Here is a 110,925-nt window from a genome sequence, read left to right as displayed (position 1 = left end):
CGAGTGCTGAGCTGGGGCATGGAAGGGGGTGCAGGGTTAGGGCTCTGGGTTGGGGCAGAGGGTTGGGTTGTAGGGGGAGCGTGGGGTGCGGGAGGGGTACAGGGTTGGGGTGTGGAAGGGGTATGGGGTGCAGGCTTTGGGCTAGGGCAGGGTTTGGGGTTTGGGAGGGGTGCAGGGTGCAGGCTCTGGGCTGGGGGACTGGGGTGCAGTAGGAAGTTTGGGATGCGGGATGCAGGGTTTGGGGTGCGGGAGGGGTGTAGGGTGCAGGCTCTGGGCTGGCGGATTGGGGTGCAGAAGGAGGTGTGGAGCTGGGAGCCAGGCCAGGGATACGGATTTTGGGGTGCAGGGGGCTGCCCCAGGGCTGGGGCGGGGGCCAGAGAGGAGGACACCCCCGAGCCCTCTCCCCACCAGCGGCTGCAAGCGCTGGTCAAGGGGCCTCCCTCTCCTCCCCGACTCCCTCCACCCTGGCAGGACACCCCAGCCCCAGGAGGCTGCTCGGGCGGTCCAGCCAGGCTACGCCCCCCCTTGGAGTTGCTTGGGGGAGGCTGGCAGGTGAAGTTGCCGGGGCCTGCGGGGAAGGCAGGGACTCTCAGGAAGGCGCGCAGGGCGCCAGGCAGGGCCGGGGGAGAGACCCAGCCCCCCAACCCTTGTGGAGCGGGGCCCGGGGCCCAGAATATTGCTCTGAGCTGCCCGCAGTCCGGGTGGCCAGGGCTGCGGAGGGAGTTTCCTGCTGCACTGTCTGAGGCCGAGAGGAGACGACCCAGGCGAGCGTTCGCAGGGGCAGGAGAGCGGCTGGACGGAGCCCTAGACCCGGAGCCGCGTATGGGGCTTCTGGGGGTGGGGGATGAAGGATTTTCCCCGGGGACTCGGAGGGCTGTTTTGCATCACTCCGGTTCGCGACCCCACCCTGCGCTGGAGCGTGGGTGGTGGGGAAAAGGCCCCATGTGGCCTAGTTCTGGGCCTCTCCGAGGGAAACTGAGGCAGGCCCCTGGCTGGGAGAAGGGAGTGGCCCCGTTCCAGGGCCCATCTAGTCTGGGATGCCGCCTGCCCCCGATCACACTGCTGTGTGCGGGGCTCTGGGAGATGCTTAGAAATACAGAGGGGCAGGTGTGTGCACGCCCCCTCCCCCGTGCACGCCCCCTCCCCCGTGCACGCCCCCTCCCCCGTGCACGCACACCCAGACGGACGTACCCAGGCACCCCTCCTGTGTGCGTCCCACTTGCTGCCAGCTCTGGGTGGGGTGACCCTTCCCCAGCGACGACACCAGCGCGCCCCTCTCAGGCCTCGTCCTCCCAGGCAACCTGCCCCCCCGCGAAAGGCCCCCGGGCGTGTCAGTCCAGAACTTTGCCAGGCCCTGAAAACCAGACACTGGGTTTATGGCCTAGCCCAACAGCCCGTGAGCCCCGAAAGCAGGGCCCCCCGCGGGTCCGGACTGCCCCCCCTCTGGAGTCCGCGTTGTTTGGTGGGCCCCACGCGTCGCCTCACTGAAAAGCGACTTGCCTGCCAAATCCGACGCACGAATCCAAGTGTGTCACAGCCACATGGCCAAGTCGCTCGTTAGCCCCTGAATAAATCAGCTGGAACAGAATTTGTGTCCAGGGTCCACCTCTAGAAACCGGGACTCTCTGGCCCAGGGCCCGGGAGCCTGGTGTGCTGCAGGGGTGGGGGGGGGGGGGGGAAGCCCAGCTCAATGCAGGTTGGGAGCTGGGCACACAACTCAGGTGGGCTGGGGGTCGGACAACGTTTCCTCTAATCTTTGCCACCCATGTGCAGACTAAATTTTGTTATGTGCACCGAGGCACGTGCGAATGTGCACCACCAGTAGGAACATAAAGCTAGCTGAGGGTGCTCTGCTAAGCGGCAGGGTGGTGCTGGACTCTCCTGAGCGGCTGCCCAAGCACCCAGCTTACAGGGAGCACTGGCGGGGGAGCTGATAAGGCTGGTGTGCTGGGCTGCAGAGGGGGTGGGAAGTGCCCCACGTGACCCAGCTGGGCTGCTGGGGGAGCCAGGAAACCCAGTGGAGGGGGCTGGGCAGGGGATGGAACTGGCAGCAGGGGAGCCAGAAATGACCTCCCCCCCCCCCCCCCCCGGTCCAACAAAACCCCTCGTCAGGGACAGGCAGGTCCCGAGGGAGCCGGACTAGGAGGATGAACCAAGTCCCAGTCAGTGTAACCGTAGCTGGGGCTGAAGTGCCTGGAGCATTTTATGTCGCCTGCTGTAAAACTTGGCAAATTGTGAGATGAGTTGATGCCCAGCCTGGAAGGCCACTGGGCCCCCCCCGATTGGGAACCTCTGGGCCCCCCCGGCTGGGAGCCTCTTGGCCCCCTTCATGGGTACCTCTGGGCCCCCCCCCGATTGGGAACCTCTGGGCCCGCTTCCTGGGAACCTCTGGGCCCCCCCTGATTGGGAACCTCTGGGCCCCCCCTGGCTGGGAATCTCTGTGCACCCCTGGCTGGGAACCTCTGCCCCCCCCGATTGGGAACCTCTGGGCCCCCCTGATTGGGAACCTCTGGACCCCCCGATTGGGAACCTCTGGACCCCCCTGATTGGGAACCTCTGGACCCCCTGATTGGGAACCTCTGGGCCCCCCTGATTGGGAACCTCTGGGCCCCCCGGCTGGGAACCTCTGGGCCCCCCCGATTGGGAACCTCTGGGCTCCCCTGATTGGGAACCTCTGGGCCCCCCCGATTGGGAACCTCTGGGCCCCCCCGATTGGGAACCTCTGGGCCCTCCACTTGCAGAAAGCCCACGGCGGACTGGGAACGCATCACACAGCAATCAGCCTGTTTTGCTCATTCCGCCTGGCTCCGGCCAGTGTCGGCCGACAGGACACGGGGCTAGTTGGGCCGTGGGTCTGACCCAGCCTGGCCGCTCTTAGCTTCACAAAACTCCCCCCTGCCCCCAGGACTGGAGCCGTGTTGCCTGGTCCCCTCAGGGACCGATCCCTCAAAGTACCCGCGGCTGCCGAAAAGCCGTTCTCCTCGCGGCTGGCTGGGATGCTCGGACCACGGGTCCCAGCCCCCGAGAAGAGCCTGTGTCCCCCTCCAGCACATGCTGGTGTTTTCTCACCACCTTGGGTCTATGGGGCCAGCTCCTCCCACATCCACTTCCACCCACAGCCACCAGGTGGCCCCTCATGACACTCCCCCCCCCCCCTCACCCCTCAGGCCTTCCCAAAACCTCCCAGAGCGTTTTCATTCACCAAAGGGGCGGCTGGACGCCCAGGTGCCCCCACTGGGGTGCAGGGAGGGACAGGCCCACGGGGGCCGTGACGCCGATAAACCCGGCGCTGGACTCAGCTTTTCTTTAGGCTTCAAGGAAGTTTTTGTCCAGGCTCAGGCTCAGCCCCGGGGCAGGGTTCCCTGGTGCGTGTGACAAAGCCGCCCCACGCGCCCCTTTCCGTGGCAGGGTAGGGAGCGGAGGCAGAGCCACTCCCAGGGAATGCTCCTGCCTGACTTCTGCCGTGAGCCTGCGGAACTCCCTGCCGCTGGATGGTGGGGGAGCCCGAGAACCCAAGCCCACCTGGCCAAGGGAGGGCCTGGAGGTAGAACAATTTGGGGTAATGAAAAGAGTTAAAAATGCCACAGGCTTTGGGCGGGGGGCTTAAGGCGGGGGGAGGGGCAGAATATCCCACTCCTGCCTGCTGGGAAAAGGGTGTTTTGTGCCTGTCTCTGCAGAACCTGGCTTTGGCCACCATTGGGGGTGGGGTGCTCAGCTGGGGGACTTGGCTCTGGCTGTGGGTGGGTGCGTTTGTGCGCCCAGAGGTTGAATCACTCAGAGCTGAAAGCCCCTCGGAGTCCTCTTAAAAAGCCTCCTCCCTCGGCCCCTGGTTCTAGCCCCCGCGTCTGTGCTCCAGCTGAGCTTGGGGGGCTGCGAGCGCCCGTGGTCGGCACGGACGGGCAGGCCCCCCTGGCCCCGCACACCGATCCCGTCTGCTCCAGCCCCAGCAATTGCAACACCTGCAAAACAAGGGGGCCACCGTGCAGACCCCAACCCCGGGGCAGCCCTGCCTGGTCTGTGCTCAGCAGACGGATCCGGTCCCTGCCAGGCCGCCGAGCAGGGCTGTGCAAAGCCTCTGAGCCTGATCTGAATTAGCCGAGTCCTTGAGCGCCCTCTAATCCAGTGTAAACAGCTGGGGGGGGGTACTTAGCGCTGATACCCTCCCCCTCCCCCCCCTCCATCCTGGCCTGGCTGGGCAAGACTCCAGCTCCAGCCCCTCCCACCCCGCACACCTGGATCACATGCCCTGCTGGTTACATACGCGCCCAAAGTCAGTGGAAGGTGAGTGTCAGGGGGCGCCTGCCCCAGGGCCGGGGGGTGGGAGGGCAGCTGGAGGGACGGGGCTGAAAGGCAGGGCTGACTAAACTTGAGGGGTTCTTAGAGGGCTCACCATGTAGCCTGGATGTGGGTCGTGGCTCCCCGTATTCTATACGGGACACCCCCAATTCCCCGGGGGGGACCCCAAAGTCAGCCACTCCCCTTTTATGCTCTCCTCCCTGGGACTCAGCAGCCTTGTTTGACCCAAAGGCTGAGATCAAGGCTCCCACTGTGCCAGGCGCTGCACAGACCCCAGCTGAGATCTGGGTCCCATTGAGGCCCCGGGCATTACTCAGATGCTGGCTGAGATTGGGGTCACACCGGCCGCTAGTGAGACCCTGCCCTGCTGAGCTAATGATCTGACTTGGCAAGGCTGGCAAAGGAAGGGTTGTTCTGTCCCAGCACAGATGGGGAAACTGAGGCACGGTGCGACTATGCGGCATATCCCGGGTCACGCAGAAATAGAACCCAGGTGTCCTGCATCCTGGCTGAGCACTGGAACCACAAAGTCCCCCGCCCGCTCAGCTTTTGGCTCTGGGTGGCATCCATGGGTCATGTGCCCCGTACCTGCCCAGCACCCAAATGCTGGGACCGCTCCCTGTGTGCGGGGGAAGGGGAGGCTGCTTGGAAAGATGTTCCAGGAGGCAGTGGCTGTGGGACCCCCCCAGGCTGAGACCAGACGACTTGTTACATGTAACCCACGCTCAGAACTGTACAGCCAGGCTAGCGCAGGGGAGACCCTGGCCCCGGGGACCAGCCAGCGATTCAATTGGGCAGCGGCATTGGCAGTGCTGGGCAGCTACTTAGAAGTCCCTGAAGGAGCATTGAGAATGAAGGGAATTCCGGGCTATGCCAGCCCTGGCCTCTCCCAGCAGGGGGCGCTGTGGGGAGCAGGGCAGGAGAGCTGGCTGGGGAGCTCCTGGCCTCTCCCAGCAGGGGGCGCTGCGGGGAGCAGGGCATGAGAGTTGGCTGGGGAGCTCCAGGCCTCTCCCAGCAGGGGGCGCTGCGGGGAGCAGGGCAGGAGAGCTGGCTGGGGAGCTCCTGGCCTCTCCCAGCAGGGGGCGCTGCGGGGAGCAGGGCAGGAGAGCTGGCTGGGGCGCTCCCGGCCTCTCCCAGCAGGGGGCACTGTGGGGAGGGAGCAGGGCAGGAGAGCTGGCTGGGGCGCTCCCGGCCTCTCCCAGCAGGGGGCACTGAGGGGAGCAGGGCAGGAGAGCTGGCTGGGGCGCTCCTGTCCTCTCCCAGCAGGGGGCGCTGCGGGGAGCAGGGCAGGAGAGTTGGCTGGGGAGCTCCTGGCCTCTCCCAGCAGGGGGTGCTGCGGGGAGCAGGGCAGGAGAGCTGGCTGGGGAGCTCCTGGCCTCTCCCAGCAGGGGGCGCTGCGGGGAGCAGGGCAGGAGAGTTGGCTGGGGAGCTCCTGGCCTCTCCCAGCAGGGGGCGCTGCGGGGAGCAGGGCAGGAGAGCTGGCTGGGGAGCTCCTGGCCTCTCCCAGCAGGGGGCGCTGCGGGGAGCAGGGCAGGAGAGCTAGCTGGGGCGCTCCTGGCCTCTCCCAGCAGGGGGCGCTGCGGGGAGCAGGTGTATTCCCAGCCTCGGCGGATGCTGGTCCCTTCTCATGCCAGCCCGGCCTGGCACAGGGTTAATATTTACTGCGGTCCCGTGGTGAGTGGCCATGTGCGCTGGGGGGGCCGGGGGCGCTGCGGTGCGCTGGACGACCAGATCGGCGCTGGCAGATTAGCAGAGAGTGTCCCATTGGCTCAGCGGCCAGGGATAAATCGCTGGGACTCCAGGCCCCGGGGACCTTCCGGGTGCAGCTGGCCGGGGTGTGCGGCTCGGGCCAGGGAGGGGCTGGCACTGGGAAACAGGGACCCAACTCAGAGAAACGTAAGCGAGCGTCTGGGGTATCGGGCGAGGCGCTGGAGTTAATCCTCTGTCCTGGGGTCAATGGGGGCTGGGCAGACTGACGCGTATGGGGGGGCATTTTAGGAATATCCCTCAGTCCGGCTCACAGCTCTGCCTGTGCCGCTCCGTAAGCCTCCGCCACTTGCCCGGGGCAAGTCGCTGTTTGTCCCCGCACCCTTAGGCCCCCCAGGAGCGGGCACCCAGACGGGGGCTGGCGGGGGGAAGCGGTGGCCTGGCATTGCTCCGTAGCGATTGCCCACGGGGGACCCAGCTGGGCAGCGGGTGGGGGCAGGGAGGGGGTGATCAGAACTCCCCTGCTGCCCAGACGCTACGGCAGATGGGCACAAGGGTCTTGTTCTGCCCCCACGATGGGGATCTGAGCCTGTGCTCCGCCCTAGCCCGTCCAGGTGCCTGGGTAATGAACGCTAGAAGGACGCCACCCCCTCCCCTTGCTGTGTTGGTGCCAGGTAGTCGCCAGCAGCGGGCGCCTTGGCCTGGCGCGCCTCCCTCTTCAGGGTGACCCGGGCACAGCGGAAAATCCCCTGGCCAAGGAGCCGAACTCCAGGGAGGAGTTTGAGAGTCTCGGGTTTCTCCAGGCCCCTTAAACCGCCCCTCCCAGGCTCCGCTCAGCTGGGACCCCAGCACCCGTGTCTTCCCTGACCCTGGCATCTCTTCCTGCTCTAGGTCTTGCTGGAGAGTCCCTGCCTGGCCCTCATGACGTCGGAGGCTGGATCCGCTGCTGGCCTGTGCCCAGATGGGGAGGGGATGGACGTCCCTGGGGAGGGGCACCTGCCGGGGGAGGGCCACGCTGCCCCCCTCATCACACAAGAGAGGGAGCCTCGGGCGCCCGAGCCCCATGGTTCTCCTGACCACAGACCGTCCCCTGACACCTCAGGGCAGGAGGGCAGCCGGGTCGATCACAGTGGCACCTGCCCCACTCCCCTGGCACAGCGGGAGCCTGCCGACCCCTCGGGCCAGCCGGACTGTGCGGGGGAGGGCAGCCCCAGAGCCACCCCTGTCTCTGAGTCACCTCCAGCAGCCAACGCCATCTGCCTACCAGCCCCCGGGGAGCCGGAGCCGAGCGCCCACTTGGAGCAGGACTGCTGGGAGAGCGCTGAGGCGATGGGCACGGATCAGGGCCTGGAGAAGGCCCCCGGCCCGCCTGGGGGCGAGTCGCCGGCCACTGGGCCCTGGGCGGAGCAGCCAGTGCAGGAGTCGGCAAATGAACCCCGGCCAGCGGGGGAAGAAGGTGGCCCAGTGCTGGGCAGCCTTGGTGCCCGGGGGAGCCAGGATGCCAGCTGTCCACCAGAGCCGGCTGGCACGCCGGTGCCCGAGGGACCCTGGCCATCGCCGGGGGACCTCGCCCCTTGCAGCCAGCAGGGGGCAGCAGGCACCAGGCCTGCGGCCCTGCCAAGGTCTCCCGTGGCAACTGGCGACTCCTGTGGGCCTGCCCACCTGGCGTGCGACAGCAGCTGGGAGCCGGGGGGCGGGGTCGGCCCGAGGGAGGGACCGGCCGGCTGCTCGGCAGGTGGAGCGGGCGACAACAATAAACCCCGGGGTGAGGTCGGAGCCGGGGCTGTGCTGGAATCCAAGCCCAGCGAGGTGCCAGCCAGCACTGCCGGGCCCTGGGAGAGCTTGCCCGGGGGAGACAGTGCCAGGGACCCAGACGGTGGCAGGAAACCAGACGGTGCCCAAGAGCCAGACGCTGCCAGGGACCCAGACGGTGCCCGAGAACCAGACGCTGCCCAGGAAGACGGTGCCCGAGAACCAGACGGTGCCCGAGAACCAGACGGTGCCCAAGAGCCAGACGCTGCCAGGGACCCAGACGGTGCCCGAGAACCAGACGGTGCCCGAGAACCAGACGGTGCCCGAGAACCAGACGGTGCCAGGGACTCAGACAGTATCAGAGACCCAAACGGTGCCCGAGAACCAGACGCTGCCCAGGAAGACGGTGCCCGAGAACCAGACCGTGCCCGAGAACCAGACGGTGCCCGAGAACCAGACGGTGCCAGGGACTCAGACAGTATCAGAGACCCAAACGGTGCCCGAGAACCAGACGGTGCCCGAGAACCAGACGGTGCCAGGGGCCCAGACGGTGCCGAAGATCTGGGCAGTGCTGCAGGTCCAGCTGGTGCCGAAGTCCCAGCTGATCTCAGGGATCCGACTGGGCCCGAAGATCCGGCCGGTGCGCGCGAGGCAGCTGGGGCTACGGATCTGCCCGGCGAGGAGCTGGCCGGTCCCAGCGACCCCGCCAGGGGCACAGACCCAGCCGGCATGCCAACCAGTGCCGGGGACCCCGCGGGGGCCACGGATCCCGGAGCGGCCTCGGCGCAGCGCGGGGGCTGCATGGAGAACGGCAGCCCCTCCGGCGAGAGCGGAGCCCCTCCGGCAGCCCCCCCGGAGGCCCCGCAGCCGGGCGGAGAGACCCCTGTAGAGCGGGAGATCCGCCTGCACCAGGAGCGGGAGGAGAGCCTGCGGCGGCAGCGGGGCCTGGCCAGCCCGCGGGGCGGCCAGGAGTTCGTGGAGCTGCGGATGAAGCCCATCCTGAGCCAGGCCCAGCTGCCCGCCCAGCTGCCCAAGGAGAAGGAGCGCCAGTGGGCCGGGGCGCAGATGCAGCGGGAGATCCAGCGGGAGCGGCTCCGGGAGGACGCCCTGGTGCAGCAGGGCAAGGTGCGGGGGGCCTACGACCGGGGCACCCCCCAGGAGCTGCAGGAGAAGAAGCTGATGTTCGAGCAGCAGCCCAGCCCGGAGCCGCCCTCTCCCAGGAAGCCGGCCCGGCTCTGCCGCGGCACCAGCGCGGAGACGCCCCCGGACCGGGGCCCCCGGGGACCGGCCTTCGCCGAGGCCAACGGCCGGGCCCATGTGATCATCCTGGAGCCCGGCACCTTGCTGCGCCCCAGTCCCGGGCAGGCCCCCCCGGAGCGGAGCCCCTCAGGCCAGGCCAGCCCCTTCCGCCTGCGCTCCCGCAGCCCCCAGGCCCGGCTGGAGCTGGAGGTGCAAGAGGCCCAGGAGAGAGAGCAGGAGCTGCAGCGCCTTCGGCACAACCTCTACGGCTCGGCCCTGCCCTGGGGTGCCCCGGGGGCGGCCGAGGAGGAGGAGCCGCCCCCCCGCCGGCCAGGTAAGGGGGCGCGCTGGGGTCAGCACAACAAGGGGGGCGGATGGAGGGCGGCAGCGTCGGTGAGGGGTCAGAGCAGTGGCCTAGGACCAGCGTTCCCTCTGAGTTTTTCCATTGATGTGTGGAATGAATTTTGTTCTGTGCGCCGCCAGGAGAAACACAGGCTGCCGGCAGTGGGCGCTCTGCCAATCAGCTGGGTGGCCCCTGAATCTCTCCTGGGCGACTGGGCGGCTCAGCTCACAGGGAACGCCGCCCAGGGACTCCTGGGTTCTTTCCCTGGGCCTGACTCGGTGCCAAGAACTGGGGGGCTGGGACGCAGGAAGCCTGGGCTCCCTGTGTGGCTCCAGGCAGGAACAGGTGAGAATGGAGGCCCGAGAGCCAGGACTCCTGGGTCCTATGCCCAGCTGTCCTCTGCTATGACTCCCTGTGCCTCAGTTTCCCCTTCTGTAACATGCCCCGAATGACACTGAGGGGCACTGGGGAGAGGCAGTAGGGCAGGGAGCTGTCCCCACGGGGTGCATGTGGCCTCCCGCCCTGGCCCAGCCCTGCCCGGGTCTAACAGCAGCTCGTCAGCTGATTTGGGGAGGGGGCCGACAGGGCTGCTGCGCCAGTCCAAGACAAACCGGGTGGGCCCGCTACACGTGCCAAGCCCGGGGCCCTGGCAGGGAAGCAGCCACCGCAGATGGGGAGGGGCATTGGGATCCCTTTGTGCCCCGGGGGTGTCGCCGTGGGCCAGTGGAGGGGCTGGTTGGGGGGGTAACAAGCACCCAGATTTCCCCCCGTTGCTCCTGGGGGGCTGACGCAGGTCGTCACCCGGGGGCACGACCCCTCTGTCCGTGCCGGGGGCGGGCGCGGTTTGGAAGAGGCTGGTGATGCGGGAGGTAGCATGGGGGGCACAGGGAGGATCCGGGGGTCCAGGAGGCTGAGGGCCCCGGGGGGCAGTGGAGAGGCAGGTGCATCCCACGCAGGGGGTGGGGCCTTTCTCCCCCTGCCCCGTCTCAGCCGCACAGCTGGGAGTGCACCCGGCCTGGTCCGTCCCGGCGGGTCCATTGGTGCTGGATCGGGGGGGTTGCCGCACCCCTGGCTTGCCGGGGCTGGCGTTAGAAACGGGGGCTGCAGTTTGGTTCAGTGGCTCTCAGCCGCCCCCCCAACTGGTTCCAGCGCCCCATGGCGTGGGGGGGGCACCTCTGTGCAGCTCGGCCTTCCCAGGCAGGGTGAAGGGGCTCCCCCAGGCAAAGGGAGCCAGGATCCAGCCCCCCCTGCCACGCCGGAGGCTGGGCCCTGCCAGGGCTGCGCCGTGTGTACCCAGCGGGCGGTGGCTGCGTGGGGACGGGGCGAGGCGCCGGAGCCGCTCCTGGGAGGGAGGCAGGGCAGGGGCCGACCTTTGGCAGAACGGAAGGGAAACCGCTCGGCAGGGGGAGGAGCTGGTGGGGATCTGCCGGGAACCTGGGGTTTATGTGGGGGGCGCAGTTCGGTTTATTTCTGGAAGTCGGGGCCTGGAGCTGAATTGTCCAAGAGCCTGCAGAAGCCACAGCCAAGTTCAGCCCCTCCCCCCATTGTGCTGGGGGGCTGCACGGACCCCCCTAAACTGCAGCTGGGGCCCCCTTGTCCCGGGGGCTGCCAGTGGAGCCCAATCTCCTCCCCCCATCCGGATCAGGGCCCCAGTGTGCCAGGCACCATGCAGACACCCAACGGGAGACAGGCCCTGCCCCGTGGGGCTCAGGCTAAAGCGGGAGGGGAAACTGAGGCAGGGAGGGCGGACATGTGTTAGTGAGAGGCCCAGGGGTCCTGAATTTGGGTCTGGTGTCCTAGGCCAGCCTGCCTAGAGGCAGCATCTGCCCAAGCCTGGGCCAGCGCCAACCCCAGGTTTCGGCTCGGTCCTGTCCTTACCCTGGGCGTGAGGAGGGGCAGAGGGAAACTGAGGCTGAGTCTCGTGGGAGCCGGCAGTGTTTCCGGGGTGGGGGGGGTGCAGGGCTGGGGGCCGGGAGCCCCATTGCTCAGGCTGGCATAGAGGGAGCCCACAGAGTCTGACCCTCTGTCCTCCTTGCAGAGCGGCCGTCCTGCGGGAAGCTCGAAGTGACCTGGCCTCCGCCAGCCTCGGCCGAGAGCCCCCAGGAGAACGGGCTGCACCAGGTAACTGCCCCCCAACCCCCACCCCTTGCCCCATTGTCCCAGTCTCTGCCAGGCCGGGCCCTGCGCCTGTGGTGAACTCAGCCGGCCAAGGACAGGCATCAACACGCGTGTGGGACACGTGTGAAGGCGGTACCACAGGCAAGAGCCCACGGAGGTGCACGGGACACGGCACCTGCCTGGCCACAGACACATGTTCCAACATGCAGGTACACGCAAGAGCCCAGCTGTCGGGCGACCCTGCCCTAACGGCCGCGGGCCCCTGGCTGCTTTGGGCTCTGTCGCACACAGGCAGACAAGACGCAGCACCGCCGTGTGGGCACGGCGCACGGACACGCGTGGTCCCCCTGGCAGCCACGTCCTGACGTGCACGACTCCCCACTGGAACACTGCGACACTCCTGCCCGGAACACGGACACGCACAAACCCACACTTACTCCGACACCCGCCTGCCCCTCCCCCGGTCACGCAACATGCACCACAGACATGCCAGGGCACACGTGATCACACGCAACCGCCATCCCCTCTCCTGGTGCCCCGGTCCCTGTCATCCTCCCCTTGCAGGGGAAGACTGAGGGTTGGCTGCCCCTTTTGTCTGGGAAAGGCCTCTCCTCTTCTGCCATGTGTCTTCTGCCTTGGTTCTCCTCGGTCGCTAACCCTCTTCCGTCCCTGCCACAGGTGCAGAAAAGCCCTCGGAGCCTTCGCCAGAAAAACGCCTTAATCCAGCGGTGGGAAACAGGAGCCGTCTGCAACCAGGAGAGCCCGGAGTAGGGAGCAGGGAAGGGGGAGATGATGTGGGAGGTGGGAGACAGCCAACCCCCACTTGATCCTTCCGGGATCCCACCGCTGGAACCATCAGGAGCCCTTCCCATCCACCTGATTGGACAAAGCTTTAATGCGTGTGACCATCCAGCCCGGTTTGATTGGGCGAGGGACTACTTCACTCCGCCTCCTCTCACCCCAGCTTTCTCCATGGACCAGTCAGGAGAGACCTAGGTGAAAAGCACTGTAGTTGGTGATTATTTTTTAGATTTTGGAATCCATGGAACGACATAGCCTTTAACACTCCACTCGAGGTGCTGAGCTGAGCTATTCCGGCATGACTCCGGAGTCACTCAAAGGGACTGACTCCGGAGTCACACCAGTGTAAACGCAATCAGAACCTGGTTCTCCATTATACTAAACCACCGTAAAGCTCATAAAACATGTGAATCAGACTCACTATCGCTTTGAACTCTGGCCTGGGGGACAGGGATTATTATTATTACTACGGCCCCAGGATGCCTGGGTTCTAGGCCCAGCTCTGCCACAGATTTCCTATGTGGCCTTGTGCAAGTCATTTCACCGCCCGGTGCCTCGGTTTCTCCACTTTTAACATAGTGGGGGTGATCGTGCGACCCACAGCAGAAACTATGAACATTTGGCCAAAGAATAACTTCTTCGCTCCCAAACATAGTAAGCCTCAGATGGTCCCCTCTCCAGAGTCAGCCGCTTCTGAAACAAGCTGACAAGGCAGATTGTGCCCAGGTGTGAAATGCTGGGGCATTTTAGGCGAAAAGGCTTTGAGAAAAAGAATCAATAAAAGAAAGCGAAAGCGCCGCGAGGCCTGATTTCCTGCTGGGATGAGGCCAAGCGGCCTAGCGCCACGGTGGGCAAGGTTTTGAGGGCACCGCGGGGCCGCCGGGTTGGGTTCGCCCACATTGATTCTCCAATGAATTCATTGACCGGAGCGTGGGGGGATGCGACTGAAGGAGGTGGCTTCCCAGCGGCGAAACTCCCCGTGGTTTCAATGGGCGTTTTGCCTGGGTGAGGACAGACCGGACCAAGGGGGGAAGGAGCTGGGGTACCCGGTGGGAAAAGCTGGGAGGCTCCATCGCAGGTACCACTCTGGGGACTCTGGAGCCACTTGGGACCTGGCGGGCATAAAGGGCCAGCTGCCAACCAGTTTGGGCAAACCGAGGGATGCCCGCCCCATGCCCTGGGGCTCCGTCCCACCCAGGGCTCCAGCCCAGCCCCTGGGCCCATTTTCATTGGCTGCACTTCCCGGCCCTTCGTCCGTGGGCGAGTCTCTGCCTCAGTTTCCCTGTTCTGACAAAGAGGGCTGGGATCCCAGGTGGGGAGCGACTGGCTGTTGCCCCCTCCAGGCACCAACGTCCTGAGGCCAGGCTGATTACTCAAGAACCTGAACAAGGATGGGAACAGCCTTGGACCAGGAGGAAGGGACGGGGAAGGGAGGGTGGATCCCGGCGGGGTGCAGACCAGCAGTGCCACCTTGGGGTCCCAGAGCAGAGGGGTCACGGCGTCGCTCCACAGACAGATTGAGAAAGGAGCCCCCCTGCCGAATTTACTCACGGATAAGCCGAGGCTGTTTAACGCGGTGGGAGGGGGGGTCTCAAATCGTGCTCCCTGTAAGCTGAGTGCTTGGGCGGCCACCCAGGAGAGATTCAGGCACCACCCAGCTGATTAGGAGATGGCCCACAGAACGTGTCTCTACTGGTGGTGCACATCCACACATGCCTCGGTGCACACAACAAAATTTATCCCACACATGGGTGGAAAAAGTTAGAGGGGACAATGATTTCAAGCCCTATCGCCAAGGCGGGCTTACACGTGGGTCACTGTTGGCAAACGATGGGCCCACGTGGGCCGTGTCCAACCGGCTGGCTGGCACCAAACCTGAGATGGGTCACTAGCCCTGCTGCAGCACTGGCTTAGCCGGTGCCTTCCTGATCCCACTGTGCCGGGGCCACGGAGGAGTCCTGTTCTCCCCACTGGCCTCCAGCGGGGTGGGGCTCGGAGGGCACCCGGGGGGAGCAGCCCCGGTCGGGTCGGGGGGAATCTCCCATAATCCAAGCCATGATCCGGGGAGCTGGGAGGGGGGCCCTGCGAGCCGCATACAGCCCTGACCTGTGGGTTGCCAGCGCCGGGCCATGTAGAGCAGAGGTGGATGGGGGGCAGAAAGGGGGCAGAAAATCATCTGGACATTCATAGGGTTGGGGGGAGGCTTCTTCGGCTTCATATTGGGGGCCCTTTGGACTGAAAAAATTGCCCCTGGACAGCCACCTTCTGGACTCTACGGGGGAGCCAGCGGGCAAGTCCCACCAGGCTGCGACTCAGGCCAGTGCCCCGGTGCACCCGAGATCAGGGCCCCATCGGGCCGGGCGCTGCCCAGATCCAAGCGGCGCTCAGGGGCCCCGCTGTGCCCCGGGCACTGCCCAGACCCCGCCCGAGATCAGAGCCCCCCACGGCACCTGCCACGCCAGGGTGGGGGAAGTACGAGTCCTGCTCCCCGTGTGTGAATCCTGTTTGGGGGAGCTCGCGCGGTGCGGGGGCTGGGGCAGGGCTCGCCAGCCTGCCAGGCAGTGCCCGGGGGGGCTGGGGCCGGGAACGCTGAATGGGCCCTTTGTTTCTTCTCCTGTCGAGATAAAAAAGTTCCGGAAGAAATGGAGCGGGGAGAGTGGGATGGGAGTGATCCCTAATCAGCCTGTGAACAAACAGGCGGGGGGCGGGGGCAGGGGAGGAGGCGGGGAGCAGAATGCAGGGCCAGAGTTCGAGGTCTAACCACTAGAGCCTGCTTCCTTCCCAGCCAAGGGGAGAGAACCCAGGAGTCCGGATTCCCCACTCTAACCACTAGACCCCGCTCTCCCTTCCAGGGGGAAGCCCAAGCTGAAGCCATGGCTGCCTCATAACACTGCCCACAGTAAATGGGGAGGGAACCAGGATGGCTCGGGGCTGTTGCCAGCCCGGGGAGGGGACTGAGGATTAGTGGTTAGAGCAGGGGACAGGGAGCCTGAATGCCAGGGGTCTCTCCCCAGCTCTGAGAGGGGAGTGGTGCCTAGTGGTTGGAGCAGGGGCAGGCCGCCCAGGTGCTCTCCTCAGCTCTGGGAGGGGAGTGGGGCCTAGTGGTCGGAGCAGGGGCAGGTAGGGCAGGTGCTCTCCCCAGCTCTGGGAGGGGAGTGGGGCCTAGTGGTCGGAGCAGGGGCAGGTAGGGCAGGTGCTCTCCCCAGCTCTGGGAGGGGAGTGGGGCCTAGTGGTCGGAGCAGGGGCAGGTAGGGCAGGTGCTCTCCTCAGCTCTGGGAGGGGAGTGGGGCCTAGTGGTCGGAGCAGGGGTAGGTAGGGCAGGTGCTCTCCCCAGCTCTGGGAGGGGAGTGGGGCCTAGTGGTCGGAGCAGGGGCAGGTAGGGCAGGTGCTCTCCCCAGCTCTGGGAGGGGAGTGGGGCCTAGTGGTAGGAGCAGGGGCTGGGAGCCCGGACTCCTCAGTTCCATCTGTGCATTTTAAGGTGGGAAGGGGCTACTCTGGCTGCCACAATATCTGACCCCAGCGGCCGCCTGGGCCCCAGGTGAGGGCGGGGCCTGGGGCAACTCAGCTCAGAAACGCCCCTGGCTGGTTATGGCACCCGGCGCAGCGCTGCCCAGCTCCTGTCCCCGTGGGACCCCAGGGAGCCGCTGCTCTGGCCCTGGGCTCTGCTGCGGAGCCTGCCGGTGGGCCGACCCCACCCTGCATCCCCTGCTGAGTCAGCGCCCACAGCTGGAGCCCAGGGAGTGCCGGGAGGGAGCCGCTCCAGCTCTGTGACTCACAGGGTGACCGGGACGCGCCCGGTGGGAACCAGAGCTCAGCAGTGACCTGTGGCAACCGCAGCATCTCGCTCCGCCCGCCTGGCATTTCCCGGCCCAGGGGCCCGATCCTCAGGTGTCTGAGCGCCACGGCGCAGTTCATGGCGGGAGAGGGGAGACTTTGGTCCCATGGACACCAATGGAATCCTGGCTTCCAGGCCAACGGCGCTAACCGCTAGACCCCGCTCCCCTCCCCGAGCCGGTGACAGAACCCAGGAGTCCTGGTCTCCATGCTCTAACCTCTAGCCCCCACTCCCCAGCGCATTCTCCTGCCTGCTCTGGCACCCGGCGGAGTCCTTCACCCTGCACTGCCCCCAGCTCTGTGCCGCTTGGGCACCCTCCCACGCCAGGGTGCAGAGAATTACAGTTACATTTGGGAGCGCCCTGTCTCGGTTCCCAGCCGCCTCGGGATGGGACTGCAGGCAGGGGAGGAGACCGGCTGATAACACTTTGCCCTGCGGTTACATCTCAGAAGGACGGGGAGTCCTGGGACGGGGCCCAAAGGGCTCGGCTCCCAGGGCCCTTCCTGGGAGACTGGGGAAGCTTTTGACCCCAGCTATACAGGGGAAACTGAGGCTTTTTCACGGGCACATGGGAGGAGTGTGAAATAGAATGCCAGGGTGGAGTCCAGATCCCCTTCCCCCCAGCTGTAACCACTAGACCCCACTGCCCTCCCAGAGCCAGGAGAGAACCCAGGCGGCCAGATTCCCTACACTTCCTCTGCTCTAACTACTAGACCTCGCTACCTAGGGCAGGAGTGTGGGATACAACAGTTAAATCCCCAAACGAACCCTGGATTCAAAGCCCCACACCCCATCTTTGCTCTGTATAGAAATCCCTAAACTTTAGCTACACCCCTACAGCAGGGAAAGGCCATGGAGCTCAGAGGGAGCGGGGTCTAATGGTGAGAGTAAGGTACAAGCACTCAGGATTCCACACAGTGTGCAGCGGCGGTCAAAAAGGCAAATAGGATGCTAGGAATTATTAAGAAAGGGATAGAAAATAAGACCCAGAATATCTTACTGCCCCTGTATAAAACTATGGTACGCCCACATCTTGAATACTGTGTACAGATGTGGTCCCCTATGAAGAGAGGCTAAAGCGACTGGGACTTTTCAGTTTGGAAAAGAGGAGACTGAGGGGGGATATGATAGAGGTCTATAAACTCATGAGTGGTGTGGAGAGGGTGAATAAAGAAAAGTTCTTCACTAGTTCCCATAATATAAGGACTAGAGGACACCAAATGAAATTAATGGGTAGCAGGTTTAAAACTAATAAGCGAAAGTTTTTCTTCATCCAGCACATAGTCAACCTGTGGAACTCCTTGCCAGAGGAGGCTGTGAAGGCTAGGACGATAACAGAGTTTAAAGAGAAGCTAGATAAATTCATGGAGGTTAGGTCCATAAAAGGCTATTAGCCGGGGGTAGAAATGGTGCCCCTGGCCTCTGTTTGACAGAGGCTGGAGATGGATGGCACGAGACAAAGCGCTTCATTGTCTTCGGTCCACCCCCTCCAGGGCACTTGGTGCTGGCCACTGTCGGCAGACAGGCTACGGGGCTAGATGGGCCTTTGGTCTGCCCCAGTCTGGCCGTTCTTATGTTCTTATGACTCCCGGGTTCTAGGTAGGGCTGCGGGCTCTAGCGGGAGAACCGGGCGTGTTGTTGGGGGTTGCTAGCTGAAGCATCCCTGCAATCTAATCACTGCCAGGTTTCACCCTCTGTTATCACCGCCGGGGTGTGGGCCCTGGGTGGGGACAGGCACACGCCACCACTTAAACCCTCATCAATCCTGCTGCCCTTCCCAAATGCCAGCACCTGGCCTGCCTCACCCCGGGGAGCCCAGGCCTAGACTGTCCTCCAGCTCCCCTCCGCAGGGGGCCGGTTCTCCCCCAGCCTGGGGCACAGCCCTCCTCCAGCTCTTTGGGGTCTCTGGGTCTTTCGAGCTGGGCAGGTCACAGCCCAGTGCCTACAGGGGCTCTTGCGCCTGCAGCATCAGCCAGCACAGCCCCAAAGCTGTGGGGGCGCCGGGACTAGCGAGAGAGGCAGGATGGGGAGACTCCACCCGGGTCCCCCAACTTCTAGCTGCCTGGCTAGTCTTGGCCCCTTGCTGCCCCCGTGTGGTGTGTGCGGGGGCTGCAGGCTCTGCCGGTTCCCCCCCCCCCCCCCCCCCGTGCCATGCAGAACATGGGGTGTAAAATCAAGGTGGGCACCAGAGACCCTGAGACGAGGGACCAGCTTGGAGCAGGGCTGCCAGGCACCGGCAGGCAGCAACAGCCTCTGCCAGGGCCCCAAGGAATCATTTCTCCGGCTCACCTCCTCCAGCACGGCCAGCCCGGCCCTGGGCACGGGGTCCCCCTTTTAGAGGAGGACAGAGGGTTGGTTTGGAACTGAGAGTCAGGACGGCTGGTTCCATCCCCAGGGCTGAGAGGGGAGTGGGGTCTAATGGTTAGAGCTGGGAGGCAGGTCTCCTGGGCTGCACCCCCAGCTCTGGGAGGGGCGGGTCTGCTCAGCAGCTGTGTCCTGGTCACACAACGACCCCACAGCCAAAACATGGAGGAGTCTGGTGCCACCGGACACACTGATTTGGGCATCGGCGGTTGTGGCTGGAGGCCGCTTCGGCAGACGCCTGTCAGGCCACGCACTGCTGCCCCGACCCCCGTCCGTCCCTAAGAGCCTCCTCGTTCCTGCTGAAACAGACTCACAGCCCGGCCCCTCCGGAACGTGTCACAGCACAAAGCCAGGCCACAGTCATCCTGTGTGTGTGTGTGTGTGTGTGGAGAGGGCCCAGGAGTCCTGGCTCCCTGCCTCCAGCTCAAACCACTAGACCCCGCTGCTTCCCAGACCAAAGGGGAGAACCAGGGAGTCCTGACTACCCCCCCCCCCACTAGATCCAGCTCCTCTCCCGGAGCTGGGGAGAGAACCCAGGAGTTTTGGCCCCCTCTGCTCTAACTATTACACCCCACTGCCCTCCCAGACCAAGAGAGAGGACCCAGGAGTCCTGGCTCCTCTCCTCCCTTCACCAGGGGCCGCCCGAGAGCTGGAACTACAGCCCCCAGCAAGCACCGCGCCGCGCCATGCCTGCTGGGAGTTGTAGTCCCCAGCTGGCTGGCCTCTTATCACATGACTTTCACAGGCTCCGCCTCCGGGGAGCAGGCTCTGGGCGTCACTTCCGGGTCGCGGGGGCAGGGCTGGCACGAGGAGATGCTGCGGAGAATAGCAGTGAGGGGGGGAGCAGTGGGGTCTAGTGGTTAGAGCCGGGAGTGCGAGTCATTGGTGGGCTGGGCTGGGCTGGGGGGGTCCCTGCCGTGGGCTGTGGGGCAGGGAGGGGGAGGTGCCTGGTGGGGGGGTCCCTGCCGTGGGCTGTGGGGCAGGGAGGGGGAGGTGCCTGGTGGGGGGGGTCCCTGCCGTGGGCTGTGGGGCAGGGAGGGGGAGGTGCCTGGTGGGGGGGTCCCTGCCGTGGGCTGTGGGGCAGGGAGGGGGAGGTGCCTGGTGGGGGGGGTCCCTGCCGTGGGCTGTGGGGCAGGGAGGGGGAGGTGCCTGGTGGGGGGGTCCCTGCCGTGGGCTGTGGGGCAGGGAGGGGGAGGTGCCTGGTGGGGGGGGTCCCTGCCGTGGGCTCTGGGGCAGGGAGGGGGAGGTGCCTGGTGGGGGGGGTCCCTGCCGTGGGCTGTGGGGCAGGGAGGGGGAGGTGCCTGGTGGGGGGGTCCCTGCCGTGGGCTGTGGGGCAGTGGGGCAGGGAGGGGGGCTGGGCACAGGGAGGGGCAGGGGCGGGGGGGCAGTTCACCCTCCACTAACTCACCGGTCTCTGTCCCCAGGGTGCCCTCCGGCCCGGCTGCCAGGCAGCGACCTTGCGCCGGAGCCTCCACCGATCGCCTGTGAGCCACATCCCGCTCATCCCCATCGTGGTGGAGCAGACGGTGAGCAGGGCCGGTGCCCGACCCACAGCCCCCCCCAGCTCTGCCGGTGCCCCTCACTCCCGACCCGCAGCCCCCGCCAGCGCCCCTCACTCCCGACCCGCAGCCCCCCCCCAGCTCTGCCGGTGCCCCTCACTCCCGACCCGCAGCCCCCCCCAGCTCAGCCAGTGCCCCTCACTCCTGACCCGCAGCCCCCGCCAGCGCCCCTCACTCCCGACCCGCAGCCCCCCCCAGCTCTGCCGGTGCCCCTCACTCCCGATGCGCAGCCCCCCCCAGCTCTGCCGGTGCCCCTCACTCCCGACCCGCAGCCCCCCCCCAGCTCTGCCGGTGCCCCTCACTCCCGACCCGCAGCCCCCCCCAGCTCTGCCGGTGCCCCTCACTCCCGACCCGCAGCCCCCCCCAGCTCAGCCAGTGCCCCTCACTCCCGACCCGCAGCCCCCGCCAGCCCAGCCCTGCCCCCCTAGCTCTGCTAGTGCCCCTCACTCCTGACCCCCTGCTCACCCCGCTCTGGATGCCCCACCCACAGCCCTCTGTCCTGGGCTGAGCTGTTAACTTTGTCTAGGGCCGAACTGAGCCCCATTTCCAGAGCTCCCTCGTGCGATTCTGAATCCTGCTCCCCCCCGCCCCGTGCCAGGGCGCTGGCAGTGTTAACCCCCCGTGTGCGTTGCAGGGCCGTGGCGAGAGGGCCTATGACATTTACTCCCGGCTGCTGCGGGAGAGGATCATCTGCGTCATGGGGCCGGTGAGTGTTCGCGGCTGCTCCTGGCCCAGCCGCCCCTGAGCCCACCTGGAGAGAGAGAGCGTGGGTCCCCCTGTGTCTAACGGGCGTGGGGGCAGCCGTGGGACCTCCCACTGCCTCTGCCTGCTACTCCGATGTGCTGCTGGGCCAGATCCCCCCCCAACACACACACACTAGACCAGGGTCCTAGCACGTCCCTTCACTGGGTCCTGCTACCTTTGTACCCCACCCTCTGTGCCAATGATGGACCGGACCAATGGGCATGGGAGGAGGGGTGCCATCCCACAGAGTGGGGAGGTGTGGCTTGAGCTGGTAGAATTCCTTCCTGACCCATGCCAGCCATGCGCCCTGACGCATGAGGCTGGCTCAGCCTGATCGTTCTTTCTTTGAGCCATGGAAGTTAATGGTCGTGAAACGATTCAGTCTTGTCACAAATCCCAACCTGCCCCAGCTGCCGCCTTTGCCTCCCAGAGACCCTCATTGCCACCTCTCTCCACCCTCTGCAGATCGACGACGGGGTGGCCAGCCTGGTCATTGCCCAGCTGCTCTTCCTGCAGTCGGAGAGCAACAAGAAGCCGATCCACATGTACATCAACAGCCCCGGTGAGTGGGAGCCCAGCCAGCAAGCGCCACCCTGAGACCAGCCCGCCGTTCCCCGCAGCACCCCCTGCAGGCAGAGGCTGGGACTGGAGCAGCCGGTGCTGGGGCCCTGCTCCCTCCAACCCACCCCGCAGAGAGCCCTTGCCTGCCGTCACTCTCCGGTTCTCCCTCCAGGTGGGGCCGTGACCTCGGGGCTGGCCATCTACGACACCATGCAGTACATCCTCAACCCCATCTGCACCTGGTGCGTGGGGCAGGCGGCCAGCATGGGGTCGCTGCTCCTGGCTGCCGGCTCCCAGGGCATGAGGCACTCCCTGCCCAACTCCCGCATCATGATCCACCAGCCGTCGGGAGGGGCACGAGTGAGTCAGGGTGTTGATCTTCCTCCTGGGGCAGGGCGGGCGGCACCCAGGGAGGGGGTCTTTAGCAACAGGGGAGGAGGAGGGGGAGTTTCCACGCTGCTGGGGGCCACCAATGTTCCCTCTTAAGTTTTTCCATCCATGTGTAGAATAAATTTTATGTGCACTGCAACATGTGCGGATGTGCACCACCAGTAGAAACACAGGCTGGAGGCTGTGAGCCTCAAGTAATCAGCTGGACGGCATTGCACTCAGCTTACAGGGAACACTGGGGCTGATCATCCCTATCGTGGAGGAGGCTCAGGACTGATTGGACGAGCGGGTGGAATTCCCCTCTGCTGGCTGGGACTGGGGGAGGGGAACCTTTCACCCTAAAGTCCCCGCTCCCGAGTGGCTGGAGACCCTCCTTCCTTCCTGTCCCAAGTGGGGAGCGAGTCCGGCTCTGCTCTGTCCTTGCTGCAGCGGGACTAGTCGGTCGGTGGGGGGGCAGCGCCCCCTGCTGGGGGCTCCGGGAAGCCAGGCTGCCCCTCATGCTGGTTCCCTGCAGGGCCAAGCCACGGACATCGCAATCCAGGCTGAGGAGATTCTGACACTGAAGAAGCAAATCAACAAGCTGTACGCCAAGCACACAAAACAAGCCCTGGAGGTGATCGGTGAGCGGCCCCCGCTTTGGGGGGGCCCCACCTGCTCCCTGAAATCTCCCAGCCACCGGGTGGGGTGGGCAGAGGAGAGGGTGGCTCTCTTGGGGGATGATGGGGGAGGGGAAAACAGAGGCTTCCCAAAACATCTGCACTCCGTGGGTGAAATGGGAAGGGGTGGGGGCCCTGTCACCAGGGCCCCATATTTCTGCCAGGGGGCCTAGATCCAGCTCTGCCCCCCTCCCCCTCAACTTGTGGGGAGGTCAAAGTTCAGATCCTGAAGGCAGGGGAAACAGCTCTCGTGCTTCAGGGGATCAGCTGGTTGTGACCCCAGGGGTCAGGAAGGAACCCGGATCTGCAGGGACGCTGCAGGCCACGCCGATGGAGTTTAACGCCGGTCGCGCCAGCGGGGCTAGATCCCCCTGCCTTTAGTGTGGGAACTCCAGTGGCGGCTGCAGTGTTAAGGCTTTTACCCCCACTCCCCGGGTCAGCCACTAGAGGGCGACGTGCCCAGCGCTCACCCTGGGGCACCCCTCACCTTCCCCTCTGCTCTTCTCCTGCAGAGTCCGCCATGGAGCGGGATCGCTACATGAGCCCCATGGAAGCCCAGGAGTTCGGGATCTTGGACAAGGTGCTGGTCCAACCCCCGCACGATGGGGAGGACGAGCCGGAGCTGGTCCAGAAAGAGCCTCCCCCGCCCTCCTCCTCCTCCTCCTCCTCCTCCTCCTCGGCTGAGCCCTGAGAGCCCCTGGGCCGGGAGCCCAAGTCAGCGGCTGGTGCTTGGCCACGGTGATGGGGACCGTTCGAGCCAGGAAGGAGGAAGCTGGAAGAGACCAACCCCAGACGCAGAGCGGCGGGGGCAGCACAGCCCCGCTCTGGGGCTACCACCCCTGCTTGATGGACGGATGCAAGAGGAGTCCCCTTCCTTCCAGTGGGCACCCCCTTTGCTGCCCTGGCCAGATGGGTTGGTCCAAGGTGGGGTGTGTCTGGCAGCGGCTGATCATTTCGGTCCTTTCGGGCCATGAGAACACGCCCCCCCCCCTCCCCCGGTGTAGAGTCGTTAGCTGAATGATTGTTACGAAATTAAACTTGCCAGGCTGTTCTCACTGTGGGGGCTCTTTTCCCTTGGGGCGTCAGCAGGGGGAAACCTGAGACACAAACATTTCGCGCGTGTGTCTTTTTCAGCCTCTCCACGTTCTGGTCGCCTTGTGTGTCTCGGAGCAGCCTCTGGGCCGCTCTGACTTGAGCTCTGCTTCCCAGCCACCCGCGGGGAGCGAGACTAGCCCAGTGCTGGGTGCTTTGCCCCCCTGCGCCCCAACAGTGACGACAGGCCCGGCTCGGGAGTGGTTCTCAACAGGCCTTTGCTGACCAGCCTGTGTGTGGTTGGCGCAGGACTGTTTGTGGGAGGGTTGCAGCAGCCACCTCTGGGCTGGAGCACAGCAGCTGTTTAACAGCCCACAGCAACATCCCACGAGGGTCTGGTGTACTGTGGGAAGGCAGATGGAAGTTGCTCCGAAGGCGGGGGAGGGGTGTTGTGTGGATTTCATGGGATCTTCTGCAGGGTGGGACTCATTTTTATGTCCTGGATGTAGCCTAGTGCCATTCTAGGGACCCTCCTCCTTCCCTGCATCCCAGGCCCTGTGGACAGAGCACCTCACGCTGAGCCTGTCACCACGACCCCCCTCCAACCGCCGCCTGGGCAGCAGAAACAGCTGTGCCTGGCAGGAGGCCCAGCTCCGCTCCAGTAATAATGCTGCTGCTTTGCACACAGGAAAGGGGGGAGAATCTGTGTATCTCTGTAGCTGCATGTCCAGTCTTACAGCCACCCCTATACATCCTGTTTCCATATATGCTCCCTCACATTCCTCTCCTCTCTGCGCTCATGTATCCTGGAGAGCTGGAGCACAGCCATGGGGGGCTGCTCCTGCCCAGCCAGTGCTGCTTCTGGGGTTGGGGCCGGGGGCTTGTCTTCAGCCTCTCTTTTGTCCAGGGCCCCTGGCCAGACTGTCTATCACCCCAAGGGCCAGAGGCGGCCCCATGTCTCCTACCCCTGCCCTCAGGCCCAGGGTAGCCCAGTCTGCCTACCCCACCGTTACAGCCACAACCCCTGACCCTGCATCGCTCCTCGTCTGCAGTCCCATATTCCCCCCACATCCGCCTCCAGCCGCGCCCGTCCCTCCACGTGGGCTTACAGCCACGACAACTACAATTCCCATCATGCCTCTCGGCCTAGCCCCGCCTCCTCTGCCTCACCCTTCGCTAGCCCGGCTTCCTTCGCATCCAATGGAAAGCCAGAAGGCCGGGCGGCCTGGCCAATGGGAGAGGCGCTGGGGGGCGGGCGGTTTGAAAGGTGCTCTGGGCAGGGCGGGGCTTTGGTTTGGACTTGAGAGCAGCTGGGTGGGCTGGGCTGGATTGTGGGGGGCTGGCAATGGGGGAGTGAGGCTGGATTGTGGGGGGCTGGGTTGGATTTTAGGGGCAGCTGGGGTTGAGGTGGGAGCAGGGGGCTGGATTGTTGGGGTTGTGGGGAGCTGGGCTGGATTGGGAGGTTGGGGGAGCTGAACTGCAGGTGGGGGGGTTGGGGGGCTGGGGGCTGGGTTCTGGGGGGGGGCTGGGCTGAGCTGGGCTGCGGGCTGGGGGAGTTGGGCAGCAGGTGGGGGTTGGGGGCTGGGTTCTGGGGGGGCTGGGGAGCTGGGCAGCAGGTGGGGGTTGGGGGCTGGGCTGCAGGTTGGGGCTGGGTTGTGGGGAGCTGGGGTGGTTCAGAAGGTTGGGGGAGCCGGGCTGAGGCTGGATGGGGGGCCGCACGCGCTGGCTGTCGCTAGGTGCCGTGTCTCGGTTGCGCTGCGGTGTCTGGGGTTCGGAGCCCCTGGAGGGAGCCGCGCTGGGTTCGGAGCCCTGTGGGTAGCGGCACCAGCGCGCCCTTGGGGTCGGGGTGGGGGAGCCTGAGCCCCCATTTTCCCTGCCAATCTGGGGCGATTTTTGGAGCTTCTCCCCCCTTTCCTCTCAGTTCCCATTAGCCTGCAGTGGGGGCCCTGGAGGACTCGGGCTGCCCCCGGCCTGGGAGGCAGAGCCGTCACCAGGTAACGGAGGCTGGCTGTGGGGCGCGCTGTGGGTGGGGGCCCAGCCGGAGCAGCCCCATTAGGTCAGTTAATCACAATGGGACATGACCTGAGCTCTGAGTCAGCTGGGAACAGAACTCCCGGTGACCAGACTTGCTCCCCCGCCAGTTCCCCTGCTCTAACCACTGCACCCCCGGAAGCTCAGGCTTTCAGGCCAAACGTCTCGGTGGAGGTAAGGTCAGGGGGGCATTTCCCCACTTGGCAGAGGGTCTGTGGGCACCTGGCTCTGAGCAGGTAGGAGCAGCTGGTTCCATGCGAGCGCCAAGCCCTGGGTGGCAGTGTGGCACAGTGGTTAGAGGAAGCGCTTAGGTGTGGGGTTCCTGACGGTTCCTCTCTGCCTGGCTAGGCTTGAAGCAGCATCATTGAATGGTTACAGTGTTGAGTAGGGAGCCAGGGTTCCTGGGACTTATACCCGGCCCCTGAAGGAACCTGGGGTCTGGTGGTTAGAGCGGGGAGAGGTTGGGAGCCAGGGTTCTGTGCCTGGTCCCTGGAGGGACATGGGGTCCAATGGCTAGAGCCAGGGATGGGGCGGGGCTGAGCCAGGACTCCTGGGTCTATGCCCAGAGGTGTCCCTGACTGATGCCCCCTTGGGCCAATTGCTTCACCCCACACTCCCTGCTAGTGCCCGGGTGTCACGGTCGTGCTCTTCCCCCTCCCGCTGCAGGGACTGGGGGTTTAATGGCCACGGATATCCCGGAGCTGGGCATCCTGCCCGTGGGGGGGGCTGGCTGGACGGAGCTCGCTGGTCCCCTGGAGCTGCCAGACGGGGTGGCTGAGCTGAGCGGGACCTTCTGCTGGACCCGCAACCCCGAGCCCTTCATCTCGGCCCTCAGTGAGGCAGGTGCCGGGGGTACGGACCCCTGCGGGGGGCTGGGTCAACAGCCGGGGAGGGGGGCAGGGACTGGAGCCAAGTGGGCATGAGGAAGGGGAGGGGGTGGAGCTAATGGGGAAGGGGCATAGCTGGGGGGGGGGGCGTGCGCGCAAACTGTCTGTGACTGCCCGGGAGTGGGGGTGACTGGGTGGGGGCAGGGCTGAGGGAGTGGGTGGGGCTAATTGGAGGCAGGTTGGGGCTGGGCTAATTGCCCAGGACTTCATCAGGATCCCAGCCCTGATATGACCCCCCCCCCCGGCCCCCCCATGTCTGGCCCTGCAGGAGGTGACGGCGCTGGGGCTGGCCCCGCTCCAGGGGGAGGGGGGCTTGGACCTCCTGGCCCTGGTGAACGGCACCTCGGCCCTGCTGCAGCTCTACCGGGAGGCCTCGGCCCAGCTGGGCACCTCGGAGGCCGCGGAGCTGAGGCGGGCCGGCGAGCTCGACTACCTGCGGGGCCGGCAAAGCAAGCTCAAGGTGGGCGAGGGCTGGGGGGAGCTGGGGTTTGCACGGGGGCGGAGCACAGCGCCCATCTAGCCTGGCCCCCGGCAGCCCCCAGGAGACATGCCTGTCTCGTGCCCCTTCGCTGCCGATGGCAGATGCCAGCCAGTTCGGCCAAAGGGATCCGTTGCCCTGGGCCATTGCCCCCCAACAGCCCAGTGCAGATTTTGGTGGCAGTGGGACCCACCCGATTCCCTCCGGACCCCCTGCATTGTTGTCACTGTGTGCCCTGAGCCTTGGCCTGGGCCACCCCTCTCTTAGCCAGCATGGCCACGGGGCAGGACGCTACTCGGGCAGGCTGCTTTCCTGTGGCAGAGAGTTCCACAGGTTGACAGTGGGCAGGAGAGGAGCGTGCTGGGGTGGGGCAAAAGGGGATGGTCCTGGCTGAGCCAGTGGTGGCTTCCCCAGGGAAGGGGCCCATCCCAGACAGACCCTACCCAGCAGGGCGGGTTAGCTGCTGCTCCACATGCTGGAACTGACTTCCCTACCTCCAGGGCCCCAGCGGGCTTGGTAGCGCCTGCCTCCGGACGCTGCCCACCTGGCTTCACGGCCTCTCTCCCCACGCCAGGCGCAGGTGGAGGCCTGCGAGCGAGAGATCGCGGCCGTGCAGGGCAAGGAGCAGCAGCTGCAGAGCGAGAACAAGGAGCTGCTGGCCCTGCTGAAGCGGGAGAAGGATGAGGTGAGGGGGCCCGGGACCGGGGGGCTCTGCCAAATCCCACGGTGACTTCCCAGCCCCTGGCCGAGGGGGGCGCAGGACCCGCCGGACCGGATCGAACCCGTCTGCCGGTTCTGATGGGGGGGATAGAAACACCACAGTTAGGGGTGCTCTGCTCCCTGCCTGACGCCCCACCCTGACCCCCCGACGTGGGCCACGCTCTGTGCATTAACTGTCAGCATCCAGATCACCATCCAGTCCTGCCTGGGATCTTGCTGAGTTCTCTGCCTCAGTGGCTTCATGTGGCAGGGAGTTCCACCGGCTCATGGCACGGAACGAGCTGGGGTGCAGCTGGAAGGTGCTGGAGCCATAGGGGACAGTGGGGCTGATGCAGGTGTTGGGCCACCCCCCTCACATGCCTTGGGGAGCAACCCCCCCCTTGCTGGCTGTCCCCCCTCGCCCTCCCGCCAGCAATCCTGCCTCCCTACAGCCAGCCCACCCAGGGCCAACACCCACCCACCTGGGGCATGGCTGAAGTGCTGGCCAGCAGATGCCCGGCATAGATGATGGAGGTAGGGGTCCAGCTGACGGTCGAACCAAGCGCTGGGCAGTTCCTTGTACCCCTCCGGAAGGGAGGGGGGCTGCCCCAGTTTGATCAGTGCCTTGGGGTGCCCCGCAGGTGGTGAAGCTCCTGGCCACCCTCGCCAGCCGTGGGGCGCAGCACCGCCATGAGCTGAGGAGGAAGGAGCAGGAGCTCAGCCGGCTGAAGGAGAAGATGAGCCAGCAATTGGCGGAGAAGAGGGACCGGCGCGCAAGTGAGTGGGCAGAGCCAGAGAGAGTCGGGGTGGGTGGGGGCCACGTTCCCCCGTGGGTCTGGCTTGTGCCTCCTACATACCCGCTGCAGTTGCCATCGGCTTCAGGCTTCTCCACATGCTGTGTTCTCTCAGGCTGTTAAACAGCTGCCACGCTCCACCCCAGAGGTGGCTGCATTTCAGTGGTGGGGCCCTGGTCCCGAGGGGAGCTCTGGGGATCCTTCCTGCTGGAGGCAAAAGATTTCCGCACAAAGGAGCGGTGGCACGGTCCAGTAGCTAGCGAAGGGGACTCTAAGGAGCTCTACTGTGGAGGAATTGAGGCCTAGTGGTTAGAGTGGGGGAGGTTTCTAAGACTCCCATCCGTGCTCTTTCCAGCCCTGGAGATTCTCAATAGCCTGGGCCGGACCGACGGCAGAAGAGCAACCTGGAAAACGGGAAAGTCGCTTGGCAAGTAAGAGATGCGCTCCCCCTCCCCCGCTGGGTGTGCCTGGGGCAGGAGTGGCAGTGCCCTAGGGGGTGTGTCAGGGCTGGGTCTGAGCCCTGTGGGGGTGGGGGGAGCGGTTCCCCTCGGCGGTGCTCAGGGAGGATGATGGGTGCGTAGGTTGGGGGGTGGGTGGGAATTGGGGGGTGGGGGGCCAGTGGAGAGGAGGGGCTGGGAGGGCGGAGGAGGCTGGAGGTGACTCGTGGTAGTGCTCAGACATGCTTAGAGCGCCCCCACATTGCCCCGCCCTCCTGGCTCGCCCTCCCCACTCCCCCTCAGGCCCCAGTGGGAGCAGTGGAGGTGTCCTGGAGAGCAGGGCATGTTGGGGGGTGTTTTGGGGGCAGGGGATTTTGGAGGGGCGGGTGTCTGGGAAGGTACTGGGGGGCAGGGGATTTCGGTGCTGGGGGGGCGGGGATTGGGCCTGGGTGCCGGGTGAGGGTCCTGGGGGCACGGGGTGTTTGGGGGCTGGATGTCTGAGATGTGGCTCTGGGGTGTGTCTGGGAGGTGCTGGGGGCAAATGTCTGGGGTGGGGCCCTGGAGGTGTTGGGGTGGGAGTTTTGGGTGGGGCTTTCGGGGCAGGGTGTGTGGGATGTTGGGGATGTCAAGGGGTGGGTGGTAGCGGGGCTCTGGAGGCATTGGTGGGGGCGGAGGCTGGCAATCCTGTGGGGCGGGGCTGTGGTGCATCGCTCCCCCCGCCGGCAGGAAGGAGGAGGAGATGTTCCGCTCCCTGGGGGTGGGGGCTCTGGAGTGGGGGTGTTGGGGAGCAGGGGCGGGCGGAGCTCTGGGGGTGGCTGGTGCACCTCACCCCCGGCCGGCAGGAAGGAGGAGGAGATGTTCCGCTCCCTGCTGACGGCCCAGGAGAAGCAGCTGCAGGAGCTGACGCTGGAGAACGCGGCGCTGAAGCAGCTGCTGGCCCAGCTGTGCCAGGACATGGGGGTCCTGCTGGGTGAGGATGGCGGCGCTGCCCAGGTGAGCTCTGCTGGCCGGGGACACCGGGGGGGGCTGCTGCCTCTCCGGCCGCTCACCCGCTGTCCTGCCGCACGCAGGGGGCCCAAGGAGAGCCGGGGACCGGCCCGTCCGACGGGATGGGGGAGCAGCTGACGCCCAGCGTCCGGGAGAAATGGCGCAGCCTCAAGAGCCACGTGGAAAGTCTGGGCAATCAGGGTAGGACCGTCCCCCCGCCCTGACCTCATCCCGGGTCCCCCAGCAGCAACCTCAGCCCTGACGCGCCAGGCTGGGCGTGTTACCCCATGGCCACCTCTCCCCAGTGCGCCCCACCCCTGCCCTGGACAACTGGCCCGTGCCCTCCCCAGACGGGCCCCAGCGTGCAGCCCCCCACACTGCTGTCCCCGAATCCTGCCCTAGACCTCCCCCCACATACTTCTGTGGGGCTCCCTTCGTGACCTCTGTCCCTGCACTAGAGACCCCCAGTCCCTGCACCGAGGGAGTCCTGGCTCCCAGCCCCACTGCTGCTCTAACCACTAGAAGGGGATTCACTCCAGGGTGCCTCCCCCAGTGACCCCCATCCCCACTCTCCTCCCTGGTGGGCTGAGAAGCGGGGCTCGCCTGCCTGTTCGTTGTCCGGAGCCCACAGCCGTTTCCTGGCTCCGCTCTGGGAGCCCAGACCCCCTCCGACTCCACCCTCCCGGTCCCACCCTCTGGGGCTCAGGGACCCACGAGCCCTCGTGCCGTCCTTCCAGCAGCAGCGGCTGGCTCCCAGGGCCCCGAGGGCGAGGCCCATGCCCTCTGCGGGACGGACCATGACAAGGAGATCCTGAAGCTGAAAGCGGAGCTGGAGGAAAGCCAGCGCCTGGTGGCCTTGCAGCAGCAGTGTTTCCAGGTGAGCACCCTTGGAGCGGTCCCTGGGCTTCCCTGCAGGGTCACACGTGGCCGCATCCCGTGGGGCGCTGGGGCCCGACCCACCCACCTGCAGCTGGGCCTGAGCCTCCAGTTCTGGAGTGTGACTCTCCGAGAGGATGGGGATCCGCAGGAGAGGAGCCACAAGCGGCTGGCAGGTGCAGCCAGACCAGCTCGGACTAGAAACCAGGGGGTGATGGTTAGCAGTGCGGAGACTTGGCCGCTGGCCCAGTTTGCCAGGGCTTCACCACAAAACAGGCTGCTCCCTGGGCCAGAGAGGTGCAACTAAACCCCACCCTGTCTGCTGAAGGAAGGCTCTTCCCCCCCCCCCTCCCCGCCCCGGCCGGCAGGGCAAAGCAGCTGCCACATCCACCACGCACTTGCTGCTGCTTCCTTCCCAGAATGTTGGGAATCACTAAACAAGGGCGCGTGAATAAGACCGAGCATCTTATTGCCGCTCTATGAATCCTCAGGGCGCCCACAGCTTGAATCCTGCGCGCAGACGCGGTCGCCTCATCTCCAGAAAGATCGCTTGGCACTGGAAACGGTTCAGAAAAAGGGCAACACACAGGAGGAGGGGTTTGGAACGGCTGCCCTACGAGGAAAGATTTAAAAAACGGGGACATTTCAGCTTAGAAAAGAGGAGACTGGGAGGGGGTATGGTGGAGGGCTGTAATATCATGACCAGTGTAGGGGAAAGTGAATAAGGAAAAGTTATTTACTAGCTCCCATCCCATAAGAACTAGGCAGGAGCGGCCAGAGGCCGGCTGCAGCAGCTGGCGCCCTAGGCTGGCGGTGCAATCGGCACCCCTGCCTGCAGGGCCGTCAATGGCCGTGACGTCATCACGGGGTGCCCAGGCCAGTGGTGTCCTAGGCAGCTGCCTAGCTCGCCTAGGCTCACGGGCCGCCCCTGGAACTAGGGGTCACCAAATGAAATGAATAGGTAGCAGGTTTTAAACAAAAGGCAGTATTTCTTCACACAACACATGGTCCACCTGTGGAACTCCTCGCCAGAGGATGATGTGAAGGCCAAGAGGTTCCAAAAAGAACTAGATAAATGCATGGGGGGGGGGTAGATCCATTAACATCTATTACCAAGGATGTTTGCCAGGGGCTGGGAATGGGCGACAGGGGTAGGATCACTTGATTCCCTGTACTGTTCATTCTCTCGGGGGCACTGGCCATTGACAGGAGACAGGACAGTCTGGCCGTTCTGATGTTCCCTCCTTGTCCAAGCTCCTTGCAGCTCTTGTTCCAGCACAGACAGACTCAGTACGTGGTCTCTGTCTCCCTCCGTTGGCTGGAGCGTGTATTGCAGCAGAAACTGCTGCTTTGACCCAAAGGTGGTGGGTTCGATCCCCCCTGCTAGCCACACTTCCAGGGAATGCTGCTGCTTCAGGCCCCTGGCTTCTCTCCCCCAGGAGCAACTGATCGCAGCTGCCAACAGCGAGCTGCCAGCCAACCTGAGGGGCTCTTACTTCCTGGAGGAGCAGCAGCGGCTGCAGGAGGAGCAGGAGGCGTTCCAGCAGCAGAAGCGAGCCTTCGAGGTGGAGCGCTGCAACTTCACGGAAGCCGCCATCCGCCTGGGCCATGAGGTGGGGGGTGGGCTGCTGTCCAGCCACTGCTCTGCTTCAATGCCAGGCTACGGGGGCTCCCATGTCACCCTTCCCATGTCTTGTGTCTCTGGGTATGGCGCCCTAGCCTTTCCTTTCCTTTGCGTTGCGTGGCTGGACCCCGGCGCCCCTCCTGCGGGGCTGCAGGGTGGGAATTGCTCCCAGAACAGCATTGTCCTTGTTAGGGAACTTATCCTTTCACCCTCCCGCTTTCCTGGGCCTTCTCGCGAGCAGACAGCAGCTGCCTGAAGGCCAGAGGTGCGAACAAATTGACGTGGATTGGAGCTGGTCTCCAGCCCGCAGGGCTCCAGTCTCCTTTCCTTTCTCCCTCGGTTTTTCCTTGTATTTCCCCCTCCCTTCCTGTTTGGCCCAGTGTATATGGTCGCATTGCCCCCTGTACCTTAACCATGCCACAGAAATTGCACTAGCCCTCCCTAGCCCATTGAAACACCATTATCTCGCCGGTTGTCTGCCACCCCTGCCTTGGCTTGTACCTAGCAATGTTGAATTGCACAGGCGGCAGAGACCATCAAAGAACCAGCCAGACAACCAACGGAGGGATGGGGAGCCGGTCAGCCAGGCAGAAAGCTCTCAGCCTCAGTTCCTACGACTGGCTCGGAATGGACCTTCCTGACTGGCTTGGCTTTGCTCTTCTATCCAGGCAGAATAGCTACCCCAAAGGCCACCCCCCTTAGCCCCTGGCAGGCCCAAGGGGAATGCTTGGAGTCTGGTGCATGGGAGCACCCCGCGAAGCTGTTGGGGTCTCCCATGGGGGTTTCAATGCGTGGGGGGAGGGGATTGAAGGAGCCGTCCCATAGGCCGTCCCCTGCCCGTGTCCAGCGTCCTGGTGCCTTATTTCTCTTCTTCCCCTCTCCTCCCACTAGAGGCAGCGGTTTGAGGAGGAACGAGCCCTGTTCTTGAAGCGGCATTTCCTGGTCACGATGGCCGGGCTGGAGCCCCCAGACCTCGGGCGGAGGCTGTCGGCCCCGCTTGCTGCCCGAGGTGAGAGGAGAACCCAGCTACGGGTCCAGCCTCCCCAAGGCATGCGTGTCCCCTCGGCAGGCTCCCAAAGGAGTGGCCTGCTCATGGCCTGGGGGCAGGAACTCTGCAGCTTTAGCAGCCTCCCAGCTCCCTCCCGTGGGCAGTGAGGGGGGGACGCACCATGGGTACGGTGTGAGCCCTGCGGCTTGCCCATGACTCAGCTGATGCCCTGCAGCTCTGCTTTCCAGAATGGCCTGTGAGTGAGCCCTGTGTTTCTGCAGGCCCCTTCTCACCTGTCCAGGCTGAGCCCCATGGCGACTTCTAACCTCCCTCCCTTTTCCTTCCTCCTGTGCTGCAGAACAGGAGTTGCTCCCCAAGCAAGTGAGATGGATCCAGCCCACCTACACCCCCTATCCGAAGGCCAAAACCCCAGCGATGCTGGTCAGAAGCAGGCACCTCTCCCCCCATCCTGGCACCCCCAGCACAGCGGAGCTGTTCCGGGTGCTGAAGCTCATCCCAGATCGCGGGTACGGGGTGGCGTGGGAAGGCGGTGCTCTGAGTGGCACGAGGGCATGCACAAAAGGCTGGCTGCGAGATGCCAGCGCAAGCCAGAATTGGAACCTGTGCCATGGGGCTGGGGAAGCAGCCACCAAGGACTTTAGATGGGTGGTGGAGGTGGGGATCTGGGAGGCTGGATGTGCAGGGAAGGGATAGAGCAGGGAGTTCATTAGCAAATACACCTGCCTCTAGCATTCCGATGTTAAGAGCAGCTGCCATGTTGCCTGACGGTGTCCCCATGTGTAAGGGAAAGAAAATGGACTCTGGAGCTAGTGGATCATGATTTTGAACCTCTCGCCCTGCTCTCCCTACAGATCCACGCAGCCCAGCCTGCAGAGTAATGACCAGAAGGAAAGCCACAAAGACACAGCCTGCCAGACAGAGAGCGAGGACTTCTGGCCCATGTGTGGTGATCTTCTGGACCATTTCTTAGACAGCTCCTTCTAGTCCCTTGCTGCTTTGACCTGGAAGAACCTGATCTCTGTGCTCCTTGAGCTGAATGATGCTTGCTTTGACCTAAGGCCCCTGTTCCCCCCAGTTCCTCAACTGATGGAAGAACGAGTCAGCTGCTCCATCTTTAACCACCAGTAGTAACATTTGTGAAGGGAGGGGTGTTCTCCCCCTCACCAGAAGAGCTAATCCACCCTGATAGTCCTGCTGATTCCTCTGGTCACTCCGTGGATGAGACCCTCTCCTGCCACAAGCTGGAAATTCCCCTCAGAGGAATCCCTGCAAGCTGATTTTATCCTCACTGGAGGTCTCAGATATATTTTTACTTTAACTGTCATGGTTTTAAATACTGGGCTGTTCCATGAAAGCTGATTGAACGCTGCTTGCTCTGTGCAAACTCCCACCCAGCCCGTTTGTGCAGGTTAAAGAGCAAGTCTTGATGAGCGGGGAAGGGCTTTGCCCTCTCTGTGCTCTTATCCCCCTCTGCTGGGGTTGCTGTTGTGGGTGCTGGCAGGGGTGCGTGTTTCTTAACTGCTTTTATATGTATTGTAATAAAGAGACATTGAAATGAGTAATTTGGTCATGTAAAGGGGGGGCGATGAAGTGGTTCAAGGCCAGCTTGGCTGAGGGGGTGCAGGAGGGCCAGGCATGCTGGGCGCCCGGTGTGGAGTAGAGCGCGCTGTGCAAAGCAGGGCGGCTGGCGAGGGAAGAAGCTTTGTGCTGTGGTCACTGCTGGAGGCATCTGCCCTTGGACCCAGGGACTGACACCCTTCCCATCATGCACCGGGGCTTGTCCAGGTCCCATCATGCACCAAGCTGGTTGTCCTGTCAGGTAGTGAACTGCAGTGCAGTGAGGAGGCCTCAGGGATGCCCATGCCCCTCCTTCCCACAATGCACTGGGACAGCCAGACAGGGCCCCCCCATGGCTTTTTCCCACAATGCACTGGGGGTGCAGGGTGCCCATCTCTCTCCTTCCCACAATGCACTGGGACAGCCAGACAGGGCCCCCTTGGCTCTTTCCCACAATGCACCAGGGGGCTCATTCTACTCCTTCCCACAATGCACTGGGACAGCCAGACAGGGCCCCCTTGGCTCTTTCCCACAATGCACCAGGGGGCTCATTCTACTCCTTCCCACAATGCACTGGGACAGCCAGACAGGGCCCCCTTGGCTCTTTCCCACAATGCACCGGGGTGCAGGGTGCCCATCTCTCTCCTTCCCACAATGCACTGGGGGAAGGTCACAATGCGGCGGGCCTTCTCCTTCCCGGGCCCGGCCCACAATGCACCGCGCGCGGGCCCGGCTTTGCGCGGGCCGGCCCACAATGCACCGCGCGCTGTGCGGGGAGGCCCCGGCGCTGGTGCGGGCCTCGGGCCCGGCCGTGGCGCGGCGGCTGCGGGGCCAGGCGGGGGTGCGGCCCGGCTTCCTCAGCGGCCCCGAGGAGGCGGCGCTGGGCCGCGAGCTGGAGCCGCGCCTGGGCCGCCGCCGCTACCAGTTCGACCACTGGGACGGGGTGAGAGAGGGGGCGGGGCTTGGAGACGGAGAAGGGGCGGGGCCATGAAGGGGGCGGGGCTAGGAGCCAGAGAGGGGCGGGGCTGAGGCAGTGGGGGCGGGGCCTGAAGGGGGCGGGGCTGGGGGCGCTGTCCTAGAGATGGCATGTGGGAGGAGCTGGGGGCTTGGGCGGGGCTGAGGCAGTGGGGGCGGGGCCATGAAGGGGGCGGGGCTAAGAGCCAGAGAGGGGCGGGGCCTGCAGGGGCGGGGCTGGGGGCGCTGTCCTAGGGATGGCATGTGGGGGGAGCTGGGGGCTTGGGCGGGGCTGAGGCAGTGGGGGCGGGGCCTGAAGGGGGCGGGGCTAGGGGCTTGGGCGGGGCTGAGGCAGTGGGGGCGGGGCCTGAAGGGGGCTGGGGGCTTGGGCGGGGCTGAGGCAGTGGGGGCGGGGCCTGCAGGGGCAGGGCTGGGGGCGCTGTCCTAGGGATGGCGTGTGGGGGGAGCTGGGGGCTTGGGTGGGGCTGAGGCAGTGGGGGCGGGGCCTGCAGGGGCGGGGCTGAGGCAGTGGGGGCGGGGCCTGCAGGGGCGGGGCTGAGGCAGTGGGGGCGGGGCCTGCAGGGACGGGGCTGGGGGCGCTGTCCTAGGGATGACATGTGGGGGGAGCTGGGGGCTTGGGCGGGGCTGAGGCAGTGGGGGCGGGGCCTGCAGGGGCGGGGCTGGGGGCGCTGTCCTAGGGATGGCGTGTGGGGGGAGCTGGGGGTGTTGGGTCTGAGCCGTGGGGCCTTATCGGGGGATTCCGGCCCGCAGGGAGTTTGGGGGACTCCGTGGCTGTTGCAAGGTGGGTTCTGGATGCCCGGGCAGTGTCGTGCGCTCTGAGCAGGGTACTTTGGGGGGCTGCGGTCACTGGGGCTGCGGTGGGCTCCATAGGAATTGACCGGGGTGGGGGGGCTGAGCTGCCCTGCTGGGGGGGCTCAGCCTGGGTACTTGGAGGGTTGCCCTTGACTAGTCGAGCGCTTCTTGGGGCAGGGGGAGAAGAGGTTCTTGGTGAAGAAAGGGAAACAGGCTGGGGATGGGGTGCGAATGGGTTCTCATCTGCGGGGAGGGATATGGTCACCCGTGGGATGATTATCTAGAAGGGTAGGCACCTGGTGGGCTGTACAGGGGAGTGACTGGCCAGCATCTGGCCCCAGATGTTGAGGTTTTCTGTAGTGGGACACTGCTGGGGTGAAGGGTGGCCATTGGCTCTCTGGTCACAGGCCAGGGAGGAGCAGAGAGAATTCCCTGCCATAGGATTTGGGGGATGCTGCAGGGGGTTCACGAAAGCCAGGGGTGGGCGTCTTGGCTAAGGATGGACCCGGGGAATCATGGCCTGGAGGAGCATCCCTCTGCCAGTCGGGGGCTAGGCCTACTGGGCGCAGGACAAAGCGGAGAGGTTCCGCTCCGTTACCGTGGCCGTCTCTCATGCAGGCCATTCATGGCTTCCGGGAAACCGAGATATCCCACTGGAGTGAGGAGAGCCAGCAGATCTTGCAGCGTGTCCGGGATACGGCCTTCCCACCGGGGGTGCCGCAGCTCTCGCTTGTCCATGTCCTTGACCTGGATAAAACCGGCTACATCAAACCTCACGTAGACAGCGTCAAGGTGAAACTGCGGGACTCTCTGAGGAGGCTGGAGGGGATGGGGGTAGAATGGTTTATCCTTCTGCCAGAGCGTCTCGGGCTTTATCTTTCATCCTACACAGGATGTGGTCAAGTCCGTGCTGGAAGGCAAAACCTTTATTCTGTAGGGAGTGAGGAGGGGAGCTCTCTCGTGCGAGCTGATGCCAAGCGTGGTGCTAGGGAAGGCAGGGTGGTGATTCAACAGGGGACTCTCCCCAATCTATGCTGGCCCAGCATGATATCGCGAGGTGCTGTCTTACTTTTTTGGGGGAGGGATAAAAGCAAAGCAGGACATGGCAGTGTTGACGGCAGTGCGAGGGGGAATCCACACCACATCCTGACCTAATTCCGGTTTAGATCCAGCCGGGCATTTCCAATTTTCCTTGCTGCTTTATTTCTTCGCTCTCTGTCCTAAAACTCCCTAGTGTTGCTGTATGCTGGCAAACAGCTGCCGTGCACCACCCCAGAGGCGGTCGCATTTGGGGGCTGGGTGGGCAACCTCCATGCTGGGTTCCAAAGGGCTAGGAAGACCAGTGTGCGAGACGTGCCTGGCTGCATTACTGGCATTTATCGCTCCCTTTCTTCCCCACGTTAGTTTTGCGGTTGCACGATTGCGGGGCTGTCCCTGCTGTCCTCCAGCGTGATGCGGCTGGTCAGCGAACAGAACCCCGAGGACTGGATGGACCTGCTGCTGCCACGCCGCTCGCTGTACATCATCAGGTAACAGCGGTGACACCCCAGGCACCTCCTCTCTGCTGTCGGAGTTTTGGGAGAGGTGCCAAAGGAGGGCTTTTTGCTTCTGTGTGATGAGTTCGTTTTGGGGTGGGGGGAGGGGGGAACTTTGTTAATAATCCCTGGGTCCCGTATAGCTCTTATCAGCAGCATGGCTCAGAGGTCAGTATAATTACCCCCGTTTTACTAGGAAACTGAGGCAGGGAGCAGCGACGTGCCAGACTCGAGATCATCCAGCAGGCCGGTGGCAGAGCCAGACACAGAAGCCAGGTCTCCTGACTCCCAGTCTCTACCCACTAGGGCATGGTGCTTCCCCTAGTGGCTGCTGGGAGTGGAGACTGGGCACCCTGACTTCAGTTTCAGTGCAGAGGCCAAGGACTGAATGTGCTATGGACTCGGACTGAACTCGCCCTCAGTTGTTCTGTCGGGGCCTGGTTTTGGCCCATCCCCATAGTACCTGAGCACCTCACAATCTTTACTGTATTTCTCCTCACAACCCGCGGTGGCACAGAGCAAGGTTTCATCCCCAGTGTACTCCTGGGGGAACTGCGGCAGGGAGAGTAAGTGACTTGCCCATGGCCTCACAGGGAGTGTGTAGCAGAGCAGGGAATCGAAGTCGGCTCTCCCTTGTCCTAGGTTCTAGAGGCCAGTGGCACATGGGCTGAGGCAGAGTGCCTTTCTCCCACAGGGGCGCGGCTCGCTACGAGTTCACCCACGAGATCCTCAAAGACGAGGAGTCCTTTTTTGATGGCCAGAAGATCCCCCGAGAGAGACGGATTTCCGTCATCTGCAGGAACCTGCCTGTGCTGCCCGCGCCGACGTAGAACCAGCCCCAGGGCTCCAGACGCTAGTGGAGCCGTGGGCTTGGAAACTAGCCCCTCTCCATGCTGGAACAGAGCTGAATGCGTTCAGCTGAGCTCACTGTCACTCCTGCCTGTGGAGGTCTGTAGCCACGACTAACCAGGGGACTTCTCCCCTCAACAGGGAGCCGTGGAGTCGTCTGCGGACGTATGTGCCCCCGGCAACCAGGTACCTACAGTCTCATCCGCAGTGCAATTAACGAACGAGGTAATCTACCACGTTGACAGGGCGGGGACGTTGCTTTGATTGCACAGTGGCTGTTCAACCCAACAAGTGAAATCTAAAGTGGAAACGTCTCCCCTGCGATCTTTGTTACGGGCAGGGCTGAGCAGGGACGGACACTTCAGACAGTGTGCTGCTTCGGTTTGTTCCTAAAAGGATCTGCCGGCTCTGGCACATTTTGGTGAATTTCCCTCATGGAAAATCATGTCTTCTAACATGCAGCTGGTTTCCAAACGTTATTATTAACCCTTCGTGTTACGGGAGTGACGAGGGATGTCAAATCCTGTTTAATCGGTTAACCAATTAAAGGGGGATTCTCTAGCTTGGCTGGGCTGGAGCATCCTTCCCTCCTCCCCTGCCATGGCCAGGCTGGAGCGGCCCTCCACCACAGGCAAGGCCTGCTCCAGCCCAGCCAGAGTGGCGTCTGCCTGCACGCCCCCTCTTCTCAGCACGCTACAGACGGGCTGCTCCGAGCGTCCAGAGCAGGCCCTGTCCGCAGCGGGCCGAGCAGCGCTGGAGAGGCCCCCTCCCTGCCCATGGCAGTGGGGAGCTGCTCCAGCCCCTACCGGTTAACCCAAGTAGCCTCTGAAGGCCAGCCACGAGCCGGGCCCCATTGTGGTACACCGAAGGGATGCCCCATGCTAGCTGAGAGGAAGAAATCCCTCCCCATGTGTCTCACAAAACAGCCACGGGCCTTTCGATCACTTTCACGGCTTTTATTAGTGTGAAACCACCACGTACATTTCAGCTGCTCCCAAGACATGCCTGCAAACAAGCAAACAAAATCCCTGACTCTCTACTAGCAGAAAGAGGCAAATAAATTAAAAAGGGACTCGAACAAGCCAGGTAGGGAGGCTGCGGGAATGAGATCCCTGCCCTCTGTGGAAGAAACCAAATAAATAAATAACTTAGGAATCCATAAATATCTCACGTTATCGTCCAGCTCTCCCCGGCAGCGGCGTGGAGGTGAGCCAGGCACCCCTCCTCCAGGCCGGACCTCCGGCTCAGCTCGTCAAAGATAGTTAGGTGCCTAACTCCCATTGGCGTCAATGGAAGTGAGGAGCCTAAATACCTGTGACGTTTCAGGCCTTAGCAAACAAGCTTGCGTCTCAGCGATGCATAGAAACAGGCGGGGGTTGGCCTGGCCGTGGCTTTGTTTTATCCCCGGTAGTGGTGTTAGCAGGTCCCTTCTCCCACCCCTCGAGGGAGCCCTTCCAGGGGCATAGGTCGAGGCCCCCATCTTGTGGGGTGGCGTCTGGTCTTCTCTCAGGCTACAGGTTGAAGGTGCGGGAGGAAGAAACACTGGCTGCTTTAACTTAGAGCTATGCCCCCCCCACTGGCGCTCCCCCCCAGCGGCGTCAGCCGACGCAGGAGCAGGCAGAAGCCGAGAGCTTCTCCACCTCGTGCCACTGGTGGCTGTTGTCCAGGAAGGCCACGTCCTCGTAGTGCGTGGGCCGGCAGCAGGGGTCTCCCACCATCTTCTCCTCGCCCCAGGCCGGGATCTCGCTCTTCTGCAGCAGCAAGGAGAGCGTCAGGTCGTGGTTGGTGCGGGCCCGGGGGCAGGTCCCACTGCAGTACTTGAACAGGATGGTCTCCTCCGAGTCGTAGCCCAGGCCCAGGTCCTTGACACGCAGCAGCAGGCTCCGCAGCCGGCACGCCTGCTCCTCCGGCTGCTCCCACAGGCGGCTGCTGGCCAGCGGCCTCCGTTTCTGGCGGCTCTTGGCCGGCCCGGGGGAGGCAAAGGGCAGCAGGTTTTGAGAGTCGGCCGGGAGCTGCGGGGAAGGTGCCTTTGGCAGGTGCGTCTCTGAAAGAGAGAGAGACGGAGCTCACGCCACGCGGAGGGGTGCGGAGCGGCCCTGGAATCCCATGTTCCACAGCACGGCGGAGGCCCCCTTGAGCCGTGGGAAGGAGGCAGCCCCTTGGGCTCTGTCTGGGCCTACTGTGATCAGGCAGAGAGGGGAGAATCCCAGGTGCTGCTATTCATTACAGCCCCAGTGTTAAGTCCTGGGCGCGCTCAGCCTTGCAGGGAGCTAGGGAGAGTGGCAGCAGGGACGGAGTTAGGGGAAGGCTCCTGGGGACGGCCCTCGCCGACTAGCCCCCGGGGAGAGGTGCCGAGCAGGAGGCAGGGAGACCTCGGCAGCCGGCGGTGGGGCTAGAGAAGCTGGCGGAGGCACCGTCAATGGGACCTTTTCAGATTGAGAATCGAGGCTGGGTTTTCTGACTGTCCAGGTGGAAGTGAATCAGACCCTGGGGGAGCCCCGCTGGCGGGTCGGAGCGCGGGGGCTGCTGGGTGTAGGTCAGAGGAGACGAGGGGGAGCCAGGATCTGGGGTACCCCTGATGCTAGCTCAATGTGCCCCCTGTGCCGGAGTCTCCCATTCTCTTGCCTGTTGGTCCCAGCCCATGGGTGTCTCATCTCATCCACACACCCCCTCCCCCCGTGTTCTTTCACACCCATGGGTGCTAATGGCCGGCCGCTCTGCTGCATCTGATCAGAGCAAAAGCCCTTCCTGTTTGGCCCGTTGACCCGGCCAGACCCAGTGCCGGGCGCTGTGGGGACGGCGTCCTGACCCCTGCCGGTGTTGCTCGCTCAAGCCCTGAAGCATGAGGATTATGGACTTTGCCAGCTCCCTGAGTGGCGCCATTGATAGCGAGCTCAGGGAGACCCACGGTCAATTCACGGCTCCACCACCGATGCCCTGGGTGGCCTTAGCCTCCCCTGCCTCAGTTTCCTCCTGTGTGCAAAGGGGGTCATAGCGCTGGCCTGCCTGCCAGAGGGCTGGGGAGGGGCGGGGGGTGCTGGAGAAATGCCGTCACGGGACTCCAGAGCTTGGGGCTGGTTTGCCCCTAACCCCGGAATGGCTGAGGTGGGGGAGATAACTACAGGCCAAGCGCCTGGCCCTGCCCAGCCCGGGTGGGAATAGAGCAGAAGCGTGGCCTACCTAGGCGCGCCCAGCGCAGGCCCCTGCGGCTGGTACCTGGCTCTTGCTCTTCCATCACCGCGGGCCTCCTGCTTTCCACTGCCTGGGAGACAGCGGGTCTGACCAGGAGGATGAGCGAGACGCCGCAGAGGAGCCGGGATGAGTCCATCCTTCCCGGGTTGGCTTCTGACAGGAAGGTGGCTGGTCTCTAATTTATATCCTCTTTGGGACGGCCCGGGGGCTTGGCAGGACAGGCGTTAACTGTGTGTGTCCCTGGACGCTCCATGCTGGGCCAAACGGGGCTGGAGAGCCGCGTTCCCGTGGAGTGTCTGGCACTGGTGTCTTGATCCCTGCCTGCCTCTTGCAGTCAGGGGAGCGTCTTTGGCCCCGGCCGTTAGAACCCTTGCGAGCTGGGCTGCCGGGCAAGGACCCGCGAAGCAGCCGAGAATTGCACCCCAAGACGGCAGATGGGGCCCACCCAGTCACCCCGCCCCCAGGCCGTGTGACCGAAAGCGACGTTGGATTGGAGGGGCTGGGGTGCAGTTAAGTCCTTATCCTCCCCTCCCCGTCGGAAAGGGTTAACGGAAAATCTTGGGGGAAAAAAACATCCCAGGATACTTGAATGGAAATTCCTGGACTTGATTACACCCAGATCTGCTGTGCAAATACCTTTGGAGGGAGGGGGGGTGGCGGGGGGATTGTACATAAATTATAGGGTCCTGGCAGGGGTGGGTTAGGGTAACACTGAGCCATCTGGTAACATTGCTACTCGAGCGCGAGTGCGGGGCCAGCCGGGCTGCCCAGGCCTCTGTCTGTCTGGCGAGACAGCCGGAAAGGGGGACTCCTGGCCCTGACGGAGGGGATGGAGCTGGGATTTACTGGGCTGCGGATCAGGCAGGTTTCCCTCTCCATGCTTGCGAGGCGGCAAGTTCCAGTGTCTCCCTTTCCCACAACGCACTCGGGTCACTCGCCACAGACAGCCCTCCGGAGGCAGCAAGTGGCATTCGAACGTATCAGACCAAAGGCCCGTCTAGCCCAGAGTCCAGTCTTCCGGCAGCGGCCAAGGCCAGGCGCCCTGGGGGAGTGAACAGACCAGGGGATCATCACGAGATCCTTCCCCCGTCGCCCATTCCCACCGTCCCTGCCCAGCCTGGCCAATAGCCACTGATGGACCTCACCTCCGTGGATTTATCCAGCTTTCGTGAACTCTGTTAAAAGTCCTGGTCTTCACAACATCCTCTGGCAAGGAGTTCCGCAGGTTGACTGTGCGTTGTGTGAAGAAACACTCCCTTTGGTTTGTTTTAAGCCTGTTACCTGTTCACTTCATCCAGTGGCCCCTAGTTCTTATGGGAACGAGCGGATAGATTTTCCTTATTCACTTCTCCACATCTGTCATGAGTTTATAGACCTCTGTCATATCTTCCCTTAGTCTCCTCTTTTCTAAGCTGAAAAGTCCCAGGCTACATCACCACTGCCCTCTCTTGTGCAAGAAAATATGCAAATGAGGCAAAGGTGAATATCGCTGTGCCTCATTTGCATATTTAATGAGCTGCCATTTTTGCGCAAGGGGCTTTTGCGCGAAAAGGAGCTGTCTACACTGCTCCTTTTTCCGCAAGAGCCATTCTTCCTGGAAAAAATCGGCAGAATGGCTCTTGCGCAAGGGGGGGGTTTGCGCCAAATGGTGGCTCATTAAGTATGCAAATGAGGTGCAGCGATATTCACTGCTTTGCCTCATTTCCATAGTTTCTTGCACAAGAGAGGGCAGTGTAGACGTCGCCTCAGTCTTTGTCATCGCTCGTCATACGGGACCGTTCCAAACCCCTCCTCATTGTTGCCCTTTTCTGAACCGTTTCCAACGCCCAGCGATCTTTTCGGAGGGGAGGCGACCACGTCTGTGCGCTGGATTCCAGCCGTGGGCGGCCCATGGATTTGTAGAGCGGCAATAAGAGATTCTCCAGCCCTGTCCTAGTGATTCCTGACGTCCCGGTCGCTCTGTCGGCCACGGCCCACGGGGGGGACGTTTTCAGAGAACTCCACAATCTCGCTCTGAGCGGCACCCGCTAAATCAGAGCCCTTCGTTCTGTAGGCAGAGCGGGCGTCTGGCTGCCAGTGGGCATCGCTCGGCGATCCGCTGCCATCGCCTTCCCTTCGGCCTCCCCGAGCCAGACTCCCCCTCTCCCTGGGTCAGGGCAGACCCTGGAGCAGCCCCCAACCCCAGTGCTAGCTGGAGGAGAGGAAGAGCTGGGTAGAGGTCCCGCCTGTGCATCCAAGCCCCCTGGGCCCTAGGAGCGGGGTGGTGCCCATTTAGCTCTCCAGCATGGGGGGCCGGGAGCAGAAGGGGCCCGTTCTTCGGGCCCGCTCACAGTTTGGCCTCCGCTCCCAAGCTAGCAGAGGGCTGTCCTGGGCGGCTTGGCGCGGTCTGGCCCAAAGCTGGAGGCACAGCAGGACGGGGGGGGGGGGGGGGGGGGCTGAAACCTGCCGCTCTGGAGCCAGCGACGCCAGCTGCACACGGCACAGGAAAGGGCTGTCCCTTCGGCCTCCGCCAGACCAGGTCACCCACCCAGAGCTGTGCGCCTTGGGAGGAGCCCTGGCCCTGGCCCACTTGAGGCATCTTCCGTCGCTTGGCCTCAGGGAGCGAGGGCTAGGGAGCTCCTCAGCTTCCTGCCCCCACCCCCCAGCATGGCTCCCCGTGCCCCCAGTGCCACGTCCAACCCGTCCTGCCTCGGCCTCCACTTCCTTTGCCAGCCTCTGCCCCAGGCGTGGCCCTCGAGCCGCTTGGAGGCCTGCTGCAGAGCTGACCTAGCACTGGGCTTAGCAAGGGGTGCAGGTTAGGTTTCTACCGCTCAGGGCAGGTGGGCTCTGGCGGGGGGGCTGCGGGATGCCTGCCGCTGCAGGAACAGGTGGTCAGACACCTGGCGGCTCCGGGGGCTGGACTCCTCGAGGTCCCTTCTCGCCCCGTTCCGAGGATTCTTGGTGCTGCCATTGCGCCCGGAGAGCTGGCTGGGTCCCTCGCCCAGCTCCGGGGTGGAGCACGGCGGTGGGGAGCTGCAGGGGGCGGGGCGGGGTGGAACCAGGCGCTGGGATTTTGGCCAGACACCAAGGCCGCAGAAAGGTTCCGGAGCCGTTACTGAGCACGGGGGCTCAGCAGTGAATGTTTCCTACGGCAGCAGCCCCCCCACCCCCCTCTCTGAAGCACCCCAGGGCCGGCGCTGGCTCAGGCCCATGCTGGGTGCAGCTGCCACTTCCTAGGTAAACCCAAGGTTCCTATCACCAGTCCCCCTTAACTAGCAGCCACGGTCACCGCTGCAGGTCCTAGGTGACACTTGGCCGTCTCCCCCCTCCAGTCCCGGCTGGAGTATGCGTAGATCTGCCACTGAGCCCTGGAAGCAGGTGGTCCATGGGGCGGCCAGGGAGCCGGGCCTCCGGGAATCTCCCATCCTGCCACCGCTCCGGGACAGGTAGGACCCCCGGGATGGCGCTCAGCTGCTTCCACTTGTGCTGGCGTTCCGGGAATGTGGAGGGAAAGGCCAGCGGAGGAGGAGGAATTTGGAGGCGGGGGAAGAGCAGCCGTCTGGTTCCTGGCTTAGTGTGGCCGCGGATGGAACGTCTCCCTGCGCCGGGCCGAGCTGGGGGGATCACAGGCCGCGGCACAGTCCCGGGGATAAATCAGCCCCGGCGCTGACAGAAGAGGGCTCGGCGCCGTCTGGGCCTGGGGCCGGGCGAGCACATTCCTTCCACTCCTCCCTCCATGCACCGTGCCAGTGGCGAGCGAGGGCTTGGGGCGCTTAACGCTGGACACCTGGGCTCTAGTCCTGGCTCCAGGAGGCAGTGGGGGCTAGTGGTTGGAGCAGGGGGGCAGCTGGCTGCCTGGATTCTCTTCAGCACCAAAGAGACTTGGGGGCCAGCGGTTCCTAGTCCTCACCCTCCCTCCTCCTCAGCCCTTCCCAGGTCACTGGTTTTCAGCACCTGGCCTTCCCCCCGGAAGCTCCGAGCTCTGCCCCCCTGCCGAATGGTGGTGTCCCCCAACCCAGCGCTAGGGGGCCATTAAAGCCCTGAAAAGCAGGACCGGGGCTGGGTCAGGTAGGGAAGAAGGAAGCTGTGCGAGGTGGGGCAGACGTAGACTTGCCCTCTGGGCTGAATGCCATAGGACACAACTCCCAAAGCTGTGGAACTCACTGCAACTAGCTGGAGGCATGATGGCAGGCCTCGCCTCGGACACCCCGCACGCAGCGCTCAGCCCTTCCCACTGGCCCAAAGGTATTTAGGCGCCCAACTCCCATCCGTCTGAACCTCGCCTCGGACACCCCGCACGCAGCGCTCAGCCCTTCCCACTGGCCCAAAGGTATTTAGGTGCCCAACTCCCATCCGTCTGAACCTCGCCTCGGACACCCCGCACGCAGCGCTCAGCCCTTCCCACTGGCCCAAAGGTATTTAGGTGCCCAACTCCCATCCGTCTGAACCTCACCTCGGACACCCCGCACGCAGCGCTCAGCCCTTCCCACTGGCCCAAAGGTATTTAGGTGCCCAACTCCCATCCGGCTGAACCTCGCATCCACTGTAACGGGCGGGGCTGTAGCAGATGCGAGGGCTGGGACCCAAATCCTGTCGTCGTGGGAACGTGGGACACAGCTTGATAGCTCAGAGCAGGGACAGCATGTCCCAGAGCGAGTCAGTAGCACCCCCCTCCCTGCCTCCGGGCAGCCAAGGGCCACGCGGGGCCACAGCTCCAACAGTATTTAGGCCCCTGCTTGTGGAAGTTAGGCACCAAAATACCCTGCGTCCTGCCTTGGCTAGCCAGGGACCAGCTGCAGAGGCAGCCAGACAGCCCAGCGCAGGGCTCTGGGCACCGAGCGAGCGCCGCTGGAGGCCGGCTCAGGTGCGTCCCAGCTGGTTATTTTTAGCAGGGAGACCTGAAGGGCCAGACACCGCCCCCCCAGCCAGCCGGGCTAATGAGCAGCATGTGGGGAAAGGCGAGAGCAATGCAAGGAATGCCAGGGGCCGGGCCAAGGGCTGCCGGACTCACCGGGATAAATCAAGGCTGGGCTTTCCTTAGGCTGCTGCAGAGGCACAGCAGGGCCGGGAGCCAGCTGCAGCAAGGAGGGTGCTGGCTGCATGTGCTCAGGTGGAGGGCAGCACCGGGGGCTGGGCTAAGAGCAGCACAGCGTTGGATAGAGGGAAACTGAGGCACCAAAGGCAGGGAAGGGGCTTAGTTGCTCAGCACCAGCATGGCAGAGCCAGGGCTGGGAGCCTGTTCTCTAGTCCGACCCCCCCACACTAACCCAGGGCTACTCCACTTCGGGAGCCCCGGGGCCACAAGGATCCAGCACACGCCAGGGGCCGCAAATATATATGCAAATAGCTTCTTTCCCACAATGCCCCGGCACCTCCTCCCGGGGGGGGGGGGGGGGGGGTAAAACACTGACAGCCCCTGCACCCGTCTGTCCAGCCAGCCAGCCCATGTCTTCCAGTGCCTGGGAGCGACACCGCTGGGGAGCGTGTTCCCAGGGGAGGCCACCTTGAGCCCCACGTAAACCCAAACCGCCCCACGGGCCCTGGGCTGAGCAATCCTGCTCTAACCACTCAGCGTCACCGCCCCAGGAGCCAGACTCTTTCCCACCCCATCCCCACCAGGTTCAGGCCCTGTCCCGTCATGGCTGGGGAGGGCCACGTTCCATGGTCATCGGGGCAGCCTGCACCATTGGCCCGACCTCCAGCAGGTGCTGCCCGCAGCAGGACCCAGGCAGCAGCTGGCTTAGGCCCAAGCCCCCTGGGGGAGGCTGGGCCCCCCCAGCCCCTGCCCAGCTGGGAGCTCCCATAAGCTGCAGCCTCCCTGGGCCCCCACTGCTCCCTGGGACCAGCCTTCAGAGCAGGGCAGGGCAGGGGCAGGGGGCTGCCCCACAGTCCAGTCCCGGGGCCAGTTCTGTGGGCCCGATTCTCCTGCTCCGGCAGGCACAGCCCCCCAAGCCACCTTCCGTGAGCAGCACCCCCTGGGGTCACACAGCTGAGCCCCAGGCCAGGCGCAGCCAATCCCTCAGCCTGGGGCTCAGCTGGCCTGACCCGCCTCCCCCGGACCCCCCCTTCGGGCCATGTCGGGGGGTGGGGGGGGCTTTTGGAGCAGAGGAAAAACAAACAGCAGCGAGGCCAGGCTGGGGATTTTCCTTTCCTGGGACCATAAATCAAGGCCGGTGGCTCAGACTTTTCCATGTCAGCTCAGCTCTTAAGCCGTTGGAAAAACGGCCCCGGGCTGCGCGGGGCAGCGGGCGCGCTGGGCCGGGGAGCACCTGGCAGAAGTGATGCCGACGGAGCAGCTGCTGCCTCGGGGCGGGTTTGTCCAACTCCTGCAGGGCAGGGCGCAGGGGGGACGGGCTGGCCCAGAGAGCAAGCCCCTAACCTGGCTGCTGTGCTTTGGGGGGGGGGGGGGGGGGGGGGGGGGGGGGAGGGGAACAGCAGGGGCTGGGCCGGGCAGCCTGGCTCAGTGGTGAGGGTCAGCCAGGGAGGAGGCCGCCGTGGGTGGGTGGGTGGGGGACACTCCGTGCAGCCCCAGGGACCGTGCGCAGGGCCTGGCCGGCCAGGGCGAGGGCTCAGCCCGGGTCGGATGAAGTCACCCTGGGCCTGGATTCCACACTCGGCTTCACCATAAAAGGGGGGATGCTGGGCCAGGCCAGTGCCCACGCGGCCCCAGCCCGGGGACGGGGAGCCACAGGAATGCTCGCCCGCACCGCACAGCAGGGCTGGGGAATTAAGGCCGGCATCTCAGGCATCCCACGGAGCAGCCACTTTGGGGCCGGGGGGACGGACAGCCGGCTGCACCCAGCCCCCCTCCCCCGCGGGCGGGCTGAGCCACAGAGGGTCTGCTCCTGGCAGGACATCCCATGCCAGGGAACCGGGAAGGGGGGGCTCAAGCCGCTGGCAGCAGGAGGCAGCCCCCTGCAGTGCCCGTGGCAAGCAATGGTCCAGCCCAGCGCCACAGAGACAGCCCTGTTTATTGTAACAGAGGCGGGACCCGCTGCCGGGCCGACCTCGGGAGAAACAGACAACCCAGGCAGGGGTACCGCCAAACGGGGGCACGGGCACCGCCAGGACTCAGCGCCAAGGGCGGCCTGGGGGGCAGGGAGCAACGGCAAAGCCAGGAGCCGAGGGGCTGGCCCAAGCCAGGTGTGGGGACAGCAGGGACACGGCCCAGCCTGCCTCGGGCACACGCGCAGGCGGGGGGGGGTCCCTAAGGGAGCAGGACCCCATGGGCCAGGTCTCCCCCCCGCCAGGCCCTTACAGCAGGAAGGGAAGCGGGATGACCTTTGCCCTCTGGGCCGGGCGGGGTGGGGGTGTGGCCTGCCCAGGCCCCGCCCCTCACTCCTTGAGGAAGAAGTGCATCTTCTCATTGATCATCTTGCGCTCGGGGTTGAGGCGCTTGAGGATCTGGGCCAGGACGTTCACCGTCTGCTCGCTGCTCAGCCCCGTCTTCTTGGTCTGGAACTTCTTCAGCAGGTCCTTGGTGGTCATGGGCTTGCGGGTCAGGTAGCGCCGCACGGCCTCCTCCGTCAGCTGCACGTCCCTGTGGGGGGCGGGGCGACTCCGTGGGACCCCGTGTGCTGCGCCCCCGCCCCCAAGGCTTTTCCTTGGGCCTGTCCAGAGACTCCGGGTCCCCTCCCCTCCAGTCCCACCCAGGGATTGGCCCCGCCCACCCCCCCAGGGATTGGCCCAGACCCCACAGGCAGCAAAGCCCCGCCCACCCCCCCAGGGATTGGCCCAGACCCCACAGGCAGCAAAGCCCCGCCCACCCCCCAGGGATTGGCCCAGACCCCACAGGCAGCAAAGCCCCGCCCACCCCCCCAGGGATTGGCCCAGACCCCACAGGCAGCAAAGCCCCGCCCACCCCCCAGGGATTGGCCCAGACCCCACAGGCAGCAAAGCCCCGCCCACCCCCAGGGATTGGCCCAGACCCTACAGGCAGCAAAGCACCGCCCACCCCCCAGGGACTGGCCCCGCCCCCGGTCACTCACCCGCTGCTGGGGGTGGACTTGCCCGACTGTGGCTGGGGGGTGGATTTGCCCGACGCTGTCTGGGGTCCCGAGTCCAATTTCAGCCTCTTGGCTGCCGGGAGGTCACCGGATCCCGCCTGCCGCTTCCCTACGCGGAGACAGAGCAGGTCAGCGCCCCGCCCAGATGGCGCCCCCTGCTGGCGCGGTCGGGAGCCGGGCCGCAGGGGGCCCCTCCCGGCGTCCGGGACAGGTCCAGAGGCTGGTTCAGAAGCCCCAGCCCCGAGTCCGACGCCTGCGGCCCCCCGGCTCTCACCTTGCTCCAGCTTGCTGGCTGCGGCGCGCAGCGTGGAGGAGGTGCTGCCCGCGTCCACGGTGGGCGTCCCTGGGCGGCTGTTCCCTCGGGAGCTGCTGGCCGAGCCCTTCCGCTCCTTCTTGGGAGGGGTTTTCCTCTTCTAGGTGTGGGGGGAAGAGGAGCCGGTGTTGGCCATCGAACTGGGACGCCCCCGTGCACTCCCCCAGAGCCAAGCTAGGGCACGGAGGGGGCCGTGCAGAGGAACAACCAGGCACCCCCCCTTGGGCACTCAATGGCCCGGAGGCAAGGGGAGGGGACTCCCAGCTCCAAACCGAGGGGAGGACTCTCTCTGTGGCGGGCAGGGCAGCAAGGTCACTGCCCGTCCCGGAAGCAGCCAGAAGCTCAAGGCTGAGTGGTGGGTCTTAGCGACAGGCAGCCTGTCCCGCAGCGGCCCCCTCCGCTCCCTGGGAAGGGACTTCCGCCCGCCTCCTCCCACCCCCCCCCATAGCCTGGACTGGGGGGCTTGGGATCCCTGCTCAGGCCTCCAGCAAGGCGGGGAGCCCCATCCCCCCAGGGGCTGGGCTGAGAACCCCTCCAGCTGGGGAGAGGTCACTCACCCTGAGCAGTGACTGGGGTTCTGCGCGAGGCGCGTCCCTGCGGGTGAGCTGCGTCCCTGCGCCCAGGATCAGAGGCTTCCGGCAGCAGCCCCCCTGCTCCCCCGTCTCCGCCGTGGGCGCTGGCTGCTCAAGCGCCGAGGCCGCGGCCGAGCTCCGAAGCCGAGGGGAGGCAGTGGAGCGCCCACAGGGACACCCGTGTCGAAGAACCACAGTGACTGCGCCGCGCAAGCTGGGTCCCTGCGGGTGCTGCGCTGGAGGTGGTGGGAGAGCGGCGCCCCGCGCTGGGCGGCTGGGGCCTCGGCGGCGGATTGGTTAGCGCCAATCAGTCCCAGTGAGCGGCTGCGGGGAGCCTGGCACCGTGGAGGGGCGTGCAACACCCCGGCTGCTGCTTCGCAAGCGTCCGGGCGGCTCGGCGACAGCAGAGGGGCGGGCGTTCGGGTGCAGAGCGCCTCGAGGCGGGCAGACGTGCAGACGGAAACCCCTTGTGAGCGTCTCTGGTTGGATGCGGCTGATCTCCGGGCTGTCTGAGCCTAGCCGTGGGGGGACTTTGAAAGGGCCAGTCCTGTCAAGGCGTCCAGCGCGTGGCCCGTGGCTTTGTGTTCAAGCTCCGTGCCGTGTAGGGAACAGGAAGGTAACCAACAGGCCGATGCGGGGCAACGCAGAGGGGTTTTCGGAAGTAACTCTGGAGGAGGTCTCAACCTAACCAACTTGGAATAACTCAGGAGCCGACGGGTGTCAGAAAGGCTGTCTTCAGTGAGAACCGTGTGAACAAGCAGGCTGTCAGGCTGAAAGGAGTCCGGCTCGGACCTGGCGGAGCAGTTCTCTTCTCTTCAGGGTAGACATGGCGGGTTCCAAGCCGGGCTGAGCGGATGCGGAGTGGCAGGAACTGGGTGGCGGCGAGGTGCACCGGTTCAAGGGAGGACAGCCTGGCAGGTTTAGTTCCACGAGGCGGGCCGGGCTCGGGGGCAAGGGAGAGGGCCTTGCGGAAGGCGGCTTGGCCGCAGCCTGTCTGGGATCTCTGCCCCTTGCGCAGGGGAGCTTGGTGCTGTGAGAGGCTGAGTGGCACCGGCGCAGAACGTTAACTGTCCAGAGCCACCCGTGGGGCCTGGCACGTTTACAACACGGCGGTCGCTGCCTGCAGACTGGCTCGTACCGTGGAGATCCGACGGGCAGGGTGGCACATCCGTGCTGGCCCGAAGCATTTGGCCTCCACGGCGGCGGGGTGGGACCCTGGACAGAGAGCTGGCAACATCCATGACAACGGCCGAGTTTGGTTGAAGGCGCAGTGGTGAGAAAAGGCCCCTAGTGACTGCGTAGCCAGGACAGGATCGCCTCGGGGGCAGGGGGCTTTGTGAAAGCAACTGTCCAGCTACAGGACTCCAGTTGGTGGAGGTGCCCCCCACCACAAGGAGCTCGGAGACCCACCCCCCAGTGCCACAGAGGCTGAGAGGGAACGGGAAAGACTCGTTCCGGGCTCGGATCCCTGCCGGCACGTCCGAGGAACCTCCTGGCCGACGGGCAGGTGGTGACGTGCAAGCAGGAGCCAGGGAGGTCAAGCGCCCAGAGCAACCCCCGGGTCCAGGGACCATCCTGATTAAGTGTTGCTTGACGCACTTGTTGAGCGTTCTCGCGTCTAGACTGGGTCTCCATCGGCTGCTCTTTCGGGGACAGGAGGGAACTGGACGGAGTCTCCGTTGTTCGTTTCCAACACCCGCTTGTCCAAGGCGGCACTGGGTAGAACGAGTCAGGCGGTCGCTAAATGGCAGATGTTCTCTGGCGGACCCGGGGGAGGCGTCTCGGAGCCTCGACCACACGTTCAAGTTTGCTGCTGTGAGGTGGGTGAGGACACGACTGTGCTGGGGGCGGTTACATCTGGGAGGCCTCTGTCGCGTCCGAGTCAGAGTGTTGCTCGGGGGGGACGGACGAAGAGGCGCGAGATCTTGGCCTAGCCCGGTACCTGCTCTGCCGTCTCCTGCGCGGTGGCGTGACGACGCCCAGTGCTCTCAGTGTTGCTCTCCCATCCCGGAGGTAGTGGAAATAGTCGTCAGTCTGGTTGGAGAACAAGTTGGAGCCTTCGAAGGGAAAATCCTCCACCTTGGCTTGTATGTACTTGGGGAGTCCCGACGGACGCAGCCACGCCACGCGCCGTACGACCACCGCTGTCGCTACGGAGCGGGCAGCCGTGTCTGCCGCATCAAGGGACGCTTGCAGCGCCGTCCGGGCCAGCAGCTGGCCCTCCGACACGAGGGCCTGGAATAGTTTCCTGCTCTCCTCCGGGATGTACTGAACAAAGTCGTTCAGTTTCGAGTAATTGGTGTGATCGTACCGGGACAGGAGCGCCTCGTAATTGGCGATTCGAAACTGGAGCGCTGCTGCGGAGTATGCTCTGCGGCCAAACAAATCCAGTCTCTTCCAGTCTCTGTCGGACGGGCTGGTCAGACGCAGCCTCTCCCTCTCGTCCACCGCAAAGACCACCATGGAATTCGGGGTGGGCGAAGAAGATAAAAAGCCCGTGTCCTTGGAGGGGGCCAGATAATACTTGTCAGCCCTCTTGCAGGTGGGGGCGACGGTGGCCGGCGTTTGCCAGAGTGCTTTCGCTGGCTCCAAGAGGGCCTCGTGGACGGGCAGCCCCGTCTTGGTGCGCGCGAAAGGCAGCAGTATGTCCACGACTGAGCGCCGCGACCGGCTGGGCCCCTCCACCGGGAGCTTGAGTGACTCGGCTATCCGCCTGAACAGCCCCTGGCGCTGCTGGAACTCGTCAGCCGGCGGCGGGGGAGGCGCGACCGTTTTGGCCGCGGGACCACCGGGTGCAGGGGCAGCTTCCTGCTTGAGCCTTTCCTCCTCCTCCTCGTGGGGAGGCTGAGGTGCCGGGAACGAGGGGGGGCACGGTTGCTCCCTCTGGCTATTGCGTGGCCTGGGAAACTGTTGCCCATAGATGGCCCATGGATCCCAGCAGAGCCAGGGTGGGGCCATGCAGGGGTGTCCGTACCAGGGTGGCGGGTCACCTCTGGGCTCCGGGTACCTCCGGAGGGCAGACAACTCAGGTTGTGCTGCACCCTGAGGCAAAGGGCGGCTGCAAGGAGGCCCCGAATCAGCATCCACCTCATCTTGGCTGGAGAAACAGGAGGCGGCCCTGGGTGGGGACGGCGAACGGGCAGGTTTGCCGCAGTGCTCCTAGCGCCGAGCCGGGGAGACTCGGGCGTCTCAGAGACCGATGGGTCGTTTGGGAATCCGGACGCCTGTGGCGTCTTCGGTGCCGAGGAAGGCGGGTGTGTCGCTGGCGGGGTGGACGGTCTTGTCGGCTCCGGGGGGGTGGTGCGTTCTGCCGCATGCCCAGCAGGAGGTGTTGAAGTGCCCAGTGCGGGGGGGCTGGTTGGGGTGCTCGCTTTGGGCTCCCTCTTGCCTCTCTCGTCGGACGGTGCCGTCTCGTCCAGCCTGGCTCTCTTGGGACCCTGGGGGGAGGCTGCGATGCCGGAGGCCCCGGGGGTGTCGTAGGTGCTCAGTCTTGTGCCGGGCTTCGCGGGAGGCTGCTTTCTTTTCCGCGGCTCCGCAGGGGGCAGGCGGGGGGTGCGCTTTGCAGCGTCGCTGCGCGAGGGAGCCGTCGATTTCCTCTTCGTAGCCTGCCGGGGGAGGGGAGCGGCTGCTGCAGATGGTGGCCGTTGTCCAGGGCTGGTCCCGGGACCAGGGGCTGAGGCTGGCTGCAGCAAGCGTGTCTCCCTTTGGGGTTTTAGCGTCAGGTCGCCGGCTTTCCTAGCGCGGGCCTGAAGGGTAAGGCAGCATGAGCTCGTTGGGGGCACACGTGCCTCTCCCAAGCACCGGAGGGACCCGTCGCTGGCGGCCTCCTGGCGGATCTGGGCAGAACCTCCCGAGAGGAATCGACCGGGGGGTGGAGGGGACGGGACGTGTTGCTTTAACAACCGAAAAGGGGCAAGAGGCCTGGCAGGGGCCAAGCTCCGGAACAGCCACTTGCAGACGCGCCCGGAGGGCTCTGCTGGGGACCCTGCGCAGGCCGGGGCGGCTGGACCGCACGGGACAGGCACCGCTGGCCGAAGCCCACCCACCTCGGCGCAGGGACACGCACACACCGCAAGCGGAGCACCCACAGGGACGCTGCGCGAGAGGGGCTAAGGGGTGAGACCCTGCCGAGGCCCCGAGCCCCCCCCAAGGACGCGGGTCGGGTTACCGCCATGAAGAGGGCCGAGGACGCTTCGCTGTCGATGTCGCTCTCCTCGGACGTCTCCGACTCCTCGCTGCTGTCTGCAAGATGGGAGGGGTGTGGGCGGGGTCAGAGCAAGCCCCTCCCCTCTCCACCGCCTGTCAATCTCCAGCCACTCAAGGATGCTTGAGGTCAGAGCTCTCTCTGGCCTCCCAGAGCCCCTGGCTCCAGCCACCCCAGGGCTCTTCGCCCAGCATGCTCGGGCCAGAGGGAGCCTACTTCTAGGCCAGCCACAGCTCTGAACCCAAGTCTTGGGCTGTGAGGCGGGGGAGGCGGCCCAGCCACAGCGCCCCCCGCCCCAAGGGACAAGCCCCATCCGAGGGGCCAGCTGGCACAGCATCACCGGGGGAGCGCAGTCCCGCCCGCCCCCTTGTGCCCCCCATCGCTGCCCAGGAGACACCGGCGCCCTCTCGGCTAAGGGGGCAGCGTAGCATGTCCCCGGAAGCTCCCCAGCGCTGTCACAGCTGCTCCCCACAGACACCCCTGGGGGCCCAGCGCCAGCCCTGAGGGGATAGAGAGGGGCCCAGGGTCTGAGCAAGCCAGTAGCAGCTCGGAGTCCTAGTCCTGTCCCCTCAGCCACCCTGAGACCTCAGACCCCCCCCTCCCCCCCCGTGGTCCTGCCCCCTCCCTCCCAGGAACACTCACCCTTTTTCTTCTTCTTCTCCTGCGGGGTGGGGGCCTTCTTCTCCTCTTCCTCCTCCTCCTTCTCCTCGGCGGGCTTCTCCTCCTCGCTCTCCTCGCTGCTCTCGCTCGCCTCGTCGATCCCTGGGGCCAACGCATGGCGGGCTCAGGGGCAGCAAGGAGCCGTTTCCCATGGGCACGGCCTGCTCACGCCAGGCTCAAGGGATCGCAGCCCACAGAGCCACGGCAGCCGCTAGAGGTCCCGGGATTCGACGCCACGGAGCAGCAGCTCCCTCCTGCTGGGCGCTGCCCGCCCAAGGCCCTGCTCCCCTCCAGCTCAGCTGCGCGGTCCTGCCCCCAGACGCCCCGCAAGGCACCAGGCCAGTGCCAGCCAGTTCTCTGTTAACCCACCGGCGCTGCCATGGAACAAGGCCACGTCCCAGCTACCCCGCATCTGCCACCTACCTTTGGGGCCGTCCTCTTCCTTCGTCTCCTTGGGCTTCCCCACTGCCGCCTCCTCCTGCGAACTGCTGTAAGACACAAGGGAGACGCCCCCAGCCCGGGGAAGCCGGAGTGGATGGGGGGCAGCCGGGCACACAGGGCGCGGGGGCAGGGAGCAGGAAGGAGCCTGCCTCCGCCAAAAGCGAGTGTGCAAGGTGCAGCCGAGAGCTACGCTCCCGGGCCCGGCGGGGGAATGGCACGTGGGGAGGGGCGGAGAACCCCATCCCGGTGGGAGCAGCAGGCTAGGCCCCGCCCTTACCTGGACCCGTCCGACATGTAATCCACTTCCTGCCCCTCGAAGTCCCCGTCGTCGCTGTCCTCGAAGGCCTCGTCGTCCGAGCCCTTCTTCTTCTTCTTCTTCTTGCTCAGTGGCGCTTTCTTCTTGGGTTTGGCCGCTTTCTCCCCTGCAAAGCAGCATGGGAAACACCCCCAGGCGGCTCAGCGGGAGAGACAGCCCTGGCCCCGTGAGGGGGGAGGGGCAGAGAACAGGACTCCCGGGTTGCGTGGGGAGACTCCGGAGAGGCTGCAGGCTCTCTGAGGGGGGTGCCGAGCTGTGAAGGCCCAGGGGTGGCCTGGGCCCGGAGCTATGGGGCTCACGACAAGCCTAGGCAGTAACCAGCTTCCCCCCCAGCCAGGGCACTGGGCCACCTCTGCCATGCCCCGGCGAGGCGCGCGAAAGGGGCCCCTCACCGTCGGCGTCGCTCAGCTCGCTCTCGTCCGAGCTCATCTCCAGGTCGTCCTCCAGGTCGTGAATCTTCAGCTCGCTGCTCTTCTTCTTGGTCGTCTTCTCCTTCTCCTCCTCCTCGTCGCCCTGGTCCTTCAGCCGCCGCTGCTGCATGATGCTGAAGTGGTTCAGCACCTTGTTCCGCCTGGCGGCGAGAGGGCAGGTGAGGACACCGGAGGCAGGACCCCTCCCAGGCCTGACTCCGCGGCAGGGGAGAGCCGGCATTGCCAGGGCGGTGGGGAGAGGGGACCCCCACAATCCGGAGCAGGGCTCCCTGGTACCGGGCTGCACGGGAGTGCCGGACCGCGAAAAGCCGGCGCTGAGCAACCTCGAGCAAAAGCTGGACCCCGCCCAGGCACCAGGCCGACCGCCTGGCGATGCGATGTGACGCCGCACAGGCCGTACCCACGCCCTGTGTCCCCAGCGCCAAGCCCTGCACAGATCCCGGGTTCTACTCCTTCCTTAGGGAGGGGAGAGTGGGGTCTAGTGGTTAGAGCCCTACGGGCCAGGACTCACCGCTCCCACTCCTCCTCCGCCTCCTCGGCCGTCAGGGTGCGGTGCTTGGCCACGGGGGTGAAGTTGTACCAGTTGCTGACCGGGAAGGCCTCGAAGGCGCCGTCGGGGCACTGGGTGAAGATGTAGTAGGAGGCGTTCTCGGTCACGCCCCCCTTCTTCACCCCTTTGAACCTGGGCACGGGGGGAAGGGAGAGCTGCACTCGGGGGGCACCAGGGCTCTGGCCCAATGGCTGGGAGGGGGTAGGCAGGTGGAAGCCAGGGCCCTGGGTTCTAGTCCCAGCTCTGGGAAGGGAGCAGAGACTAATAGTTAAAGCAGGGAGGCTGGGAAGGCGGCTCCACTCCTGGCTCGGAGGAAGCCCTGTCCAGTGGTTAGAGCAGGGACACAGTGACCTAGGATTCCTGGGTCCCCCTCTGACCCGTGGCTCTGCTCAGAGCCACGCCAGGCCCCGACCCTCCCTCGCCACAGGAAGGTGCCAGGTCGGTTGCACGTTGCCAGGAGAGACTAGCAACTCCCCCCGCCTGCCCGACAGCGGGGTGGCCAGTTCAGAGCGGACAACACGGCTGGGGCTCGCAGCGCAGCCAGCAGAGGCTCCTGTGTTGGGAGCCAGCGGTCAGGCACCGGCCCCTGGGGCCGACAGGTCCCCACTCACTTGCGCCCGGCTTTGCCGTTGACTTTGAGGAGCCAGGGCTGGTCCTCAGGCTTGAACTCCCGCAGGACGATGCCGTATTTCTTGCGGCGAGCCTCCTCGCGCAGCTTGCGGTTAAACTCGCTGCCCGCCCCCGACTCCGGCATCTCCTCCTCTTGGTAGATCTTCTTGTTGCTGAGGTCTCGCTCCATTTTCGCCTGCGAGAGGGAGCCAAGGGGAACGTGGGCTCCAAGCCACCCTGCACAGCAGCACACCGCTCAGCTCCCCGTGGTGAGCAACGGCCACGCGCTTCCAGCACGCAGCGACCCGGCCCAGCTCCCCCCAGCTCCGCGTGCTAAGAGCCCCCACAAACGCTGGGCTTCTGGGCTGAAACCGAGCCACCGCCTGGGACCCGCCACCAGGCCCCGAGACCAAGCCCTGCCCGTCTGCAGCAGCAGGGACGGATCAGTGCAGGAGGTGGGTGGGGAGAGAACCGGCTGCCCTGTAGGTCAGTGCATTACAGGGGGGTGCTCTCCCCAGTATTTCCAGCCAGCGTCACATGCACCGACAGCTACTGGCCCACCCGGAGCCCAGCACCCCACTGAGCCGCCAGGCACAGGATGCTCCAGCCCCCAAAGCGCCAGCAAGCAGCAAGCAGGCCACGTGCCAGGTGGGACTGGGGACAGGGCTAAGGCAGGGCCTACCTGGTGCCAGGTGGTGAAGTTGACCTTGTCGGCAGCGTTGAAGGCCATGATGTTGTACTTCTTGGGTGTGTTTCTGCAGCAAGAGGAGACACCTGAGCGGCCAGCGACATCGCCCCCGCTGCGAGGCGGCCACTATGCTGAGCACGCTCTAGCCATGCAGCAAACCACACACCCCGACTGTCAGCGTCCCTCAGCCCTGCCTGGCCCCAGTCCCTCTGCCGAAAGCACCCCAGAGCCCAGCGGCAGCCCGCGGTTGATATGACTCAGCAGGCAGCGTGGCTCTACTCCCAGCCCGGCCCTAGCGAGTGATCTTGGGCAAACCGCATTCCTACTCCGTGCCTCAGTTTCTCTTTCTTTGTCTATTGAAGCTGGGAGCTCTGTGAAGGTCTGGAGCAAAGGGCCCTGATCTCAGCCAGGGATGTACCGTAATATGCCTAATATACATGGCCTCCGGCATGCTGTTTAGATCAAACAAAACCAAGGCTGGGCCGCCAGGGAGACGAGCCGAGACCGACAACTCCACTGTCAGCGACCTGAGCGCCATTTGCCCCAGAAATGCAAGGGACCCCCCCGTCTCCGCTCTCCTGAGCCCGGGGCACCCTGCTTTACCCAGGAGAAAAGCTTCCAGCAAAGAGCCACATAAGCAGAGACTCACTTGGGTACTCGCACCACATACTCCGTGACCGACTGGCTGCTCGTGCTCTGGGGAGAGAGCAAAGACTGAGGTTTCATTTCAGAGGCATGCGCTGCTCGGAGGACTGGGAGGGAGCCTCCCTCCCTGATCACTGCTGGGGACCCCATGAAATTAAGATTAAACCCAAGTTTTACATGAAAAAAAAAAAAAAGAAGAAGAAGTAGTACGGTTCTCGTGTTAACCTGTGGAACTCACAACTGCTGGGGATTATGGAGACAATTCCCCAGAGCCAAAGATATTTAGGCTCCAAACCAACAGAGGCTTGCAGCCTAAAATGCCTTTGAGGAGCTGGACCAAAGTAGCTTGTACAGAACAGACCGGACAACGGTGGGGATGCGAGCTGGGGAGCAATTACCCAGGGCGCCTTGCCTCGTTAGCAGGGGTCAGGAGGGGTCTGCCCCGTAACAGGAGACTTAGGCAGGAGATGTGGGGTTAGGTCCTGAGGACAAGTCGCTCGGAGACGGACTAGCTGGGCGGGTCAGTCTAGGGCAGGGGCAGGGCCGCTTCCCAGAGCTGGGGGGCGCCACACAGAACTCACCAGCGAGGTCATGTCGGCAGAGGGGGCTGCCCGGGGCCTCCTGGGAGCCGGCAAGAGTCTGGGAGAGAAACAAAAAGCCAGTCGCCGGCGGTGAGCAGAGCGGGGCAGAGCCCGGAGCCGGAATGAGGGGCAGCGTTTTAAACCCCCCCCCCGCCCACCGCTCCCCCACCCCCGCCCCCCTCACCCCTCCCCCGCCCACCGCTCCCCTCCCCCCCGCCCCCCTCACCCCTCCCCCGCCCCCGCTCCCCCCCGCCCACCGCTCCCCCCGCCCCCCCTCCCCCCCGGCTCCCCTCACCCCCCGCCCACCGCCCATCCTCCCCTCACCCCCCGCCCCCACCTCACCCCCCCCCGCCCCCCCGCCCATCGCTCCCCTCACCCCCCCGCCCCCACCTCACCCTCCCCCGCCCCCCCCCCATCGCTCCCCTCACCCCCCCGCCCCCCCTCACCCTCCCCCGCCCACCGCCCCCCGCCCCCCGCCGACCCCGCCCCCCTCGTACCAAGGGAGCCCCGCGCCCCCGCCGGGCTTCGCTGCGAAGCTCCCGAGCCGATGGCACCGAGCGCCTAGTCACTGCGCATGACCGGAAGTTTCCACTTCGCGCCCCGGAAGTGGGCCTGCCTTGCGGGTTGCCATGGGAACCGCAACCTGCCGGCCCCTGCCCCGCCCCCAGGGGAAGGGAGGAGACTATCACCTCGGGGATGGGGGGCCGTGGCGGGGGGGGATGGGGCCCTGGCCCGGGGGGGGGGGGGGCCGTGGCGGGGGGGGCCGTGGGACCCTGGGGGGGGGGGGGGGGCCGTGGCGGGGGGGGGCTGTGGGGCCCTGGCCCGGGGGGGGGGGGGCCGTGGCGGGGGGGGGCTGGGGCCCTGGCCCGGGGGGGGGGACCGTGGCGGGGGGGGGGTGGGGCCCTGGCCCGGGGGGAGGGGCCGTGGCGGGGGGGGTGGGGCCCTGGCCCGGGGGGGGGGGCCGTGGCGGGGGGGGTGGGGCCCTGGCCCGGGGGGAGGGGGCCGTGGCGGGGGGGAGGGGCCCTGGCCCGGGGGGGTGGGGCCGTGGCGGGGGGGGGGGGGGGATATATGGCGCTTTTGGCCAAACGGGCGGTGGACTGGGGCTACGGAGCGGGGGGGTTCCTGGCCCAGGGCCCCGCCGGGGGGGATAGTGGGCGCTGTGTGTGCAGGGGGTACCATGGAGGGCCCCCTCCCCCTTTGTGGATGGGCGAGCCTCACGCCCTAGGGTCAGCTGTCAATGGGGAGGGGGACGTGGGGCTGGGGGGGGGTCGAGCAGCTGCTCTTACGCTTGATCCGAGCCAGGCTGCTCTCAGCACCGAGGGGGCTTAAGGCTGCCCCTGCTCCTCGCAGCAGCACAAAGTCCCTGCAAATCGGGTCCATTGTCTCCTCGGGCCCTTCTCTCCCCTCTCGCACCCAGTCCGGAGGGGCAGCCGGGGCACTGGCGCCATCCCGAGATCCTGGAGCTGGGAAAATAGCCCCCTGGCCCGGGGGAGCTGAGGCGCAGCAAGTAGCCGAGCTGGCACACACCTGGGCCAGGTGTTCTGGGCACTAGACCCCATGCTCCGGTTTCCTCTGCCTCCCCCCACTTCCAGCAGCCACTGCAACCAACTCCCACCCCCCCAGTGGAATCTCAGCGGCTCCTGTCCCAGGCCATAGGCCAGCCCAGGGCTGCCTTGTGACATCAGAAAGCCCGGTTGGCTAAGTAGCAGGGGCCGGGCTAAAATGGCCAGATTAGTTTTACATGAGAGCTTGAGGGCTGCAGGCCAGGCCAGTGCCTTGGGGGGGCCCCCCGAGAAGGGTCTGCACCCTGGAAGATGGGACTCTGCCAGGCCCGGCTTCCTAAAACTGCTAAGCCTCTGAAACCTGAACTGCAGGGTAATCAGCAAGCTGGCTCTAGGGGCAGAGGAGGGTCTCTCTGTGCCTTCGGAGGGTTACGACTGTCTGAACGGGAGGGTCCGTCTTGCTGGTTAGAGCCCAGGGAGCCAGGATTCTGGGGGAGCGGGGTCTAGAGATCAGCTGAGAGAGGCCTGGGAAACAGCCTTGAAGGGAAGAGGCAAAGCTGCCCAAGCATGGGAGTGGACTGGCCCTGCTGGAGGATTTAATTTGCCGTCTTGTTACTGCACGAGTCCTCCGGGAACCTCTGCTCAGCCAGCAGGTCGCTAGACGGGTGTTTGATGCGTTTCCTAGCAGCGCTTTGGCTTAGCTGGGATTTAGGGGAAGGAAGCTGGTTCCGGGCTCGCTACAATAGGTGTGCTGGGTGCAGGGTTGTGGGAAGCGGCAGGTGTGAACCCCCCCCCCCCAGCTAGAATCCAGCTCCTGGGGGGGAGGCGTGCTCCAAACTCATTCCCTGCTTGGTGTGGACAGGTGGGGGGGAGGGTGGAGGAGGATTCCTCTGGGTCCCAGAGAACAATTGGTCCCACCACATGGCAGCCAGGACTGACCCCCTCCCCTCCACCCCGGAGGCCTGTCTCGGCCAAGCAGATGAGGAGCAAGTGGGGTGCGGAGGCCCAGCTGCCTCTTGTCCCCCCAGGGGTGCACACGAACGGGCAGCGTAAGCGTCCGCTTGGCAGGGGCCAGACGTGGCAATGCGTGAAGCTGATCTGCTCCCACAAGCTTACCAGCTCATCCGCTGTGGCCTGCCCCCTTGCCTGGCCATCCTGCCACCATGGGCTGGCCCAGCCCCTGCCAGTACGTCCAGGAAGCAAGTATTTGAACTCCACGCACAGCGCCCAGTTTGTACAAGATTCGGTGCAAACCCCTGGCAGCGGAGGCAGCAGTTTGTATGGTCACATCAGAATCCAAGAGCGTCACACCAGGCCCCTTCCCCGGAGCTCACTGTCCCCATCGGGCTGCCGCAGCCACCCCACCATGAGCTGGGGCCTCGTCCAGCGGGGCAGCCCCCAGCCCAGCCATCCTGGCCTCACCCCTTCCTCTGCCCCATCTGTCTCTTGCCGCAGAGAAGCTGAAGTCGCAAGTCATTGTCTTCGTGATCGGCGGCCCCGGCTCCGGCAAGGGGGTGCAGTGCGAGAGGCTGGCCGCCAAGTACGACTTCCAGCACCTGGGCATGGGGAACCTGCTGCGAGAGGAAGCCGGCCGGCCCACGGGCCAGGGGCGGCAGATCAAGGACATCATGATGAAAGGGGCACTCGTGCCTTTGGTGAGCTCCTGCCCCACCTCCCTCATGGATTACAGCAGCCCAGCTCCCGGGGTGGCCCTGGGAACGATCCTGCCCGGCAGGTCTGCACTTGGCCCCTTCCACAGGCCCGGGCTCCATACGGCTCCCTGCAGAGCCCAGCCCCCCACTACCAGCCCCTCTGCCCACCTCAGGCCTGCTCATTCCTTGCAACCAGCCTATGCCTGGCGCTTGCATGGAGGAAGGTTGCTGGGGCTCAGCATCCCCCCCCCTCCCCCCGCCCAGTAGCCAGCACAGGGGAGAGGCCAAGAGCAGAAGATCTGGGCTCCCGCCAGTACCTGTCAGTCTGGGGGGCCTTGGGGCCCCAGCGTGTGCTGTGGCCAAAGCCCTTCCCCCCCCAGAGCTGAGGGGGCTCCCGTCTCCCCAGGGTTTCGTCCTCGACCTGTTGAACGCCAACTTGCTGAAGAGCGAGGAGGCCAAGGGCTTCCTGATCGACGGCTTCCCCCGGGAGCTGAACCAGGCCAAGGAGTTTGAGAACGTGGTAAGTGCCGGGGCTGACAGCGGGGCGGGAAAGGTGGTGTTGAGAGGAACCGAGCGGCCGCTGCTCCCCCTGTCCTTCGGCCAGCTCAGACGCCGCAGGGTGGCTCCAGCTCCCCCTACGCACCAGGCACAGGAGGGGCCTGGCCCCAGCGCCCATTTCTCTGCTGGCCTGGTGCAGCCCCCTGATGGGGGGTTACCATGCCACAGGTGGGGCGTCCTCCCAACATTGTGATCGTCCTGGACTGCTCCACGGAGACCATGATCCAGCGACTGCTGCTGCGGGGCCAGACGGGCACCCGGGCGGACGACAACGAGGCCACCGTCCGCCAGCGGCTGGAGACGCACTACTCCCTGTGCGAGCCCGTCGTCGCCTACTACCAGCAGAAGAACTTGCTCAGAAACGTAGGTGTGGGGGGGGGGGGGCGCATGCACTCCACAGCAGTAACGCCTCCCCCCGCCCAGAGCAGGCAGTGAGGGGGGGGTTGGCTCCCTCTGAACTGAGGTTCATGGAGCCCAGCTCTGGTGGTTCCCTGCAGGATGGGAGGGGGCGGAGGGGAAGAGAAGAGGAAGCCAGGGCCCAGCCTATGCCAACAGCTTCATCCCCACCCCAGTGGCAGAATCTTGGGTACTGCTCACCAGGCCCCTGGAAGCATCCAGGGGTGAGGGGGGGGAAGCAGATTTGAGCAGAGCCAGTGCTGCACCCCCAGGGGCACTCAGAGACCCACAGCAGGGCCCCTGCCCCGTGCTGCTCTGCCCCAGCCGCTCCCTTGTGTCCTGCAGATTCTTGGTGAGGAGCCGGAAGACGCCATCTTCACAAAGTGCTGCTCCGTCATCGACAGCCTCCTGTAGGCCTGGCGCCCGCCACCCAGCCACTGGGGCGGTGTTCAAATAAAGGCACGGCTCCTGGCCCTGCACTCGCTCCTGCCTTGTCCTTTGGGACCTGTCCCCCTCTCCCAGCCAGAGGCAGTACCAGGCGGCTGGCGCTAGTTCTGGAGACCCAGCAGGAAGCTTGAGGCTTGCAGACAGGGGAGCTAGGGCAGGGCGTGTCCAGCCCAGGGCCCAGCCTAGGCCTCAGGGCCCCTCCTGTCCCAGCTGGGTTACGCCCAGACCCCAAGGGGGGGAGTTTCCTGCCCTGCATGGTGCTAACCAGCCTTGTGGCAGAGACCCCGGGGCAGAAGCTGTTGCCCCAATGCTGGCTGTTACCCTGCCTCCCCGTTCCGGCAGCCCCCTTGGGAGGAGCAAGCCTGCCCAGCCAGAGAGCCGCTAGGGTGGGTTGTCCTGATGGGACAAGCAGCAGCAAGGAGGCCACAGCCAGCCAATGGCCACAAGTCCTGTTGTTTTCCTCCCCCCACTCTGAACTGGAATCCAGCTGCAGTGCAGACAGGCCCCAGCCTTTACCCAGAGGTCAGGGCTGGGAAGAGACCCACTTTCCCCAGCCGGACAGCAAAGGGGAGGGGGAGACACCCAGCACAGGCTGCAGGTCAAGGAACACATGCCAGCAGGAGGGGGCTGAGGGAGAGGGAATGCAAGACAGGCCCCCCCCTGCCTGGGCTGGGCCTCCTACAGCACAAGGCTGCTGCTCCCCCCACTAGGGGGTTTAGCTCCCAGGCGCTAGAAACGGGCCCCTGGGCACAGCTCTCCCCTCTGCCGCCCTGGAGCGGGCTGCGCAGCGCAGGGAGGCAAACAGGCTGCACAGGACCCTGCCCCGAGCAGGAGACCAGCCCAAGGGGGCTGACAGTAGCGCTCTGCAGCCCTCAGCGTAAGGAAGGCAGGTCTGAGCACAGCCCTCCAGAGCAGGTGGGGGACGCGCCGGGTCACTGCTGTGCAGCCGGAGCATCTGTCCATAGGCAGAGGGCCCAGGGCATGAGCTAGTCTGCACCTCGTTTCCCCGCTGCTGGGTAAGCGCTCTGCCCTGCGCCCGGCAGGGGGACTTGCAGTGCTAGGACCAGCAAGGCCCCGCCTAGGCAGGTCCATTCCCACAGATCAGGCCCTGGGAATTGCTCAGCAAGAGACCAGAGGCATGGACCAGCCCAGCCCCCGCTCCCCTCCTTACTCAGAGCGGTGCAGGAGTCCTTCCCTGCTGCCCCGGGCAACCCCAGCCCAGATACAGCGGTGAGGGGCAGCAGCAGAAGCCCCTCACATGGCGCGCTCCAGGGCGCCAGTTGCGCAGTTCAGAAACAGTGCAGCAGAGTTGGTTTCAAAACAAAAAGAGCATTTTATTTAACAAAGCACAATCGCCTGCTCAAACTATAAAAAAACCACAGGAGCTCTTAGTTCATCAGGTTTTACAACAGCTACATCGTGAGAACAATCCGCTTCAAAACCCTATGGACAGACAGACACCACCCAGCAGACACAGGGAGGTTTTGTTATCATTTATTTGTGAAGTTAAAAACAAGCGGTAAAAAGTAAAAACTGAGCATACAATTTGTTTGTTTCAGTTTCAATTTCCTCTTGAACAGACGAAATACATGACAGACCAGTCCCAATTGGGGGAAAATGGGAGGGGGAAAGGGGTGGTTTTTATCTGAAACACCGACACCTTATTCGAGGAATGTTCCAACTCTAACTAAAAAGCAGAGTGATTTTTTTTTCTCCTTGTAAAGTTTTATTTTTTTTTTAAAAACAAAACGAAAAGAAAAAACATGTTACCCTGAAATCGACGTGTGTTTCAGGAGGGCTGAGATCTTGCAGCAGTTTTAGTTCGCTATCTTCTACAGCTGGCTCAACATGAAGGATTCGGATATTTTTTATTTTGATTTTATTTTTATTTTATTTTAAAGAGACTTGGAGGAGCAGCCGAGGTCCTGCTAAGAAACCCAGCACTCAGACCCAGAGGCCAGCTCCCTTCCCCAACAGCGGCCATCTCTCTTTCCAAAAACAAAAAGGGTTTCACGGGTGGGAAGTTCACATTCAATTCACTGAGCCTGCAAGGATCAGGGAGAGAGACAGGAGTCAGTTACCCCCTGAGAGACACGGCTGCGGACGGAAGAGTCCAAAGCAACACAGGGTCGCCCTCTGCTGCCGTGGCCCTGGCTGGGCACTGCCAAGGTAGGGAGCAGAGCAGCGACTGGCCCGTGGCTCCCACCTCAAGCAGGGCGGTTGGAAAGGAAATTGGCAGGTCAAGCCTGGAAGAGACTCTCGTTTCGGAAGCAGCCGCTTTGGTCAGCCCTGAAGATCAGCTCCACGTCGGGCCTGGGGAAGCATTTCTAAAGGGGACTGCTCCCAGCTTGGCATATTTAGGCAGCTAAGTGGCACGGAGCCCTCGGGTGCTGCTGGGGACGTCCCTTAGCTGCCTAAATGGGGCTGAAACCGGATCTGCAGGCCCGTTTCTGAAAGGCTTGGCCCTGGAATGTAACTGCTACGCCTGGCCCAGCGCAGGGCCGACAGCCCGGTGCCAGGCCTGAGCGGGAGCCGTCCAGGTCCCGGGCTCAGCGGCAGCGGTTCTCAGTTCAGTGCCACCGGGAGGGGAAGCTGGTCAGAAACGAAGGAATCTGCACCCAGGCTACCAACGAGTCCCCAGGTTCGAAGCTCACTAGTCCAGCTGCTCTACGGCCCGCTATCCCCCAGCTCCCCGGGCTAACAAAGCGACCCTCCCACGGGTAAGAAACCCCCTAACGCTACTAAGGCGGCCTAGCGAGCCAGAGCTAAGAGCCCAGTGGAAACAGGAGAGTCTTGCGCCAGCTCCGTCCATTCCCCTGAGCTCCCATCTCCCCCGCCCCCAGGTGTGGGGCCAGCGGAAATCCACGAGCGCAGCGCGGGTCTGATCCAGAGGTTTGAGTCTGCTACTGCCTCCAGCTAATGGACCGGGTCCGTTAGCTCAAGCAGTAGGTCGCGGTGTCCTGGGCTGAGTCCCCGCCGACGGCCGATGTGGGAGCCGGTGCACGAGCAGAGAGATGCCGCTCGGGAAGCGCGTCCGGGGGGCCGAGGTTCTCACCCAGGCAGGAGGAGCTACAGCGGGGGGTTGAAGGCAGGCAGCGGGGCACATGGCCGGTCACTCACCTGCTGTCCCTGCTGCGTCGGCGGCGGCACTGGGCCCCCAGCCCCCGGTGTCTGTCCGTAGTAGGCAGCCTGCTGTCTGTAGTACTCTGCCCAGGCTGCGCTGTAGTCTGGCTGAGGTCCCGGTGGCGCCCCTGGTCCTGCGCCAGTAGCTACTTGAGCTGCTACCAGGGGCAGGGGAGAGGAGAGAGGGGTGAGCCGGGCCCTCCGCCGACTCAGCCCCCCCCGGAGGAGCACCAGGCTTCACTCACCTTGTTTCTTGTAATATTCCTCCCAGGCTTTCGTATAGTCCTGCTGCGGGGGGGCCCCGGGCTGCTGGGGCTGCTGGCCTGTGGGCAGAGACGCGCATCAGGGACCCGCAGGCGGCTGGCGTTGGACTGGCGCCAACGGGCGTGGCCAAGCCACCTCTCCCTGGGCATCTTCTCACCAGGACCTGGCCGGGTGCCCAATGGAGCACGGGCTGCGCCCCACGGTGCTTCCGAACACCAGCGGCCCCTCCCCCCACCTGGCCGGGTGCCCACTGGTGCACGGGCTGCGCCCCACGGTGCTTCCGAACACCAGCGGCCCCTCCCCCCACCTGGCCGGGTGCCCAATGGTGCACGGGCTGCGCCCCACGGTGCTTCCCAACACCAGAGCGGCCCCTCCCCCCACCAGGCCGGGTGCCCACTGGTGCACGGGCTGCGCCCCACGGTGCTTCCCAACACCAGAGCGGCCCCTCCCCCCACCAGGCCGGGTGCCCACTGGTGCACGGGCTGCGCCCCACGGTGCTTCCCAACACCAGCGGCCCCTCCCCCCTCCTGGCCGGGTGCCCAATGGTGCATGGGCTGCGCCCCACGGTGCTTCCCAACACCAGCGGCCCCTCCCCCCTCCTGGCCGGGTGCCCAATGGTGCATGGGCTGCGCCCCACGGTGCTTCCCAACACCAGCGGCCCCTCCCCCCAGCTGGCCGGGTGCCCAATGGAGCACGGGCTGCGCCCCACGGTCCTTCCAAACGCCAGCAGCCCCTCCCCCCACCTGGCCGCAGATCCTGGCCCTCAGACCAGGGGGTTTTCCTGAGCTCACAAGGAGCTGGGCTGGGCCCCTCAGGCTCTAGCCACGGCTCCCCGCCCCGCTCTGTGGCCCCCCCGGGCCCTTACCTAGTTTCTTATAATACTCCTCCCAGGCTTTAGTGTAGTCCGACTGCCCGGCGGGGGGTGGCTGCGGGGGCTCCCCCTGCACGGGCGGCGCGGTGGGAGCGGGCGGCGCTCCGGGCACGGGGCCGGGGGGCTGCTGGTAGTAGTGCGAGTAGTACGCTGCCCAGGCCGCGTTGGGATCTGCCGCAGCTGCTGCTTTGCCTGCGAAGGAGCCGCCGGTGAGAACAGACCCGGCCTCCCGCCCTGGGCTACCCAGGCCGCCCGGCGGGTCGGCTCCGTACTTACTCGGGTCATGGGGTGCGGGCGGCTGCCACTGCGGGTAGGTGTTCCCCCAGCCTTGCGGGGGGTAGGGGTGGGGGGGAGGAGCCCCCGGGCTGAAAAAGGAGAACAGAGCCACTGAGGGGGGGGAGGGGCGGTACCAGGCACGCAGACCCTGGTGGGGACAGGCTGACGGAGGGGGAGGGGGAGGCGGGCCCAGCGCATCCCCCAAAGCACCTTCCTCCCCTTCCTGAGGCAGCACCAGTGGGGACAGGCAGCGGCTTTGCTCTGCTCTTGGGCCGGGCAGGCAGCCGACCTGCCGGGGTCATCCGCCCCAGTTCACAGGCCACGCGCCCCCGTCTCATCCTCCCTGGTGCACAGTGACCCCCAAGTCTCTGTAGTCTCAGCCGGGGACGGAGCCAAACCCACAGGGACAGGGCCCCGGCGGGCAGCTCCTCCCAGAACATGGGGCTACTTCTCCCCTGCTCTGCGACCGGAAGGAGGGGCCGAAGCTCGGGCTCCAGACAGGAGGGGATTCTCTAGGGTAGCAGCTCCCACCCCCAGAAAGAGACCCTGGCCCATGGCTCATGCCACCCCTCCAAGAGGCCCAGTGGCTCTGTACTTACTGAGGGGGGGCTCCTGGCGGCCCTGGGTTGAACGGCCCTGGGTTGAACGGGCCCATGGGGCCAGCAGGGCCTGGGGGCCCTCCTGGCCCAGGCCCAGGCCCAACTGGGCAGAGGGGGCCCTGGAGAGAGGAAACAACCGTGAGTGACAAGCGCCTCCCTTGCACAGCTGCCCCTCCCTGGGAAGGGGGGAGCTGGGCCCGCCCCCACCTCGATCTTCTCCTCGATGAGCTGCTTGGCGTGGTCGATCTGCTGCGGGGAGCCTCGGATGACAAACAGCTTGAAGTTGGGGTCCCCGTTGGGAGGCAGCTGCCGGGAGATCTCGACGAACGCCCCCGTCTGCTGGTTTATGGCTTTGACGTTCTCCCCGCCTGGAAGATGGGGGCAGGGTGAGCGCGGGCGGGGAGGGGCCAGCCACGGGAGGGGAGAGCCGGCAGAAAGGGCACTCACCTCTGCCAATCACCAGCCCACACTTGTGAGTAGGGATAGAGAAGGTCATCTCTCCTCCGGGAGGGCCCCAGTTACCCTGCCCTCGGCCACGGCCTCTGCCCCCGGGGGGCATCCCTGGGCCCGGGGGACCCGGTGGGCCACTCTGCAAGACAAGAGCCACAGCGGCCTCAGGGAAGGGCCACGGGCAGCCACGCCCATGGAGATCTAGAGTCACCATGTCCAAGACTGGTAGCGCCCCAGCATGCAATGCACAAGAGCCCGGGCACCGCTCTCGGGAGGCGGGGCAGCTGAGGGCCAGCGGGCGCTGGCGGGGAATCGCCCAGGGAGAACGAAGGCTGCGGGAACGTGCCAGTCGCCTCCCCGAGCTCTGCCCGCACGAGCAGCAGGGCGCAGCGCTTGGGGTGGCGGCATCTCAGGGCACAGTTGGGAGCCGTTCTACATGCTGCCCAGGGACTGCCCCATGACCCCCGGCCAGGTGGGTTCAGACCTGCCCAGCCCCCAACGCCCGAACCCCTCACTTCTGGCCCTACCCGAGCCTAGGGGGAGCCTATTAGTCCTGGCCCCCCAGGAGAGTTTCTGGCCCTGGGGGTAAGCCCCGAGTCGCCGTGCCTCGCCCCCAGTGGGGATGGAGCGTGAGGGGAATCTTTTCCCTGCTTCTCAGCAGGGGGCCACACCTGTGAGGGGTTCTCCCCCTCACAAGGGCCAGGGCAGTGAGGATCCTGGAGTTTGGTTTTTTGTGCTTTTCACTTGTGTGGCTCCCGCCCGATTTCTGAGGGTCAGTGGCCCGACTCCAGAGAGGTTCCCCACTCTAGGCCTAGCCGAAGTTCCTGAACAGGGTCACTCCACTCGGAGCTCAGCTTGTGTGCGGGGCCTGCTCTAACCACTGGACATCACTGCCACGCCAAATCCCTTCCCACCTGCCCCACAGCGCACCCGCTGTGCCTGGCCATCTGCCCCGTGCTCCGCAGGGCCCGAGCGCGTCAGAGCAGCCTAGCAGCAGGCAGACAGGAGCCAGAAATCTGCTGCCCCTCGCGGAGCTGAGCAAATGCCAACGGAAGCGAAGGGAATGAGGCGCCTCAGGGAGGAAGCCGGCCTGGTAGGTCAGGTGCCTAGACTCAGAGCTGTGACAGCAGCCTCCTAGGGGAGGGAAAGCGGCGGGCGGCGAGGGCAGGGGGGTGTCACGAGCCCCAGCGACCACCCGGGGGAGGGCTGCGGGGTGGAACAGGTCATGACAACTGGAACCAGAGACCATCGCCCTTCGCTGTTGCCCCCCAAGCCAGGTGTCAGGCAGCCCCGCAGGTTCTGGTGGACACGGCCCCCTTGTAAGACATGCACGAGGGACGTCATGGAAACGACCTCCAGCTAGGGGCCACCCTCCTGAACACGGCCCTTTAGAGAGCAGCATTTGGCCCTGCTACCCCTGTTCTACATTCGGGGGGCTGGGAACAGAGCTAGTGCTAGTGACACCACCACATGACTAGGAGCCCCTCCAAATCCTTCCCCAGCATTTCTGTTCAGCTCCCTCTTGGCCTGCCCGGTAGTGGGGACAGGCTGGTACAGCTAGCCCCCGCAGGAAGGGACCGACACCACTCTACAGCGCAGATCGGGGAGGCAGTGTGGTCTAGCGGAGATAGCACTAGCCTGAGGCTCAGGAGCGCTGGGGTTATTCCTAGCTCTGCCACTGCCCAGCTGGACAACACAAGGCAAGGCCTCCTTGTGCCTCAGTTTCCCTCATTCTGTACAATGGGGATAATGACATTGACCTTTAGCTCTACTGGTAAAACCTGGGAGTTACTCTAACGGCATCCACACTACAGGCTGCACTGGGACAGCCATGAAGTCGCCACACCTGAAATAATGAGAAACCAAAAGCCTGCATGGCCCTGCCTGCCCCTGAAAAGCGTTTGGAAAAGAGAAGACTGAAGGGGGACACGAGAGCCGTTTTCAAGTATCTAAAAGGGTGTCACAAGGAGGGGGGAGAAAACTTGTTCATCTTGGCCTCCGATAGAACAAGCAGCAATGGGCTTAAACTGCAGCCAGGGAGGTTTAGGTTGGACATTAGGAAAAACTTCCTAACTGTCAGGGGGGTCAAACACTGGGATAAATTGCCCAGGGAGGTTGTGGAGTCTCCATCTCTGGAGATAGTTAAGAGGAGGTTACATGGACATCTATCCGGGATGGTCTAGTCAGTGCTGGGTCCTGTCGTGAGGGCAGGGGACTGGAGTCTAGGACCTCTCGAGGCCCTTCCGGTCCTAGCAGTGTATGAAATGCAGCCTGCCCCCGCTCCAGCGCTAAGCCCCACTGACCCCAGCAGCGAAGCAGCTAGGCCAACAGCAGACTGATCAGCAGAGCCCCAGAGGCGGTTACCCCCACGGACAGCTCCCTCTGGCACAGCTGGAAGTGCCTACACGAAGGGGTTTCCACAGTAGCACTGCAGCCCCCTCCGTGTAGACGTGCTCTGAGTCGCCACCTGACCCTTGGTTCGCATTGGGGGACAGAGCCCCCGCTTGCAACACGCCGCTTTCCAGTTAAGGGGTTACGAGCTTGCAGGACACAGAGCTCTCCCGCCTGGGCCCCCCAAACCACAGATCTCAGCCCCGCTTTCCAGAATTTAAAGTGAGGAAAATTCAACTTTTCAGGCCCCTTACGCGTCACACAGCAGAAAAGCAGCACCACAGGTTTTATTCTTAGGGCTACTAAGGAACACTCACTGGGTGGGGAGCCGACCTCTCCCAGGGCAGCATGCCGGAGCAGGGCATCCCGGCGTTACCTACCCGAAGGCTCTGCAGGAGGTCGTTTATAATCCGGGCAGCATGTTCGCACCTGTCTGGGGGCCCCATAATATGGGCAATCTTCTCTGGACCCGTCCCATCATCTGAAACAAGCACAGGAGCCAGCTCAAAGCAAGGCGCCCACTGCCAGGCCCGACTCCGAGCAGGGCTCTCGCCAGGCGCCAGAACACCGTGTTAGCAGTGGGCAAGTCTTCCCATGGCGTTCACGGCAGCGTCAACGGAAGTTAGCAGCACCTCTGCCATGCGCCCCAGCACACCTCAGGGGACAAGGCTTGGACAGCTGGAGGTACTAGTGCCGGGGGACCGTTCCAGACGATGACTGGACTGCACAGACCAGGCTACGGTGCTGTGTCTGCCTTGGACGCTGGCATGGGACCAGTTTCCTTAACACGGGAGCAGGGTCAAAGGGCAGGTGACACTTCCAATCCGTCAGAAGCAGCAGGTACTGTCACTTAACCACACAATGTGGGACATTCACCTCTCGAAGCGCGAGCGAAGCCTGCCCAATGTTTAAGTGCTCGGAGCACAGGACTGGCCATCCCAGGTCCACCACCGGTCCCCCCAGCCAGGTTACCCACCTCCGGAAGTGGCTGATGCCGGCTGCTTGGCCCCAATGCATCCCACTCTGCTTAATGCACTGGGCTGTTTGCCGTCATGCAAGGGCAGGGGGAGGAGGAAGGGAGGGATTCTTTGCTGAGCCCTTCACCCGAGGCAGGACACAGGATGGGCAATTCTAGGGCTTTTTCCAAGGGAAAAAAATCTGTCTTATTGGTTTTCAGGAAGAAGTCCCGAGGGCGCTGTGGAACCCAATGCCGTGCCTCGCAGCGTCTGCACCCGAGGGAGCTGCCGGTGCATGAGCCCACCCTGAGTGTCTGGTAGGCGACCATCAGGAGGCGTCAGCGGGCAGGCGATGGGTCTGCAGGGACACTCGGGGGAAGGGGAAGAGGTGAGCTCTTTAGGGGTCCCACCTTGCTTGAACTGTATCCGAACGCCAGCATCGTTTTGTATTTTCTTGATCATCTCTCCGCTGCGGCCGATCACCACACCGACAGAATGCCTGGGCACGGGGACCTGAGCGAAGGGCAGGAGCCATGTTAAGCGGAGAACAGGAAGTCATTCCCAGGACGCTAGGCCAACGGGTTTTTGGGCGAGTGCTGCCCCCTACTGTCAGACTACACAGCATCCTCCCTGGACAGAACCAGCAGCAGCCGACCAGGGGACCATTATCCCCAAGTGAAACAAACTCACGCGCCAAACTGGTCTTACATCTATTCCTCCACCGATCCTGGAACCGTATTCATTTCGGTCACCGAAGCCGCCCTGGTCACGTTCGCGCAGAATGTCCATCACCATCTCACACGCTTGCTGCAAACAAGACATGGCAACGTGAGCCAGGGGCCGGCGACCCCTGTGCTGCAGGCCTGGCTCTCAGGGCAAGCAGCACTGAGGCTCACTGGACCACACGAATGCCTCCGTTAGACGTGTGGGCTCCACCAGCGAGTGGCTTTGACCCCAAGCCCCACGCAGAAAGGATCTCAGTGCTCCAGGAAAGTCACAGCTGTCCACGCCGGCACGCTCCCGGGTACATCCCGCCAGGCATGCAGCAGCCCTGGCCCCAGTCTGACTATTGACTTCCTGTCCTAAACAAGGTTCTGCGGCTGGCCCCAGAGTGGTTGCACGGGGGAGGCATGTGCACAAGGCCATTTGGAACGTGGGGCGTGTTCTGGGTGCCCCGGGGAGATCCAAGTGACGTGCTAGGACATTTAAAAGGCTCAAACCAAAGCAGCCCACTTCGGAACAGCCCTAAGGCAGGTAACCACTCACCACTAAAGCGGAGGTTTGCATACAGGGTACGCCGAGGTCTTCCAGAGGGTACAGCAACCAGCCAAATATCTACCTTGTTTTACAACAGGCTACATAAAAAGCACTAGCCAAATCAGTATGAACTAAAGGCTCGTATCACGAAACAAGTGGTTTTAGGGGAGGTGCACTCAGGGGTACACATGACAACGGACTCCAGAGAGGGGGACAGCATTCTGGCAACGTTGACAGCTATTGCACTGAAGGGGCCACGTAACGAGAACCCCCTTCTACCATCCACAAGCCCTCGCCATGGACAACACCCCACCGACAAAAGCGCAGGCTGTCTGCCTCCTGCGGTGGCTCCCCGCACACACGCTCCCGGGGGGAGCCCGTCTGTCTCACCTGGACTTTGTAAGGGTCTCCAATTATCCGAAGGGGCTTATCTACATTGGTGTTTTGGGAACCGTCTTGGATTAAAATCATTTTCACGCCCGCTCGCTCCTGCAGTGAGGAGAAGGGAGAAGGGAAGGCGTCAGCCAGGGGGCAGGCGAGGCTGGAGAGCTCCAGCGATAGCCTGCCACAGCCTGCGCCAACCGCAGCTCTGAGGGGCGCAGAAGGTACAGACTTGCCCACTGACCATTCCCATGATCTCTAGAGAGACTCAGCCCCACAGCCGCTGCACTGACCAACCGAGACCAGCCCTGAAGCGTCACTGCTCCCAGCACAAGGCCCTAGCTGGTTGTGGACCTGGGGATCTCCAGGGTCTTACTGCCAGCGAGTTCCGTTCCCAGCTCGTAAGCTCTCCGCACACACGCCGACTGGGCAGGGCTCCCTGCACCCTGGCTGATGCCCACGTGACTCAGGGTGCCCCCAGCTCTGCTGCACTTGAGCAGGGCTGGAGGGACCAGGCTAAGCCCAACTGCCTCTAGGCGTGCCAGGGCTGGTGAAGTCTGCACGGGGTAGGTGAGCTTTCCCTGGCACAAGGCCTGGCATAGCAGCGCCGAGGCCGAGGGGCGTGCGACGGGTGTTACTGAGCCCCTGCCCGAGCTAACAGGGCACAGCACACTAGTGACACAGGACTCTGGAGGGAGCCAGGGCGGCCCTGGCGCACAACCCTCTCTGTGGCCAAGGAGAAGAGGCCACAAGAGCCACGGCGCAAGAGGTGGAGCCGTGAGAGCCAGGAAAGGGGGGCTCTGGCACCCTGCCCTAACCGCGAGGCGCTGTCGGCCCACTGGGCCCGCAGCCGGGGCGGCTCCGAGCCCTTACCTGCAACTGCTTAATCGTCTCCCCGCCTTTGCCGATCACCAGCCCCGCCTTGCCAGCGGGGATCATGATCTCCTGCACTGTGCCGTTCTGCCCATTGGCGTTGTCGTGGAACTGGCCGGGCGGCCCCCCGCGGCCCCGGGACACAATATCATCCAGCAGCATTTTTGCTTTTCTGTGAGGGGCAGAGAAACAGCAGCCACGGTGAGCAGGAGGCGGGGCCCCCCCTTCAGCCATCTGTCCACGCGCGCCCGGCCCCGCGGGCCACATGCTCACACGGCCTCGCCCAGCCTGCTCCTGAGGTCGTTTGCCAGCCAAGGAGACAGGCCCAGCTGCCACAGTGCCCTCTGCCCAGAGCTGCTTTTGCTACACCCTAACCCCCAAGTGGACACTGCTGTTGCCAGCAAGAGCCCTGAGCGATAGCACCTACAACTGGGCATTTTGGCTCCATGTGCTATGGCCAAACCCTGTCCCCAGCACAAGAGCCTCACAAGAGGCAGAGACCCTTCGCTTGCAAACCGCCTGCTCAGAATTTCACTATTTGGAAAAGGGAGGGGGTGTGAATTTTCTCCAAGGTCTTTCCCCACCAACCTGACAAGGCCCTCGTCCTCCCTGCAGCAGGGAAAGAAAGCCACTAAGAGCCGCAGGACTCCGGCAGATGGTAGGGGACGGGCGAGAACCTCCAGCAGGGACTTGCCAGCAAGCCCTGGAGCTCTGAGCTCAAAGCTCAGCACTGAATCCCTGCCTGACAGACCCGAGCACAATCCACACCGAAGCCCATGGCAAAACAGAGGCTTTACTCACTGGACAGATTCCGGGGACCCAGTCAGAGAGACGCTCCGCTCTGGCAAGCCGCCACTGTCTGTGGGAGAAGACCGCGGTAAATGACAGGCCCCATGGGCACGGCACCAGGAACCTCTACAGATGTGCTTATGCTTCCGCTCCCCATCGACTAGGCCAGAGTTCAGAAGACCATCCAGGTGCCATGGCGCCGAACTGGACTAACTGGGCCGAGATCTGAAGAGGCCCGGCTCCGCGACAGCCAAGTTCTCTAAGCAGATCCACACCGTGCCCCGTGGCTCGACATGCCCCTCACCTGCTGGTGCCATTGGCATTGCTAGGTTGGATCAGCGACCCGTGGGATTTAGCCGGCATCGCTACAGTCGTCAGACATTCTTGTACACGAGTGAGCTCACTGTGTCCCAGGCTTGGCCCGAGCTGTCCAATGCGCCACGGACGCTCCCCAAACCCAGCCCAACACTGCCAGGGAACGCTCAAGGCCAGCAGCACGCCCCATCACATTTGAGACTAGAAGGGAGCATGGAGAGTACAGACTGTACAGAACCCCACCCAGCAACTCCCACAGAGCCCAATGACTTCTACCAGAGGGTCAGAATCTACCACAGCCATTGCTCACAGGGGCAATTACACTCGCCAGCATACACTTCCCCCTCAGAGGAAGGGGCCAGGGATGAGTTCACACTCCCAAGGACCCGTCTAGCACGAGCACTCTGCCGAGTTGCTGCACGGCGCACCCGCCCGTACCTGGCGATATCTGTACTTTGCAGCCAGAGTCCTGCTGGATTTTGTTGATCTGTTCACCGCCTCTTCCTATAACTGGAAAAAAAGGAAAGGAGAAGAACCGCTAAGGAACGCCGCTTGCTGCCGGGAGAGGCAATGTCCCTACAAGACTCGTCTCAAAGTAACACGCTTCCCGTAATTCAGTTATGGACTATTCATCGGCAACCACTTGAAAAAGAAAGCCATTTAAGAGCCCCAGCCATCTCCACGCAGATGAGAGTTGCCTTACATTCTGCTGGAGGAACAGTGAAAAGGATCGAACCCAAGGTAGTGGTAGGCCCCCAACACTGTCGGTCAAAAGGTGACTTTAGCCTTCGCAGGGAACATGCAGCACTTTGTCAAGAGCCTCAATGAGCCCTACAGAGGCGAGCAAGTTTCATTATCCCCTTTCTAGAGGGGGGAAACTGAGGCAGCAGGCAAGATCAGAATCCAGGGCTCCAGCTCCGTGCCCCAAGCGAGTCTGTGGACGTCAGAAGGGAGAAGACAAGCAACAGATTCCAACGGTCCATCTAGTTAAGAGTCTCAAAAAGGCCATCGCCACAGGGCCAGGGCAGCCTAAAGGAACCAGACGCCTCTGAAGGAATTTGGTGCATCCCAACTCGCCAACTCCTCCTCTAGCCTCAAAGCTCAGAAAGCCAAGCCAACTGAACCACATCTTGGAAATCAGCAGTTTCCTGGGCACAGGTCTTATGCCACGGAGCCCAGTTTCCTCCTGCTTCGCACCAAGCTGCCTGTTACAGCCACCATTCCCCTTCTGGCACAGGCCTGGACTCTCCTCAGAGCCAGTCACTGCTTCTCAGATCAGCCAGACAAGAATGAACGTCCCCTCTTCCCTGGGAGAGAAACACAGAGCCTTTAACAACACTCCTGGGAAACCATGCCACTGCTCACAGGCCACAACCTCAGTGCACAACGGAAGTGCCAACCACCACGGTGACAACACACCTGGCTAGGAAGTTGCCCACAGTATCGAATCCCTACCATTTAAAGCAGGGAGTCCGAGCCTCAGTGTTCAAAATACCAACATGTTCCACCCTGACTCTCCCCTGGCTGGCACAAGTACCACATCAGAACTGCCAGAGCATCAGATAAGACTCAAGTGGGCGTTCGAGACCTCGGAGAGCTGTCCCCAACACAAGGAAGGGCAACAGAGCACAGAACCAAGCTTTTCTGCAGAAAGCTCTGTGACGGCCACAGGGAAGCCAGGAAGGTATGGGTGAAGTTCAGGTAATAGTACAAGCCTTTCACTAAAGCAACTGCAGGCCACGCCCTGCCTAATACTCACTGAGTCCCACCATGCCATCAGGTACTCTGTACTCTTCAGTCACTGTAGACCTGCAAAGGGAAACGGTCAGCGGCTTAAAGTGAGGAGTGGGAGGGTAACAAAAAAGGACCCTATATTCACCTGCAGCGATCAGAAACAAGAGAAAGGGCTTTCTTTGTCCTGCTGGGCCAGACTGGAGGGTGGCAGAACAATTGGCACCAGTCTAGGGGCTGTGTAAGTGTCAGGGGTACACATGGCAAGCTAGTCACATGCCCTGGAGTCCACTGTAGCAGCGTGTGCACACAATGCGCCAGCTTTACAGAAGCCAAATCTAGGAAACCTAACGCAAAGGCTGCACAAGAGCTAGAAGTACCGCGCTGGTGGCCAAGAAGCACGTCCCTCACTACCAACAAGGCGCACACATGCCAGGAGCAACCAGTCTCCCCAAAGGCATGTCACAAGACTCCAAGGGTAAAGCCTCACATCTGAGCAGAGCAGCTTGGCCAGTTTCGGGGCACCCCAACTGTTGCCCTCTGAAGATGTCTGAAGTTCAAGAGGGGTCACTAACTTGGTCCTGAACGTGCAGTTCAAGCTCACAAGCCGTGTGACTGAGGGCAGGGGAGGAGGGTGACGGTGGCAATTACCTGGGAGGAGGATGAATCGGTCCAAGCTGAGCAGACATGGCTGGAAAGAAAAAGCAGGAGAGGTCTGGGGTTATGACATCACGTAGTGGAATGCAGAACAGTGCCAGAAAGCCAAAAATCAGTCAGTCAATCATTATCCAGGCAAACTTTAAGGGAGATAAAGATCCCACCAGATCATCAATAAGTTCCTATACATTTCTAATGCAAATCTTCCTCCTCCATCTATCACCCCAGCCATTCTTATTCTCTCAGCTTCCATGTGAAATGACCCCTCCAGGTGAGCAGCAGTTATCGGCGGGCTTTACAGAACATCCCCAGGCACTGTCTAGTTATTTTCCCCATCCCTTTTAACAGAAGCTGTACTTACAGTCACCTTGAGCAGCCAGTTTCTTGCTCTCTGGCTGGTCTGTTTAAAAGACAAGGGAGTAGATTAGATTCAAGCCAATCTCCTTCTAGTAGTTACAGGCAGCCTCCCTTCTCCAAGGCTGGCATGTGGCACAGAAGAGCAGCCCAAAGCATGAGGGGCTAGATGCGAGCTACGTACATCCTCACTAAGAAAGCCTTCAGAACATTTAACAATCAACAGGCACTTCGGCAGGTGCTGCCATCAGAGGGCCAGGCAGCGAGGGGAGGGGACTAGGAGCACAGCGACACGGGGGTAACTCCGAGTGCAGCCAATGGCTCAGAGCCTGGTTTAGAGGTGCTAGCTGTAAATAGGGATCTGCTGCAAAGCCCCCCCAGATCTACAGAGGAAAGCACAAAGTGCTAAGTATCACCAAGGCCCAGCACTCCTATTGCATAACGGCGCCGTTCAAAGAGAGACAACGAACTCCCTGCAGTACCTCCATCTTCCAGTTGCCTCTTCTGACCCCCAAACCCAAAGTCTGGAGTGTTGTTGTTCACCGTGGTAGCTGCATCACCCCCAATTTTAGCCGCTATCTGAAAAGAAAGCAGGTGGCATCATACAGTTACCAAAGGGAAAATCCTGCCAGAAATTAGCAACAATGGGGAAAATAAAAAGCAACTGGATTAGCAAAGGCAAAGTATTCTCAAGCCCTAGGACCTTGAGTCCATTAAATATCCCACACAATACATGGCAATGCCATTTAAAGAGTCCTAGACCAGGCTACACAGCTCAGAGGACTACATTAAACAATCACACTTAAGCTAAGCAAGGACTAGCATGTTATTACAGCACTAAAAAGATATGCTCTAGCCTAGGTCTATGTATCAAGTTAATGACATTTATTATAATAGTTGCATGTAGCAAACACTATTAAAGCTGTAAAACTGCAACTACTACGAACTAATAACTCTTGTGCTTACACTTTCCGAAAAACACTTCCCCAGGGCTGAGAGTTCTGTACTTGCATTTCAGCCAAAATGTGAAATTTTATGCAAAAAGACCACTTTTAAAAATGCATTATAAATGTACCTTCTTGCTTTCTGTTCAGATGTAACAAGTGGCAGTACCTCCAATCTGTATACCTACCAGACATACAGCCCCCAGTCAAGAACCCATCAACTCCAAATAATGTGAGTGTGGAAACAGAATGAACAGCAGCAAATTTCACTAGCTAAGAGTCCACTTTTGAATGCCAGCTGAGACAGACTTGGTCTCATTCAGGATGTGGGGGGGTGGGGGGGTCACAAAAGTGTTGCTTGTATGCAGAACTGTTAGCTCACGCCCAGTTCAAATTTCTCACACTCCAGCTAGCTCCCTGGAAGCATCAGTATACACTTGTGTCTATTAAGTGTGCACATGCATTACTTTTATATGACCATGAGCGTACACAACTCTGAGACATGGTCTTCCCTTCCATTAAACTTAGGAAATTAAAAGCAAAAAAAAATTGTTAATAGAACATTAAGGTTGCAAATTTTAATTAAGAAGTCAAGCATTGCAATAGCCTTTTTCTGAGAATCTGAACTTGCGTACACAGAACAAAGGTGTAACTTACATATCGTCACTAACAATATTAATATGCATTCTTTCAGTTACTAGTTAGCTTGTATACAATTAAGATTCACTAGGATAGAATTCAGCCTACCGGATGATTACATTTTGTATTTCCCATTTAAATTCACAACCTTAACACTGCATTAACACCAGTTTTAACTGATTTTTAGAAGTAGCTCCCTTGTTTATTTACCTGCTGCAACTCAAGTTTAGGATTCTGCTCAACAGGAGCTGACACCACCACAGGCACCTGAAGACAGTAGAGGACATGGTGATGTGCTCAGCTGTTGCAGGACAGAGAAAATCCCGTGCTTGGGTATTGGCAGATAAGTCAGTTTTATCGTGTTCATAAAAGGTGCAAGATTGACAGGACTGGAGGTCAAAGATTTCTCTACCCAGCCAAATCAAGTGCAGCCAGGGCAGTCCAACAGCAAGGCACAATTCCCTACAACGCCCCCAGCAATGTGTGTCATCCACTATTACTAGTAATTACCGTTAAGTGCAGACAGTAAGCTTGCTGCTGTGCGATTCACAAGGACTATCCCTGCCCAGAACTGCAATTCTCAAGTGACCTGGAGGGACACTTCTCTGGGGGCAGAGGACAGTTCAGTCTCCATGGCCCATTCAACACTTTGCCCTTCTGGTGAGGAAGCCAATTGACCTGCGGTGGCAGTGAGCTGCGCACACCTTTTCACTGAAAAGAGGAGCGACACCTAGCCTAGTCTCGACCGAAAAAGGTTTGCTGGGACAGTTACAAGAAACCCATCCTGGCAAACAGCCTTGCAGGAGGATGGATTCTACAGGTTTGCTGCCTTAACAGCGAGGACAGGCAATGTCCCCTCTAAACTTTCCCATCCATGTGTGGCATAAATGTTTTGCCATGCACAAAGTATATGGGGATGTGCCCCACCAGCAGGAACAAAAACCTAGCGGTGGGAGTCTGCTAATCAGCTGGGTGGCACTGGAATTTCTCCTGAGTGGCCACACAAGCGCAGTTTAAAGGGAATGCTAGGAACATGTAAAATCTACTTTGTTGCAGGTGAGAGTGGGTGGCGGTAAGTTGTGGGGAAACACTAAATAAAATGGTTTAAGCAAGGTTTGTTTTTGTTCTTTAAATGATAACATGTATGTCTGAACTCCTTTACTACATAGACAGGCCATTGACAGGGTGGTTGAGTTTTACAGGGGAATGTGTTTTGGGGGATTTAAGGTTTTAGGAGGTGGGAGCAGGATTAAAAAAAATCAAGAAATAAGAGTGGGTCGGAGTGGGCAGGACAGGAGCAGGATTAAAAAGTCTCTTGCAGGGCTCTACTTTCAAACTAGTGGAGAGGAAGATTAAGAGTGCTTGTGCGGGGACTTCTTGCATAGCTCTCCAAAGAAAAGACGCTATCCTGGGAAAGTATTTCTGTGCTGGCATAACTGGGTCTACACTAGGGCTTTCACCAAGTATAGGGTGTGATTTTTAATGACATTTTTAAACTGCCATTACTATTGAGAGAAGTTGAGGGCACACCTGTTCCCCAACTCCCTAGCCCAGCTACACCATTAGATGGCAAGCACTTTTGCTAGTTATCAAGCAGGACTGGATTTCAGCCAGTGACACAGAAATGAAAGAATTTGTATCTCTAGTAGTCCATAATACCATCCTATACACCCCTTCATTTTATTAAAAACAAACCTATTCCTAATTTTAAGGTTGCACATTTGTTTCAGTTTGGGGATCCTTCACTTTTTAACAAAGGGAGCTTTGCTCCTTGCACTCCAAAAAAATTAATACCCTCACTTTCAAAAACAAATTTTAAGGGCCAGACTCGGGAGAGCTACAAAGCATCCAAGGGTGTAATAATTTAGAAATACATTTCCCAAACTTAAGCTCAGTTTTATACTGAAGCATCCGACAGATGCATGAATATCCCAAGATTTTAGTACTGCAGAAAGATACACCTAAAAGTTGGGAAGAAAATTAGAATAAAACATCGCCAAATCACCAACATCTCTCTACCTCCTGGCAGTGGCAAAATTAGTGCAGGATTTCCCTGCATGTTAGCAAAGACCACATTTCACCACTATATCCAGCCACCAGTGCCCACGAAACAGAGCAAGGTATATAGACATTTTCAACTTAGAAATTCCTTTTGCAAAATGCCACTGTTCATCTGAATTGTGACTGAGTTGTCAGCATTTATGCTGCTTCCTCTATAGTCTGAGGAAAAGAAGTCATGAGTTGCAGTGGTTTGCCTAGCTGAAAAAGATGCTAAACTGCTCCACTATTCCAGTGGGAAGTGTTACCACTGTCCCCCAAATGTTGGGTGCCTCTTGTGTAGACTCTGTATGTGATACAGACTTGGTTGAGCTGCTCAGTTAGTGGCCCATGGCTCTGGGGTTTTATAGCATTCCACTAGTCAGAATAAGGGACACCTGCAGAAGTTGGGGTACATGGGGACATCATGGCCCTATTGCCCCATTAAGTTAGATATCCTTGTCCTCAGGTGGTTGATGGATTAACATTGCCAGCCTTCTCCTTTTGGGAGAGTTATACTGAAAACATGGAGAAAGCCCCAGAATTAAGGAGGGCCACCCCATAACACATCCTCATTTCATGTGGGACTACAAATGAGATCCCAAGGTGCTGCAGTCAGAAACAGGGGAGGACTAAGCAGAGCTCTCTGCTGGCTACGTGCCAGAGAACAGACCCAGGGGCTTGGCCATTCCCTCTTCCACATGCGTGACATGAGACCCAGACTAACAACCTTGGTATGGACCATAAAATCCTGAAGCTCAATGCAAAAGAATTCTTACCTTCTGCAACTGGTGACAGAAGTGAGAGTCCTACTCCCATGGGGGAAGGAGTAGGCCACCTTGGAGAGGGGTTCCCTCACCCTCCTGCGCCTTTTCCCTCAGCCTCTCTCCTCCCACAGCTTTTACCAGCCCTTTACCCACCTGCCACACCAAAGACCTGCAACCCCTCTGCTTCTAACACCTACACAGCACGCCTCTGCCAGCCCCTAACCCCTTCCCCCCACATCCCTCACTCTACTCCAGTACGACCAGCCCTCGCAGCCTAGGACGCCCTCTTCCCACCTCACTCCCAGCACATCCCCTTCCCCCACACTCCAGACCTCTCCCCCAGCTCCCTTCGGTCCCAGCCCCCACAGCGCAAACCACTTCCTCCACCCGCTCATTCCACCCCATCGCCCTTACTCCCTGCCCCCCTTCCCCCTCCTCTCTGCTCCCAGCCCTGACTGCCCACCCCCTCCTCCCCCCGTCTGCACCCCCTTCCTCCTCCCCCTCCTCCCCCGTCTGCGCCCCCTTCCTCCCCCCTCCTCCCCCCGTCTGTAGCCCCCTTCCTCCCCCCTCCTCCCCCATCTGTGCCCCCTTCCTCCCCCCTCCTCCCCCCATCTGTAGCCCCCTTCCTCCCCCCATCTGCCCCCCTTCCTCCCCCCATCTGTCTGCAGCCCCTTCCTCCCCCCTCCCCCCCCGTCCACCCCCCTCCTCCCCCCGTCTGCACCCCCCTCCTCCCCCCTCCTCCCCCCATCTGTCTTCCTCCTCCCCCTCCTCCTCCCCCCCATCCCCCCTTCCTCCCCCCCTCCCTCCTCCCCCCCGTCTGCACCCCCTTCCTCCCCCCTCCTCCCCCCCGTCTGCACCCCCTCTCCCCCCCCTCCCCCCTGTCTGCCCCCCTTCCTCCCCCCTCCCCCCCCATCTGTAGCCCCCTTCCGCCTCCCCCTCCCTCGTCTGTAGCCCCCTTCCTCCTCCCCCTCCCCCACCACCCGTACCCCTCCCTCCCCTCCTCCCCCCACCCTCTGCACCCCTTCCTGCCCCCAGGCTGACCCTGCGCTGCTCCCCTCCCCCGCCAAGCCCCCTCCTGCATCCTCCCCCCTCCCATCTGCAGCCCTTCCCCCCCTTTCACTTCCCCGCGCCCCACCCCTCCCGCCCTCATGGCCCGGCCCCTCCCCCCGCCTCAGGCCCGACCCCCCGCGGCCCGGCCCGGCCCCGCCGCCCCCTCACCTGTCGGGCCCGCTGCACGGCGTCGGCGAAGGCGTCCTTGCGGATCCCGCCGGGCGGCCCCCCCGCCCCGCCCGGGCCGGGCCCCCCCGCGCCGCCCGCGCCCGCGCCTCCCGGGGGCGGCCCCCCGGCTCCGGCTCCGCCGGCTCCCCCACCGGGGGGCCCTCCGGAGGGCGGGGGCCCGGCCGGGCTGTAGTCCGACATGGCGGCGGCTGCGGCCGGCGAGAGACGCTGAGGAGGCGGCGGCGGCGAGGGCTCAACGCGGGAACCAGGCCGAGCTCTCCACACACCCCCGCAAAGCACGGTGGGATCGGGGGGCGGGGACTCGGCGATATCCCCGCCCCCCTCCGGGCTCGCAGGCCAGTCACACGCGCGGAGGGCTCTGAGTGACAACGGCAGGCAGCCAATCCCGATCAGGAAGGAGCCGGCGTCTCTGACTGGCCTATTAAAGGGATGGGAGGCGGGTGTTAAAATTGAAGGGCAGGGGGCTCGTCCAATCGCGCAAGCAACGGTCCCTGGTTCGCTTTTCTATTGGAGGAGAGTGAGTTGAGAGCCCGTATTGATTGACACGCAACGAAGCCAATCAGAAATGAAATGTGGCTCGTCTTGGGACACGCATTGGAGAAGATGATCGATGGGCTGGTGGTGTATTGATTGACATTAGAATGGGCCAATCGGAGATGGCAAACGCTCAGGCCTGGCCTCTCCGGAGCAGCTATTGAACGCTGAAAAGGCAGGCGCGAAGTTCATTGACAGGCACTGTAGCCACTCGCACGGAAGGGATTCCACACGCTGCCTCTCCATTGGATGGCGCTGTGCATGGGCGGGTCTTAGTAGTGAGTGACACGTACCCAAGCCAAACACAAACGGGGACTGGCCGAAGTCTAGACGCAAAGATGGGGTGGGTCGAAATTTGATTGACAGTCAGTGAAGCCCATAAAAAGTAATCGACCGCAGCTCCAGCTCCCTATTGGAGGACGAGCCAATGATCTCAGAGTTTTATTGACTGAATAGGAACCAATCATGCCTCTCCACTCTGCCTATTAGGAAACCCATTGGCTAGTGAGTGCTGGAGGTGGGGCTTTCGCTGATGGACAGCGCTCTGGACCTGTAGAAGGCAGGGAAGCGGGTGTTTGCCCCAATGGGGTGGGGCACCAAGTAAGGCGGGACTTTGTGGGCATAAGGAGGAGCGTGATTGAAATTCTGGCCAGATTGACAGCTGCTTCGGCCAATCATATTAGAAAGGAGCCAGGCTGTATCAGCTTATATTGCCCGGGCGGAAGGCACGTTTTTACCCAGAATGCTTTGGGTCTGTGGGCCTGCTCCACGTGCCAGCCTATGACCTTTGCCTTGCCCAATGGACGGCTGGCCCGTGACCTCTCACCTGACTCGCAACCTGTGACCTTTGCCTCCCTCTCTCTTCTCCCCCTCCCCTCCTGTGTCTGTTGCCCCCCCAGGTTGTGACCTTTGTGGTTGTGGGGTCATCATGCCCCTACCCAGCCTCTGCCCTCGCTGCTGGCCCCTGTCGCCACCCCCACCGCCTGTACCCTGCCCCCGTCGCCACCCCCACCGCCTGTACCCCTGCCCCCGTCGTCACCCGCACCACAGCCTGTACCCCTGCCCCTGTCGCCACCCCCACCGCCCGTACCCTGCCCCCGTCGCCACCCCACCGCCCGTACCCCTGCCCCCGTCGTCACTCCCACCGCCTGTACCTCTGCCCCCGTCGTCACCCGCACCACCGCCTGTACCCCTGCCCCCTGTCGCCACCCCACCGCCTGTACCCCTGCCCCCTGTCGCCACCCCACCGCCTGTACCCCTGCCCCCGTCGTCACCCGCACCACCGCCTGTACCCCTGCCCCCTGTCGCCACCCCACCGCCTGTACCCCTGCCCCCTGTCGCCACCCCACCGCCTGTACCCCTGCCCCCGTCGTCACCCGCACCACCGCCTGTACCCTTGCCCCCGTCGTCACCCCACCGCCTGTACCTCTGCCCCCGTCGTCACCCGCACCACCGCCTGTACCTCTGCCCCCTGTCGCCACCCCCACTGACTGTACCTCTGCCCCCTGTCGTCACCCGCACCACCGCCTGTACCCCTGCCCCCGTCGTCACCCGCACCACCGCCTGTACCTCTGCCCCCCGTCGCCACCCCACCGCCTGTACCTCTGCCCCCTGTTGCCACCCCCACCGCCTGTACCTCTGCCCCGTCATCACTCCCACCGCCTGTACCTCTGCCCCTGTCGTCACCCCCACCACCGCCTGTACCTCTGCCCCCGTCCTCACTCCCACCACCACCTGTACCTCTGCCCCTGTCCTCACTCCCACCACCGCCTGTACCTCTGACCCCGTCGTCACTCTCACCACCGCCTGTACCTCTGCCCTGTCCTCACTCTTCCCCTGCCTGTACCTCTGCCCCTGTCGTCACTCCCACCACCGCCTGTACCTTTGCCCCCTTCATCACCCCGCACCTGTACCTCTGCCTGCATCGTTACTTCCCTCCCTCTCACTCATGTCCCAGGCACTGCCCCAAGGTAGAGGCACAATTACCTTCCCCACGTCTGGGCTCTCTAGCTCATCCTCCCAGCACAGGCCCTGGGCGCCTGTCCCTGGTTGTGCTTTTGGGGGCGGGTGTATGTTTTCTTTGCGTTTGGTTTGACAATGGGAAGACGATGTGGCGAGAGGGCTGGAGGCAGGTCTCTGGCCAGACCCCATGATCACAATGATCGCTTCTGGCCTCATGCCTGGTCTGCACCCCAGCCCCATATGGGCGGAGCTGTCAGTCGGCAGGAGGAAGGCGTGGGACCCCTGTCTGACCGTTGTGCCCACAGCTGCACCCAGTGTAGATGCTACTACTCCAACACAACTGCATCTTTGTGGCACAGTTTGTTGTGCTGTTGTGGGGTGGAGTAAATTATATCGCTTTGCCAGCACAGGATACTGCTATTCCTGTCCAAGTAGAACCTCTCTAGTCGGGCACTCTGGTCCGGCAACACCCGTGGTCCGGCATGATTTGGGTGAGCCAGATGGCCACCTAGCATGGGGATGGCCAAGTTTCTTGCAGTCCCATAAAGTTTGTTTCCAACCCCCAGTCCTGGCTCTCCATGTCCTGTGCTGTTACTTAGCTCTAATTTACCCTAAATTAAAGCCCAGCAAACAGTGGCAGTGTCGGCAGTGCAGCTAGACAATACTGACCTCCTGTGGTCCGGTAAATTGTCTGGTTCAGCACCGGCCAGGTCCTGGGGGAGGCGGACTAGAGAGGTTCCAGCTGTACTGCCCGAGTATTCCTAATGCGACGTCACCTGTGCTTTAACTCCAGCCTCCTCCATTCACTCTCCTTTCTCTTCAGCAGTTTGAAAGAGCCTATCCCCGTCGCAACCCTTCCCTGGCAGAATGAGAGCGGCCTGTGCGGAATGAAAACCGGGTGTCTGCTCAGACAGGTGAGCAAGCGGTGGGTCGGTATTTTAGGGAGACAAGACACCTTTAAAAACACAGACACCCCAGCCATCAGTCTCCCATGTTTAGTTTAAATCACATTTTCCTCCCCAAGGGGACGGAGACTAGAAAACACACGTTTCAGCCTGTGCCTCTGCAATGACCACACACCCAGGGTTTCCTGTTATGGAAACAGGCAGCTTGAACCCTGGGCAAAGGAAGGAGCCTCCCCTTCTGGCAGTCAGCGGCCAAGTCCCAGTGACTGCCATGGGTCAGGACCACTAGCACTTGGGGCCCTTTCGGCTTTGCAGCGATGCAGTGCTGTGTGCGCCCCCCTGCCCCTCCCCCCAATGCAACACAACTCCCGGGCTATGTCTACACTCGCGGCTTCTTGCGCGAGTAATATGCAAATGAGGCTAAGCGTGGAATATCGCCGAGCCTCATTTGCATACCTAATGAGCCACCATTTTTTTCAGAAGAGGCTCTTGCGCAAGAAGAAGTGTCTACACTGCCCCTCCTTGCGCAAGAGAAGCCCTCCTGCGCAACGCCGTCACACCTATTACTCGACAGGAAGAACGGCGTTGCGCCACAGGGGTTTTCTTGCACGAAGGGGCAGCGTAGACGCGCCTTCTTGCGCAAGAGCCTCTTCGGAAAAAATGGTGGCTCATTAGGTATGCAAATGAGGCTCGGCGATATTCCACGCTTCGCCTCATTTGCATATTACTCGCGCAAGACGCTGTGAGTGTAGACATAGCCCGGGAGTTTTGTTGCATTGGGGGGAGGGGAGTGGGGCGCACACAGCAAGAAGCCGCGAGGGCAGACATAGCCCCGGTGTTTGGGAGATGCCAACTGCCTCCGTCCTTCCGCCGTGGTTCTTCAGACGGGGTCATCCCAGTTTAATGTACAGCATTAAGGAGACGATCATGGCTGCCAGCTATGGGGGGAGAGAAGAAATACAGAAGGAGTGAATGCAGCCCTTAGGGATGACGTCCAACGTTTCCAGCCGTGGTACCGAACGACTGGCATCGGAACTCACGACTTCTTTTCCCCCTCGGTCCCCCCCGCCCTCCGGCTTCCCTTATTTATTCTTGGACCTGCACTTTTAATACTCCAGTCATCTAAAGAAATGGGTTGTACCCATGAAAGCTCATGATGCCATCTACATAACTTCTGTGCCAGGGAAGATAATGGAGCAAGTAATTAAGGAACTCATCTGCAAACACCTGGACAATAATAAGGTGATAGGTAACAGCCAGCATGAATCTGTAAAGAACAAATCATGTTAAACCAATCGGAGAGCTTTCTTTGATAGGCTAAAAAGTCTTATTGATAAGGGAGAAGCGGTGGACATGGGATACCTAGACTTTAGTAAGGCATTTGATATAGTCTCACATGATCTAATCAATAAACTAGGCAAATCCAACTTAGATGGGGCTACTACAAGGTGGGTGCATAACTAGCTGAATGACTGTTCCCAGAGAGTAGTTATTAACGGTTCACAATCCTGCTGGAAAGGTATAACCAGTGGGGTTCAGTAGGGGTCTGTTTTGGGATTGGTTCTGTTCAGTATCTTCATCAACGATTTAGATATTGGCAGAGAGAGGACGCTTAGTAAGTTTGCAGATGATACGAAGCTGGGAGGGGTTGCAACTGCATTGGAGGATAGGGTCATAATTCAAAATGATCTAGACAAACTGGAGAAATGGTCTGAGGTAAAGAGGATGAAGTTTAATAAGGGCAACTGCAAAGTGCTCCACTTAGGAAGGAACAATCCATGTCACACACACAGAATGGGAAGCTACTGTCTAGGAAGGAGTACGGCTGAAAGGGATCTAGGGGTCAGAGTGGACCACAAGCTAAATATGAGTCAACAGTGGGACACTGTTGCAAAAAAAGCAAACCTGATTCTGGGCTGCATTAACAGGAGTATTGTGAGCAAGACACGAGGAGTCATTCTCCCGCTCTGCTCTGCGCTGGTCAGGCCTCAGCTGGAGTATTGTGTCCAGTTCTGGGCACCATATTTCAAGAAAGATGTGGAGAAATTGGAGAAGGTGCGGAGAAGAGCAACAAGAATGATGAAAGGTCTAGAGAACAGGAGCTGTGTGGGAAGACTGAAAGAACTGGGCTTGGTTAGTTTGGAAAGGAGAAGACTGAAAGGGGACATGGAGGTTTAGGTTGGACATTAGGAAAAACTTCCTACCTGTCAGGGTGGTTAAACACTGGGATAAATTGCCTGGGGAGGTTGTGGAATCTCCATCTCTGGAGATATTTAAGAGCAGGTTGGACAGACACCTGTCATGGATGGTCTAGAAAGTGTTTGGTCTTGCTTTGGGGGCAGGGGACTGAACTCGATGAGCTCTCAAGGTCCCTTCCAGTCCTAGTGTTCTATGGTGTTATGATTCTATTATTATGATTTCTATTTCCAAACGGTTTAGGTACATTTGCCTCTTGGACCAGATCCTAATGCCACTTAGGGCTAAATCAAGTCTTGCCCTGTCCCTTGTGGGTTCTAGGATCAGCTACTCCAAGAAGCAGGCATTAAACCGGTCTAACAAGACTATCTCTGAGTCCCATCCGTCAGCCTGGGGCTGGCTGAAATGCCCCGTTATTCCTGGGCTGTCTGGTTTTGTGGCCTCTCTAATCTTCCTGAGCATTTCACAGCGACTATCACCGCCCTCGTCAGGCGGCTGGTAGTGCATCCTCTGGCCATGCTCTTACTACTCAAGCACAGCTGTGTCCGACTGATGCACGATTCATACTATTTGACCCTTCACGTTCTCTCACCTCCAGCGCCACTCCCCCACCCGTGCAATCTCCTCGGTCATTCTCATATGCTTTGTCTCCTGATCTGACTGTGTCCCACGGAACGTCACCCCTCCACCGCGTGGCTGTATCAACAGCCTCATTTAATCCCAGGCGCCCGGGCTCGCCTATCGTAGCCATTAGACTGATGTACAAGCGCTAGTACAATTTGTCAGTATTTAGTTCTCTGCCTTCCGGGGATGTAACTGGACGAGGCTCTTTTTCATTTGGCTGTTCCTGCCCGTACTTGTATCAAGCCCTAGTGTATCCTCTTTACTAGGGTCCATCCCCTTTCCCAGAACCTCCCCCAAGGGCCGGCTCGAGTCAAACAAAACATGCAGATCATGGAGCACTAGAACTGACAAGGCCCTCGCGAGGTCGAGTCCAGTCCCCGGCCCTCACGGCTGGACCAACACCTTCTAGACCAGGGTTTCCCACCCTATGGGTCAGGACCCAAATATGGGTCACCATTCCATTTCAAGAGGGTAGCCAGGTGTCTCCCCAGGTTCTGCCCCCCCTCCGCCCCTGGTTTTGAATTGCCTTGGGTCACTGAGTCTTCCTGAGTTGGCACAATGGGTCACCTGGGAACCTGCTCTAGACCATCCCTGACAGGCGAGTGGGGGGCTGTCTCTGTACCCCGGGGTCCCCCTCTGTGTGAGGTGTGATGCCCACATGTTGCGGTGTAGTGTCAGTCCCTTGCTGGTTGCTAGGCTTCGGCGGTGGGCTGTGGAGGACCCCCACGGGCGGGTGTCTGTAGCACGGCCAGCAAGAGGGGCCTCAGGACAGTGGCCAAATGGGTTCTACTGGTTAAGGGAAGAGAGGAGACAAGGGAAGCGTGTGCTGGGGGGAGGGGCAGTCTGGGGCTGGAATCATGGAGGAACCAGTCTGAGGAGGGGCTGGAACCCAGGGCCCAGGGACCCATCTCCAGGGGGCTGAGGCAGCCTGGCCCCGACTCCTGCAAACACGTCATGTCTGTGCTGGGCTGTGTCCTGGAGGAGCAATAAACCCCCCTGTTCTACTGATGGCGGAGCCTGTTCGTGCCACTCCGGGGGTGCAGGATCGAGGGGACCCCGACGCGCCGTCACACCCATTGCTCTTAAATATCTCCAGATGGAGACTGCAACCCTGCTAGGCAACTGAGTCCAGTGTTTGACTCCCCCATCAGGAAGTTTTTCCTAATGTCCAACCTAAACTTCCCTTGCTGCAGTTTAAGCCCCTTGCGTCTCGTCCCGTCCTCAGAGGCCAGGGAGAACAAGTTTTCTCCCTCCTTCTTGCAACACCCTTTTAAATACCTGAAAACCGCTGTCATGTCCCCTCCGTCTTCTCCTTTCCAAACTAACCAAGCCCAGTTCCTTCAGTCTTCCCACATAGCCCCTGTTCTCTAGGCCTTTCATCATTCTTGTTGCTCTTCTCTGGGCCCTCTCCAATTTCTCCACATCCTCCTTGAGATGCGGTGCCCAGAACTGGACCCAACCCTCCCGCTGAGGCCTGACCAGTGCAGAGCAGAGCGGGAGGCCGACTCCTCGTGTCTGGCTCATTTAACATCCTTGGGGGGGGGCATAGCAAAGAAACCTCCCACAGAAGCATTTCATTGCAGCAAGGGGGCAACTATGCCAAAATGAAGATGCTAATTACCTTGGAAATGAAAAGGAGCCGTGAAATGCCATGGAACTCGTTAAAACCACCATAATAGGGATGCGAGCTAGGTGTGTTCCCCAAATAGGAGGAGAAGCACTCAAGGAAGACGAGGCTGTTGCAGAGAAGTGAAGTGAATACCATCCCTGGCAAATTTTTGGCCCAAATCCCTAAATGGCCTCTGCAAGGATTGAACTCACAACCCTGAGTTTAGCAGGCTAATGCTCAAACCACTGAGCTATCCCTCCCTGCTTCACTGCAGATGATGGGAGGGATATTCCCACACCTGAGCTCATCTTTCTGGGGCCAGATCGGAGCTGTCCCAGACGGAGGTTGAGTAGAGGAGGTTTGGAACACACTGGTAAGTCGGGCAGTAAGAGGTCCCCAGGATCAGGTGGCATTCACCCTCAGATACGAAACCGCAGAACTACTAGTGGTGGGATGTTACTTGCTGCTTCAGTCAGGGGCCTGTACTAGGACCGGTGCTGTTCATCTTATCCAGGGCTGGTCTGCAAAAAGCGGGCAGGAGCGACGTGGCAAGGTTTGCGGACAATACGCCTGCGCTCAGGCTGGTTAACCAGAGATGCCTGCAAAGGGCTACCAAGGGAGCTCACAAAACGGGCAGTAAGATGGCCCAGGTGAAATTCAGCATTGAGAAATGTAAAGTAAAGCAGCCATTCCGACTCTGCGCTAGGCTCGGACCCTCGAGAGCACGAGCGTGGAACTGCTGGGGGGAGTTCTCTGAAAACATCCCCTCCATGGGATGTTGGGAATCGCTAGAGAATAAGCCAGAGAATCTCTTATTGCCGCTCTACAAATCCCACGGCTTGAATCCTGCGTGCGACGCGGTCGCCTCATCTCAGAGATCTCTTGGCATTGGAAAAAGTTAAGAAAAGGGCACAAAGATGGTGAGGGGTTTGGAACGGGTCCCATACGAAGAGAGATGACAAAGACGGGGACTTTTCAACTTAGAGAAGAGGAGGCGAAGGGGGGCTAGGCTAGAGGTCTGTAAAATCAAGCCAGGTGTGGAGAAAGTGAATAAGGAAAAGTTATCGACTTGTTTCCATAACACAAGAACTAGCGGTCACCAAATGAAATGAACAGGTAGCAGGTTTCAGACAAACCAAAGGACGTTTTTCTTCATGCAGCGCAGTCAACCTGTGGAACTCCTTGCCAGAGGATGTTGTGAGGACCAGGACTTTAACAGGGTTAAAAAAAAAGAGCTAGATAAATCCATGGAGGACAGGTCCATCGATGGCTATTAGCCAGGACGGGCAAGGATGCCACCCTGTGCTCCGGGTGTCCCTGAACCCCTGACTGCCACATGTGGGGAACCGGACACCAGGGACTGGACTGCCTGATGATTGCCCCGTTCCGTGCATTCTCTCTGGGCATCTGTCGCTGAACACAGCAGGCAGACAGGACGCTGGGCTAGATGGACCATTGGTCTGACCCCATCTGGCCGTTCTTGCGCTCGTGTATAAGCGACGGCAGGGCCCCGCTGCGTCAGGCGCTGTGTGTGTCCACGTTCGGCCTGTGCCCAGCTGGCTCGTGCCCCTTCGGGCCCGGGCTCCCGGGGGTTAAACTCACTTGCAGCACAGCGGCTCCGGTAGCAGCTGCCCCAAGCAGTATGCTCTTCTCTTTGATCAGGGACACCAGCTTGCGGAAGCAGCCCTGCGGGGTGACAGAGACACAGGTGCATGGGCCGCTTTGGGACTCAGCCCGTCCGGGAGGTTTGCTTCGGGACGCCACGGTCGCCCCTTGGCCAGCAAACGGGCTGGGCAACGTTCCCGGGGCTGAGACGCACAGCTCGCCAAGTGCTCTCCAAAAGAGATCTGACTCATTCTTCTCCCCCGCGTTACGGAGAGGGAAACTGAGGCACGGGAGTGCCACGCTGCTGGAAGAGCCAGCCCCGAGCCCTGCCCACAAGGCCCCATGGCCTTGCTGTCAGCGCACACAGGGTGCTTTCTGGTTAGGATTTAGAGCCCCAGAGAGGCAGCGACCCTGCCGGGAGATCCCCGTGGCCACAGGGATACGGCCGGCTGGGTTTCTAACAGCGCTACTGCCTCCCTCCCCGTCGTGTGCCCCGAAGGCCCTTACCTCCTGGTGGATGACCTCGTGGCCGACGTCCAGGCCGTTGCACGCCGAGCTCCTTGGGTCTTTGCAGCAGGTTTTGGGATAGGTCAGGTTGGTCCGTAGTTGAAAGACGGAGCCGGAGAAGTCGGTGTAGTTGTGAAGCCCGCAGCAGTTCAGCTAGGAGCAGACACAGCGGGGCTTCTCAAGGGCCGTGCTTGGATTCTCCCTCCCTCCCCAGCTGGGTCCAGGCAGACTCCTCGCGCCCCGTGGCTTAGGAGATGATTCCCCAGAGGGGACGTATGTGGAGCCCTTCGGTTGCCAGCCGATGCCTGTGTGGTAAATGCTGCGTGAAATTGTAAGGCCCGTGGCCGGCAGGCCAGGCTGGGGGAGCAGATCGGCCCCTCTTGTATTCGGGGATGGGGGGGTTTCCTCCTGATTGCCAAGCAGCGGACCCCACCCACAGCGAGAAGCCCCGCGGGCGGCGTGTGCTCGGAGCTGTACAGAGACACCGCTGGCCGGGGGCTGGTGACTCCTGCTCACCTGCTCCGCGTCGCCACATGGCCGAGCTGGGGAAGGCAAGCCCTAGGCCTCGCCCCTTGTGCACAAGGCCACGCCCCTTCTGCATGAGGCCCCGTCCCTTCTGCCCATGGCCCCGCCCCTTCTGCACGAGGCCTGCCCCTTCTGTCCTGCCCCTTCCCCCTGCCCCATGGAGTCAAGCCCAGCCCCCACCCCAGCGCCCCCAGGGACGGTTTGGGGAAGCCAAGACCTTCACTTGCCTACGCTACCCGCCGCCCCGGTGGCTCTGATCTCGACCCAGGGCTCTCGACAGGACCCCACAAAGCCGCCGGGTGGAGCTGAGTGACGTGTCCCTCCTGGCCATGAATTGTCGGGAACGTCTGGCCCCAAAAATCTACCCCGGCGGGCCGGGTTGGCTGGGCTCCCAGGGCACCAGAGCAGGGAGGGGCCGGCCCAGAGACTCTCGCAGTTGAGGGCGGGCGTGTAAGATGCTGACCTGGGATTTACGACCCAGCGAGGCCGCGGGCTCCTTGGGCAAACCGCTCCAAGCCATGCTGTATTTGTCCCCAACAGCGCGGCTTTATCCCCATGGCACAGATGGGAACTGATGTGCAAGGGGCCCGGAGGATGGCCCAGGCCACCCAGGGTGTGCAGGGGAGAGACGGGAATTGAACCAGGATTTTCTGTCCCCACCGCTGGCCCAGGTCCTCCCTCATCACGGCCGGGACTGTCCCTGCGTACGTGCGGGAGCTACCGGGATACAGCTCCCGAGACAGCGGGAAGAAAAGTGTTGAGGCCTCTGAACCAGGCGGCTGGAGGGGCGGAGGGTCTCCTACCTGCAGCATGAACGCGTTCCACCCGAAGGACACAATGTCGTCGTCCTTGTAGCCCGTGTATTTATTCTTCAAGGCCGTCAGCGATTTGTCCAGGACGATGCTGTGAGCCTTAACGGGGGAAATGAAACAGAGCCAGAAAATATTTTCTCTTCGGATCCCGGCTGGTGCCAAAGTGTGGCCTGAGGTTTTCAGGGACAGACCCCCAGGTGGATCGAACGCAGAGACAGCAAAGTGCCGCACCCGTCTGGTAAAAGCTGAGAGCAGCACAGCCATCTGCCAGCTGCAGACTAGCCAACTCACTTGTTCCCATAACACAAGAACTAGGGGTCACCCAATGACGTGAGTAGGCAAATACAAGGAAGTTCTTCTTCACACAGTGCACTGTCAACCTGTGGAACTCCTCGCCAGAGGATGTGGTGAAGGTCAGGACTTTAACAAGGTTCCAAAAAGAGCTAGATACATTCATGGAGGTTAGGTCCATCAGTGGCTATTAGCCAGGATGGGCAGGGATCTGTGTGTCAGAAGCTGGGAATGGGCGACCGGGATCACCTGATGGTTCCCTGTTCTGTTCGCTCCCTCTGGGGCACCTGGCATTGGCCTCCGTCGGAAGGCAGGACACTGGGCTAGAGGGACCTTAGATGTGACCCAGTCTGGCCGTGGGCCCGGATCCTGCAAAGACTTATGCACACACATAACCTGACCGCTATTGCTCCTGCAGGGGGTAGCATGAAGCCCTTATGGAAAGAAGGGGTGGGTATTTAACAGGTTGGGAAACGGATTTCCGAGGGATAGGTCAGGACGGCTCTTTCGAGGTGACACTCACTTAACTCAAAGTTATTGGTCTGGGTCCAGGAATAACTAGGGCACATTTCCTGGCCGGCTTTACGCAGGAGGTGGCACTAGATCAGGGGCAGGAAAGCTGGATCTGGCCCGTGGGTCGCCCCGCCAGCATCTTCAGGCACAGAGAAACCAGCTGCTTCAGAGCAGCCCCACTTTAAGCAGCTGGCTGCTCCCTGTGGCTTTCTGCTCCGGGCACTGGAGGGAGAGGGAGGGTTCCCGGAAACCGGGAGATGAGAGATTGTTCTGGGGGGCAGGGCAGTGCATGAAGCTTCCCCCACTCCCCAGTGCCTGGATTAGAGAGCCACAGGAGGCAGCTGGGGGCTACCGACAGGCAGGGAGCCTGCCCCAGGGTCCTGCAGGGCTGCCTGCTGGGAACCACCTAGGTAAACGCCACCTGGGTACAGCCTGTCTCTGGCACCCCAGTCCCTCCATCCCCCCAGCTCCCTGCTCAAGGCCGTCACCCAAACCCTCTGCACCCCCCACCTCCAGGTCATGACTCCCTCCCAGACCGTGCACCCTCTCCGGTACTCCTCCCCCAGCCCAGATTCCTCTTCTACACCCAACCTCCATCCCAGACCCCACACCCCCTCCTTGATCAAAACCTTGGAGTTGCCCCCCATCAAAAATAATTGCCCACCCCGCCCTAAATCGTAACATTGTTTCATCCTCAGACCCTGGGCATCTGTGCAGGGTCTGGGCCGTAGGAAAGCCAAGCCACAGGGGGAGCGGCCATATTGAAACGTGCTTTTCCGACCAATAGGAATAACACGGGAGGAATCACCCCAAAGCAAAGGGGAACCTTGATGTCAGTGGGGCCCGGGGAGTGGGGAGACCTAAGCGAGAGCCGTGAGTTGGTTTTGAGGGACAAGTGGGGGGGGGGGGGTGGAAGGCTCCTTTTTCTTTGCATTACGTGAGGCTTCATTTTTGACAAACATTGGTTAGAATTCCACCTGCTCTCGGCATCCAGCTCGGGGCGTGAATCTTGTTTGGGCCGGGGGCCGCTGACCCACAGAAAAATCAGTCGGGGGCCGCACACAAGTGAGAAGCAAAAAAGAAAAATCAAACCCCCAGTGACGTGGCCCCTGACCGAGAAGGAGAAAGACCCTCCCCCCATTCCCCGGCTCCCCTGAACCTGGGGGGGGCCCAGCTAGCAGATCGCGTGTGCTCCAGCCCCACGGTGGAACGGCGGGAGGGCTGGAGCGGCAGCCTGGGCTCCCCAATGCTGGAGGAACCAGATCCAGGCAAGCCAGGGGCTGCATCCGACCCCTGGGTCTTAGGTTATTTGGCCAACAAAAGTTCCGATTTGGGCTGGTTCTTTGGCACGGTGATTTTAAGGGGGTGGCCCTGGAGGTGGAAGGTCCCGGGTGATGCAAACCCAAGTCCAAAGGCACTCGCAGAAGGTGGGCGCTTAGCTTCCCTTGGGAATGTCTCCCTGTCTGGAAGAGGGACCCGATCCCGAGGGACTCTTGTCGGGCCGGGGCCTGAGTCCCTGCCAGGCGAAGGGGGCCGGGCGGCCGTGGAGGCAGGAGCTCGGTACTCACGAAGGAGGTGAAGGCGAAGATGACGACAGCGGCTGCGATTTCGGCAATGAAGATGACCAGCATGAGTAAGAAGTACTGTGCGGGAGGGGACATGGGAAGTGGCTGTTAGTGCTCCCCGTGTGGCCTCGCTCTCGGGCGGGGTCTGCATTGAACGCGGGCTGGAGGACGGAGCCGGGGCAGCCGCACAGCAGGCGGCGGGACAGACACGGCGCTGTCCCCTTAAAGGCGCCACCGCGCGGCCGCCTGCTGTTCCTCCGGCCCTGCGCCTGCTTGCCATCTCCCGGAGTAAACGCCGTTCAGATCAGGAGCGCTGGCGAGCGCCTGCCCCTGCAAGCGTCAGTCGGCCTCTTGCGGAACGGCCGCCCGGGCGGACCCGATGCTGGACTGTGTGGGGCTGCAGCACCAGTAGGGATGGCGCTAGCTCGGGGAGAGCTCTCCCCGCGCCCCATGTAAACCACCTCCACATGGGGAGTAGCTAAGGGCAGTGGGAGCGCGGCTCCCAGTGAGTAGCCTGCTTCACACTGGTGCTTTACCGCTCTGTAACTTGCTTCACTGGGAGGGGGAGGGGGTGTTTTCACACCCAGGAGCAGGAAGCTACAGCGCTGGGCGTGTCAATTTCACACCCTTGAGCCAGAAGCTACAGCGCTGGGCGTGTCAATTTCACACCCTTGAGCCAGAAGCTACAGCGCTGGGCGTGTCAATTTCACACCCTTGAGCCAGAAGCTACAGCGCTGGGCGTGTCAATTTCACACCCAGGAACCGACCTTACAGCGCTGGGAAGAGCCAGTGTGGGCTGTTTCTCTTGGGATGAAGGTGGTGGGGTTGCAAAGTGCTGCCCAAGAGGCACATTCACACTGCGATGGAAGGGCTGGGCCCCGGTGGCGGAGGCCTCCTGGAGGAGGGTGAATGGGGGCAGGAGGCCAGGCCGGTCCACAGGAGCCGTGGGAGCTGCCGACCATGCCCCTCACGTGGGTAGAACGCAGGGCACACGCCGTCTGAGTCCCTCAGGCTTGGGATCCACAGAAGCTGCCAAAGGGCTGGAGTGGAGGCTGGATCTTGTACTGTGCCCCGGTCCCAGCCCTAACCCGCACTAGGGATGTAAACGTGGAGTCCATTAACCAATTAGCAAAACCCTAACCCGATCCTAACCTCAACCCCGACCCTAACCCCTATCCCTGAACCCTGACCCCTATCCCTGAACCCTGACCCCTATCCCCAACCCCCATCCCTAGCCCCAACCCCGATCCTAACCCCAACCCCGACCCTAACCCCTATCCCTGAACCCTAACCCATAACCCTAACCCCTATCCCCAACCCCGACCCTAACCCCTATCCCTGAACCCTAACCCCTATCCCCAACCCCCATCCCTAGCCCCAACCCCGACCCTAACCCCTATCCCTGAACCCTGACCCCTATCCCCAACCCCCATCCCTAGCCCCAACCCCGACCCTAACCCCTATCCCTGAACCCTAACCCCTATCCCTGAACCCTAACCCCTATCCCTGAACCCTAACCCCTATCCCTGAACCCTAACCCATAACCCTAACCCCTATCCCCAACCCCCATCCCTAGCCCCAACCCCGACCCTAACCCCTATCCCTGAACCCAATCCTAACCGTGACCCTAACCCATAACCCCAACCCCTATCCCTGAACCCAATCCTAACCCTGACCCTAACCCATAACCCTAACCCCTATCCCCAACCCCCATCCCTAACCCCAACCCCGAGCCTAACCCCTATCCCTGAACCCAATCCTAACCCTGACCCTAACCCATAACCCTAACCCCTATCCCCAACCCCCATCCCTAACCCCAACCCCGATCCTAACCCCTATCCCTGAACCCAACCCTAACCCTGACCCTAACCCCTATCCCCAACCCCGACCCTAACCCCCTAGCCCTGAACCCAATCCTAACCCTAACCCTAACCCCTATCCCCAGTCTAACCCTAACTTAACCCATAACCCCAACCCCCATCCCTAACCCGACTCTGACCCTAACCCTAACCCCTATCCCCAATCCTAACCCTAACCTCTAACCCTAACGCTAAGCAAAAGCCTAACCCCTATCCCCAGTCCTAACACTAACCCTAATTCTAACCCCTAACCCTGTGTCCCGCTCCCAGCCCTAATTTCTAACCCAACCCCAGCCCCAACCCACCCAGGATGGGCTAGAGCAGCTTGTGAATTCAAGGGAGGCAGCCGCGGGTCTGTTATCGCAGGCACGAGAAGGAGGGCTGGATGTGGGGGCGGGTCTGACCCCCCGCTGTGTGAACCCCGCGGTGGGGGCGGGTCTGACCCCCCGCTGTGTGAACCCCGCGGCGGGGGCGGGTCTGACCCCCCGCTGGATGAACCCCGCGGTGGGGGCGGGTCTGACCCCCCACTGTGTGAACCCCGCGGTGGGGGCGGGTCTGACCCCCCACTGTGTGAACCCCGCGGTGGGGGCGGGACTGACCCCCCGCTGTGTGAACCCCGCGGTGGGGGCGGGACTGACCCCCCGCTGTGTGAACCCCGCGGTGGGGGCGGGTCTGACCCCCGCTGTGTGAACCCCGCGGTGGGGGCGGGTCTGACCCCCCGCTGTGTGAACCCCCGGTGGGGGTGGGTCTGACCCCCCGCTGTGTGAACCCCGCGGCGGGGGCGGGTCTGACCCCCCGCTGGGTGAACCCCGCGGCGGGGGCGGGTCTGATCCCCCGCTGGGTGAACCCCACGGCGGGGGCGGGTCTGACCCCCCGCTGGGTGAACCCCACGGCGGGGGCGGGTCTGATCCCCCGCTGGGTGAACCCCACGGCGGGTGCCCAGGGCGGCATGCCGGCCTGCCCGACCTCCCCTTAGTCCGCGGCCCCGTCCTCGCGCACCGGGACCCTGCCCGCGCCCGGACTCACCGTCAGCAGGAGCCCTTGGCTCTCCTTGGCCGCCCCCCAGCAGGCGATGAAGCCCAGCACGACGGCCAGGCTGCCCACCACGATGCAGAAGAAGCCCACGTGGACGAAGTAGACGGAGGAAGCGCCCAGCACCCTGACGAAGGACGTGCTGCCCAGCTTAATCCACAGGCCGAGCCCCACCATGGTGCAGCCGACGAACTGGGGAGGGAACAGCGGTATCGGCGCAGTGGCCCTGCTGGCTCCAGCCGTGCCGGGGAGCCGAGGTGCCGGCTCCGTGCCCTGTCCCCAGCCAGCACCTTCCCCGGTGAGGCCCTGAGCGGAGGCTGCTGAGCCCGGGCCGTGGTTCCTACCCGCGTAGGGTGAAAGGCCGCACTCCCTGAACGCCAGGGCCACTGAGGTCTACACCCACCGAGGGGCCAGCCCCTACCCTGGGCACAGGACCGTCGGGTTTTCTTTGCTGTGCCCCGGTCTGTTGCGTGACAGAACAAGTGTCGTCCCTGCTCCGTGCCTCAGTTTCCCCTCCCCTCCCCCGGTGCCCGGTTAGGCTGAGAGCTCTTCAAGGCAGGGGCCCGTGCCGCCCCGGCACCCTGGGGCCACCGCGAGGCCCCTAAAGAAACCTGCGTCTGGTGAAGCAGCCTTACAAATATAACGATGTTGAAGCAAATCATGACAGTCTTCAGAAAGGCGTAGCCACAGGCCAGGGGCGCCATGGGGAGCAGCGGGGCCCCTCGCCGGACGGCCCTGGGCTGGAGAGAGGGCAGAGGAGATTGACGCTGGGCTTGCTGCTCCCGACGGGGAGCCCTTCCCGCCCCGGCCTGACGCTAACCCCACCAGCAGCACAGCACGTTTACTTAGGCCGGGGCAGAGCCTTTTGTGGAAGAGCAAGTGTAGGCAAGGGGGTTAGTCTAGCAGGTAATGCTGGCCTGGGGCCAGGAAGATTAGCCCCTTCGTGTCACGGCATCATTCTGTGCCTCAGTTTCCCCATCTCAGAGGACCCTAATCTCGGGTGGGTTGGTCTGTGCAGCACCTGGCACAATGAAGCCCTGATCTCAGTGGGGAGGGGTGGTCTGTGCAGTGCGGCCCAACGGGGCCCTGATCTTCACAGGGCCTTGACCTCAGCCAGGGTCTGGGCAGCACCTGACACAACAGGGCCCTGATCTCAGCTGGGGTCCGGCCCGACGGGGCCCTGATCTCAGCCGGGGTCCGGCCCGACGGGGCCCTGATCTCAGCCGGGGTCTGGGGGCATCTGGACCGACGGGCCCTGATCTCGGCCGGGGTCTGGGGGTGCCCGGCCCAACGGACCCTGATCTCGGCCGGGGTCTGGGGGTGCCCGGCCCGACGGGCCCTGATCTCGGCCGGGTTCTGGGGGCGTCTGGCCCGACGGGCCCTGATCTCGGCCGGGGTCTGGGGGCGTCTGGCCCGACGGGCCCTGATCTCGGCCGGGTTCTGGGGGCGTCTGGCCCGACGGGCCCTGATCTCGGCCAGGTTCTGGGGGCGTCCGGCCCGACGGGCCCTGATCTCGGCCGGGTTCTGGGGGCGTCTGGCCCGACGGGCCCTGATCTCGGCCGGGTTCTGGGGGCGTCTGGCCCGACGGGCCCTGATCTCGGCCGGGATCTGGGTGGCGGTTGCTCTCCGAGGTTGTCTGTGAGTTTGGGGGTCAGGGTCTCTGTGACGTGAAAATCCAGCCCCCTCGGGGGAGATTCCCACAGTGGCTGATTAGCGGGGCCCCGGAAGGAGAGGGCTTGTTCCCATCGTGTCCACTGGCAGCTGTCACCCGGACACCTCGGCGGGGGAATTTGTCCCGGGTAGAGGGCGGGCGGGGGGCCCGATGCTCACGCTTCCGTCTCCCTTCCCTGCATCAGGGGCTTCACCCCACCCATGACCCAGGCTGGGGCCTGCAGCCCTGGCGTGTGGGGTGTCTCGGGCAAGCCTGGAGCTAAGGGAGTGGGCAGGAGAGAGGCCTGGAGCGTGAATTTATCCACGAGGCCTTGTGCTGGCTCCGGCTCCCCCAAGCGTCCTGGCTCCGGGAACGACCCCGGGGCTCACTTGGCTCCGTGCCCTACAGGCCCTGGCTCCGGCTGGCCCTGCGCCCGCGGGGATTCCAACCGTCGCCCGGTGGCTGTTGGAAGGGGGGGGGAGCAGGCTCCATTGTGAGGCAGCATCGGGGGCCCGCGCCTGGGAGGGTTCTGGGGCCATGGGATGGCTCTAGGGTCGTGTCTATAGGGCCCACAGGCTCCCATTGCTGTAGGGCCAAAGGGCGGGCAGAGCTGGCTCTTTCCACGAGGGGGTGACACGGGTTCTCTTCCTGGCTGTGCCACTGATTCCCTGTGTGACCTTGGAAAAGTCACTCCCTCCTCCCCTGGCTCTGTGCCTCAGTTTCTCCCCTGCAAAATGGGGAGTGTTCTCCTTCCTTCGATTCTCTGGGAGCAGGGACTGTTTGTACAGGAGGCCTCTGGGGGCGGCCGTAATGCAAATAACAGACACACACAAACCCCCCCTTCCCTTCAGACGTGAATCGTCCACTTGAATTCTAGATTCACTCTGTGAGAAGCCCAGAGGAGAGTCAGAGCCGGGGCTGTGTGTCATACCAGGGGTGAATTTCACCCCAAAATGAGCAAAGGGAAAACTTCATTTTTGCCTCCCAAGCCCAGCTCCGATCTTGTCTTGGCTGAATCCCACCACGTTCAACCAGCCGCTCGCCAGGCTCACGGCGCCCGCAGAGAAAGGTCACGGCTATTGAATGCAGACGAATACAAGCCAGGGGCAGAAAACAGCCGTTGTTGGAGCGCAGAAAAGCAATGACACTGCTGATCTTTTCGAAACACCTACGGGGCGCGGGGGGGGGGGGGACATAAACCAGCGTGTTAGGAATCAAGTTCCTGATGTACCACGCCAGCAACAGCCTCGTTTCAGCGTTTCCCGGATGGCTTTCCGAGTGAGGAAAGAAGGATGAACAGAAACTCACAATTAGCCTCCCAAGTCTCTGGGTGCATTAAAAGCAGGGGTGAGGGAGGCAGCCCCTAGCTGCACAGAGACCCCCAAAACATGGAGTCACCAGTGCTGGAACCTGAACCGATCCCTCAGAAAGGGGTGAGCCATCCAGCGCCCGTTCCGCCATTGTGCACGGGGTCACTGCTGTGAGCGATGCACCCAGGATCCTCAGTCAGGGCGTCTTTTGGGTAGGGTCTACAATAACCCATGTCGGTTCCGTTCCCTGCTGCCGCTGCGACGCTAATTTCTCGCTGAGCACACGAGGAAAACAAGCGGATCCCACGCAGCATGGAAACGCACGGGAAAAACGAGCATGCGGCTCGGGGCCTTAGTGCAGATCCGTGGACAGCTTGTTCTTCCCCTTCCAGTCCCGTCAGCACCCAGCTCGCCTGCCCCCTGCGCTCCCCAGCCGGAGTGAGGACTGCAGCAAACTGGTCGCTTTCCCCTCGCTCCCTGACAAAGGGGAACAGCCAGCGATGTCCCTGGGGGGGGGGTGAACTTCAGCCTCCCCCAAGGGCACATGCAGGGTGAGAGGCTCGTGGCTGGGGCAGCTCTGGATGGGGGGGCACCCCCAGCCAGCCCCTTTCACCTACCGGAGTGATTGTGTCTCTTTTCTGAATGGTCTGATGAGAACCAGTCCCATTCCAGGCACGGCCCAGCGGCCTGGCCCAGCTAAACCCTCACGTTGCTTTATTGGGGAGAAGAGGAAGTGGCCTAGCAAGCTGGGTGGTGCTGGCTCGTCCCACGCCGGAGGAGTTCTCGAACAAGCAGATAAACACCCAAAGCTCCCCCCCGCCACTTCCCCCGGAGTCTCCGCGCTGTTGCAGACTCGCGGGAAAGATCTGGGAGCAGTTACCATCGGGCATGTTGGGTTTCTCTCGCAGCGCACGTCAGGGAGCTGCAGGGGCAGGGGAGCGCGGCCTGGCAGGAGCGGCGTCTCCGGTGGAAATTGCTCCGGTCTCCGGTCAGGCGCTGGTGCCGATCAGACAGTAGAGAGCCAGGGGAGCAGCCAGGGCTGCCAGCTAAGAACCAAGAAAAACGGGGGGAGAGTTCTAAAGAGGCTCAGGCGTGAGCCTCCCCTGTTACCTCTCTGCACAGCACTGCGAGCCGGGGAGTGACATGGGGGGGGCCGTTCACTCTTGGGGCCATGGGCCCACAAGGGTTGGGCAGTCACTGGTTGCTGTGTTGGGCTGTGGGTGACCCCTACTGGCCAGTGTCTGTAAGCACTGGGGGCAGGGCAGGTAGACCATGGTCTAGCAACTCCTCACCTGGCCAGCGGAGGGGGTCTAAACAAAGGAAGGGGGAGGCTGCCTGGGGGGAGGAGTGTTCTGGGGTGGGAGAAGGGGCAGTCTGGGCTGGGCAAATGTGAAGAGAAGAGACTACATCGGGTACTGGGGGATCAGGGCCTGTGGACCCTGCCCCAAGGGGTCTGAGGCTGCCTGCCCCTGACTCCGATGTCCACATCGAACCCGGGCCGGGCTGTGTCTCAATAAACTCTCCCTGTTCTACTGGCTGGCCCAGTTCCATCTGGCTGCAACGGGGGTGCGGGGTTGGGGGTCCCCGACGCGCCGTCGCACGGGGCTGCAGCACCAGACTCGCTTTCCCACCTGACCCTCCGTCCTGGGACACGTCCCGGGGGGGTCTCCTAGCCGCGCCGACATCAGCAGGGGCCGGGGGGCTGCCGAGCTGAGCCAAGCTGAGGTGGGATTTTTCCCGCTCTCCAGCTGTGGTCCAGGGGAGCAGCCCCCTCGCCACCGCCCCCTCGCCGTTCGCGCTTGGGGTGACGCTGGGTCCCCAAAGAGCTATTCCGGAGCCTATCACCCCCGCCCCCCAATCTCCTAAACTTCTCAGCGTCCTGCCCGAGCTCCAACACGCAGAACAGGTCAAGCTGAGATGCCGAGGAAAGATGCCCGCCATAGTACGGGGGAAACCAAGGCCCGGAGGGAGGGAGTGACTTGCCAGAGGTCGCCCAGCAAGGCAGTAGCAGAGGCAGGACGCGAAGGAAGTTCCTGTGAGCCCTAGGCCCCGTGTCTGGCCCGGAAGCGCCACGCTTACCTTGAGCCCGCAGGTTCCCAGCACCGCCCCTCCAACGGCCCAGCAGTTGCAGTTCAGGAAGGTCTGGAACTCGTACAAACAGCCCTGGAGCGGGAAAGAGAATTGCAGATTCCCCGGCGGGTCGTGGTCATGGGGCCAGTGCGTCTCTTCTCCCCTCTGGTCGCCCGTCGCAGCGTGTGCAATCGCACCTCCACTCAAGGCCGGATTCTCGGCTGGCAGCTTCACAACCCCTCCAGGGGAAAGTTTCTTCTTGGGCCAGGTCTACACTAGAGGGCTCTGGCTGGGAGATGCCGGACATCTGTTGGGAGACCAATACGGCAGGACACAGACAATCCAGGAAGTGTTTGGAGAATGCTGGGGAGAACTTCTTGGTACAAGTGCTGAAGGAACCCACCAGGGGCCGTGCGCAGCTTGACCTGCTGCTCACAAACAGCGAGGAACTAGTAGGGGAAGCGGAGGTGGGTGACAACCTGGGAAGCAGTGATCATGAGATGGTCGATTTCAGGGTCCTGACCAAAGGAAGAAAGGAGCAAAATACGCACCCTGGACTTCAGAAGAGCAGACTGTGACTCCCTCAGAGAACTGATGGGCAGGATTCCCTGGGATGCTTACTGAAGGGGAAAGGAGTCCAGGAGAGCTGGCAGTATTTTAAAGAAGCCTTATTGAAGGCACAAGAAGAAACCATCCCGATGCGCAGCAAGAAAAGCAAATATGGTAGGTGACCAGACTGGCTCACCGGGGAACTCCTTGGGAGCTTAAACACAAAAAGGAGGGGGGGATTGGAGAGCAGCCTTCAGCTTCCTGCAGGGAGGTTCCAAAGAGGATGGGGAGAGGCTGTTCTCAGGAGTGACAGGTGGCAGAACAAGGAGCAATGGTCTGAAGTTACAGTAGGGGAGGTCAAGGTTGGAAATTAGGAAAAACTATTTCCCTAGGCAGGTGGGGAAGCACTGGGCTGGGTTAGGGAGGGGGTGGAGTCTCCATCCCTAGAGGTGTTTAAGTCTCGGCTTGACACAGCCCTGGCCGGGTTGATTGAGTTGGGATTGGTCCTGCTTTGGGCAGGGGACTGGACTTGATGCCTCCTGAGGTCTCTCCCAGCTCTATGGTTCTATGATTCTAATGTGGAACTCCATGTGGACTCCCCCTGGCCCCGGGCTGCACATGGGTGCCAGCTTCGAAATGTATAAAAGTCCCCAGCGGGGGGAGTCCAGCTGACCCGGGCTCCCTGCAGCATTTCCCCGGAACCCAGGATCAGCTGGGGACTCCCCAGCGCTCCCCGGGCTCTGCGTGCTTTGAAATGCGACGCTGGAGCTCGGCTCCTGGGCTCCGCTCGGCATTTCAAAGCAGCAGCACCACAAGGAGCCAGGGATCAGCTAGGGACTCCTCCGCTGACCCCATGCTCCACGCAGCGCTGCCTCTTTGAAACGCCACAGCTCCGTGCGGCGCTGCCATTTTGAAATGCCTCCTCTTCCCCCTGCCCTTTGCTGCCTCTATCTGCTAGAGGCAGCAAGGCGGGGGGGATCGACTCATCGACTCGTCCTTAACATCCGTACCAGTAAGCCGGGTGCTTGAGGGCTGGGAGTGGGCAGGATGGAGCTACGTCCATCAGCCAGATGTCCTGGAGCCGCAGGGCCTGGCCCCACCCAGAGACAGACCCGGCTGGGGTGATATGGCTCGCTCACAGCTCCGGGAAGCCCGTAAGCATTGGCCTGAATAGGGACAGAGGCCTCTGCTGCTGTCGGCTCCGGTGCAGCCCCCGTGGGACGAGGGGGAAAATCTCCCCCCACGCTTGGCACACACGCCCTCGGGTTTAGGCAGCTGCTTGGCGAAGCCTCACTAGAGGGCGATGTTTCTCCATCGTCCCGGCCTCTAAAGCCAGAGCCCTGCGGAGGCAGGGTGCCTCTGAGCTCAGTGGGCGACTCCATCTCCTCGCACAGCCCTTGGCTCCATGCCGGGCACCCAACAGCCGGCTCCATGCCCGGGGAAAGCCCAAGCTGGTACCCACTGGCCAGCTGATGGAGCCAGACCCGTGTAGCCCGGGTGTTCCCCTGTGCCCACCGGGCAGCGAGGCTGGGTGGGAAGCCAGGAGGCACTGGGGCTGTCCTGCCCCCCCAGATGTGTGCTTTGCTGCCCGTTGGGGTGTGTCCTGCCATCCTGCCATGCCAGGAGCCCACCCGGAGCCGTAGCGGTGCCTGGTCAGCGGTGGGGAGTAGATTCTGCCCCCGGCACTGGCCGCCGGGGTCCAGCCAGCCCGACTCCCTGCCCTGCCTCTGGGGGCGCTGGCACCTTTGAGCTGCGGGCAGAGATGACACCGGGGTAGGGCCCCTGGCACGGACTCCCGGCCCCGCCCACACTCCCCGGAGAAGCCCCCTCTAGTGCGACGGCCCCTTCTTGGGGGTCCAGCCCCTTCACCTCCTGGGACCGCCCCTCCCTGAGCCCTCGGCCCGCCTGCCTGTGCCGTGGGCCGTTCCGGGGGCCCCCACTCCCAGCGGGAATAGCGCAGCCCTGGTCTCCAGACTGGAGCGACTCTTGGCCAGTGTCACACGGGGGGTTATGGAGCTTTGAACCCAGCCGGGAACCCTCAGGCCTGTGGGCCGGGCCCCCCCAGCCCCTTACAGCCAGGTGGGCTCCCCCCATCCCCCTGCCTCGTCCGGCAGCCCCCTCCCTCCAGCCCAGCCTCCATATCCATCCCTAGCAGCCACTCCCGGCCTTTGTCTGCAGGCCCCGTAACGGGCGCCTGGGCTCCCTCTTCTCTGCCTCTCCCTGCACTTTTCCCCCCTGGCTGGAACCAGCTGGGCAGGTACCGGGGGCCTCTCTCCGCAGCCCCGTTGGCCTCCCTCCGGCCAGACCCGGCCGTGCCCTCCGAGCAGGGCCTGCCGGACACCAATCGCCGGGGTCCCCCGTTCTGTGCTGGTCCCTGGAACAACAAACTCCCTCCCCCTCCCCTCGTTACACCCTAGGGACACTGAGTCCCGACCCCTGTGTGCCAGCCCCGCGGCCCCCCCGCAAGCCCCACTTCGGCCCAGCCCCCCAGCTAGATGGCCGCCGTCCGCACGCTGGTTCCCCGCACGCCAGCCCCCGAACCAGCCCCCGTCTCATCCCTCAGGCTGCCCAGCTGGGGCTCCGCGTGAATCCCCTGCCCCCGCCTGGAAGATCCCAGCAGAGTCTCCGCTGGCTGTAACCCCGGCCAGCCCTGCCCGTCCGGGCGCCTCGGCTTTCAGCCTGGCCATGCCGCCCCCGAGGGTTCACAGAGTCTGGTCCCCTGACCGGCACCCCACACATGAGACCGGGGGGAGCAGAGGGAGCCCGCAGCATCGCCACCCCCCGTGCCACCATCACCGCCCCCAGAGGCCGTCGCTCCCTGCCCCCCGAGCAAGCTGGAGCGGGGAGCCATCTGCACCCCCAGCTCCTGTCCAGCCAGCCTGGGGCAGCCACCCACGCAGCCTGTCAGGAAGTGCGGTAGAGTTCAGGACAGGAGCAGCGCGGCCTGGTGGGTAGGGCAGGACGGAGTCTCAGGAGACCCCCGGGGCTGTGGCCCTGCTCGTCGGGGCTGTCGGCCGTCGCTGGATGAGTCCTCCAGGAACGTCCCTGGTTCTCCTCTGAACCCACTTCTGCTTTTAGCCTTCACCACATCCCCTGGCAGGGAGTTCCCCAGGCCGCCGGTGCCTCGGCCTTTCGCTTGTTCTCCATCCGCCGCCTGTTCACTTGGATGGGTGAGCCGGGTCCTGGGGTTCCATGTTGGGACCAGTCACACAGTCTCCCCCCGG

General features: G+C 62.6%; 9 protein-coding genes across 22 annotated transcripts; 5 read left to right on the top strand and 4 right to left on the bottom strand.

The window, feature by feature from the left end:
• The first annotated feature begins 4,163 nt into the window (after window positions 1-4,163).
• MISP3 (MISP family member 3) lies at window positions 4,164-13,053 on the top strand. Its single transcript, XM_075917137.2, has 4 exons — window positions 4,164-4,281; window positions 6,895-9,328; window positions 11,376-11,458; window positions 12,134-13,053. The coding sequence occupies exons 2-4, from the start codon at window positions 6,925-6,927 to the stop codon at window positions 12,224-12,226; spliced, it is 2,580 nt and encodes an 859-aa protein (XP_075773252.2). The 5' UTR covers window positions 4,164-4,281; window positions 6,895-6,924; the 3' UTR covers window positions 12,227-13,053.
• Window positions 13,054-19,187: 6,134 nt separating this feature from the next.
• CLPP (caseinolytic mitochondrial matrix peptidase proteolytic subunit) lies at window positions 19,188-23,416 on the top strand. 2 transcript variants are annotated; one of them, XM_075917159.2, is made up of 7 exons: window positions 19,188-19,286; window positions 19,880-19,981; window positions 20,649-20,720; window positions 21,224-21,320; window positions 21,492-21,679; window positions 22,224-22,329; window positions 22,878-23,416. In XM_075917159.2, exons 1-7 carry the CDS (start codon window positions 19,188-19,190, stop codon window positions 23,054-23,056), a joined length of 843 nt encoding a protein of 280 aa, XP_075773274.2. In that variant the 3' UTR covers window positions 23,057-23,416. The 2 variants fall into 2 exon arrangements, with proteins under 2 accessions (XP_075773274.2, XP_089630847.1); XM_089774721.1 differs by having other exon boundaries at window positions 22,224-22,322; window positions 22,878-23,059.
• A 1,626-nt stretch (window positions 23,417-25,042) lies between these two features.
• On the top strand, window positions 25,043-34,777 carry LOC102449806 (afadin- and alpha-actinin-binding protein-like). 4 transcript variants are annotated; one of them, XM_075917178.2, is made up of 13 exons: window positions 25,043-25,391; window positions 26,095-26,267; window positions 26,584-26,775; window positions 27,368-27,478; window positions 28,134-28,269; window positions 28,642-28,717; window positions 29,566-29,716; window positions 29,794-29,911; window positions 30,448-30,587; window positions 32,026-32,199; window positions 33,102-33,219; window positions 33,562-33,725; window positions 34,071-34,777. In XM_075917178.2, the coding sequence occupies exons 2-13, from the start codon at window positions 26,109-26,111 to the stop codon at window positions 34,095-34,097; spliced, it is 1,566 nt and encodes a 521-aa protein (XP_075773293.2). In that variant the 5' UTR covers window positions 25,043-25,391; window positions 26,095-26,108; the 3' UTR covers window positions 34,098-34,777. The 4 variants fall into 4 exon arrangements, with proteins under 4 accessions (XP_075773293.2, XP_075773296.2, XP_075773292.2 ...); XM_075917177.2 differs by having other exon boundaries at window positions 25,045-25,391; window positions 30,451-30,587; window positions 33,557-33,725; XM_075917175.2 differs by having other exon boundaries at window positions 25,046-25,391; window positions 33,557-33,725.
• A 731-nt stretch (window positions 34,778-35,508) lies between these two features.
• On the top strand, window positions 35,509-39,488 carry ALKBH7 (alkB homolog 7, RNA demethylase). The gene is made up of 4 exons (XM_075917182.2): window positions 35,509-35,719; window positions 37,162-37,335; window positions 37,948-38,072; window positions 38,773-39,488. Exons 1-4 carry the CDS (start codon window positions 35,531-35,533, stop codon window positions 38,906-38,908), a joined length of 624 nt encoding a protein of 207 aa, XP_075773297.2. The 5' UTR covers window positions 35,509-35,530; the 3' UTR covers window positions 38,909-39,488.
• A 431-nt stretch (window positions 39,489-39,919) lies between these two features.
• PSPN (persephin) lies at window positions 39,920-44,478 on the bottom strand. The gene is made up of 2 exons (XM_075917183.2): window positions 42,108-44,478; window positions 39,920-40,971 (listed from the first exon to the last, which is right to left on the bottom strand). The coding sequence occupies exons 1-2, from the start codon at window positions 42,253-42,255 to the stop codon at window positions 40,526-40,528; spliced, it is 594 nt and encodes a 197-aa protein (XP_075773298.2). The 5' UTR covers window positions 42,256-44,478; the 3' UTR covers window positions 39,920-40,525.
• A 4,572-nt stretch (window positions 44,479-49,050) lies between these two features.
• Window positions 49,051-60,752, bottom strand: GTF2F1 (general transcription factor IIF subunit 1). The gene is made up of 14 exons (XM_089774789.1): window positions 60,612-60,752; window positions 60,115-60,172; window positions 59,538-59,584; window positions 58,883-58,955; window positions 58,203-58,396; window positions 57,553-57,723; window positions 57,003-57,181; window positions 56,572-56,716; window positions 56,277-56,341; window positions 55,836-55,955; window positions 55,158-55,231; window positions 50,379-50,517; window positions 50,087-50,213; window positions 49,051-49,638 (listed from the first exon to the last, which is right to left on the bottom strand). Exons 2-14 carry the CDS (start codon window positions 60,124-60,126, stop codon window positions 49,434-49,436), a joined length of 1,551 nt encoding a protein of 516 aa, XP_089630915.1. The 5' UTR covers window positions 60,127-60,172; window positions 60,612-60,752; the 3' UTR covers window positions 49,051-49,433.
• A 634-nt stretch (window positions 60,753-61,386) lies between these two features.
• On the top strand, window positions 61,387-66,418 carry LOC102447890 (adenylate kinase isoenzyme 1). Its single transcript, XM_006113760.5, has 5 exons — window positions 61,387-61,989; window positions 63,072-63,271; window positions 63,675-63,788; window positions 63,995-64,189; window positions 64,568-66,418. Exons 1-5 carry the CDS (start codon window positions 61,929-61,931, stop codon window positions 64,634-64,636), a joined length of 639 nt encoding a protein of 212 aa, XP_006113822.2. The 5' UTR covers window positions 61,387-61,928; the 3' UTR covers window positions 64,637-66,418.
• KHSRP (KH-type splicing regulatory protein) lies at window positions 66,148-85,890 on the bottom strand. 9 transcript variants are annotated; one of them, XM_075917169.2, is made up of 21 exons: window positions 85,562-85,886; window positions 81,750-81,806; window positions 80,439-80,535; window positions 79,964-80,002; window positions 79,597-79,636; window positions 78,974-79,023; window positions 77,653-77,724; window positions 76,912-76,969; window positions 76,111-76,282; window positions 75,247-75,345; window positions 74,290-74,406; window positions 74,010-74,112; window positions 72,961-73,124; window positions 70,250-70,391; window positions 70,010-70,170; window positions 69,803-69,921; window positions 69,204-69,292; window positions 68,922-69,119; window positions 68,038-68,115; window positions 67,790-67,950; window positions 66,148-66,714 (listed from the first exon to the last, which is right to left on the bottom strand). In XM_075917169.2, exons 1-21 carry the CDS (start codon window positions 85,760-85,762, stop codon window positions 66,706-66,708), a joined length of 2,226 nt encoding a protein of 741 aa, XP_075773284.1. In that variant the 5' UTR covers window positions 85,763-85,886; the 3' UTR covers window positions 66,148-66,705. The 9 variants fall into 9 exon arrangements, with proteins under 9 accessions (XP_075773284.1, XP_075773282.1, XP_075773281.1 ...); XM_075917167.2 differs by having other exon boundaries at window positions 66,148-67,947; window positions 85,562-85,890; XM_075917166.2 differs by having other exon boundaries at window positions 66,148-67,950; window positions 85,562-85,887.
• Window positions 85,891-89,721: 3,831 nt separating this feature from the next.
• Window positions 89,722-104,244, bottom strand: TSPAN16 (tetraspanin 16). Of its 2 annotated transcripts, XM_075917160.2 has the most exons (8): window positions 104,162-104,232; window positions 102,757-102,861; window positions 102,116-102,313; window positions 99,234-99,308; window positions 96,853-96,960; window positions 95,525-95,677; window positions 95,015-95,098; window positions 89,723-89,921 (listed from the first exon to the last, which is right to left on the bottom strand). In XM_075917160.2, the coding sequence occupies exons 2-8, from the start codon at window positions 102,823-102,825 to the stop codon at window positions 89,874-89,876; spliced, it is 735 nt and encodes a 244-aa protein (XP_075773275.2). In that variant the 5' UTR covers window positions 102,826-102,861; window positions 104,162-104,232; the 3' UTR covers window positions 89,723-89,873. The 2 variants fall into 2 exon arrangements, with proteins under 2 accessions (XP_075773276.2, XP_075773275.2); XM_075917161.2 differs by lacking the exon at window positions 99,234-99,308 and having other exon boundaries at window positions 89,722-89,921; window positions 104,162-104,244.
• Between the last annotated feature and the right edge of the window lie 6,681 nt (window positions 104,245-110,925).

The sequence above is a fragment of the Pelodiscus sinensis genome, chromosome 31 (genome assembly GCF_052426305.1).
Source record: "Pelodiscus sinensis isolate ZL-2025 chromosome 31, ASM5242630v1, whole genome shotgun sequence".
NCBI classification, from domain to species: domain Eukaryota; kingdom Metazoa; phylum Chordata; order Testudines; family Trionychidae; genus Pelodiscus; species Pelodiscus sinensis.
This window is presented reverse-complemented; position numbering and strand designations above follow the sequence as displayed.

Coding starts and splice junctions, on each gene's coding strand:
- MISP3 (XM_075917137.2), top strand. CDS start 6,925: ATGACGTCGGAGGCTGGATCCGCTGCTGGCCTGTGCCCAGATGGGGAG. Junction 9,329..11,375: donor GCCGCCCCCCCGCCGGCCAG/GTAAGGGGGCGC, acceptor TCCTCCTTGCAG/AGCGGCCGTCCTGCGGGAAG. Junction 11,459..12,133: donor AGGAGAACGGGCTGCACCAG/GTAACTGCCCCC, acceptor TCCCTGCCACAG/GTGCAGAAAAGCCCTCGGAG.
- ALKBH7 (XM_075917182.2), top strand. CDS start 35,531: ATGCACCGCGCGCTGTGCGGGGAGGCCCCGGCGCTGGTGCGGGCCTCG. Junction 37,336..37,947: donor CTCACGTAGACAGCGTCAAG/GTGAAACTGCGG, acceptor TCCCCACGTTAG/TTTTGCGGTTGCACGATTGC. Junction 38,073..38,772: donor CGCTCGCTGTACATCATCAG/GTAACAGCGGTG, acceptor TTTCTCCCACAG/GGGCGCGGCTCGCTACGAGT.
- KHSRP (XM_075917166.2), bottom strand. CDS start 85,762: ATGTCGGACTACAGCCCGGCCGGGCCCCCGCCCTCCGGAGGGCCCCCC. Junction 80,003..80,438: donor GAGGCAACTGGAAGATGGAG/GTACTGCAGGGA, acceptor TCTTTTAAACAG/ACCAGCCAGAGAGCAAGAAA. Junction 79,024..79,596: donor CCGATTCATCCTCCTCCCAG/GTAATTGCCACC, acceptor TTCCCTTTGCAG/GTCTACAGTGACTGAAGAGT.
- LOC102449806 (XM_075917175.2), top strand. CDS start 26,109: ATGGCCACGGATATCCCGGAGCTGGGCATCCTGCCCGTGGGGGGGGCT. Junction 32,200..33,101: donor CCATCCGCCTGGGCCATGAG/GTGGGGGGTGGG, acceptor TCCTCCCACTAG/AGGCAGCGGTTTGAGGAGGA. Junction 33,726..34,070: donor AAGCTCATCCCAGATCGCGG/GTACGGGGTGGC, acceptor CTCTCCCTACAG/ATCCACGCAGCCCAGCCTGC.
- GTF2F1 (XM_089774789.1), bottom strand. Junction 58,956..59,537: donor TATGTGGTGCGAGTACCCAA/GTGAGTCTCTGC, acceptor CTCTTGCTGCAG/AAACACACCCAAGAAGTACA. Junction 49,639..50,086: donor AAGTCCACCCCCAGCAGCGG/GTGAGTGACCGG, acceptor CGCCCCCCACAG/GGACGTGCAGCTGACGGAGG.
- CLPP (XM_075917159.2), top strand. CDS start 19,188: ATGACTTTCACAGGCTCCGCCTCCGGGGAGCAGGCTCTGGGCGTCACT. Junction 19,287..19,879: donor AGATGCTGCGGAGAATAGCA/GTGAGGGGGGGA, acceptor CTCTGTCCCCAG/GGTGCCCTCCGGCCCGGCTG. Junction 22,330..22,877: donor ACAAGCCCTGGAGGTGATCG/GTGAGCGGCCCC, acceptor CTTCTCCTGCAG/AGTCCGCCATGGAGCGGGAT.
- LOC102447890 (XM_006113760.5), top strand. CDS start 61,929: ATGGGACTCTGCCAGGCCCGGCTTCCTAAAACTGCTAAGCCTCTGAAA. Junction 61,990..63,071: donor TCTGAAACCTGAACTGCAGG/GTAATCAGCAAG, acceptor CTCTTGCCGCAG/AGAAGCTGAAGTCGCAAGTC. Junction 64,190..64,567: donor AGAAGAACTTGCTCAGAAAC/GTAGGTGTGGGG, acceptor TGTGTCCTGCAG/ATTCTTGGTGAGGAGCCGGA.
- PSPN (XM_075917183.2), bottom strand. CDS start 42,255: ATGGACTCATCCCGGCTCCTCTGCGGCGTCTCGCTCATCCTCCTGGTC. Junction 40,972..42,107: donor CCTGCGCTGGGCGCGCCTAG/GTAGGCCACGCT, acceptor TCTCTCTTTCAG/AGACGCACCTGCCAAAGGCA.
- TSPAN16 (XM_075917160.2), bottom strand. CDS start 102,825: ATGGCGCCCCTGGCCTGTGGCTACGCCTTTCTGAAGACTGTCATGATT. Junction 96,961..99,233: donor TCTTCGCCTTCACCTCCTTC/GTGAGTACCGAG, acceptor TCCCCCGTTAAG/GCTCACAGCATCGTCCTGGA. Junction 89,922..95,014: donor CCGGAGCCGCTGTGCTGCAA/GTGAGTTTAACC, acceptor CTCCCCCCATAG/CTGGCAGCCATGATCGTCTC.